At 41.9% G+C, this 144,179-nt stretch overlaps 2 protein-coding genes across 7 annotated transcripts in view; one reads left to right on the top strand and one right to left on the bottom strand.

Annotated features, from left to right (window-relative positions):
- COL4A4 (collagen type IV alpha 4 chain) overlaps positions 1-12,807 on the top strand; it is a 78,902-nt gene extending 66,095 nt beyond the window's left edge. For both annotated transcript variants that reach the window (XM_034780570.1, XM_034780569.1), the window contains 6 exons: positions 387-395; positions 2,129-2,263; positions 5,617-5,733; positions 8,107-8,295; positions 10,220-10,506; positions 11,834-12,807. In XM_034780570.1, the coding sequence (XP_034636461.1) occupies positions 387-395; positions 2,129-2,263; positions 5,617-5,733; positions 8,107-8,295; positions 10,220-10,506; positions 11,834-12,097 (1,001 nt within the window). In that variant the 3' untranslated portion in view covers positions 12,098-12,807. The remainder of the gene's footprint in view (positions 1-386; positions 396-2,128; positions 2,264-5,616; positions 5,734-8,106; positions 8,296-10,219; positions 10,507-11,833) is intronic.
- An 18,408-nt stretch (positions 12,808-31,215) lies between these two features.
- On the bottom strand, positions 31,216-126,947 carry RHBDD1 (rhomboid domain containing 1). 5 transcript variants are annotated; one of them, XM_034781932.1, is made up of 8 exons: positions 126,795-126,947; positions 111,043-111,561; positions 109,974-110,106; positions 94,757-94,845; positions 93,011-93,061; positions 80,779-80,898; positions 77,143-77,272; positions 33,872-33,960 (listed from the first exon to the last, which is right to left on the bottom strand). In XM_034781932.1, the coding sequence occupies exons 2-7, from the start codon at positions 111,473-111,475 to the stop codon at positions 77,190-77,192; spliced, it is 909 nt and encodes a 302-aa protein (XP_034637823.1). In that variant the 5' UTR covers positions 111,476-111,561; positions 126,795-126,947; the 3' UTR covers positions 33,872-33,960; positions 77,143-77,189. The 5 variants fall into 5 exon arrangements, with proteins under 5 accessions (XP_034637821.1, XP_034637822.1, XP_034637825.1 ...); XM_034781930.1 differs by lacking the exon at positions 77,143-77,272 and having other exon boundaries at positions 31,216-33,960; positions 126,795-126,939; XM_034781931.1 differs by lacking the exons at positions 77,143-77,272; positions 126,795-126,947 and adding an exon at positions 126,411-126,568 and having other exon boundaries at positions 31,216-33,960.
- Between the last annotated feature and the right edge of the window lie 17,232 nt (positions 126,948-144,179).

Genomic DNA, 144,179 nt, shown 5'->3' with positions numbered 1-144,179 from the left:
TAGAAAGGCCTCTCCACATGTGGTTCCCAGTGAAAGGACTTAGCCCTGAGCAAGGACCTTGGGATTTGGCACTGTGTGAACTGGTCATCTAGAAGAGTTTGCACATCACACAAAGCACCTCACCATTCAGCAATACCATGTATTACAAAATCACATTGATTTTGGATTCCTTTTTGTTCTTGTGAAAACTGTTTGCAGGCAGTATTCTAAGACATGTATTTTATATTTTGCCATTATTATTTATATCAGCATGAATAATGTCAGGTTCATACAAACTATTTCAGTTCTCGTTCCATTCCTTCTTCTAATTTACATGCCTGAAACTTGTTTCCATTTTTCTTGGCAATGGCTGGCATGGTCTGCTTTCCATTTGATGAATCCTTCAGGTTGCAGAGGTAAGCTGGAAAATGCCTTATTAACCAAATATTTGTTCTGCATGTCTGGGTTTCTTTCTGGACATTCTACGCTCCCTGGATAGTAGAGCCATAGCTGGAAGCGAAGAATGACAGATATCGTTATAACAGGGTGATTATAATCGATTTTAACATAGCTGGGTTGTATTTACAGGCAGAGTAATCTTGTACTATGCCGAGGAGCCCCACAATAAAGTGTCAAATATGTGTACATAGAATTCTGTATGCAAGTATGTAAAATACAAGTGTTTTCTCTTAAGTGATCTGTCACATCTATTGTATTTCATTTTATCTGCTGTCACAGCAGGCTTTTTCTAAATGAAGCCAACTAGCCAAGGCCCCAATCCTGCTATCAGATCAGTGGAAGCAGACATTGAGCCTCACTGACTTTGAACTAATCCAATAAGTCTTCTAGCGCAGTGTTTCCCAAACTTGGGACGCTGCTTGTGTAGGGAAAGCCCCTGGCGGGCCGGGCCAGTTTGTTTACCTGCCCTGTCCGCAGATCCGGCTGATCGCGGCTCCCACCGGCCACGGTTCACTGCTCCAGGCAGACCTGCGGACAGGGCAGGTAAACAAACTGGCCCGGCCCGCCAGGGGCTTTCCCTACACAAGCAGCGTCCCAAGTTCGGGAAACACTGTTCTAGACAAATGTACTTATTACAGAATGCAAATGGTGAACAACATTAAACAACAAACAATACATAAATTGTAGCCATTCTCTCATGGCTTTCATTTAAAGTGAGTGAGTAATGTGGGATGGAACCCCTACTCCCTTATGCCCAGGCTGTATGTGGAGACATTCTCAGCTGCCTTCGGTGCGTAGACAAGGCAGTATATACTTTAGCATGTGCTCAATTGAGTTAAAGCCTATGTTCCACCCAGGCTTCAACTCAGCCGGTTTAGCACACATTAAGGGTGGTGGTCCCTTGTCTACACTAGATTTTTAAAATGTATTAGCTAGCACATGCTAACAATACACCTTTANGCTGCTTGTGTAGGGAAAGCCCCTGGCGGGCCGGGCCAGTTTGTTTACCTGCCCTGTCCGCAGATCCGGCTGATCGCGGCTCCCACCGGCCACGGTTCACTGCTCCAGGCAGACCTGCGGACAGGGCAGGTAAACAAACTGGCCCGGCCCGCCAGGGGCTTTCCCTACACAAGCAGCATCCCAAGTTCGGGAAACACTGTTCTAGACAAATGTACTTATTACAGAATGCAAATGGTGAACAACATTAAACAACAAACAATACATAAATTGTAGCCATTCTCTCATGGCTTTCATTTAAAGTGAGTGAGTAATGTGGGATGGAACCCCTACTCCCTTATGCCCAGGCTGTATGTGGAGACATTCTCAGCTGCCTTCGGTGCGTAGACAAGGCAGTATATACTTTAGCATGTGCTCAATTGAGTTAAAGCCTATGTTCCACCCAGGCTTCAACTCAGCCGGTTTAGCACACATTAAGGGTGGTGGTCCCTTGTCTACACTAGATTTTTAAAATGTATTAGCTAGCACATGCTAACAATACACCTTTAAATCCTAGGCTAGACACAGTCTGAAAGTAAAGTAAAGTTAAATCTATGTATCTCATGGATTAAAGTTTTGGGAACTCAGCCCCAGAAATGCACTATAATATCAAAAGCAATTAAAAGGGGAATGTTGATTTCCCACAGATTTTTTTTCCAATTTGTGTTGTTTTAATTTTATTGCATAATTCCAGGTGACCCTGGTGAACCAGGAAAAACAGAACACTCCCCATGTCCCAAGACACCGGGTCCTCGTGGAGTAATAGGACAAAGAGGAGCTGAAGGGCCTATAGGATTTCCAGGGCCAATAGGTTACCCTGGACCCCCAGGTAAGGCCTGTGATTTAAATACTTGGTAATTTAAGACAAACAGAACATTTAAAGCCTTGAGAAGTGTATTCTCTGCACCCTTCATGCAAAGCTGTGTGGAGTGTACAGGGGTAGGAAGAGGAGGGAGGGGTGTTTAATATTTTGCCCAAAATGTTTTAGGCATTTTTCTCCTCTTATTTCTTGTATATGGCACAATGGCTAGGCTCATCGATAAGACCGTGAGAGATTTATTTGGAAATTTAACAAATAAATGTCATTCTTGGTCAGTAAAATGAAAGCAAAAAAAAAAAATCCCTACAGTGTTAGGTTTTATGACTTATTGAAATTCAGAATTACTATAAAATCTCATTTCACAAGATACCCCCGGTCATGCTGAAGAGTGCCTTCTTATGCTGCAAGTAGATTCACTGAAAGCAATCTGTGAAAGGGTGGCAGAATGAGTCCATAACAAATAAACATCTGTGTGATAAGCTTTTTGTGGTTTTGGAGGTTTGGAAACAAGACTGGGAGAGAGAAAATTGAGTAAGAAACATGAAAGCTTCGCTGATCTTAGAACATCCTACATTGGGGCACTATGCGATACTGTGTATACCCCTGAAACTGCTTCCCATTTGGTGCCAGCAATGATTGGGGTCTAAACTGAAAATAATGCTGAAGTAACTCATAAGAGTATGCTTCTCAGAGTAGAGAATTTAGTTACTGGGCTCTATCTTGTGCATGCTCCCTCTCCATCTCTAAATTAAGGAATCAGACTTTACAACCTCTTTCTACTATTCAGATCTTGCGTTAAAAAAATAAAGCAGCACACCACACCAATGGCTTCCGGAAACATATTGTTTAATACTGAGATACTTCGTGCAGATAGACATGCAGAGTGACTGAGGGTACATCTACACTACAGCGGGGAGTCGATTTAAGATACGCAAATTCAGCTACGTGAATAGCGTAGCTGAATTCGACGTATTACAGCCGACTTACCCCGTTGTGAGGACGGCGGCAAAATCGACTTCTGCCGCTTTTTGTCGGCGGCGCTTACTACCACCTCCGCTGGTGGAGTTAGAGCGCCGATTCGGGGATCGATTGTCGCGTCCCGACGGGACGCGATAAATCGATCCCCGAGAGGTCGATTTCTACCCGCCGATTCAGGCGGGTAGTATAGACCAGGCCTGAGAGATTTGGCTGCCGAAGTGCATTGTACTGTTTGAATCCAGAACAAGGAGAACAGGGCATCATGCAATGGGGATGCCAACCTGATCAATAATGTTCCTCCTTTTTACAAACTAAAAACAAACCTAACACCCTCATGTAGCATTTATAAAAATGCTACCCAAGTTACTGGGCTAGGGAAAAAATTATTTGGAAAAATTAAATGTAACAATAATTATTAGCAGGCTAATGCTACTAAAAGGCCTGAAAGGACCCTAAAATGAGTTGGATGCATACTACAGTGTTTTGTGTCTCCTGGAATTTGGCAATGTAGTTACAATAGAAGAAAAATAGCCAGAGAGAGAATTTAAAGGGGAGCATGTAAGAGGCTGACATTCAGTGATTTTGTCTGGTAGATAAAAGATTATGCGGTAAAACAGCTAGTGATGATTCCAGTGCACAACTTGATAGAAATGTGGAGGCTGTGTCTTAATTAGCTCTAGATAATGGGATACATCCAACACTCTCAGGCAGTTATCACCTAGGGAATTCATGTTTTTCATGGTGGTATTACTGGATATCTTCATATCTTCAGAGGAAGATACTCAGGTTGATCTTTGATCTAATGTAATTGAGTAAAAGACTTTTTACTGCACTGCTTAGTTTACTACACTGAATTAATTCATTAATCAACTAAGAGGCATTTTTGGGATCAGGGCATAGTGTTTTCATTATATAAATCTTTAAACAGTTTCTATACAACCAGGTGTTACAGTGATACATACTCACGTTGGTGTGTTAGGAGAAAATTTAATGATGCTTTTGCTTTTACTGACACAACAGGGACCAATCTTATCCCTGCTGGGAAAGTTATGCAACAGAAAAGAAAACTAGAAATTTTACTGAGGGATAATATTTATTACAAAAACTTTCCAGTACATGAACTTTGGCAAACAATTACGCAACAGATATTGAAAAGCTGTTAAATTATGTTGTGACTGTTTTAGATTCTCTCAAACATAATAAAAAAGTAAAAAGTTGGGAACTTTTAAAGTTTGTCTCACAGTATTAAAAATCATTTTCCGAAGGGTAAACACCTAATGCAAGCGTGCAAAGAATTAAGCATACAAATCTCACCAATGAGAATTGACCCTAAGGAAACATGTTCATCTTGAAATTCTCATTCTCTCTCTCTGAAAGGGGTTGCCAAATACCACAATATCTGACAGGTGGAACTGTATCAAACTCAAAAAATTATCTGCTTAAAAATATCCAGTAAACATATCCAACACTGTCGGCTGCCTTTGCAATCAAATATCAAGCACTCATTGGCACCATCTACTAATCAACAGTGCATTCACATTAATATGGCATTTGTTGCACATCTGAGAAAAAGAGGTGATGCATTCTTTGAGGGATATTACAGGCTTATGGTGCCTTCTTCCTTCTCCACTGAACAAACAAGTAAGCCCAATTCAGCAAAGCCTATCCCTATTTAGCAAAGCATTCAAGCACATGTTTACCTTCAGCTTGACCTAAAGAGACTCCAGTACATGTTTAAATGCTGTGCTGAATGGGGGCCTGAAAGACCAATACTTGTTGTGAAACTAGTGATGTAAGAACTAAAGATACTTTTGATAAAAGTGGTACCACCTACCTGATTGTACCTAGCACAATCTGCCACCCAGTTATGGAGAAGGGTGCGGAATCTAATAGCAGCTTCAGGTCAGGAAAGCAGTGAGCTTGTTCTGAGGGCCTGTTCAAACAATGAATCAAGTGGAAATAGACATCTTGGTACAGGCTTCCCCTGGTTTCAGTTTTTATTACAGAATTTTTTTATAGAGCTCTGCAGGATTGTAAACTTTGAAATCCAGAGGCAGGGACATTCTGGAATAGGGATATGAAGTCCAATTGGTGATAGCAATATTATCACACCACTGTATCTAACCTTACAGTCACAGGGAAAGAGCACAACTCTTAGACTCCCCCCGGAACTCCCAGTACCAAGTACTGTAATACTTATGTACTCTGTAGGTGTCATTTTTGAGTATTTTAAGAATATCTGGGGCAGGACTAGATACAGCATTGTAAAGCAGGCCCCTGTGCACAGTACTATTAAATGGTTCCTTGTATACTACGTCTTTGGACTGTATTTACCTTTATATGCAGCCATATGAAGATAAAATGCATCCTTCATTTTTGTCTAGGAAGTAAAGGTGAAGAAGGGTTGTTTGGCTTGCCAGGTCAAGATGGTTTACCTGGTCCACCAGGACCCTCAGGTGACCAAGGTGTCATAGGAGAACGAGGATACACTGGTCCAGAAGGTAAGAACGATCACTTTCTGCTGCAAACATTTGTCAGGTTGACACAGATTATAGACAGACGAATACAAAATATAGCTTCAATTCAGGAAAACCTCTAAGCATGGGTCAATTAGGGCTGTCAAGCGATTAAAAAAATTAATTGTGATTAATCACACTGTTAAACAATAATAGAATACCATTTATTTAAATAGTTTTGGATGTTTTCTATATTTTCAAGCATATTGATTTCAATTACAACACAGAATACAAAGTGGCCAGTGCTTACTTTATATTTATTTTTGATTACAAGTATTTGCACTGTAAAAAAACAAAAGAAAGAGTATTTTTCAATTCACCTAATACAAGTACTCTTGTGCAATCTCTTTATCATGAAAGTTGAACTTACCAATGTAGAATTAGGTACAAAAAAACCTGCATTCAAAAATAAAACAATGTAAAATTTTGGAGCCTGCAAGTTCACTCAGTCCTACTTCTTGCTCAGCCAATCGCTCAGACAAACAAGTTTCTTTACATTTGCAGGAGATAATGATGCCCACTTCTTGTTTACAATGTCACCTGAATGTGAGAACAGGCGTTTTCATGGCACTGCTGTAGCTGGCATCGCAAGATATTTATGTGCCAGATGCGCTAAAGGTTCATATATCCCTTCATGCTTCAACCACCATTCCAAGGGACATGTGTCCATGCTGATGACGGGTTCTGCTCAATAACAATCCAAAGCAGTGCAGACCCACGCATGTTCATTTTCATTATCTGAGTCAGATGCCACCAGCAGAAGGTTGATTTTCTTTTTTAGTGGTTTGGGTTCTGTAGTTTCTGCATCGGATTGTTGCTCTTTTAAAATTTCTGAAAGCATGCTCCACACCTCATCCCTCTCAGATTTTGGAAAGCACTTCAGATTCTTAAACCTGGGGTTGAATTCTGTAGCTATCTTTAGAAATCTCACATTGGTATCTTCTTTACGTTTTGTGAAATCTGCAGTAAAAGCGTTCTTAAAATGAACAACGTGTGCTGGGTCATCATCAGAGACTGCTATAACATGAAATATATGGCAAAATGTGAGTAAAACAGAGCAGGGGACATACAATTCTTCTGCAAGGAGTTCAATCACAAATTTAATTAACACTTTTTTTTTTTACGAGCGTCATCAGCATGGAAGCATGTCCTCTGGAATGGTGGCCGAAGCATGAAGGGACATACAAATGTTTAGCATATCTGGCATGTAAATATCTTGCAATGCCAGGTAAAAAAAAGTGTCATGCAAATGCCTGTTCTCACTTTCTGGTGACACTATAAATAAGAAGATGGCAGCATTATCTCCTGTAAATGTAAACAAACTTCTTTGTCTTAGAGATTGGCTGAACAAGAAGTAGGACTGAGTAGACTTGTAGGCTCTAAAGTTTTACATTGTTTTGTTTTTGAGTGCAGTTATGTAACAGAAAAAAAATCTACATTTGAAAGTTGCACTTTCAAGACAAAGATTTCACTACTTGTATGAGGTGAATTGAAAAATACTATTTCTTTTGTTTATCATTTTTACGTGCAAATATTTGTAATATAAAATATACAGGTTGATTTCAATTACAACACAGAATAAAATATATATATATGAGAATGTAGAAAAACAGCCAAAATATTTAATACATTTCAATTGCTATGCTATTGTTTAAGAGCATGATTAAAACTGTGATTAATCGCCATTAATTTTTTTGAGTTAATCACATGAGCTAACTGCAATTAATGACAGCCCTAAGTTAAATCCATTACAGTAAACCTGTGTTAATGTCCCATTGACTTTAAAGATAAGCATGTGCTTAAGCACCATACCTGACTAGGGGTGCTTTCCTGAGTTGGGACCTAAATGATAATTTTTTGCAGATAATTAAAACTACAACTCAGATATGACTTCTGTTAACAAACTGGTCTTACTGATACCTGTTGTTGGTCACAGACATTGTGCCTTTTCACACTTGTTCAAATCCAGGCCAAGCCGGAAAGTCCTCCTAGTGATCAGCAGCTATGTGAAATTACTAGCTGGCCTCAGTCCATTTCTTAGTGGACCTGTATCCATGCTGAAAAAATCAGAGGCACAATTGGCACTGCTGATAGTCTCAGCTCAAAGGATTCAGTGGGCACGTGAGGGAACTACGCTCCAAATCAGGGTTGAGATGCAATATCAGGATAGCATGAACCACCTTGTGCTTGTACTGCCCTTGACAATCCCTGGATAAGAACAGTACTTCAGTGTGAATTGCAATCAATCTGGAACCTTTGAGCATTAAAATTCATTCTGAAAAACTAAAGCGACACCTGTCTTGGCTGAAATATTTAAATGTTCAAGCAATCATCTTTGTTTTACCTCTTCTCCCTAAGGTCCACCTGGCCAAGCTGGGATCCCAGGACCACCAGCGCCTGAAACTAGAGCTGCAAGTGGATTCCTGCTCATTCTTCACAGTCAGTCAGATAAAGAACCGTTTTGTCCTGAGGGAATGCCAAGATTGTGGACAGGATATAGTCTGCTGTATCTGGAAGGACAGGAGAAAGCTCATAATCAAGATCTTGGTAAGTACTGCAGTAAGTGATGGACATTCTTTATTCATTATATCTCATCCAAAATGTTCTTGCCAGATATGTACTGCTCATATACAACAAATGATGAGTGTATTGCAGCATATTATATTAAGCTTTATTATGCAATAGTTGACTCAGTTTATATAGGAAGTGAGTGTATGATACTCAAAATACTGATCCTAACGTCTGCATGTTTCTAATACTATTGGACTGTTTCTTAAACCACTATAGAAAATGTTGCTATAATAGCATCCTGTTACTTGATAAATTACATGTTATAATATAGATTTAAATGACTTTTTCAAAACATCCCAGCATCATAAATCCCATGTATGTCAGAGTGTCTAATCTTCTGAGCACCTGATGGAGCCAAAATTCTCCTGAATCCTAATGCTAGCTCCAAAAAGGCTCTTTTATGTGCCTTGGGTCACTTACACTGACATTTCAAACAGAGTTGACTAAAGATAGGCACCAAATAACTGCCTATATATTTAGAAGTTCTGAGCATCATCTTATGTATTATGTAAAAGGCAGAGGAGTCGTCTTTTTTCTTTTATGGAGAAAAGGCTAGAGGTTTAATAAACTTTGCATGCAAAGGGGTTTTTAAGCAATGACTTTTGTTTAACAGCCAAGATTGGCCTCTTCTTGTATTACATTTTTTTTGTGTTTAAATAGTTTCATTTCTACACGAGGTAACAGAAAGATCTACAAAACACTCATAAAAATCTTTAAAAGTCAACTAATATAAAATCTCAGTATCTTTTATTCAGAACCCCCACTCCCTACCTCTGACCTGTCCTCTTTTCAGGTCTTTTCTTTATTTATGCCCCCATACTGCAATAGGATCTGTTAGCCCAGACCTTTATACCACCCACATTAGCAGATGCTATTGCAGGATCAGGGAATAAAGAGTGCTGTTTGAGGCAGTGATCATGCCTTTTGTTTGTCCATGAAGCACATAGCACACTTTGGGGTGTTATAAAATAATAATCAGCTTATTGTGTACAGGATTCACCTTTAGGATATGTACCTGTTGTCATTTTTACAATTCTTCTTTATATAATAGACCATTATCGGTACAACACTTTTGGGATCTAGTCTTGGCAGGAGAACCCATGCCGAGTGCTGAGTACTTTTTAATTCCCACTGAAGTCTGCTTGATGGTAATGGTCAGAATGTTGCAGGACTGGGCCATTTCAGATGGTCTGATCCCTCTACTGTAATTATAAATCCTTGTGAAATCTTTGCTGGGAGGCAGTAAACTTGTTATTGAGGTTTAATCTTATTGAGTCAGTAGCAATGGCCTATCAGACTTTACAAAATTAACTGATCACAAGTTGTCATTTACGTTTCCATTGCTGATAATGAGTTGTTATGAATAGCCAGTCTCCCTCCTAACCCTCCTCCCTTTGCCTAATATTTTTTAGGATGTCACAGTCCAAAGTATTTGTTTTCACAGTTGCTTCCCATGATGCCAAATCGTGTCATGTTTAATTGACTCTCCACTAAATGTATTGGTAGGAGCAAACTGATTTGCAAGAAGAAACTTATTTGCATAACCACTCTGCTGAACACCAGTTTAGGAGACTAGTTTTCTGACATTTTAAAGTTGGCCAGGCTTGCAATAAAGTAAGCTAGAATATTATTTTAAAACTGTCTAGAAACAAACTTTATATTATGACAATGACTTTAGCACAGAGGTCGGTCATGAGGGAGGAATTTACAGTGCTATTCATTGAAAAACAATAGGAAAAATTTGCAAAGCATTGCAGGATTCATTGCCTGTGGGAGACTTGTAGGGTCCAACAGCCTTGTACTAACTTTTCCTGATGTTTCCACTGCTTTGAAATGGATGGCCTGTTTGTTGGGTGACTATGTACAGGTGCTGGATTTTCAGGATATGTAATTGTTTTAGGTCTGGCTGGATCCTGTCTTCCTGTATTCAACACCATGCCATTTGTCTACTGCAACATCAACCAAGTTTGTTACTATGCCAGTCGAAATGATAAGTCCTACTGGCTGTCAACTGCTGCTCCTTTACCAATGATGCCGCTCTCTGAAGATGAAATACAACCCTACATTAGCAGATGTGCTGTATGTGAGGCCTCTGCCCAAGCTGTAGCAGTTCATAGCCAAGATCAGTCCATTCCCCCCTGCCCATTGAACTGGAGAAGTCTTTGGATAGGCTATTCTTTTTTAATGGTAAGACTGAAACTACTTGGTTATATTCAAGTTTCTATTATAAAACTTTACTGTGCTTTTCCTTAGCGATCATCAAGATTGGGAATGATAGCCTCTTGGATTACGTAGCTTATATTATATACACATACAAAGTTGATAATGGAGCTGGCCGAAAAATAGTCATAAAAATCTTAATCATGATTTCAGTATTTTCCTGTGAGAAATGGAAAGCTTCACCTGTTTGCACTTAACTTTCATTTTTCACTTGGGACCCTCATTGTTTGGAAGGAAAGGCAGTGGGAACAGTTGAAAAAAAAATCTGTAAAAGTTACAGATTTGTAATATTTGTATTATAGTTGTAATCATTGTGGTTCTAGAAACAGTAGATTTTTGCTGACTTGGTTATTTATGCAAAATCATAAATGGGCATAGCACTTTACAGACAATTGAGACACAATGGACCTGCTGCTTCTTTCAGTTACAGGAATATAAAAGCTGGATAATATCACTTACTTCAATGGAATTACTCTATTTTACACTGGAGCGTAACAGAGCATTATATGTCCCAGGCCCAGAGTGTAAATCATCATTAGGGCGATTTCCCCCCCTTCTCGTTATAGCCTTTGGACACTTCATAGAATCATAGAACTGGAAGGGACCTCGAGAGGTCATCTAGACCAGTCCCCTGCACTCATGGCAGGACTCAGTATTATCTAGACCATTCCTGACAGGTGTTTGTCTAACCTAGTCAATCTCCCTAGTCAATTTATTCCAGTGCTTAACCACCCTGGCAGTTAGGCTCCCCAGGTTTTTCACACCTTAGGAACTGAGCAGTTTTGAACCATGAGGGCAAGGAGGCAGGGTTTGGACCAGTGGAATCTTTTCTACAGTGTAGCTTCCACCTGTGCTATAGTTAGGAGAAACACTCATAATGAATTACTGTTCCAAGAAAACCTGGGGTAGACAAGACTCGGGCTTTTAAATCATGTCATTTAACTCTGCTTTGAGCAAGTTTAGATAACACTATTGTTAAAAAATCCCAGGCCCATCTAAACTACAGCTTCCCCCCTGTATGACATGTACCTGGTGCTGACCTGCAAGGGTGGTCTGGACTTTTGAGATAAGCCAGTCCCAGAATGACTAGATCTGATTCTTCCTGCCATGAAAGGAAGTTTATTGTAACTTGAGTTCTCCAAGTATTATGCCTTTGCAGATTTACACATCTGGGAGCATTTGCCTTGGTGCAAAAAGTCCCAGAACCAAATAAAAGCAATAGCCAAGACTGTTTGCACATCTCTTTCCTGTTTTTCACATGCAATTATTTAATTCTTTCATTATTTTTTTCCAGCACACTGGGTCTGGAGATCAGGGAGGTGGACAGTCCCTTATGTCACCTGGAAGTTGCCTTGAAGACTTTAGATCAGCACCATTCATCGAATGCCAGGGTCAGCGGGGAACATGCCATTTTTTTGCTAATGAATATAGCTTCTGGTTAACAATCGTCAGGCCAGAATTGCAGTTTGTGTCTGCTCCTCTGTCAGAAACCCTTAAAGAAGGGCAGGAACAGCGCAAAAAAATCAGCAGATGTCAGGTCTGCATGAAGCATGGCTAAAAGAGAAAACAAACTGAGGAGTTACACTGAGGGACTTGCCGGGGGAAGAAGCAAATTGTGCTAAAGATTTAAATGGTGCTTACTGTCCAATTTAAATTGAAGTGTGCACAGCTCTATTCCATCTGTTTAAAAGTTTGCTGCCTGTATAGTACTGAAAGATAAAAATGGTGTATTTTATTTATATATATATATACACACACGCACACAAGCATATGAATAGTGAAACCTAGTGTAAGTGACCAGCCAAAGGACCAGCAAAATTAAGTTCTGTTACATTGTGTTCACCAGCCTAGTGTACAGGCGACAAGTACAGTTTGGTCTTACACTGAAGGTATAATCAAGTTGATCTGGAATCCTTAGGAAACTTTAAAATGAGTGCTCACAATAGCAGATTTCCTGTTGATTCTATGTGTATCCCTCTATGAGATGTATAAACGTAGTTCTGTCCACACAATTTCTTACATATTTGGTTGAATTTACACTCATACATTTTTAAATTGTGGGAGGAGAATGTGATTTTGTTGCAAACTTCTGCTAGCACATAGTAAAAACAAACATGAGATCAATGACCATTTTACTAGTTACAGAACTAACCCAGATTGCAAAATTAATTTGCTAATGAAATTTCATAAGCAATGAAAAGCAAAATCTTGTCAAAATATGCTAATGGTTGATTGTTATGCAAGAAAATAAACAAACCAGATAATGAAGGAGTAAAATGCTGTTTATATTTTCTTTGCAATTAATTTCTCAGCATATTTAAATGAAAATGTAAAGCCGTAATCCATATAGCTGAAGACAACAAACAGTTGTCAATTCTAATTAAAAAGAAAAGTGACACCTCTACCACAGGGGCCTGTAGTAACAGAGCTCTAAAGATGACTTTATATTATTGAAAATGATTTAAAAGATGGCAAGCTAAAACACTAGCCACATTTTTAACAAGTTGAAAACCCACAATTCTTTACCTAGCTGTAAAAGAATGGAAATGTCCATTGTAGTAAATGCCTGTTTGAATAGCACTAAAACTACTGAAAAGCTTGTTCACAATAGAGGGGAAATTCATTCTGGCGCAAAGAGCCCACAAAGGTTCTATACTAGAGCTGGTTTTGTCAGAATTTGCCAAAATGGAAACATTTCTTGGAGACTATTTGAGATCAACAGTGTTCCAACAGAACCCTGCCTGCCAAAGAAGCCTGCCTAGTTTCCTGCCAACTTGTCCATCTGGCTCTTTGACAACTCGTGCTACCAGGGTTTGTGGCTCCAGGGTAAAATGTCAAGAGACTTGCACTGGAGCCAGGGCTCCATTTCCTTTCATGGAGAACTTTGAAATGTTGGGTGATCCTTCCTAACTGGAATGAAACCAAATTTCAAAATATCAAATCCTCTGTGAAACAGAACTACCTTTCTCTGCCCAGTTCTACTCTATACACCACTTAAATGAGGTAAGAATCCACTTCTGTGGTAAAGTTCAGAGCACTGAGAAACAGACTTTGATTCAGAGGGTTTTCAAACAGACTAATTACAGAGACATATCCCTTTAAAGCCAATAGCGGTGTAACCAACCACCCTGGGAGTTGAGCTCATGGCCTATAAATTAGGTCCCAAAAGGAAGGGCTCAATCTCAGTCAAAGGACAATAAAACAGTCAAGAGCAGTTCCTTTTGGACCCAGAAAACAATTGCAGGGCAACTTCTGTCTGCCTCATCTAACTGCATATCCCTTCAGCCAAACTGAAACCTGTACTGCGTTTGATTACCATGTCTGGGTGTCATTTTATCCCTCCTCTTTTCCAGACAGGATCTGCTTCTCTTCTCACCCCCCCACTTCTGGGAGCATTTGCTCCCTTTTTATGACTTTCTCTGCTTAGCAGGCACAGCTATCAATTCCACCTCCCAATGGTTGAACAATCCACAGCTGACCACTCTTTTTTTCCAAATCCGGCATCTCAGGCCATTCTTGAGAGATAGTTTCCACCATTTTGTCCAGTGAAGGACTTTAACCCCATTCTACCTTACACAGACACAGGTCACAAGTGCCCAGTCCCAGGGAGTTTGAGTAAATAACAGCTGAGAGCTTGACGCTGCAAGGTGCTGAGCATGTCAGGGTCCTCAGGATTTGGACCATGATGAAGACACACAGAGGGGGAAAACACACCATTAACACATATTGCTTAAACAGGGCAAAGCACATCCTAGATGTGAAAAAAAGATCATGGGTGTGATTTTCAAAAGCAATTTAAGAAGTTAGTTGTCAACTTCCACTCATCTTCCATGGGAATTGCTCACCTAATTCCCTTAGGTATTTTGGAAAATCCCACCCCATGTTCTTGCAAATAATGACACTTTCCCTTATGTACATAACACCTCCACTGTCGTGCACTGGTTGTCCGGTCGTATGTTTAGATTGTAAACTCTTAGCCAAAAGTACATACACTGTGTCAATGTGTATGTCCATTGTGCCTAGAACAATGACACTGAGGCCTCTAGGTGCTAACCACAATAAAAACACATACGTAAATAATGAAATGAGCCAAATTATTAGATGATTTTTACAGTTCCATTAACCTTGGTGAGATGGATGAATTAGAGAGAGGATTAGGAGGATTAGCTTTAGGATTTTTCTGTGCATTAGTTAAAATTAAGTAAATATTTTTGCTATGAAAGTCAACAAAAACAAAAAAAAAACCCAAAGACTTTCTGAAAATCTCAAAGCTGATCGGCCTTGATACTGAAAATGCCTAGAACTCACTCTGTCCTTGAAAGATGGGATTTTGTTTCTTTGTGTGTATCTGAGTTGACGAATTTTAGATCTAGATGTAATGATTATTTGGATACAATGATCAAAACAGGAGTTGCCCAGTTCTGCCTTATAACTGGATACCACTGCTGTGTCTACAATTTCAAAAACTAGTCAAAAAAAGCATCAGTGGAGTACACTCTTTCACACCACCTGGGAATCTTGCCAACTAACTACACTAACCAGAGAAAACTCCACTTCTACAATTCAAATAGTTGTTCTAGCACTTTCTTACTCAGATCTCAAATTGATAGTCTTTATAAGCCTTCCACTTTTCTAGCAACTTTGTATGGAGCCTCAAAAGCTAATTAGAGGTCTAGGTTGCAATACGTTGTTGTATGAAGCAGAAGAAAAACAATAAAACAAAATATGAGCTCATTTATCACTTTGGTTTGAGTATCCTAAATAAATAGGATTGTGCGGGTATAGCTAAGAACAGAAAGTAGCCCAATAACTCTAAAAATACTGTGATGGAAACTGCACATTCTTAGCCACAACATAATGCTTTATATTCCCCAAAGGAAAAAGTTCTGCACTTCAACAAAGTGTTAACATAAATCTCCCTTCATGTTTCTTCACGTAGACACCCTGAACATTCATTTCATTCCAGCAACAGTAAAATGGGAACTCAAACTCTAGGACCTGAGAGTTAGGATTTTCTAAGTATCAGGGGGTAGCCGTGTTAGTCTGTATCCACAACAACAACAACGAGTCCGGTGGCACCTTAAAGACTAACAGATTTATTTGGGCATAAGCTTTTGTGGGTAAAAAAAAAAAAAACCCACTTCTCCATGCATCTGAAGAAGTGGGGGTTTTTTACCCACGAAAGCTTATGCCCAAATAAATCTGTTAATCTTTAAGGTGCCACCGGACTCCTTGTTGTTTTTGAGGATTTTCTAACTAATTGCTAATGAAAGAAAACTATTAAAATCTTGACTTTCCAGTTTAAGACAGCAGACCAAGGAACAACTGTTCTGTATGCTTATCAGCGATTTCAACAGTCTTTAGAATATTTTTCCATATGTAGTGTATACCAGAAGCCCACATCCTGTGGGTCAGAAATAGAACAGATGGAAACCTCCTAGTACCCCAACAAAAAGATTGGGATAGCTTCTACTGATATGGCTCTCAGAGCAGTGCTTTTGGATTTTGGATAAATTATTTACTAAATTTGCATAGTTTCTGGGGATTATTAAAACAAAGTTGCACTACTATGCAATGGATCCTGTGTGGGATTTTGTCTTTTATATGTTGCTTACTAAAATCATTCATATATTACACAGCTAACTTTACAACCTTCTGCAGTTTTGCATTGTGGAAGGCAGATTTGTTTTCATTTAGAATAGTGGAGATGGTTAAAATTCCCCATGGGGAGAGAGTAATAAAATTCTGCATGGAAATGAGGAAATCTACATCACAACGTTTACTTTGAGACAGTCACTACTGTAATATGTCAGGACTCCTGCACATGGAATTTATTGAGCTAAATCCCAAAGTGGCTTTGATGGAATTTCTTCCATTTATATAAGTGTTGGTTCACTGTTTACATCGGCACTGAATTTGGCTCATTAAGAGCAGCATGATCCATGTGTTAGCTAGAACAGAAAAAAATACATGGGCATCTTTAGGCAGACATTGAACAGAGAACTCTTTGCTTAAATGTTGTTTGACACATTTGAGCTCATTCAGAAATTAGCAAAAAATCTGAGACACTCAAATTCCATCCTCAGAAACATTATGTAAATTTGAGATCTTTGTCTTGTCCATAGAGAAATGTATGGTGTACACTCAACCAGATATAACTTAGAGAATTTTTTCACTTCAGGGTCCCAGAAACAAAGGCAAGGTTTTCCTCTCGAGGCCAAAAGACCAAAAACATCAAGACACTTGATCACGGCCTTGGATAGACCAAGAGACTACCTACACTTGACCAGAGCTCGGAGAGCCCTTATGTGTGGCCAGATTTTCCAAAGTGTTTAGCACGCTGTAATCCAGGAACTGTTGAGTACTGTGTACTTGTGAAATCAGCACCTGTAGTGCTTTCACTTGTGCAGATACACTATGGACATTAACTTTCACTTTATAAGCAATCCAAGTTAGTATATTGTACAGCTGAAATATTTTATTTAACAGACACTGAGTAATATTAAGGCCACAAAGTGAAATGGACAACTCTATTTTCTTTGTCAATGGTGAGGCAAGTCAAAATGTAAACAGGATAAAGAAAAAGAAATGAGTTTCAAAATCCCTTCAGATTTAATTCTCTTTAATATTACTGACAGAACTAAGGAAATGTGGTTACTAAAAACGTGAATTTTAACTTGATCCCTTTCATTGGTTCCAAACATAATGTATAACAGAATATAGCTGAAAGGAACTTGCTGAACTAAAATGAGACATTAATGCAACTTTTTGTGACGTGACAAGACTCGCATACAAATGAAAGGCAGGTCAAAGTCTAGTTTTTCAACTAAGGTAGTGCATAGCCTTGATGTTGCATGGCATACATGTCACAAAATGTTGCAAAGACAGAGCTCTGTTACACTGAAAAGCACACAGCGCTTGTCTGTATAGGTGGCGTTATGGACTTCAATGACTACTGACTGTTACTGGTCAGCAAATCTGCTCTGTGTACAAGTTAAAACAAGTTTTCTGACCACCAAAACTGCACACTCAACCTCAGACCTGAAAATCAATGTTTCATTACTGTCTCTTGAATAACCAGTAATAAAGATCCTGTCAATTAAATGTAGTTACCATTTATGTTGATGATGCAGAAGCCAAAATAGAATCCATCTCATTAAACAGACCAAGGTACTCCACTTATGAAAGAATAATTAGTTGCACGCAGACAAATTGGGAAATGACTGCCTAGGAAGAAGCACTGCAGAAAGGGATCTGGGAGTCATAGTGGATCATAAGCTAAATGAGTCAACAGGGTAACACTATTGCAAAAAAAGCAAACATGATTCTGGGATGTATTAGCCGGAGTGTTGTAAGCAAGACACAAGAAGGAATTCTGCTCTACTCCCATAATAATTAGGCCTCAACTGGAGTATTGTGTCCAGTTCTGGGCACCACATTTCAGGAAAGATGTAGATAAATTGGAGAAAATCCAGAGAAGAGCAACAAAAATGATAAAAAGGGTCTAGAAAACATGACCGATGAGGGAATACTGAAAAAATTGGGTTTGTTTAGTCTGGAGAAGAGAAGACTGAGGGGGACAAGATAACAATTTTCAAGTACATAAAAGGTAGTTACAAAGAGGAGGGAGAAAAATTGTTCTTTTTAACGTCTGAGGATAAGACAAAAAGCAATGGGCTTAAATAGCAGCAAGGGCAATTTAGGTTAGACATTAGGAAAAACTTCTGAACTGTCAGGGTGGTTAAGCACAGGAATAAATTGTCTAGGGAGGTTGTAGAATCTCTGTCATTGGAGATGTTTAAGAGTAGGTTAGACAAACACCTGTCAGAGATGGTTTAGATCAGTAATTCTCAAACTGGGGGTCAGGACCCGAAAGTGGGTCCATGACCCTGTTTTAATGGGGTCTCCAGGGCTGGGGTTTAGACTTTCTGGGGACCGGGCTCGAAGTCTGAGCCCCACTGTCTGAGGCCAAAGCTGAAGCCCAAGCTCTACCACCTGGGGCCGAAGCCTGAGTGCTTCAGCGCTGGGTGGCAGGGCTCAGATTACAGGCCCCCTACAAAGGGCTGAAGCTCTTGTGCTTCAACTTTGGCCCCCCACCCAGGGTGGTGGGGCTCAGGCTTTGACACCCATTCCCCCCCATTTCCCCGGGTCACGTAGTAATTTTCGTTGTCAGAAGGGGGTCGCGGTGCAATGAAATTTGAGAACCGCTGGCTTAGATAATACTTAGTCCTGCCTTGAGTGCAGGAAACTGTCTTAGAAGACTTCGAGGTCCCTTCCAGTCCTACAATTCCTACAATGAAAAGGTGGGGGGAAAAATTTTTAAAGAAAAATGGAAGCTCTAGAAAATTCTACAAAAGGAAACAGAAACTTCATAAGAACCTATAAACGAAACACTATCCACTAGAAAGAAGTAAGTAATCCAGAGTGCTACCCACTCCATCTCAGGCCAAGGGCAGTTGAGAAGGAACTGAGTATGCTTCGCCCATGCAATGCTAGATAGCCTCGAGGCACAGCAAGAGGGAGGGAGAGCACATGTGCCAACAGAATGGACACAGTTACCTAAAATCTCCAATTAGAGGCGCAGGGGTGCAGACACCCTGAGATAAATGAAGGGGTGGGGGGATAGCTTCCTTTTATGGACACCCAGACAGCCAGCTAGCTATAAAATCCCTCTTGGTTGTTCTCTACTTGCTTTACCTTGTGGAAGTGGAGAAAGGGAGAAAGGGAATTTGAACATAGAGATCTTAGTCTCTAGGAATGGAGCAAGAGTCAGGCTAACAAAGGCCTTGGCTACACTTGCAGCTGTACAGTGCTGTGAGGTAAACCTGTCTTCGTACAGCTGAGTAGGGTAAAGCACTGCAGTCTGTCCATACTGACAGCTGCCAGCGCAGTGCCGGGCCACACTAGCAACATTTGCAGCCGTGTTGGGAGCAGTGCATTATAGGCAGCTATCCCAGCATTCACGTGGCTGCAATGTGCTTTTCAAAACGGGGGTGGGGGGGTGGATTGTGACAGAGAGTGTGGGGGAAGAGAGAGTGCTTTTTGGAGCATGTCAGCACTCTATTTTGCAAGTTCCGAACTCCCGGCCCCCTGCTCATTCATTTACTCACTCAAAGCAAGCTGCAAACTGTTTGCTTTTCTCTGTGGTACGAGCTTTGAAACCGGCACTTCTGCATTCCTGCAACTGGTCACAACAATGGAGAGGATTGGCCACTTGACAAGGTGATTAGTACAGCGCTGCAAGTGTTTACACTCACACTCGTGAGTCGTAGCCACTCCGCTGCAGCTGTTATTCCTCTCGGGGAGGTGGAGTACCTGCAGTGGTGTACCCAGGGAGATACAGCGCTGTAAGTGCCCTGCCAGTGTGGATGGGGAGTGAGTTACAGCACTGGGGGAGGCTTTGCAGCACTGTAACTCGCAAGTGTAGCCAAGGCCAAAGTCAGGCTGACACTGACTCTAATAATGCGAGACTTGAAGGCCTAGGCAAGTAGAAAGTGAATGGGAACAGACTGTAAGAGATATTGTTTTGACCTTGTGTTAGATAAGAATGGAATGTAGACTGTGGCAGAAATTAATGAGAAAAGTGAGATATCAGGAAGAAAAATGTATAACAAAATGTAGCTGTTGCTCATTATTGTATGTAATGAAAGGTATAAAAGCTTGCCTAATTGTTTATCTACCGGAGAGCAGCCTGTGTGCACTCTTCTGTGCATATTGCAATTGCTCGAAAATAAAGCTGCCTCTGGCTCGTTGCTCCAAACTCAGAGTGAGGACTCGTTTTTCTCCCACAACCTGTAAAGGGTTAAAAAAGCGCATAGGTAAAAAGAAGGGAGTGGGCACCTGACCAAAAGAGCCAATGGGAGGGCTAGAACTTTTTAAAATTGAGAAAAAAAAAACTTTCTCTTTGTCTGATTGTTATTGTTCTCTGGAGAGAGGAGATGCAGTGCAGTAACCAGGCTGAACTCTGATGTAGGAAGCTTTAAACCAGGTATGAAAAACCATCAGATTATACCTAGAGATTGCTTATCTGAAACCCCAGATATGTAAGTAAGTCAGGGAAGGTCCAGGAAGACACGATTACAGTTATTTCTTATTGGCATGTGGACTCTTCTGTGCTAACCCCAGGTGCCTTTGTTTTCCTTGTAATTTTTAAGCTGAACTTCAAGAGAGCTGTCTTGATGCTTAATTTTTGTAATTTTTTTTTAATCTAGCAAAAAGCCTAAATTCCAGAGGTATTTTCTTTCTTTTTGTTTTTAATAAAATTTACCTTTTTTAAGAACCGGATTGGATTTTTGTGTCCCTACAAGGTTTGTGCATATATTGTTTAATTAGCTGGTGGCAACAGCTGATTTCCTGTTTTTCTTTCTCAGATATTCCCCGGAGGGGTGTGTGTGAAAGGACAGTTACCTGTTCCGTAACTGGCGTTCTTCAAGATGTGTTGCTCCTGTTTATTCCACAATAGGTGTGCGTGCTCACCACGTGCACCAGTGCCAGAAGTTTTTCCCTTAGCAGTATCCATAGGATGGGAGCACCAATGCAACCCGTGGAGTGGCGCCTCTATATCGCACTATAAGGGGAGCTGCGCACTCACCCCCAGGAGCGCTGCCAGCTTTTCTGCTGCCCTAGGCAGCAGAAGGTCCCGCCTCCCACAGAGGTGGCGGAAGGTCCCGCCGCGATCACTGCCTCCAAATTGTAGTGCCCTAGGCAACCGCCTAGGTCGCTGAATGGGTTGCGCTGGCCCTGCTCCCTCCACCCTCAGTTCCTTCTTGCTAGACAACTCTGACAGAGGGAAAGGAGGGCAGGATGTGGAATAGACAGGAGCAACACATCTCGAAGAATGCCAGTTACAGAACAGCTAACTGTCCTTTCTTCTTCAAGTAATTGCTCCTGTGTATTCCACATAGGGTGACCAGACAGCAAGTGTGAATATCGGGACGGGGGTGGGGGGTGGGGTAATAGAAGCCAATATAAGAAAAAGACCCAAAAATCAGGACTGTCCCTATAAAATTGGGACATCTGGTCACCCTAATTCCACAGAAGGTGACTCCAAGCTATATCTGATGGAGGTGGGTAGGAATTTAAAGGTTAGCGGGATGGAGTACCGCCCTACCAAACCCATGCTTGGGAGACGATCACATAGTGCGAGGAAAAGGTATGGACAGAGGACCACGTGAAAGCCCTACATATGTCCTGAATAGGGACGTGGGCTACATAGGTGGCCAACGAGGCTTGCGCTCTCATAGAATGCGCCTTCACGTTAGGCGGTGGGGGAACCCCTGCCAAGTTGTAACACGTGCATATGCATGAGGTGATCCAGCGGGAAAGGCGCTGGGTGCCCCTTCAGATGCTCAGCCGACCAACAAACAGTTGCGAGGATTTCCTGAACGGCCTGGTTCGGTCCAGGCAGAAGGCCAGCGCTCTACATATGTCTAGTGTGTGTAGGCGGCATTCCTCGTTGGAGGAATGGGGCTTGGGACAGAGTACTGGTAGGAAAATGTCCTGATCCATATGGAAGGTGGAGACCACCTTCGGGAGAAAAGCGGGGCGGGGCGAAGCTGGACCTTATCCTTGTGGAAAACCGTATACGGGGGTTCCGAGGTCAAGGCCCTAAGCTCCGAGACCTGACGGGCTGAGGTGATAGCCACCAAAAATGCCACTTTCCATGATAGGTGGAACGAGGAACACGTGGCCAAGAGTTCAAAGGGAGGACCTGTGAGGCAGGATAGCACTAGGTCAGATCCCATTGCAGGACTGGGACCCTGGCATATGGGAATGCGCAATCTAGGCCCTTTAAAAAGCGGGAGGTCATTTGATGGGAAAACACCAAGTGACCTTGCACCGGAGGGTGGAAGGCAGAAATGGCTGCTAAATGTACCCTAATGGAGGTAGGAGCTAGTCTTTGGGTCCTAAGGGCCAGGAGGTAACCGAGAATGAGCTGGAGGGATGCGGATGACGGGAAGGCACCCCGCTCCCCCGCCCACCTGGAGAGCCTAGACCATTTGGCAAGGTACGTCCGCCGTGTGGACAGCTTTCTGCTCTTCAGCAGAATTCATCTTACATCCTCCGAACACCTTCCCTCCTCCTCGTTTAACCATGGAGCAACTACACTGTCAGGTGGAGCGCGGCCAGGTTGGGGTGGAGAAGGCATCACCTCTCGTGGGAGAGGAGGTCCGGGCGAAGCCGCAGCCTCCGCGGGGGTGGGGGGAGGAAGCTAAAAGTTGCAGAAGGGTCCCGTACCAATGTTGACGGGGCCAACCCGGGGCTATTAGGATAACCCTCGACCTGTCTGCCTTTACCTTCTGCAGAACCTTGCCTATCAGTGGGAAGGTTGGAAAAGCATAGAACAGTTGGCCTGACCCCCAGAGGAGGAATGCATCCAAGATCACCCCCCTTTCTACCCCTGCCCTGGAGCAGAACTGAGGGCAGCGTCTGTTCAGGGTGGTAGAGAAGAGGTCGACCCGGGGAGCTCCCCACTCTCAGAAGAGCTGTTGGGCGACTTCCCAGGGGCGTGACCACTCGTATTGGTGTGAGAACACCCTACTGAGGTGATCGGCTCGCACATTGTGCGCTTGGTAGGTGGAAGGCCCATAGGGAGATATTGTGGGCTATACAAAACTCCCATAGGTCCAAGGCTTCCCGGCAGAGGGCCAAGGAGCGCGTGCCTCCCTGCCTGTTGACGTAATACATCATGACCGTGTTGTCCGTGAGGACTCTGACCGCCTTCCCGTGAAGGTGCAAACTGAACGCTATGCACGCTATGCCCTAAGCTCCCTGACGTTTATGTGCAGACACAATTCCAAGGTCGACCATCTGCCTTGGGTTTGAATGTCCCCTATATGGGCTCCCCAGCCGAGGTCCGAGGCATCCGACACCAGGTCTAGTGAGGGAGGGGTTTCCCGGAAGGGGATCCCGTTTAGCATATTGCTCGGGAGGGACCACCATTGCAGCATGGCCACCATGTTGGGTGGCATCATGACTACCTTGTCCAGGCTGTCCCTGGACTGGGAATACTGGGAGGCCAACCAGAGCTGGAGAGGTCTCATTCTGAGTTTGGCATGTCGCACCACAGACGTGCGTGCTGCTATGTGACCCAGGATTTGAAGGCACACCCTTGCCGTCGTCACGGGGAAGGTTGTGACCGAGGCTACAAGACTTTTGAGTGTCTTGAATCTGTCCCAGGAAGAGAGGCTGTGTCTAGCAAAGCCCCTATAAAGTGTATGCGCTGGACCAGTACCAACGTGGACTTGGCCTCGTTCACCACTAGGCCCAGACGTGCACATGTGGACAGTAGGAATTGCATCTGGGCCTGCACCTGGGAACGAGAGCTGCCCTTGAGGAACCAATCATCTAGGTAAGGAAAAATTTGCAGCCCGTTCCTCTGGAGGTGGGCTGCCACTACAGTCATACATTTGGTAAAAACCTTGGGGGCCGTGGAAAGGCCAAAAGGGAGGACCGCAAACTGGTAATGGTCCTGCTCTTCCAGGAAGCGCCTGTGACCCTCGAAAATGTGGATGTGGAAATATGCATCCTGGAGGTCCAGGGACGCGAACCAATCCCCCGGGTCTAGAGAGGGGATGATGGAGGTCAGGGATACCATGTGCAACTTGTAGTGGACCATAAAGCTGTTGAGACTCTGCAGGTCTAGGATGGGCCAGAGCCCGCCTTTCGCCTTTGGGATCAAGAAATACCTGGGAGTAAAACCCCTTGCCCTGGAATTCTACTGGTACTCTTTCCACCGTGCCCAGGTCGAGGAGGCGTGCCACCTCTTGGCTTAAAAGGAGAGCTTGTTCTGCGTCCCTGAGGTCCTCCCGGGGTGGGTGGTGGTGGAGGAGGCGTGAGGCGAACTGCAACATGTAGTCCCTGGAAATCGTGCTGAGGACCCACTGGTCTGACGTTACATGGGGCCACTCCACTAGGAACGTAGATAAACTGTTGCAGAACACAAACTTTATTAACTGGGGGGCAACAGGCCCGGTGACTCCCCGCGAAGAGTCAAAACCACCTCTTCCCCTGCCTCTTGCCCTTCAAGGGGCCTGGTTGCGGGGCCGAGCGGGATTGATGCTAGGACCTGCATCTCTGCTCCCTTGGTCTCTTAGGCAGGGGTTCATATCTGCCCCTAGCGGGAGGAGCAGAGGTCTGTGGCCTAGGTTTGTCCTTTGCTGGCGGGACATACAGACCCAGAGTTTGCAGGCTGGTACGGGAGTCTTTCATCCCATGCAGGCGGACATTGGTTTGGTCCGCAAACAACGCTTTTCCGTCGAAGGGAAGGTCCTGCATCAGAGACTGGGACTCTGCAGACAGACCGGACAAGAGAAGCCACGATGCCCTGCGCATGGATATGGCCGAGGCCATCGAACGGGCTGCTGTGTCGGCCGCATCCGAGGTGGCCTGGAGGGCTGCCTTCGCCGCTTCTGCTCCTTCCTCAACCAGAGCCTTGAACTCCTTCTTGTCCCGCTCTGGGAGAAGAGGCTCGAACTTTGGCAGAGACCCCCACAAGTAAAAGTCATAGCGGCTCAACAGGGCTTGGTGGTTGGCCACCCTGAGTTGAAAGCTCGCGGAAGAATAAACCTTCCTGCAAAAAGAGTCCAGTCTCCTGGCGCCTTTTTCCTTGGGGGTGGGTGCGGGCTGACCACAGTGCTCCCGGAGGTTCACTGACTCCACCACCAAGGTGGGTGCCGGGTGGGAGTACAGGTACTCGTGTCCCTTGGCTCGCACAAAGTACTTTCTTTCCGCTTTCTTGGAGATAGGCACCAAGGAAGCTGGGTTTTGCCATAGGGCGGTCAATATTTTGGCCACCCCTTGGTGAAGAGGTAGGGCCACAGGGCCCGGTGCCGAGGAAGACAGCACATTGAAAAGGGTGTCCGACGGCTCCTCCATCTCCTCAGCCTGGAGCTGGAGATTTGAGGCCACCCGCTTCAGGAGCTCTTGATGAGCTTTAAAGTCCTCCTGTAGGATGGACGGAAGGGCCGCTACAGTCTCCTCCAGTGCTGGTGAGGGGGCCAGTCAGGCTCCCAGGGCATCGGGAGGTGCTGGAGGTTCGACTCCCAAGACCGAATCCGGGCCCGGTGCCGCCGGTTCGGTGCCCGTCGACTTCTGACTCTGTCAAGGGGGGACACCGAATGAGCCTGGGATGCTCCGGCTACCAAACGGGGTCTAGCCTGTGTGGGCAATTGCAGCCATGGTGCCCATTGACACCATTGCCCCCCTGCCATGGTGCCCCTTGCCACTGATCGGCTTGGGTGCTGAGCGGTGAAGACTGCTCTTGAGGAGTGGTGCGGCTCAGGGAAGGGCGGCTGGGTGCTGAGGCCGAGGTCGCCGTTGACTGCACGGTGCTGTAAGAGCGGCGGGAGTGTCTACGGTCGTGCTGGTGCCAGCCTCGAGATCTGGACCTCGATGATGACGAGGAGCGGTACTCGACCGAGGTGTTGCTCTCGTAGTCATCCCGGCAGTCGTAGCTATGACGCGTCAGTGCCGGTAACACTCATGGGGAGCTCCGAGGATGGTGTCTGGCGGAGCGGACACTCGAACCTGAATGTCTGTGCCGGTGGTGTCGGGATCGGCTCCTGTAACTCTGAGTCGAGGAGGAGCATCGACACTGCTTGTCTCGGTGCCTGTGCCCCTGGTGGGGAGTGGAGGACCTTTGAGACTCCCACGCGGGCGAGTCAGCCAGTTTGACTGGAGTGGAGGGCTGATGCGAGCTATGTGAGGACCTCGTCGAACAGGGCACACGGTCCTCGGAGCACGGACTGTGTCTTGACGGAGAGGGCGGGTGTGGTCCCAACGGTGGCTTCCCTTGGGACCGGGGGCCCATCTCAGGCGGCGCACCCGGCACTGGGAGGGAGAGGATGTCATGCGCAGCCTGTGCAGTCTCCAGCGTCGATGGCATTCTCACCGCGGGACAGGCATGCGCAAACGGGACCAGGCTACTCCACTCAGCGCGAGTTGGAGGTCTGGGTCCCGGGGGGATCGTGGGCTGCCCAACTCGGGTCCGGCCTCACCCTGGTCCTTTTGTCGGCACCTCTGAGTCTTTCCTTGCTTTTTAGCGGGTGACCGGTGCCGGCTGGTGGAGGGAGTCTCGCTCTGCACCGAGGACGTGGTGCCCGGTGCCGGGTCCGGTCGGCGCGCCGGTGCCAACGGAGATTCCATTAGCAGGGCCCGGAGCTGGATCTCTCTCTCATGTTTAGTTCGAGGTTTGAACGATCTACAGATTTTACAGCGATCCGTTATGTGGGTCTCACCCAAGCAGTGAAGACACTGAGTGTGCGGGTCGCTTTTTGGCATAGATCGGCGACAGGAGTTGCACGACTTGAAGCCTGGGGTAAGGGGCATGCCCCGCACCAGGCAACTAACTAAAGAAGTTATCCAACTATGGAGAAGATGAGTACTACTAAGGCTACTAGAAGAGCTACAGCAAGGCTGGAGCACAAAGTTCCGATTACCTTCACTGGTGGCAAGAAGGAACTGAGGGTGGGGGGAGTGCGCAGCTCCCCTTATAGCGCAATATAGAGGTGCCACTCCAGGGGTCGTAGCGGTGCTCCTCTCCTACAGGTACTGCTAAGGGAAAAACTTCCAGTACCGGTGCACTTGGTGAGCATGCACACCTACTGTGGACTTGGCTACACTCGCGCTTCACAGCGCTGCTGCAGCAGTGCTGAGAAGTCCTGAGTGTAGCCAAGGCCTCAGGAATACACAGGAGCAATCACTCGAAGAAGAAAGGTCTTGGGAATTCCTTCCTGTGCAGTTCCCTCAAGTGCGCCTTTCTGGGTTCTCAAAAGGGTATTTTTTGCATATGGGTGATGGCAGCATCTACCCATCCAAGGTCAGAGAGAAGCTGTAACCTTGGGAGTTTAATACGAGCCTGGAGTGGCCAGTATTATTTTTTAGAATCCTTGTGGGCCCCCACCTTCTGCACTCGAAGTGCCAAAGTGGGGAATCAGCCTTGACACACCCCTAGAGTGGAACACCCATAGGGACACTATTCAAAGAAGAACTCTCACATCTGTACTATTCTATCAAAATATTGTAGCTATGTTGGTCCCAGGATATTACAGAGACAAGGTGTGTGAGGTAACATCTTTTATTGGACCAAATTAAGAGTTAGGAGACCTGGTTTTTACTTCCAGATGTTCCATTAAAACTTATTTGTACTCTTAGGCACCTTATTGAGGTGGTCTGATCAAAAGCCCATTGAAATAAATTGAAAGACTCCCACGGACCTCAATGGGCTTTGGATCAAGCTCTTATATGATGGCAGCATGATGAATCAACAAGAATATGCTGACTTTTAAGATATTAAATTTGTTTTCTATAGATTCCAAGCTGTACACGTGAGCCTGACATACTTAAAATGAGTGAACTTGTGTGGCAAGTGGGCTTTCTCCAATTTACCTAGCTCCCGACAAAATATAACTCAATGATAGTAATTATTACAAGATTTACTGACAAAAAAGTTTCTATAAAGACATTCTTATAATTGTTGCATGTTATTGTCAAGCTAAAATAGTCACCGTACATTTAAACACTCTAGAAGAGCATGACCAGCAGTCAGATGAAAAACTACAAATTAAATATTTGTTTTTATACAAAACAAAAAGGAGAATGTTTAAATCAATAAGGGTGAATATGTCAGTGCAGCCGTAGGGCAACAGTTACTCATGCACTGACAATTTATTCTGGTTTTATAAGCCAATTTACTCCACTGTCATGATAAATGAATTGTTACCATAGCAACTTCCATAGTAGATACTTAGATTGTCACTGAAATACTATCCACCTTCTTAAATGCACATTATTTCATGGCACTCTGAAAATGGTGTTTTAAAAAGAATTTTTATGAACCTGTTTTTTTTTTTTTTTTAATAAAAACAAGTGTTTTTTGTCCATGTTTTTCGTCTGACAGTACATACACAGAAGAGGCATCATTTGGAACTGTGCATGTCAAATCATGATGATTTCCCACCATTTTAGATTAAACTGAATTTTGTTTTTACTGCAGGTGTCTGCGTAACCCACACACATAACAACTGGAATGATATGGAAAGAGAAGGCATCAGCATCGTGAGAGTTGTGAGCAGCAGAAGCACAGCAAAGTCCGTCATTTCACCTGTTGAAAACTCAACCGGCTGTATTTAAGACCTCGTCCAAAGCCCATTGACTTCAGTTTGCTTTGACAATTACTGCAAGGGTTCTGGACACTACTAGTCTATTATGCCACCCTATGTGTGCATGGCAAGTCGCTGAACGCAATTAGCAGCATGTAACACCACCACAAAAACATTCTTTCCATCAGCTCTGGATTTCCATCGGAACATGCAGAGCTCCAGAATTAGTATGTGTTAACCAGCTGCCTATTCAGGGCAGTTCAGACACAACTTTTTCATGTGCCAGTCACCAGTATTTATCAATCCTGGAGTAAGACGTGCTTAAATAAAGATCAGCCTCCATGAGGAGGGCCCTCAAATGGATGTCTTGCTTTTTCTGAGTACTGGGACAAAAGTTCTTACAGATGCGACACTTCTTCACCTGTGCTTCCCCCGTGCTTCCCCCAAGCATTTGAGGCAGCTGCTATGGGGGTCATTAACAGGCATAGACCTGTTACAGTCAGAGCAGGGCTTAAAACCCAGAGACTCGGGCAAAGTCCCCACTGGGACTCTAACTACACTACTCTACTTACTAACTACTGTAAAACTATTTACCAGGCCTTAAGGCTCAAAGACTGAAGTAGAAGAACCACTAGCCCTTGCGAGAGAAGGGAAAGGCGCTCCGACTAACCACCATGGGTGGTAAGAAGGAACTGAGTGTACGGCTGATGGCACTAATATACCGATGCATGGGCGCGGCACTCAGGAGGGCACTACAGTCGACCCTACAGATACCGCTAAGGCAAAAATCTCCGACAGCCACACACATGGGCACACGCACACCTAGAATGGAATCGACATGAGTAAGCACTTGAAGAAATCACAGCTCCCGATAAAAATGAATTCATCTTCAGATTCAAAGTTTTATACAGCGACATATCTTGTTTTTAAAAAATTCTCAGTTTACATACAATTGCTCAGTCACAGAATGATTTCAAAGGATTTTTCAGTGTGATGGGCATGTGGCATTTATTTAAGGCTGATTCCCCATTCTGGCACTTTGAGTGCAGAAGGTGGGGGCCCGCAAGGATTCTAAAAATTAATTCTGGCCACTCCCGGCTGGTATTAAATCCCAAGGTCACAGCTTCTCTCTGACCTTGGATGGGTAGATGCTGCCACCGCCCAAATACAAAACCACTTGAAACCCAGGAAGGTGCACTTGGGAATTCCTTTCTGTGGGGTACCCTCAAGCCCTTTCACCGTCCCCCTCCAGGGAAGAGATGAGAAAGGAAAACAAAGAAATCAGCTGTTGCCACCATCTAACTAAAAAACATGTGCACAAACCTTTTAAGACACAAAAGTCCAAATCCTGTTCTTAAAAAAGGTAAATTTTATTAAAAACAAAAAGAAAGAAAATACATTTGAAAACTCAGGCTATTGCTACATTTTTAAAAGAGCAATTCCAAAAATTAAGCACCCAAAATAGTTTTCTGGGGGTTCAGCTTAAAGGTTACAAGCAACAAAAGCATCTGGGGTTAGCACAGAGGAATCCAAAAGCCATATGAAATAAACAAAATAAACCTAATCGCATCTTCCTACACATTTTCTGATCTACCTACATATCTGGGTTCCAAATCTAGGTACAATTCTGATGATTTTTATACCTGGCCTTCAGCTTCTCACAGCATAACTGCTGCCATGTTCCCCTCTTCCCCGGAGAACCACAATACACAGACAAAGGGAAGTTTTCCCCCCAAGTTCTAGCTTTCCCATTGGCTCTTTTGGTCAGGTGCCCACTCACTTCCCTTTACCTATGCATGCAGCAGACTTTTTAACCCTTTACAGGTAAAAGCAAGTAGAGAACAGCTATCAAGAGGGATTCTATAGCTAACTGGCGGTCTGGGTGTCCACAAAAGGGAGCTAACCACCCCTCCCCCCTCATTTATCACAGCATGTTTATGCAGGAAGTGCTGAATTTCAAATTCTCACTACCGTGCCTAGGTATTGAGGAACCAAGGTAGCCTTAGATATTCAATCCATGACATCACATCTGCAATCAGGGCTCTCCAAGCTAAATGGATTTATTTTTAAAAGAAGAGTTTACGTTCCATTTTGGGAAAGTACAGGGTAAAACCATATGACAGAAACAGCATTTTTTTACATATTTAATCAGTGAACTGTATCAGAGATTACTATTCATGACAGCGTAAGGACCTGATCCAGCTCCCATTGCAATCAGCAGCAAACTTCCATTGATTTCAATGGGAGCAGATACAGGCCATAATGCAGGCAATTTGTTTCATCTACATTACCTTATAATGAGCTTTGACTGAATGTACAAATATGGTATCTTCTGTGCTGATCTTTTATTAGATATTACGATTAAAATGGAGAAGAAATTGACAGGCTGAAACGTAAAAACAGGTATTTATTTCAATTTCGCAGTAAGAAAACGTGAAGAAGCTGTATATTTAACAATCCGTAGTTATTGCTGACAATGTCATTATCCAGGCATATTTCATGACAGTGGTGCTTACTAAGGCAGTAAAAAGGAAGACAATAAAAGGACCCAGCTCATGAGATTTCTGTGATCACGTGTTTTAAGGGAGCACAGGACACCTCTAGCACTAAGTTGCCTTGTGCTGAGATTTCTAAACCAACATTACGAGAGTAAATAAATGCCATAAAATGTGATTTTTTTTGGCTTTGTTTAAATAATTTTCATTGTACTAAAAATGCCACAAGACTGTCATTCTTTTACCATATATTTTCTGGCTATATCGGTCTGACTGCTTTAAATAACTGAAATTATGGAGCTTCATGAACATGACCAACTACACTGGAAACCAAACACCACAGCAATGAGATCAGTTTTCAAGGGGACAATGCTATGGTGAAGGATAAAAAATATGCACAATCACAAATATTCAAATGTGTAAGTTTGCTTGCTTTGTTATATTATTTACTCAGTGAAGAAGGCCGGAAATTATTAGAAAAATCAACCTATTTAAATATACATGAATATTGGACATTCTAGTTTGTGGCTAGTATATATAATATATACAAAGCACAGATAGCTAACTAGAAAAAGTCCTTATACCAACTATACAATCCTGATGGTGATCAAGAAAATGGGCATTTACAATACAATTTTTCCTGTATTGAGGGTCCTCCAGAAAGCATTGTGAATAATGGGTATGAACAGTATCTGCAAGTAAGATTTCTAGCTCTGCACTTGAAAAGCCAAATGTTTGGCATGCCCATTTCATGCTTCTCCATTGCATGAAATGGACAAGAAGGGAAAGAGACAAGCAGATGATAGGAAGCAGCCTGTGCAAATAAAAGACTTTGTCCATTGATGAAAACATATGTATTTACTGTGCATCCAGTAATTTAACTTTCAGCTATTTTATTATTAAAATACATACAGGTCAAAACTCCATGGAGAGGTAGAGGTTTCAAGATTTCATAAAGCGCAGATCTGAAAATAATCTATACAAGGACTTTTCAATCCAACACTAACCCAAATTAATGCTCAAGAGATGCTACTAGTTACACACCATAGGATGGCAATGAATTGTGTTTCATATGGCGACACCTGTTGAAGACTGAAAAGAACAAAACAGAAGAGGTTTGCCTGTTCGGGCATTTCATTGCTCAAACTTTTTGTTTTTAAAATACAGTTTTTCTCAACGTTAACAGACAAAAAATGAACACAGCTGTTTTTATTAATATTAGCATATCAGCTATTGTGTGTGAACAATGACATATTTCTTTGTTTTTCTACTTGCAAACTTAACTTAAAGACAGCTCTCTACAGTACATAGCAAAGATCAAGTTATGAATGACCTGGCACAGGTGTGCTAGTGTAGGAACAGAGCACGCTGAAACTTTTGTCCGAAGTAGGCCCCAGGTAGGACAGCCATTACATGATTAGCTGTGCTGAGGAGCAGGAAGGGCAGCTAACATTGCCAGCAGGCTCCAATAGTCCCCTAGGCTGCAGGTCTCAGCGGGTAATGGTGCTCTCGTGACCCACTGCTCTAGAACAATTTTAGCTACATCTTTTCCAAGATGCATCACGTCCTGCTGCCTAGTGTGCTTTCCACAATTCCAAGGAGGCAGAATGCCTGCAGCCACCAATATTTAGGCAGCATACGTCTTCCTTCTCCCTAACACAGCTCACTTTACTATGAGCTATAGCCAAGCTCCAAATGAGCCAGCATAGTCCATCGAGAGAAACGGTCTGATTTTTTAAAGTTGTATAAAAAAAGATTTGCATGATGGAGTTCCTGTAGTCTACTGAATACAAAGTATTCTTTTAAAGGGAAATAGGTAACTCAACAACACACAGTAACTTCTTGGATTCCAACTTTCATCTCTTGCCTTGAAAATGTTTCAGTTTTGTTTGTTTAAACCATTTCCCTCCTCCCCCAGAAACAATATATATATGAAAGTACAATAACCCCACAACAGGAAGATCTTTCCGAGTTAAGGCTGCAACATTAGGATGACCATATTGGTCATAGGCCAGGAGTCTCAAGATAGTGTGAAATGTTACAAATTAGTTTTACTGTATACACATCCTAGGCAGAATGGGATGATTTGAGACAGGAGTGACCAAATTCTGCAACGTTAAAGGCTGGGCTGACAATATGTGTACCTAATTTACATATATGCTCAGTCACTGTGATGTTTTAAAATTACCATTTTACTCACCAGTCCAAAAAGATTACTTGTCACAGGCAAAGAGAAGAATTTTGCAAGGATGATTTATATAGTTTTAAAATCAAGGACACTCGCTAACATAGTATCTGTATTTTCCCTTTTCCCCCTTGATAGGTGAAGAGAAATTGTTGATTGAGCTCATCAACAAACAAAAAGCCAAGGCATTCACAAAGCCTTTGTAGAGAAATGTCAGAAGTGAGTTGCGGCCTGTTACAATCATTAGTCCACCAGTTTTCTTTCATATTTTAAATACAGCGAAATGGAGGGCAGCCATAGACCACATTCTGACTCTTGGACCACACCCTTGGGCACTTATTTTAAGCCTAGATTTTCAGCCATATCTTGCAAAATCCTTGGCATGTTTTGCTGCTGTTAAATTATGTAGCCAGTAGTAAATAGTTCTGAACCAAAGTAGAAACTGTATAAATCAACAGATCTGCAAACATTTTGGCAACTTTGAAGAGCACTTTACATTTTTCATTAGACCCTTGGCAATTTCACCATCTCTCAAATCTATTAAGTCTTTGTCTTCTCACTTCCTCTTCTGATAGCTGTTCAGATGGAAACCAAAACCCATAAGGTCGCCTCTCATTGCTATGACTTCCTGCACTAAAACCTGTAAGACAAAATGAAAAGCAAATGTAAACCACTTTTATCCTCTGCTGAGTGCAGAATCATACATATCCTACGATTTAAACAGTGAAAAAACTGTGTAGTGTAGTAAGGTTGTGAGCATTGTATACTTTTTCTGTTTACTATTATTACAAAACCATATTAAAATAATGTTATTGGTTTTGATATATAACAAGGAAGTTTTAATACAGGCAAATAACTTACAACTTGTGGCTGAAATAATTTTACGTAACTCATCTTTTGATTAACACCTTGACCAGTAAAGGAAAGAATCTGAATCATAAATCGCAGCAGAAAAAATAACAGTCATAGAAAAAAAGAAAATATGTAGAACCGAAATAACTAAACAAGAGCAGCAGTTGTCATAACTGAGACCACCCTGTAATGAACTAACTACTGAGTGTGCAGTACTGCCCTCTACTGGACTGAACCAGTTTTGCTCAATTGAATTACATGGGACCCTATCCGTGCTAACACTAACCATTATGATTATACTCAGATTACCATCGTAACAGAAGATCTTTAATCTTCCTGGAATAGTTTGAGGGATTTCTGTACAGTTTTTGTTCAATTGCTGTATATGAGAAATTTTTGGTTCAACAGTAAGGAATCTCTTAAATCAGTGCTTAGTTAGCAGATTAATTGGTCCCCTTGGTCTTGGCATTTCTGTATTACTTGATTTCTTAATCGTCTGTACAAATACATTTTAACAAACATGAAATAATTATTGGTCCTTTATATAACTAGGTAAACTTCCAAAATTTACACTGACAAAGCAGATGAAAAAAAATTTCTGCTAGTTTTGGAGCAGTCCCACTACATTAATGTTCATTAAAAATGTATACTTTGAATACAGCAATTACTCTTTAAAAAGCCCAGGACTTCACATTTTTCAGCATCCTTGTTTTATACAGAAACATCTAGACTTTTAAACGATTTACAAGTCCTCAACAGTTACTTTTGGCAAAGCAAGCTTTTTAAGCTTTCAGCTAGTACTACTGTCCAAGATGTGGTGACCCATACCAGATGCACATGTAACTCCATCTTTAGTTGGCAGCAAGCAGATTCAGAAATAAACTACACGTGGCAGTTCAGCTATAGAGAAGCACAGTGAGTAAATTAATCTGAGCAGAAATAGTACACACAAAGACAGAACAGGCTATAGGTGGTTCTCTCTCCTGGCACTGTTAGAAAGAAAGAACCTCCCCCCTCACCACCAACTAAAGAATTCACAGAATTCACATTCCAAGTCACATAATAAGGAAAGCAAGAAAAGATATAAAGGCTGTGCTTAAGTATGACATCAACTGCCTATATTCTAAGAGTCCTTGGGGAAAAAAAGGAGAGATTGGCTTTGAATCTAGCTACATACATTATTAAGGATAAAAAAAGTTAGTTCTAAAGATTAAGGAATAGTTGAGTCAGACTGCATATATATTTATAATGTTAGTATTTATTAACTTTTCATCTCAGGATCATGTTTTAATAGCAATAGTGAATATGAAAAACCAAAACCAAGTAGTGTACTATACATATAGTGGAGTTCATTTTCAGATGTGGGGGTGCTTAGCAACCTTATATACCAGGGGCCAGTTTGTATAGTACACTGATGGCCTATTTACACTGCAGTGAGTAAGGGAGACTTAGTTATTGACCTCTGACTCAGTTATGTTCTAATTTATAGTATAGACAGGACCTTAATAATGGACAAGTTTACAATTCTATGCAAAGACTGGAAGATGCAGAAGGATTTTTTTTTGTCCTTGCAAATAGCTCAAACTCTTAGGAAATGCTGCCAAGCCTAACTAGCTGCTCAGGCACCAGTGGTTAGCTATAATAACATGGGATATTCACAAAAAAACAGAAACGGTTGAAGAATGTTTTAATTCACATTAACATGCAGCAAATCAATATAACACTTTAACCTCAACATGCCCTTGCACCACATTACTTCTTCAGATTCAGAAACACAATCCGTATTTTCAGATAGAAGCAAAATTAAGTCATATTTAAGAAACATTAAACACAAACACTGCAACTTGTCAATTACTCTTCACCTCACCCGTAAGCACACCCACCATTTTAGAACATGCCACTCTAATTAAGAGCTCCTGTATGTGATGAAATATTGCCATCTCCTTTTAAAATACATTCCTTTAGAAACAAAGCATCCTTCCTGCTAATGTGAAAAAGCCACCTTCACTCCCCAAAGGCCACGGAATACCTCACAACTTGTACCTCCCCACATCCTTCTGTCAAAATGAGAGTGATTGAGAGAAGTTAAGACTGATGACAACATAGCAGTTGTGATGTTATGACCTAAACCGTTTCCATTCTGGATCTGGCCTAATCCCTTCTACCACGTGACCCAAAAGAGAAGGTCCACCTTAATTAGGTGACCAATAGGTGTCGTGCATGGCCAGGAACCCTAAACCATAGATGCAGTAATGTTGCAGCCATCCTGTAAACACACACAAGTAGAAACAGCCATGTGCAGATGTTAGAGAAAAATAATTATTCACTTCAGGAGGCTGAACATTTTGTGAGCATGAACCTTTGATTTCAGGCAGCTAAAAAGCATTACAGATCATTGAATTGAAAGCAGACCACTGACTAGCATACTAAGGGGATGTTTATGCATTACACAAACTGGCTACGGTTCATTTGAAAAGAAAGAAAACAATTGTCCCAGATGTGGATGCACAATGGCAGTCAGGTTTCTTATACATATACTGAGCAAGGAAGCTCAATGATGGTTGTAAATACATCTTAAAGGCTTAAATATGCCCGTGCAAAGGGGATGAAAGAAAAGACCAAGGGTGTGATCTCTAAAGCTTTTAAATCAATATTCCTTAATGAGAGTGTGTCTCAAAAGCTGGACAGACCGGGGTAAAGAATTCTTTAAAAAAAAAAAAAAAACTTGTAAAAAATTGTTAAAATAGCATCAAGTTCATTACTTTGTCACTAATTATGATGTCAAGACCACCATGATGGAAAAGTTTATCAGATTTTGAAACTGAAGCTGTGAGCACCTTAGATTTTTCTCAGCTGAATGGATGGGAAGGTATAGGGAAAGAGTGAGCAGTGGGGGCTTTTCAGAGAATTGTTTGGTTTTACATACTGGTACAATTTGTATGGATTTTTAATTAATATTTTGTTCAGACATCCAGAGTTTGGATGGGCATAAATACATTTAATATATCAAAAATAGTCAAAGCATGAATAAAATATTAAAACCACTGCATGTAGAGTCAATGTAAAAAAGGCCCTGATTGCAAATGACTCTTCATGGGCACACCACAAAGCCACACAGAGACCTACTGAAGTCACTAGAGCTTTGCATGTGAGCAGGGATCCAGCCACACAGTCAACTGCACAACTGGGACTTAAATCGTATTGCAGCTTTAACTAACATTATGACATACTTTTCTAGATTATTGCTACTTTCTGGAAAAAAAAGTTTTTCATTTTCCTTCTTATGTATTACAATTAAACGTTTAACTAAAAATTGGGGTCTTCCAGGATCCTGTTATAGAGTGCCCATGTCCAGTTTCAGTAGCTGGAAGATAAGAGAACTACATCAGAGTTAAACAAAAACTGGGCACAGTCCTCACAACCCCTTAAAGTCCAGCCCCTATACCATCACCAAAACAAAAAAGAGCTGGTGAAAAAAGTAGGTACATTTGCTCAATTATATAGTGACCCAAAATGAAAGGCCTTGAGCCTTGAAGACAGCTTCAGAGACATCCTCCAGGAAAATGTCCTCACTGAGAGAATTCCATAGATGAATTCCCAGAAACATGAATGCCCTACTCCTGGTCTTATTCAGATAAGCGATAGAGAACTGAAATGTCCTTGTACACACTGGGGGAGAGGTGGTTGCTCAAGCCCCTTGTATTAAGGGTTTTATACGTTATTAGAATACGGCTGGATACTGATTGCCCAAAGCCACATTTTGACTAGCTAGTTGGGCCTTTTTGATGAGATCATAGTCATGCAACAACTTCTCTGCCCTGGTCTACCCTACAAATGAATGTCGATATAAGTATGTAACTCTGGAGTGTGGAAAATCGATACACCTGAGTGACATAGTTATACCGACCTAAGCCCCAGTGAAGACAGCGCTATGTCAGTAGCAGGGCGTCTCCTGTCAACATAGCTCCCATCTCTCTGAGAGGTGGAGTACCTGCGCCGATAGGAGAAGGTAGCGTCTTCACTAAATGCTACAGCAGATCAGCTACACCAATTAAGATGTTATCATTTAAGCACACCAATAATTCCTTATATACAGAGGAAATGTTAAGGCAGGGAAGGGACAAGATAAGAAAACTTAGGAGAGAGCAGTAAAAAGAGGCAATTGAGTGGGGGATGTTTCCACTTGAGGCTAAAGGAAAAAAGTGACAGTTTAAACTGCCTTCTTTGCCAAAATAACAAGTTACCCCTTTGGTCGCTTTTAATCCACTGTGTACTATAAAAGATGAACTAAAATATTTTCAGTAGTGCAAAAGATTATTTGCAAACCACAGTATGCTGAAAGTGGTGGTTAATTCAGAAACTGCTGCCAAAAAGGGCACCTGGATTTCTGAGTAAAAAATCAGGTTGCAAACATCCAAATAATCCACAAAAATGTAAAAATAATTGAAGGGATAAATTCTTAGGACCAGATTTCTGAAAGCATTTGGGCATTACTGGGCTCAATGTTGCAATACCCAACATTGATTTAGGAGTCTAAATTTCATTTTCAAAAGTGATTTGGGCACTTAGATTGTCAATGGAATTTGGACTCAAGTGTCTAAATCCCTTCTGAAAAATGATATTTAGACTCCTAAATCAGTTAGGTGTTGCAAGACTGAGCACAGCAATGCCTAAATACCTTTAGAAATGCCTTAGCCACTTAATCCTTGCCTACAACTAGAGAATTTTACAAGAAAAAAATTCCACCAGAGCTACCAGTGTTTCAACCGAACCTGTACAAATAAGAGCCCAATGTATAGATAAAGCTGTGGCAGCTTTTGGCATTTTATCACCATGTTAAGTAAACCTGCTTTTGAGCCATTAGCTACCTCTCCTGCAGTCCAGCTACTGTAATGAAGCACACAATTCTGAATCTACTATTTTTTCACAGAAATGACCATGTAACATATGTGTTGAGGATACTGCAGGTACACTCCAGGCAATGACCACCTGGCATGTCAGACATCAAAAAGTAGTTAATTAACATATATGAAGACAAACTTCAGATATTGTATGTTACAAAATCATTTTTTAAATAAAAAATAATTACTATAATCCAGGGTAATATTTAGAGAAGAAATCATTTGCATGGCAGCATAAAAGGAGCTTTGAAGGAGGCATGCTAAAAAACCTTGATGGCTGAACTTGGATGACATTTTTATTAGTAACAAAAAATAATGCTGTTATTCAAAGTTACTTAAATCAGAGAATAAGATATAATGCAGAAAACTAAAATTTTATGCAGAAATATAATTTGTTGGTATTAACGGAAGTTGTTAAAACAAAAAAAAAATAGAAACACAAAGACTCAGGAAGTTACAGAGGTTATCAGCTTATTTCATTTTAACAATAATAAATTCAATTTGACCTAAACAGATTTTTCCACTCAAGTGCTGAGTTTGGAAGCAAGCTACAGGCATTTTAAACACAGTCATTATATGATGTGATCACTTAAACTCAATGAAACAGACAAAAATACATAGCCTGGATGCAAGAGAAATTAAGTATTCAACCACCAGTGATGGTTAACTCCCTGTGCTGAAAATGTGAAGCCCAATATTGATTTCTATAATGCCTAAGAAGGTAAAAGCTGTTATTTTATATTCAACTCCAATTACCTCAGTTATTCTTGATAACTAAAAAAACAACTGAAAATGTATTAAAAAGACTTGTACTCAATCCACTACGTCCAAGGCCTTAGAGCCAGATCCTCAGAGGCACTCAGCTTCCACAATTCCAAATGTGTGATTGCCCATGCTTATCACCTCTATAGATTAGGCTCTTAAACTGACATTCTTAAGCACTATATAATATCGTATTTTATCTTAACAATCATGGCACAAGACACACTAACATTCTAAGCACCTGTTTCTTCCAAAAAAGGAATAAGCTTCCTGCTGTATTCTTACACTAGAGGCATAAAAAAAACAGATCATTTGGGATATTCCATTACAGTAATAAATGCAAAGAATTAACGATTGTTACCTTCTTCCCCACCCACAAAAATAATTTTGCTTTCTAGTTACAGGGTTTTCTTCTTTGTAATTCATGTAGAAAGGTTTTTTTGCTTTTCTATCTATCACTGTTAACTGTTCTCATTTACATTTTGGGCACTTTCTAAAACTGTTCATCTGTAGGACTTGATATTGCCCCAAACTGCCTCAGAGCAGTCTATGATACCAGAATGAACACTCATACATATTTGACAGATTATATATGAATGAAATGTATCTTAAATATTAATGCAAAAGGCACAATTGAACACTTATGAAGCACTCGGGGTTCAGTAATGGAAAGCCCTTCAACCAAACTGAACTGTTTGAAACAGATCATTTAAAGTTAAGGGAAGATTTCATAGTTCGGCATTATCATTTTCCTACGCAGACCAGTTACTATCAATTAAAGAATAGATATCTCTTCATTGTTTACTTTCTATCTGCCATCAACTCACTATTACCTTGTCAACAAGGATGAGTAAATGAGAAACCTGGAATAAGAGATATGACAACAGAAGCCCTATGCATTTTATATATTAAATATACTTTAATTATTCTATTATTATATACAGCTTTCCAGTTTGTTAAAAAATATATGCACCTATGTCACCACGGCAACATAAAGTTTGAAGGTATTAAAAATTCTGCTGTCTTCATCTGATACTGAGTATAAACACTAAGAACTAAAGGCAGCCCTTACCACAGGAACTAACTGTAGACACCTAAAACAACTAGCAGGAGCTTCTACTGTAGGCTTCTAAAATCAGAAATCTGGCTCACAATACTTACACTGATCCAACCACAATGTCTAGCTCCAGAAATGCCTTGTTCATTAACATCAAATTCTAGTCACAGTGATAACTACAAAAGAACTGAGAGTCCTGTGGCCCCTTTAAGACTAACAGATGTATTGGAGCATAAGCTTTCGTGGGTGAATGCCCACTTCGTTGGATGCATGTAATGGAAATTTCCAGGGGCAGGTATAAATATGCTGGCAAGAATCAGTCTGGAGATAACGAGGTTAGTTCAATCAGGGAGGGTGAGGTCCTCTGCTAGCAGTTGAAGTGTGAACACCAAGGGAGGAGAAACTGCTTCTGTAGTTGGCTAGCCATTCATAGTCTTTGATTAATCCTGATCTGATTGTGCCACCCTATACCGAAAACCCACCGACCACTATGCCTTCCTTCATGCCTCCAGCTTCCACCCCGGACACACCACACGATCCATCGTCTACAGCCAAGCACTGAGGTACAACCGCATCTGCTCCAACCCCTCAGACAGAGACCAACACCTACAAGATCTTCACCAAGCATTCTCAAAACTACGATACCCGCACGAGGAAATAGAGAAACAAATCAGTAGAGCCAGACGTGTACCCAGAAGCCTCCTGCTACAAGACCAGCCCAAGAAAGAAACCAACAGAACTCCACTGGCCGTCACCTACAGTCCTCAGCTTAAACCTCTCCAACGCATCATCAGTGATCTACAACCCATCCTGGACAATGATCCCTCTCTTTCACAGACCTTGGGAGGCAGGCCAGTCCTCTCCCACAGACAGCCTGCCAACCTTAAGCATATTCTCACCAGCAACCACACACCGCACCATAACAACTCTAACTCAGGAACCAATCCATGCAACAAACCTCGATGCCAACTCTGCCCACATATCTACACCAACACCACCATCACAAGACCTAGCCAAATAGGATGATCAGAGGAATGGAAAACCTGTGGTATGAAAAGAGACTGGAGGAGCTTGGGTTGTTTAGTCTGACAAAGCGAAGGCTGAGGGGGGATATGATTGCTATCTTTAAATATATTAGAGGGATTAATACGAGGGAGGGAGAAGAATTATTCCAGCTCAGTACTAATGTGGATACGAGAACGAATGGATATAAACTGGCCGTGGGGAAGTTCAGGCTTGAAATTAGACGAAGGTTTCTGACCGTCAGAGGGGTGAAATATTGGAACGGCCTTCCGAGGGAAACGGTGGGGGCGACGGACCTGTCTGGTTTTAAGATTAAGTTAGATAAATTTATGGAGGGAATGGTTTAATGGTAAAACATAGTAGTCAAGGAAAACTAAGCAATGGTAGACAAATTGTATAATGGCTGACAGGGGTCAGGCTGGAGACTCTTGCCTATATGCTCGGGGTCTTACTGATCGCCATATTTGGGGTCGGGAAGGAATTTTCCTCCAGGGCAGATTGGCTGAGCCTCTGGAGGTTTTTCGCCTTCCTCCGCAGCATGGGGCAGGGATCTCTAGCAGGAGGGTTTCTGCCAATTGAAGTCACCTAAAACAGGATTGGGGACTTCAACAGCAGAGTCCAGGGAAGGGGTAGGGACGGTTTTATGGCCTGCAGCATGCAGGGGGTCAGACCAGATGATCATAATGGTCCCTTCTGACCTTAAAGTCTATGAGTCTATGAGTCTATGCTGTAATGCAAAACCTAGAAGCTAATGAAAACTATACAGCGTCTTTCAACCACACTGAATTTCCCTTGACAATGCTGATTACCTTTACTGTAAAGTTGGCTTCCTGGAGAACTATGAAGCTCCCTTCTGGACTTTGTAGTAGATAATATCATTGCGACCCCATGCAATCCCATTGATCTCAGTAGGATTGCATGGGATATATATAAGGTAGCAGTCGGCCCACTGTCTCCAAACTAGTACACCAGTCTACATCTGGACTATTATAATTTTGGGAAGAACACTTTTCATTGTATGTGCGATGTTCCATAAGCAAATAAGTGGGGTGTCTAGAAAACAATAAGTTTTGGGATCTTTCCATCACCACTAAAAGTTGAATGGATGACTGCTGAAGTAAACAAAGTGCTGATGCTGTTAGATTTGAAATATTTACCCGATGGCATACTTCATATTTATCCAGGAGATGGCACCAGAGTCACATAGTCAAAACATTCAAGGAAACTAGGACAAACCCTAGACAACAAAGCATTCCGCATAGTAAGCAGAATTAGGGTTATTTTGAAACAGATGGGCTCTACAGAAGCTGCTGCACTGAATATTATAGAGTTGTTTATTGTCTGGCTGGTTTGAAACCCAGGGATTATTCACAAGCATCTAGCAGTTTCTGTGTCACATCAGGTTTCATGTGAAGCAGTGTAAAGTTAAAGTCCATTGGAATACATTACACACACACACACACACACGTACTAATCCAGTCCTGCATTCAATTGTGCCCTGTACTTTGTAACCCAATGTTTGTTCTGGAAAGATCAGCATCATAACCAATATTCTAACTCTAATGCAGAGCAGTGAGCTAACAGACCCAATCCGCTGGACTACATTTAGGAGGCCTGTTTTGTTTTGTATTTTTAAATCCCTGTATTCAATGAAAAATGTATATACATCCAACATCTTTTCCAGTTTAACAAAATATATCATAGATTCTAGGACTGGAAGGGACCTCGAGAGGTCATCGAGTCCAGTCCCCTGCCCTCATGGCAGGACCAAATACTATCTAGACCATCCCTGATAGACATTTATCTAACCTACTCTTAAATATCTCCAGAGATGGAGATTCCACAACCTCCCTAGTCAATTTATTCCATGTTTAACCACCCTGACAGTTAGGGTTTTTTTCCTAATGTCCAACCTAAACCTCCCTTGCTGCAGTTTAAGCCCATTGCTTCTTGTTCTATCCTTAGAGGCTAAGGTGAACAAGTTTTCTCCCTTCTCCTTATGACACCCTTTTAGATACCTGAAAACTGCTATCATGTCCCCTCTCAGTCTTCTCTTTTCCAAACTAAACAAACCCAATTATTTCAGCCTTCCTTCATAGGTCACGTTCTCTAGACCTTTAATCATTCTTGTTGCTCTTCTCTGGACCCTCTCCAATTTCTCCACATCTTTCTTGAAATGCGGTGCTCAGAACTGGACACAATATTCCAGTTGAGGCCTAACCAGCGCAGAGTAGAGCGAAAGAATGACTTCTCGTGTCTTGCTCACAACACACCTGTTAATGCATCCCAGAATCACGTTTGCTTTTTTTGCAACAGCATCACACTGTTGACTCATATTTAGCTTGTGGTCCACTATAACCCCTAGATCCCTTTCTGCCGTACTCCTTCCTAGACAGTCTCTTACCATTCTGTATGTGTGAAACTGATTGTTCCTTCCTAAGTGGAGCACTTTGCATTTGTCTTTATTAAACTTCATCCTGTTTACCTCAGACCATTTCTCCAATTTATCCAGATCATTTTGAATTATGATCCGATCCTCCAAAGCAGTTGTGCATAAAAAGCTGTCCGTTGAACTCTTGTGCAAGATTTTATAAGAACATCATGTTTCAAAGGACTTATTAAAGCCGGAAGCCACTTAACATCCATCTACTGCAGGTGGGTGTAGGCAATGAGGAGTCATTCTTCTAAAAATCTTAAACCTGTTCGTCACTGCTGTATATTACAAGCATGAACACAGTAACAAGGCTCAAAGTAACAGAGTATCATCTGCAAATAATATATTTGAAAAAATCTAAAGAAAAACAGACTTAATAAACTATATCCAGAGTACTTGGTAAAATGCTTTCATAGGGTTCTAGTAGTGACATCTATAAGTCGCCAGACGGGGATCTGAGTCACCAAAGTTAATGTATTTTTGTGGGAAAGTAGATTGCATGTGGGGGAGGTGGATTCATTATTTAACGCAATGGATGATTCTAAATAACTAAGTGCCTCACTGTCTGTTTCCTAGTCTATCTTCTTCTTGTGTTCACTTCATAACTTTTCACCAGTGTCTTTTTTCACCCACTTGTATTTTACATTGCTGTCCCTCAAATGGCACAACTAAATAGTTTTAAAAATACAGCTCATAGTAGGGAAAGGAGAACCTGAGGCAGGAAGCAACTTCAAAAATTAACTGCGCCAACAACAGCAATTTTATAGCTCAATAAGGTATTTTGGTGGGAAAAGGAAAACATCCAAACAGGGAGACAGACGAGCTGATTCTAGGAAGAATTCTGAGAAGAATATTTCCTGTTGAGAAGCCTGGGTAAAATCCCAACCCTACTGAAGTCAATAAGGATTTCACTCTGTGTCTTAGCTGAAGAACTTTTGCCCTGAATTCTGGAGAGTAAGGGCGGCCTACAGAAAGTCCTAGCTGAGGATGTGGAGTGACAAAGACAACAGCATGGTCCAAGAAAGCCCTGGCATGTTGCTGAAAAAGGCATTTGGGTTCCGCTTTAAGAGATATGAGTTTTAAGAGTTCCTCTTTTCCTGCTGTTTAATTCCTTGCCTGAAGTCCTAATTCAACATTTGTGGCATAACAACTATTTCCAGCTACCATTTGTGGCGTCTCAACCAGGATTATGACGTCTCAGTTCATTGCTGTGGAATGTGCATAGGGTGACCAAATCACAACACTAAAATATCGGGACACATTCGGATGCCATCAGCCCCGCCCACAGTCCACCCCCGCTCCTTCCAGGCTCCGCCCCAGGTCTTGCCCACTCCCCGCGCCCTTCCTCATCTCCCATCCCCCTGCTAGCTTGCTGCGTCCATCCTCAGTCCCCCACCCACCGCTCGCCTCCTCACCCCGCCCGCCTGCCGCTTGCTCACCTCTTCACCTTCCCCACCTGCCACTCACCCCTACGGTGCCAACTTCCCCTCTATCGGGTGGGTGCTCGCCCACACCCCACCTCTTCCCACCCAAGTATCTGCCCTCGCTCTGCCCCCATTCAACCTCCCTCCCCCAAGTCCTCACCTCTGCCCTGCCCCTTCTCCACCTCCTCCCCTGAGCATGCCGCATCCCCGCTCCTCCCTCCTGGAAAGCGCTAAGCGCCATCGAACAGTTAGGCGGGAGGAAGCGCTGGGAGGTGGGGAGAAGCAGGGACGAAGCGTGGTGGGGGGGAGAAGGAGGTGAGGAGGGGGGAGCTTGGCTGCAGTTTTTCCCCATGGGTGTTCCAACCCTCGAGTACCCACAGAGACGGCGCTTCCCTCCCACTCGCCTCCTTAGCTGAATATTGGGACAAATGGCATCCCAATCATACATTGATCTGGACAAATGGCATCCCGATCGTACATTGATTGGGACGCGGGACAAATATCGGGACATCTGGTCACCCTAAATGTGCATGACATAAGGAACATAGGGTTATGATATGACTTTAAGCAAGGAATAAGCAGCAGGAGCAGGCAAACCCGTAAGAGACAAATATCCTGTTTTCATACAAATATCCTTAACAAGACAAGAAACCCGAAGAAAATGACCTACAAGCAGAATGCTTTCTTAAAGAGAATGTTTTCCCACTAGTGCCAAACAGATTTTAATGCTGTATAAAATATCTTTTTTAAAAAATTGTATTTGTTATGGAAACAGCAAAGCATATTTTACAATCCAAACAAATTTAACATCGAATCGTCATAAAGGGAAGATTTGTAAAACTGTAGGAATGAAACACAATAACTGTACACAAATCTAATTAAGAGATTTGCTTAAAAGTGCTTAGTGTTAGCCTATCTTTGCTCCCATTCAAGTAAACAGAAGTTTTAATGCATTTGGAAATACCTCCCTAGGTTTCCAGTGTGAAACTTCATCTCTTAAGCAGCTCAAGGTTCCTTATGATGGTTTTATAAAAGTTCAAGGAGTTTGTAAAAATTCTTGAAATAGATGTTCCAGTTTATTTACCAGTTTGACTAAACAACAACAATTTGAGAAATATTTGATGTACTATCATTAAAACTTTAAATTCATGCTTGGCTTTCATTTACCTCAGATGACATTTCTTCCATAGCAACATACAGTAGTTTGATCTGCTAATTATGCTGTAATGTCAGGGCATTATTTCGTGTGTTTCAAAGTTCACAAATCACTCCTGGGCATGGTACAGATTATACAAAATGCATTACACAGCAGTCTCTGTAGCATATACTTGGTTTGGCTTGCTTTTCCAACATAAAATGCCAATATTCAAGTAGTTTTATTATAACCACCATAAAGGAATCTCTCAGATTATAAACATAACTTTTTCATGAAAATCTGTCCATTTCTAGCACACAAAGTATGAAGAGGAAAATTGAAAACAAAGCATACAAAATAAGGGCCAGATTTCCAGCCCTTCCTGCCATTCAGGCAGTGCAGAGAAGTCATGAGGCCACCTTAACTGGCTACCTGAGGATTCCTCCAGTGTGGGGAGAATGCTCAGGGGGACGTAGAATGCCCAGGCTGCTCTAATTGCACTGGGAGCCAAATGGCCAAAGAATTGGAAAGTCACAAAGAGAGCATAAAACTATCTTTTTTTCTTCCCACCTACACCCCTGTGTTGTGTACAGCTGAGTCACACCAAATGATCTGGCCATTATCATTTAAAATCATATTGCCTTGCCTAGATGATGTTGCTTCTACCTAGCTCGCAGAGTATCACTTCCAGCAATCTATGCTGTCATTTCCAACATTCTACATGAAACTTGTGCAATTCCAAAGTGTGAAAGAGCTTTGTCATGCTGCGGCACATTTGCATACATTCAAACGCTCACAAATTCTTTTTCCTGACAACAATGTCTATAGACATACTCTAAAGATTGGAAGATGATAGAGGCTGATGCAAAGTAGAAAAGAAAGTCCAACTAGATAGTGGACCATACTTTGGAATGGCTGACAGTTGACAACCGACGTTGGCAGGAAATTAATCATAGCCTAAGGAAGTCGGCTGAAAAAGCAACCTGTAATGAGTTCAGATACAGCTAGATTCTTATAAGGAGAGCAAGTGAGAAATACTCAACAAAGAACACATTTAAAAAGAAGATGATTGAGAGATTAAAATCAGGAACATGGAAAACATTTCCCCTGAAAATAGAAAGCAAGTATCTTAATAATTATTAGTTAGTGGAAGGGGTGAATGGGGATGAATATTTCCCCCCTGCAATCCCTCACAAATTAGGATTTTGCCAGCAGCTAGGCTTCTGGAGTTTTACTTAAATAAAAATAAAGAAGACAGCTCATCCATAATGTTATTTGAGAATTCTGGTTGCGCAGATCTCTGTTCTTGCAATGTTTGTGCCCTTAAAGATGCTAGGTCAAAACCCAGGAGAAACCACATCCCTGTAATATCTCAATCTAAATTGGTACCAATTGGTATTGTCTCTTTTGGAAAAAGATCTATGCAGGGTTTTTACCACATCTGGAAAATTGTGTTAACTAGGTATGTCAATTAATTGCAGTTAACTCACACGATTAACTCAAAAAAATTTACGGTGATTAAAAAATTTAATCACGATTAATCACATTGTTAAACAATAGAATACCAATTGAAATTTATTAAATATTTTGGATGTTTTTCTACATTTTCAAATATACTGATTTTTATTACAAAGCAGAATACAAAGTATACAATGCTCACTTTATATTATTTTTATTACAAATATTTGCACTGTAAAAATGATTAAAAGAAATAGTTTTTTTCAGTTCACTTCCTACAAGTACTGTAGTGCAATTTCTTTATCGTAAAAATGCAACTTACAAATGTTGATTTTTGTTTGTTACATAACTGTACTCAAAAACAAAACAATGTAAAACTTTAGAGCCTGCAAAAGTCCACTCAGTCCTACTTCTTGTTCAGCCAATCTCTAAGACAAACAGGTTTGTTTAAATTTACGGGAAATACTGTTGCCTGCTTCTTATTTACGTCACCTGAAAGTGAGAACAGGCGTTTGCATGAGACTTTTGTAGCTGGTGTTGCAAGGTATTTACGTGCCAGATATGTTAAACATTGTATGCCCCTTCATGCTTCGGCCACCATTCCAGAGGACATGCTTCGATGCTGATGATGCTCGTTAAAAAATAATGCATTAATTAAATTTGTGACTGAACACCTTGGGGAAGAATTGTGTCTCCTGTTCTGTTTTACCCGCATTCTGCTATATATTTCATGTTATAGCTGTCTCGGACGATGACCCAAGCACATGTTCGTTTTAAGAACACTTTCACTGCAGATTTGATGCAAAGAAGGTACCAATGTGAGATTTCTAAAAATAGCTACAGCACTCGACCCAAGGTTTAAGACTCTGAAGTGCCGTCCAAAATCTGAAAGGGACGAGGTGTGGAGAATGCTTTCAGAAATCTTAAAAGACCAACACTCCGATGAAGAAACTACAGAACCTGAACCACCAAAAAAGAAAATCAACCTTCTTCTGGTGGCATCTGACTCAGATGATGAAAATGAACATGCATCAGTCCACTTTGCTTTGGATCGTTATCAAGCAGAACCCATCATCAGCATGGACGCATGTCCTCTGGAATGGTGATTGAAGCATGAAGGGGCATACAATGTTTAGCATATCTGGCATGTAAATACTTTGCAACGCCAGCTACAACAGTGCCATGTGATGCCTGTTCTCACTTTCAGGTGACGTTGTAAATAAGAAGCAGGCAGCAGTATCTCCCATAAATGTTAGCAAACTTGTTTCTCTTAAGGATTGGCTGAACAAGAAGTAGGACTGAGAGGACTTGTAGGCTCTAAAGTTTTACAGTGTTTTATTTTGGAGTGCAGTTATTTTTTTGTACATAATTCTACATTTGTAAGTTCAATTTTCATGATAAAGAGATTGCACTACAGTACTTGTATTCAGTGAAGTGAAAAATACTATTTCTTTTGTTTTTTATAGTGCAAATATTTGTAATAAAAATAAATATAAAGTGAGCACTGTGTTGAAATTGTGTCAAGTATCAGGGGGTAGCCGTGTTAGTCTGTATCTACAAAAACAACAAGGAGTCTGGTGGCACCTTAAAGACTAACAGATTTATTTGGGCATAAGCTTTCGTGAGTAAAAACCTCACTTCTTCGGATGCATAGAAGAAGTGAGGTTTTTACTCACGAAAGCTTATGCCCAAATAAATCTGTTAGTCTTTAAGGTGCCACCAGACTCCTTGTTGTGTTTGTGTTGAAATTGAAATCGATATATTTGAAAATGTAGAAAACACCCAAAAATATTTAAATAAATGGTATTCTATTATCACGCAATTAATCACGATTAATTTTTTTAATTGCTTGACAGCCCTACTAGAGAGTAATTTAGAGACCATTTGTGCTAGTCACCGCCTGTAGCTCAAGCCAGCCACCAGACCATTGTCTTTCCCCAACACATGTAGAGCTGTGAGTGTAAGCTGTGCAGCCACCAGCTGAACACATCATTGCACAGAAAAATGGTCCAAGCATCTCCCTCAGAGCTGACATAATACCTTGCAGCAATATGGTCAAGATCTATAATGACCTGCTATTTATCCAGTCAGTAAGCTTTGAGTGAAGCTTCATCACTGTTAGTAACAGTACATTATGTGAAGTTGGTGTCTTCAGACTTCCATAGACCCTACACTGTAACTCATTTTAATAAGCCCTCCATCTAAGGCAAAATGCATCCACAATAATTACAGATGCAGGAAGAGGTGGTGGTGTCTCCACGAAGACTTGGGGAATTAACCACCATAACTTGGAATTCAAGAAACACTCAAGGTACGGACAGCAGGGACTGAATATTGTTCTGTTAAGTTGAGCTCTGGAGACAAGGAATCTAGAACACCCTTAGGAATGTAAATAACTGAGTTAATGTGAAAGTAGACATTTCTGGAAGAGAGAACAGTTTCTGGAGGAGGACTGAATTCCTTGAGGGGAAAGAGTCCTAGCTATATCTATGTAAAATCCTAGTGGAGACAAGGCACGGTAGGTTTGTATGTCAATGTAGCTAGTCAAGGTAAACCCCAGGTTGGAGTTATAAGGTTCACCTTGTCTAGTTACATTGGGATGCAGTGTCATGAATGTCTTGTCTCCATTAGGGTTTTACATAGAAATAGCTATCTCAATGTAAAAATCACTCCTCTCCCCCTACCCAGTGAAGACACAGTCTAGATGAAAGACAGGATGTGACGGGCAGAAAACACACCCAAATGGGGTGGGGAAGAGTTGAAGGTTGAGGTAACAAAATGTACAGAATTTAACAGAGAAACAGAACAGAAACCATTCTCTCAATACAACTGAAGGCTTCTATTACTTCCAGTTTGATAGAGGGGGCCAGTTTTTTATGTATGTTCCCCTGAGAGAATTCCCTGAGAAGGGATATTGAAGGGTTTTGGGAGGCACTATAGGAATGGAATTAAACAGAATAGGCTCTCGCCATCATGCTGCCTTGCAGTGGATGTTGTAATTGGGCCAGCAGGTGCAGAAGAGGCTGCCTAATATAGCTGTCTTCCCTTGCATCTGCCAAAATATACAGAACTAGCAGCAGAACTCTGGTATGAAATCCAAACCAGAGCAGTCAGCTTCCAATACCAAAAAAGCATAACACACTCTTTAGAAGAGGCTAGGGTTATAGACAACATTTTTTTCTGCATTCTCTCAACAAGATTTAGGAATTCCATATAACATTTAGAGAAAAGAATAATTTAAAGAAATATCTGATTTAAACTAGTTCATAGATCATGTAAGCAGACAAAATGCAACATATCTTTGGAAACTGATATTTTACTAAGGAGTTATGCAGCAGAAATTATGCAGAACATAATTATAATGAAAAATTTCCTATAAATAGTAGATTAGATTCAAAGCTCCTTCCATCACAATCAACAGATATCCTCATGATTGCTACAAATCTGGAAAGTATGTATTTTTATGGCCTATCAGTACATAGAATATCAGGGTTGGAAGGGACCTCAGGAGGTCATCTAGTCCAACCCCCTGCTCAAAGCAGGACCAATCCCCAGACAGATTTTTGCCCCAGATCCCTAAATGGCCCCCTCAAGGACTGAACTCACAACCCTGGGTTTAGCAGGCCAATGCCCAAACCACTGAGCTATCCCTCCCCCCATATCATTGCCAAGACAACTGATTCTGTATCTTCCAATCTTCCAATTGAACAATTTGTTCAATCACTCGTGTGCTTTTTATTTAGTTATGGGGAACTTCCATTTAATGAGCACAAAACAAATCCATTTTTCTTAGAAAAATTCTGAATTGTCATTGTCATAGAATTACTGTTTTCCAAGATTAAAATATATTTTGTTTTATGATAAATACTGATAAAGAAGGCTTTGACTTGTTTTGCAGAATAAACAGTTTTAGAATGCTGTTTATGTGTTTGTAATTGAATTCTAGTTTTCATTCAAACACAGCTTGACACCTACCACAGTTACAAAATCAATCATCTAGTAAATAAGAAATGCACCATTTTAACATTAAAAACCTGTAAACATTAAAAATCTGAATAAATTTATGTTAAGCTAGATAGTTGCTTAAATAAATGTGTATAGATATAAACATTCCTTATCAAAAGGTACCAAATTCTACCAACCCATTAGAATTAACCTGTCTTAAGAACAATAACTAAAAAGGACAAAGGTAAAATAAGATTAAAATCAGATCACGTTACTGTCTTGGCCAAGTCAAGAAACTGAGGTTACTCACCTTATAGTAACTGGAGTTCTTTGAGCTGTGTAGTCCCTATGGGTATTCACTGTGGGTGCATACACGTTCCATGCACCTGAGATGGAAAGGTTTTTCAGTAGCAATGTCTGTTGTCCACACCCATGCCCTACACCTCCTCATGTTCTGAACCGAGAGCACAAGGGGCATTGCAAGCCGATCACCTCTCCAGTTTCTCCTCTTCTGTGAATCAAGTGAGGATATGAGCAGAGGGAAAGGAGGAATACCCATAGAGACCACGCATCTTGAAGAACTCCAGCTACTATAAAGTTAGTAACTCCATTTCTTCTTAGGGTATGTCTACACTGCAACGTAAGCCCTTGCTTGAACCTGGGCTCAAGGCTAACCCCGCTTGCAACTACACTGCAATTGTGTTAATCCAGGGCTTGGACTCAGGTCCCAGGACCCTGCAGGACTGGAGGGTCCGAGCTCAAGTCAAGCCGGGACCCAGGGTTCGAGTCCTATTGCTTTGCAGTGTAGATGCAACCCTACTTGACTCAGGTCCCAGGAATCATCTGGAAGTATCCAGAATTCCATGGAACAACTTCCTTAGTTCTCTCTATCCCGAACAGTCAGTAATCCACTCTATTGAAAATGGAAGCCACACCCCTTTTGCAAACAGCAGCAGCTCAGGTTAGCATTAACCCATTCTGTTCAAATCACCCATCTGCAAGCACACTATCAGTTAGCCTCCTGGGTTTGCAATGGATGCTTGAGAAGGTTGACGTATAGCTTGGATCCCTTCAGAGTCCAGGAGCCCTGCGCTATCTGGTCAGCCAAGTGAGTTCTCAAGCTCAACAGGGAAGCATTCATAATGCGAGTCTTTACGTGGTGGGTTTATGATGGTGTGGGAATGAAGGGAACCCCTACTTAGACAGTCTCTTTGATTTGCCACCAGGTGAGGGACATGAAGATGTGCAGAGGAAGCAACACTCATTTGTCCAGGATGTCTGCTTGCAGGGTAGACCCTCTGCAACTGTGCCTGCAGGTATGGGTGATGGAGCTTCACGAAAGGTGTCACATAGGGGTAGGTGGCCATATGGCCTAAAGGAACCAGACCAGACTGCATTGTTCTCTGGGATGCAATTGAGCAATGAGGTGTCTCTGTGTGAGGAAGCTGTCTAGCAGTAAGCATGATTTGGGCAAAACTGAGTTTAGGTTCACTTTGCTAAATTTTATAATTGGGGGTGGGGGAGGGTTAAAGCAGACTTTTCTAGATTTGTCTGAATTCCAAAAGAATGAAAAAGGTCACGTATGGAGAGGACCACCGTTTGAACCTTCTGATATGATCATCCCCTAAGCAGTCACCGAGCTAAGGAAATACCAGGTTGCCTCGGTGACGCAGATAAGTCACTACCACAGAAAGCATTTTTGAGAAAATTCAGTGCCATCAAGAGGCCAAAGGTGAGAATTCTGTATTGAAAATGCTCTTGGGCCACCTTAAAGAGCAGAAATCTCCTGCATGCTGGATGAAGGTCTATGAAAGTAGGCATCCCTCAAAGTGAAGGCCACAAGCCTGTCACCTTTGTTTAGGGAGGGGATCATTGAGGCCAAGGTGATCATCCTGAATCTTGAATGATGTATGAAGATGTTCAGCTACGTGAGGTCCAGGTTGGGTCTCCAAACTCCCCTCCCGCCCCCACTGCCCTTCTTTTTGGAAACAAGGAAATATCGTGACTAAAAACCCCTGTCCGTGTTAAGGAGGCACCAGGTCTATTAGCCCTAGCTCATTTAGGGATTCTCTAGCTGATCTCTACCTCCTGTATTAGAGGGGTTCCTGAAGAGGGATGAGGAGAGGTATTTTGGAGAAGGAGTAGAAAAGGAATTCTATTGTATAACCAGTCAAGATGATGCCTAGGACTCATTTGTCCACTGTGATAAGCCACCACAATGGGAGGAAAGAGGCCAGGCACCACCAAAGAGGGTGGGGGGTAACTGGTGGTGCAGAGACTGGTTGATGGCTCTTGAGTGTTCCATCAGAAGGCCCTGGCAGGAGGCTCAGACTGAAGAAGGGATGATGGCAATACATTGTGCTTGCTGTATTGTACCCTCTGGTTCTTCATAGGGGGTTCACAGGCTCTTTGATGATAGATGGGCTGAGGTAGCTAGGAGGAGGCGGTTTTCAATATTTCCTCCAGCGTGTCAGAGTATATGCCCCAAGGAGCAGAGAGCTATGCAAGAATCCTTAAGAGAGTAGAGTGACTCATCTGTTTCCTTACCTAACACGTTGTTACCCTCAAAGGGAAGATTTTCTACTGTTGTTTGGACCTCCTTGGCAAACAGAGGCAGCTAATGAGAATTTCAGGAATAGCTGCAAACTCTGTGCTTGCAGGTCGCAGGACGTGGTGAGTAGTGCATTTGGTCCATTTGTGGGTTGACTGACTGTTTATTCTCTATGTATGTGCTGCACAGCTGGGTTGTGGGCCCCCTGAGTAAGCAGGGTGCCTTTGTAATGCTGCAAGACTCTAGCTCTTGGCACTTTGATCAACTACCTGTTTGAAGTCTCTGAGGAGTTAATCACTCTCTAGTGGTGAGCAGGGCCGGCTCCAGGCACCAGCAAACCAAGCATGTGCTTGGGGCAGCACATTTTCAGGGGTGGCATTCCAGCCATCCTTAAAAGCCTAGAGCCGGCCCTGGCAGCAGCAGCACGTCCTGCATGGGGGGGCGCCCTGGGGCCGCTGCGATTCGCATTGGGGAGCAGCGCCTGCACCTTATGGCCGGGTGGGCTCCAAGCGCGGGACACTTGGGCTGGGGGCCACCTCGCGGGGCACACGGAGCCACCTGCAGGTACCACAGGGGGCTGCCCCCAGCGCCGCAGCCAGGACTGGGTGAAGTGGCCTGAGCCACCCAGGGACTGTGGCAGGGTGGCCAGGAGCAGCAGCAGCAGCGGGGCCATAGAGGGGACCGGTGCCCGGAGTGCTGCCGTGTGGGGCCCGCGTCCCACTCTCTGGGGCTCTGCTCCCTCTGGGGCTGCCCTGACCCGGCTCCTCAGCCCTCTGCCGGGCGGTCCCCCGGCTCTGCCCTCCTGGGTCCCAGCTGGTCCTGGAGGCGGGAGCCCCGGCTGGAGGGAACCTGGGCTGAAGCGCGGCCCGGGAGCGCCGCTGTTTACCCCGACCCTGCCAGCACTGGACCAGCTGGAGGCAAGGGGGGAGCGGGCGGAGTCAGCACTGGTGGGGAGCCCAGGGCTGGGGCGGCAGTGGGTGCGGGTGGGGTGGGGAAAGCCCAGCACTGGGGTGGCAAGGGGTGCGGGTGGGGTGGGGGGGAGAGCCCAGGGTTTGGGTGGCAGGAGGTGGGGGAGAGCCCAGTGCTGGGGCGGCAGGGGGAGCAGGTGGGGTAGAGGGGGGACCCCAGGGCTGAGGTGGGGGGGGCAGCCAAAATTTTTTTTGCTTGGGGTGGCAAAAAGCCTAGAGCTGGCCCTGGTGGTGAGGGACTAAGCAGGGAAGACTTGGTACAAAAAGTCACTTGCTCAGAGAACTCAAGAGCTGCAGAGGCAGCTAACCGGGGAGTTTTGGAAGGAGTGTGAGAGGCTCTCTTTCCAGGCCCAGCACTACCTATGATATCAAGATGGCCAGCGATGAAACAGTGGTGGTGACGTACAACAAATGTGCCATGTTCTCTTTCCTGCTTGAAGACAGACAGGATTTCATGAACATGTAGTGCAAGTTCATGGTTGTACTGCAGTAAGACATTCTTGGATTGAAGGGCTAATAGAGATGCTATTGAGAAGCTGAGGAGTACATAGACAGCCATGTTTGGGAAACACCAGTACCTCAGGTTCAAGGAAGAATGGAGTTGGACACCAAGCCATAGAAGAAAGAGGAAGCAAGAGAGGAGTCCTGGCAGTTCATAACAATGAGAGACAGGAGATCATGGCAGCATTCTATGTGGTTGGAGACAGATAAGAATGAGCAGGCTGTGGCCACCAGAGAGAAGAGGACCAGGAGGCATTCCACACTGCTACTAGATACCAGGTTGTAAATGTGGAAACTTTGGAAAATACCACAAGATCCAGCAGATCCAAGGGAACTGAGAGATGTATAGGGCATCTATATGGATCACAGCTCAACCCAACCTGTAAGAAAGTTAACCAAGCTTGCCCACAAAGAATTCTCTAACCATCCAAGAAGACAGATGATACTTGCTGGAGATTCAGTACTCAGGAGAATTGAAAGAACATTCAGCAAGGGACAAAGGGCAAAGATACTAGATGTCACTTGGGCATGGAGTCTTACTTGACACTGGGTGTAGGGAAGAAGCAGTCCCCATTTTAGAGGATTTATGAGGCAATTTATCTTTAAGGAGATGTGTACCCTCCACATGCCTCTGTTTAAATAAGTCTAGTTTGAGGGCTAGCTTGAGGAACCAGAGCATCGATGCTGGAGGGGCACTACCTAGAGGCTCTGGTCACTGTAACAGGGAGCAGAAAGGCCCAGGATCAGATCAGGGCCTCATGGAAAACTCTGTTAAGTGCCTGTGGAGCTGGAACTCCCAAGATGGTCTAGTCCACACTCGTTTCCCCCAAAAGATGAGATAGTAAGGGTCAGGGGAAACCCTTAAGCCCCAAAACTATCTAACAATGATCTAAAAAACTATTTAAAGAAAAAAAAAAAAAAAAAGGTTCAAGCGCAAAGACTAGCAGAAACTGCAGTTAAGAACGTAAGAACAGCCATACTGGGTCAGACCAAAAGTCCATCTAGCCCAGTATCCTATCTTCGGACAGTGGCCAACGGCAGGTGCCCCAGAGGAAATGAACAGAATAGGTAACCATCAAGTGATCCATCCCCTGTTGCTCATTCCCAGCTTCAGTCAAACAGAGGCTAGGGACACCATCCCCCAGTTACTGAACAGTTCCGTCTCAGACTGCAATTGGTAGAAAGAAACTGGAAAGATGGTTGGTCCGTGACACCCATTATGCCCTCAGTTCAGAACACAAGCAGGCACAGGTTGCAGGTGCAGTTCAACAGACACTGCTATTGAAAAATCTTCTGGCCTCAGGTGCATGGAGTGCATGCACTCCCACAGAGAATACCCATAGGGACCAGCTCTCAAAGAACACCAAGTTTTTATTTTCTAGTTGATGCAATTTACATTCCTAAGAAATATGAACATTTATTTAACAACCTTTCCAATAAAGAAACTTCGAACAAAATCCTCTCCCCAGTGCCAAGACTGAGAAACTCAGCTGGGTGCTGTCGAACTCCAGAGTGGAGTCATTCCACAACTATAATTGTTCATGCTTTGTCCATAGTACAAGAGGGAGTACCCTTATGCAGCTTCCACAGAGCATCTCCTAATTAGGCCCAGACTCATTCAGCAGAATTGCATGTTTGACAGGAAGGTGGTCCTGTCCAGGCCATGGTGGAAGGGGCAGGATTTGTTCCTCAGAAATCATGAAAGCTATTACTGAGATAAAATCTGTCTTACAAATTAGGGGCCTGATTAAACAAACAAACACTGAAGTGAACAAAAATTCTAAATTTACATCAGCAGGCACTGGATCAGACTCTAGGACCCAGACTTTACCTTCAGCTCCAAACCATGCATCAGTAAAAATTATTCTTTGGAGGGACTAATTGTGATTGCCATGCATGAAACATGAACCTACTGTTATTAAAGATCTTTTTTAAAACCAAAAAAAGAATATCTACGGACAGGTATCCTTGCAGTTGTATAAGCCTGCTTGACAATGAATACATCTTTTTTTTCTTTGTAAAGAAGACAATAGAGGCATTTGGGAGGGTTAAAATGCCACGCTGGAAATGCCTACCCCCGAGGCGGGGGGGAGGGAGAGGAGAGAGGAGAGAAGAAAGGCCTCCTTAATCAAACCTTTTTAAACCACAAAAAAAAAAATGGATTACATTTGATTCTAGGTGTGGTCTGAAGGTTCAGAGATCCTTATTTTGACCTTAGATTGCTTGTACCTGAGGAATAAAGAAGCAATTATGTAGAAATGTATATCTTTGTAGCACTTCACAAACATGCAGCAATAATCAAGCATGCAATTTTGATGTTGCTGTTTTAAAAGAGAGTTTCTTGCTGTATTCACAACCCATTTTAAAAAAAAATTACAACAGATTTATCAGTCCCATTTTCTTTGGGAATATAGACTCCTCACAAGAAGGGAAGCATCCAAAAGGAAGTTGAACTGGCAAGTCACTTTATAAAGATGTGCTCTCATTTTAAAATTACAGTAAGAAAAAGTAGTAACTTATGCACATTTTAATATACAGCCTGCAAATTCAAATAAACACCTACTGTGTCAGTACTATATTTACACTTTTTCAATCAGCAAATGCATACCACATTGTATGATAACATCTATTGCAGTGAAAGGATACTTCTTTTACTCAGGTTTACGATCTGGAATTCAGAAACAATCAGAATGCAGAGATATATATGCCATAGCCAATAGCTTGTCTTTTGAAGATTCCATTAAACAAACATGAAGATTACCCATTAGGGTATCAATCTGAGAACATTAAATTATATTCTAAACAATGTTTCAATGTCAAAAATGTTTTAATGTTTTACTCTTTCGTAATGTCTTAATGCTAAGTACAATCACATTATTGCTTCTCCACTGAGCGAAATGAGCCTCCACATTCAACTTGATGACATTACTGTGTGTCCCCATATGTAACATAACTTTGGAACCATCCAACCAATTTCAAAATTTTGGGGAACGTTCTAGAAATCAATGGGCAGGACCCTATTTATTTTGAGGAAAATCAGAAAACCAGAGTGTGAAAATGGGGGACATACAGAGTCCCTGTATCTGCTTAGAACACCCATCATCTGGAACCAGCTCTGTAATTACTATAGAACAGAGAACCAGCTGATAGCAGCCATTAATGCCTTTCAGCGTAATACACAACCCCCATCTCAGCTCTGCCCCCTGGAGTTTAAAATGCTGACACCAAGAATGAATTATCTCCAAAGACAGAAAGAGAAAAAAATAATAGCAGTGATTGCCAGAAAGAGGAGAAAACAAAGGAGGCTTCCATTTCTTCCTCATAGCGTGTTGCCTCCCCCAAACCTGATCTATGGGGTGTGTAAGAGAGCCAGTGAACACCAGCCATCTGTCCATCACTTCCAATCTGGGACAATTATAAGGCACTTTAGGATGGTGAAAAAAAGTAGAGCCCTGGCATAGGGGAGGAGTATGGGGGACCATGATATGGGTAAGACATAGTGTATAAGCTGAGGTGCAAGTCACCGGAAAACATGCCCACAGTACTTTGTGTAGCATTTGATAAATACACAGAATGAAGTACCCACACCACAATTACCTAGTGCTGGAAAACCAGAAATGTAGCTTGCTCTCAAAGCCAGGTTCCTCTTCTTTGGGCCTGTGCTGTGACTATTCATAAGTCGCGGGGGAAGGGTTCTCACATTATCAAAAAGTAGTTGTTGATGTCAGACAACATGAATTCACAGCTGGTTACATATATGTAGCCCTTTCAAGGGTCCAAACATTTGAGAGGTATTATGTTGGACCCTAGGTTCAATTACCAACAGATACAAAATATAAAAAAATATGAAACGGATAAACAATGAAGAGGATCTGAGTGGTTTAGACAATTTAATCAAAATTAGATTTAGAAGCAGTACCCTGTGAAATTGCCAGATGTTACAGTCTATCCATAGATTCTCACTGTTTATGTTATTTTCAAAAAACCTGAAAAGATATTTGTACTTAAAAATTTGAACAACACACAGACTTCAGTCTAAATAAGCAATGAAGTGAGGATGGAGGCATGCAAGGACCACTTGTTACATGCAAAGAGCTTGGCCTAAAGAAGCAAAGCATGCAACCCTCTAGTGATTAAATACCCATCTGCAGCTAACAAATTGCTTTGACCATGTAAATAAAATCTTTGTAAACAAGATAGATTTAATTGCAAAAGTACAACTTGAAAGTCCTGACTGCTGTTAGCCACATTTTGGAGAAGTCTTAAAAATCATTATAATTTCATCTCTAATGCCAACATCTCCATAGTGATTTAATCACTATGAATGATTAATACTATCATAGATACCCTATATCTGTATTAGATAACATATGTTATCTTTAAAAGGTACTTCTTGGCACAAATTTATCTTAAATATTTGTTGTACAAATTACTGAACCTGCAAATATTAAAAGCTGGAATTATTATTTGTATTTTGGCAGCTCCCAGAGATCCCACTGTGCGAGGCACTGTCAACATGAACAAAATTTGATTTTAAAAAACCCCTTAAAATGGATTTTTAATTGGATTTTTTATTTATATTAAATACAGGTTTATTTTTTAAAAATAACCCTATTTAAATTTAACATTATGACAATGAATGTAAAGACCTAAACTATAATCTATTAGATTCATTTAAATTAAGTTTAAAAAGAATATTCAAGCAGTATATGTTTACTGAAGTTTTAAAGAAAGTTATACCACTGAAATGGTAGAAGTCACTGGGTAAGCACCTGAAAACACATTTTGTTGAAGAATAGTGCTAAACCAAAAGCAAATACTGTATTGCCTTGGAGCTAAAGCTTCAGTCGGGAGGCGGGGGCTACAGCCATAGGGTGGGGACGTCAGGGGTCTAGGTTAGGGTGACCAGATGTCCCGATTTTATAGGGACAGTCCCAATATTTGGGGCTTTGTGTTATATAGACGCCTATTACCACCCACCTGATCCCGATTTTTCATACTTGCTGTCTGGTCACCCTAGCCTAGGTGGGACTTGAGGCTTCTAACCCTTGGGAACACCAAGGTTCAGGGCTTTAGACTGGCGGGGGGGGGGGGGGGAAGGGAGGAAGAGTGCTGGGACTTGGGGCTTTAGCTCTGCGGCTCCACTCCCACTTTCAGCCCCACGAGGGGGGCACTGGGGTATGGGGCTTTAGCTACAAGGGGAGCGCTGGTTTCAGCCCCAGTGCTCCCACCGTAGCTAAAGCCCCAAGCCCTGGCATGCACTCACCCTGCTGAAGCCAGGAACAGAGCTGTGGGGCTGAAGCCCTGAGTCCCGGCACCCCCTGTGAGACTGAAACCAGGAGTGGGGCCAAAGGGCTGAAGCCCTGAGCCCCAGCACTCCCCTCAGGTCTAAAGCACTGAGCCCCAGTGCTCCTGCAGGGCAGAAGCCCTAACTCTCCCTCCCGGAGACCTGACTCCTTTCCACCCCCGCTTCATGCGGCTGCAACCCCAACCCCCCATGTGGCTGAAGTCCGTAACCTCTTCTTCAGAGTTATAGACAACCTCCATTCCCAAAGTGTCCATAACTCTAAGGTTGTACTGTACTAGATAGTTGGCTAACAAATATCAATACACTTCTTGCCCTGCACATAAAAATACAGAAATAATAATTTCTACTGTAGATCTAAATTCTCCTAACTCAGTCCATCTTGACAGAAAAGCTGAACTCTCAGTTATTATATTGCCCTTCTGGAATACCAAAAAGGAACTAAAAGAAAGTCAGTTCTGCCACCTTTGTAGCAAAAACTGTTACAATGCTAACTTGCAAAGAGAAAACATCTAACGCTCTAAAGAAGAGACACACAAGTGTTGAGGAGCCAAATTAAAGCTTCAAAAAATTTTTGAAGTCACTATATATAAATATTGGTTGCTGTTCTGAGAAACCCATTCTCCCGTAGAGAAAACTTACGGAAAGAAAAAAGTTTAGTCCTCTTGTAAGGATTCCAAACCACAGACAGATAAAATTTGGTAGTTTTCCAGCAATTCTTTTAGTAACCTACAGTCCTGAAAAGATCAAACAGGACATAACTCCTTTGATACAGACTGTCTCATAATAGCATAGGAGGGTTTTTGTTCTCTGAGCTCATCTACCTGCCCTGTAAAGTCAATAAGACTCTCAGTAACTACAACAGAAATTAATTGCTGATATAGATTTTAAGCCCCTGGCAGAGTCTGGAAGCTTCTCCTTTGAGCTACTATTTTACTTTAATCCAGCCTAGATTATTAGAATCAAGGAATTTGGAATACTTCTCAATGTACAATGGAAGCGTCCGGTTAAAGGAACGATCTGAAGAAGTAAGTTTTTTTTACCCACGAATGCTTATGCCCAAATAAATCTGTTAGTCTTTAAGTGCCACCAGACTACTTGTTGTTTTTGTGGATACAGACTAACACAGCTACCCCCTGATAATAAAGAGTAGAATGCCACTTTTGGTTTTACTGAGTTGCAAATTGTCTCAAGTAGGCACATGCCAAACCACCCTACCATGCACATGCACCTTCCTGAAAACTAACCAACACAGTTTTATTTCTCCAAGGAAAAACAATCTACCCTTTTGTTTAGTTATTCTGTTTTCAGTTTTTAATTCTCAGGCAGTTGAAAAACAGGAAGAACTATCTGACTTTGTCTTACTCCAATATTAAATAAGGTTTTTGGTAGACAAACATCTCAAAGATTGTCCCTATCTCTGGTGAGATATATAACTATTTTATATTTTAATTTATTAGGCTCCTTAGGTTTGCACTGAATGTAAGTCATTAAGAAACCAGCTCATTATCGGCTCTCAGTAAAACACATTATCTGTCCTTCACTCTAGATTTGTCTGCAGTTTTCAGTCCCACCATGCCTGCTTGCTCAGATTGTTATTCAGGAACTACGACTATTCTTGTTCCAAAAAGGATTATATCTTAACTAACTATTTCTTGGTCTCAAATCGAGTTAAGAAGGTGTTGACTGAGTCCTAGGTTGTTTGTCTCCGCATGAGCTTAAGATTGACCATACAGAACATGTGCACCATCAAGACTAGCTCCAACAGAGATTATCCTCGAATAACTTTTTTATGGTCAGAACAAATTTCCTCTGCACAGTATACAAAGTTGTTTGACCTTTGTTTTAGAATATGTATTTTACTGAACATTAGGAAAAAAAAGTTTTCCAAACTTTTTCAATTTAGTTCACTTAGTAAAAAGCATTTTTTTTTTTACTTAAAGCTTGGATTGACCTTTTACCAGCCAGTTGTCCAAGTAAGAAAATATGTGCACTCATATCTTTTTTAGGAATGCAGTGAGGACTTGTAGAGTCTCTCCTTTGATCTGAAGGGCCAGAAGAATAGCCTTCAATTCCCCGCATGTCTACGTGGAGATCCAAATCCTATTGAGACAACTGACCTTGAGTTCATAGGTTTCCTAGGTCAGATCCCCAACTTAGAGAGGAAGTACCCATAACTAGAGTCAATGTGGGTAAGGGAGGGGTGAAGGGAACTCCCATACATACATTGGCTGGATCCAGTGAAGCTACTATTCTTGCAGGAACTCAAATCAGCATGTCCAGTGGATGACAAGCCAGAGTACGCTGACTTTAACCATCTCTGCAATTTTCTGAGATGAAGTCTGACATGCCAAACCATATACATGCAGGAGCCCAAGTTGACCCAATAATCTTAGGCAGTTTCTTATTGTTGTGAGCAGATGGGTTTTGAGATCTATATAAGTTTTAATGTCTGGAATCCGGCTTGCGTCACCCTGGCTAGGATTGCCCCTATAAATTCTATTCTCTGAACTGGAGAGAAGACTGACTTTTCCTCATTGATCAAAAGACCCAGAATACTGAAAAGGGATCAGATCCTGCATAGACTGAGTTCTACTTAAAGCTTGGATTGACCTTTTACCAGCCAGTTGTCCAAGTAAGAAAATACGTGCACTCATATCTTCTTTAGGAATGCAGCCACTACAACAATACATTTTGTGAATACTCAAGGGGAAGCAGAGAGATCGAAGGGCAAGAACAGAAACCGATAATGGATGTTGTTGACCAGAAATTTTAGGAATCTCTTGTGGTTTTGACAGATTGCCACATGAAAATATGCATCTGTCAAGTTGAAGACAGCATATCAGTCCCCTGGATCCTGGACGCTAGAGTGACCATGTGAAACCTTATTTTCTTTATATATTTGTTCAAATTTCACAAGCCCAGGATGGATCTGATACTTTCTTTTGCCTTTGTCTTCTCTAGCAGAGCCACGTCTCAGCTCTTTCAATGAAAGGTCCTATCTTTTGTGCTTCTTTCTCAGCACCAGAGAAGAGAATTGGTACCAATGTTCAGAAGCAATATCCAAAGGGCAAGCCTCACTGATGCCAAAGTACTGGTGCCCAACCCAAGCAGGAAGGTTCAGAAGGCAGATGCAGGACAGCCTTTATAGGAATGTGGTGCAGTCTCACGTCCTTGCCCTTCTTTGTCCAGTGTATGAAGTCTCTGCAAATCTGACAGTGGTCTCGCACGTGATCCTCAGTGAGGCACTTCAGGCAGGGTCATGCTCCAGCACAGATTTCTTGCAGCCAGCACACAGCTTAAAACTTAGAGACCAATGCACACCCTGGTACCAGATGTTGATACCCCATAAATAAGAGGGACCCCACACGCCAAGAAAAACAACAAAAAGATCCTATACTAATCTAACAGTAACAAATACTAATTAACTATTTACAGAAACAGAAGATAATTGATGTGCTCTGACTACTGATCACAGGCTATCAGAGCAAATGAAGGGAGATCTGGGGCAGCTGCACCTGTCATACCATCACGCAGCAACACGAGGCAGTGGAGAATGTATAAATTGCCCCAACAGGTACTGCATTAAGGGGAAAATCTCCAACTCTGGGCATACACACATCTCAAGTGGAATGGACATGTGCAAATCACCTGAACTAGAAACTGAATGCCTGTACACAAATTAAAACAGGTTGATATTTATTCATCAAACTAGAAGACCAAGGTATTAAAAAGCTTAGCTACTGTTAGTCAGAAAAACAGCAAGATCACTGTAAGACAGTGGTTTTCATACTTTTTTCATTTTTGAACCCCTGCGAAATTTTGAATGAAGGTGCGGACCCTTTGGAAATCTTAGGCATACAGTAGGACCTCACAGTTACGAACACCAGAGTTATGAACTGACCAGTCCGGTACACACCTCATTTGGAACCAGAAGTACACAATCAGGCAGCAGTTGAGGCAAAAAAAAAAAAAAAAAAAAAAAAATGCAAATACAGTACAGTACTGTATTAAACGTAAATGACTAAAAAAGTAAAGGGAAAGCAGCATTTTTCTTCTGCATATTAAAGTTTCAAAGCTGTATTAAGTCAATGTTCAGTTGTAAACTTTTGAAAGAACCACCATAACGTTTTGTTCAGAGATACAAACATTTCAGAGTTGCAACCAACATCCATTCCCGAGGTGTTCATAACTCAGATTCTACTGTAGTCTGCAGACCACCAGGGTCTGCAGACCACAGGTTGAAAACCACTGGAATAAGAGTCATTTGTGCTGTATAAAGTAGTTTGAACATCTGAAAATGCAAGGAATTTTTCTTTTTAGTGAAACGTGAAAATTAAAAAAGGAGATGTTAGGTCAAACGCACTATCAGGATTCCCTCCCCACTCTGAACTCTAGGGTACAGATGTGGGCACCCGCATGAAAGACCCCCTAAGCTTATTTCTACCAGCTTAGGTTAAAAACTCCCCAAGGCACAAATTCTCCCTTGTACTAGGAAACGCTGCCAGCACCATGTGATTAGACAAAACTCAGGGAAAGGACCACTTGGAGTTCCTACTCCTGCCTAATATACCCCCAAGCCCTACATCCCCTTTCCTGGAGAGGCTTGAGAATAAACAAGATGAGCACAGACCAACCTTGGGTTTTTTTAGGACACTAAAAAGCCAATCAGCTTCTTAAAAAAAACAGAACTTTATTAGAAAGAAAAAAGGTAAAAGAAGCACCTCCGTAAAATTAGAATGGAAGATAATCTCACAGGGCAATCAGATTCAAAACACAGAGGAGTTCCCTCTGGGCAAAACTTTAAAGTTACAGAAAGAAAACCAGGAACACAGCTCCCTCTCAGCACAGAGAAAATCACAAGCCAAAATAAAAGTAAGCTAACACATTCCCTTGCTAGTACTTACTAATTCTAATGGAATTGGACTGCTTGCTTTCTTGATCTGTCTCCAGCAAGCACCCAGAACAGACAAAGAACAGACAAAACAAAGCTTGCCTCCCTCCCTCTCCTCACCCAGATTTGAAAGTATCTTGTCCCCTTATTGGTCCTTTTGGTCAGGTGCCAGCTAGGTTACCTGAGCTTCTTAACCCTTTACAGGTAAAAGGATTTTGTGCCTCTGGCCAGGAGGGATTTTATAGTATTGTATACAGGAAGGTTGTTACCCTTCCCTTTATATTTATGACACACATGCTCTACGGAGATGTGGCTGCAGAAAAATCATACAGTGACGTGGCCACAAAATCAGCAAAAAACAGAAATGAACAGCTAGAATGTTTTATTTTCACAATATAAAACTTAAAGATGGAGGATGTTACTATCATTACAAATTGTTATATTAAAATGTCACAGAAGATTCAGATTTCTATTTATGAGGGCTTATTACATACCAATCCTTTTCTATGTTGTATTTGAAGAACTCTATGATTTAGGTTTATGGCCAATATAAAGTTACAATAATGATAATATAAATGGAAATAAAATGTAAGAATAAATCACCTAAAAACACAACATATAAAAGTAATCTCTGATAATCTTTAGTATAATATACAACTATCATTTTAATTTATTGAGCTATAGCCATTTTAAAATTAGTAATATGAACAATCTACACAATAGCTTCTATTATGGAATATGCCTAAGCATTGCATGTCAGTTTGATAATGCAGACTAAAACAGATATATACAAAAATAGAATACACTTTTAAAATCTCAGATAAATAAACCTAGCATTCATTTTGTAGCAATAAACAACCCTTATTTTTGCTCTAGAAATTTCTAATACTTTTAGAAAATACTATATAACTGAACTCTTTGTATAGGTTGGTGGGATACAAAATTCTATATCTTTACTCAATATTCCAGGACCTAAAATCCGGATAGACTTATTTCTCCAACTAATAGGACATTAACTGCAACGCCACCTTTCAACCAAACTGCAGAGCAATTATAACAGTAGCAGAAGCTGAGGTGTCACAATTGCAGCAGAAGAAAGAGAAATAAAGACATAGAAATTAAGGTAGCTTTAAATTTAGATTAAGTGATACCTGTCTTTACATCTATCTATCCATCTGTTTCCAATTATATGATTTAAGTTTTACTCATGTAAATGGCTGTTTCACCAGCCATGTAATTGTAAACAGCAGAGAATTACATGCTTTTAGGAAACACACATCCTTTGAAAGGGCAGTGCTTATTCAGGCTCATTATTCTTCAAGTTAATTGACAGGGAAGAACATCTTAATTGCTCATTATCACTTTAAATGTACTCAGTGTCCTGTGGCAGGGTCTAAGGAGACATACAGAGCATGCAGCTGCATATTACTGATTTTTGGAACGGAAATCACTGTGCTTACATAGGCAGGTAACTGAAATGTTTACATTTTAAGAAAAAAATCTTTTTTAAATACTGTAAGTTTTGAGCTTTAAACATCTTTAGTTCTTCAAATTTAAGGGTAGATTAAATAATAAAAATGAAGAAAATCTTACTGCCAATGTATCCAGTGGGTGCTTGTCCAGGTGGCCGGAAGAAAAGGGATGGTTGCCTCGTTATAGGCTCCCTCTGCAACTGGTAGCAGAGGGAGAGGAAAGAGGAAGTTTATCTGGTTAGAGCAGCAAGTGGCTTAATCTGGGGGAGGGGAGCATTAACCTTCCAACAGACTGGAAAGGGGGAGTATATTCAAATCCCGTGCAGTGCCAGAGAAGCCTGCTTTCACCTGGATAGGGAGGGGGAGACAGCCATATTAAATTGCTGGCACCCCCATAAGGCAGATGTTCAGCACAGGTAATGGCTATAAAAGGGAAATGGTTATCTGATCAAATGGACTGGAAAAAGACTTAAAGGAAAGCATCCCTTACAGTAGCTAGTGAAGGGGGGTTCAGCAGGGAGCCAACCTCCTTAACATTCATATGAGGCGAGAGCGACAGGGTCCCAGCAACCGGGTAGATGGGACAAGGTCGGAAAGGGGGAAGGCTGATGGCAGCCCCTCCAAATAGGTGGAAATGATCATGACGGCCTACACTGTGTAATTTATTGCTGGGTATTCCCAGGTATTTGAAGTTAATATTTTAAGACATAAAATTGTGGCCTAATGAAACCACATCCATTGCCGCCTGTCTTTTTTCCAGCATGGCTGGACAATTAAAATAATGTTGTAAAAACAATACAAAGACAAAACAATACTAAAATAAGTTCTACAGGACAGAAGTTGTATTGGACGCAATACATAAGATTTCCCGTGTTTTACACATCTATGATTATTCACAATTAAAATTAGCATTAAAACACTAAGAAAGGGACACTGCCATAGTCTGATAAATGTTGCTGTCTAAAGCTAAAGTTTAAAAATGTGCCTTGCCATGCCAAAGCTATCTACCAGTCAGACACCCTCATGCCTCAGATACTATCTGAAATCTTTCTCTCCCATGTCTCACCAAAGGGCATTCTCCAAATAAGAATAAATTACCTCTTAGAGTTGAAAATTTATCTTTGTCAAAACCCGACATAATATAACAAAATGGTGGTGGTGGCGGAGAAGGATATAGGCTGTTAACCTGCAGTGATGCAGGTTATTTAAAGCTTGTTGAAGGTGTTTCAAGCTGATTTATTAACTTCTTTCTGAAGTACGTATTAAATTATTATTTATTTCTATTACCATCGTTTTGTCTTGGTTATTATAGATTGAACTCACTTTGTGATAGTGCAGATACAAACAAATGTTTTAATGAAATGACATCCCACATCATACATCTCTTCTGCAGCAAGATTAAAATTAATGTATGTCCAAATCTTTTTATAATAATATGTAAGGATCTCATAGTATTTGCCATGGCTTCATTTTTACAGCATGACTTATAATCCACTCCAGTATGAGAAAATACAGATTTAAGTCCACACCTCCTAAAACACCATTTATTTGTTAGCTATCTTTAGCCTTCTATTTATAATAATGGTCCAATAGCAACAGAATTATTTATAATTCTGAATCCTTAGAGATATCATGTGAAGAAACAAGACTATTTTAAGAACTGTAATTTTCATTTATAATAGAAACAGCAGTTTTCAGTTTCCTCTCACTAGCAACACAACAAAATAAAACTGATGTGAGAGCATATGTCATTATTAGTTACGCAGCTTATTTCAAAAGATTTAAAACTAAAATAATCAAAGTGAATTTTACTTTAGACATGTCTTTACAATGAAACACAGAATACCCATCACTAAAGCTTTTGTCAACCCCCCAAAAAGTCCATATAATGTTTAATGCTACAATATAGTGCTGTGTATTGCTTTCTCTAGTTTGTTTTTAACTCCAGAAAGAAGCATGTGCAGTAGCTGATTTTGTGATTTTCTGGTAATTAGAATATTATATTGATTAGCTCAATATTAGTGCTGTAATAAAATATCAGAGCAAAACCAAACTACAACAATATATAAAGGCTTATGAGGTAATATCTTGTATTGGACCAACTTCTGTGGATGAGACACAAGCTTTCAAGCTTACATAGAGTTCTTCCTTAGGTCCTGACCAGGCCAATAAAAGATATTACTTCATCCAGCTCGTCTCTCTAATATTCTGGGACCAACATGACTACAACAAGAACGTATATATACACACTTGGCAGGATTCCATTTAATCTTATAGATATTGGTAAACATGGATTTCAACTGACTCACTAAAATTGATTAAAAAAAAAATATATTGGTATCAGTCAGCATGTGTAGCCTCCACACCTTGCACCTAGACAGATCGGGTGTCCCTCAGGGAGCCCTCCGTCGCCCTGCTGCCATGGGAGTGAGGGAAGCAGGGCTGTCCAAGCAGGGTTGCAGAGGGCTCCCTGCACTGCTGCACAGCTGAGACAATCGATCCCTGCAGGCACAAGATGTGGAGAAGACAGTGGTCCTAGTGGGCAGAGGAGAGACCCCTGGCCAGGACTGCAAGGAGGAGGACGATGAGCCCCTGGAAGCGGGAAGAGGTCACCCCACTGCTGAACAGCTCCATCCCTGGGCAGGAGCCATTCAGCAGTGGGGTGGCCTCCTCTGCTTTGCCCTGCCAGGACCGCAGCCTTCCTCACACCTTGCGCCTGCATTGATCCAATGTCACCAGAGTCCCGCACACTTGCAGGGAGCCCTCTGTCACAGCCCTGCTCCCTCTCTCACCAGCCAGGAGTGCAGAGGTCATCCTCAGGCAGAGGAGTGGCCTCCCCTGCAGCCAGGGGCTCATCCTCCACAGAATCCTAGCCAGGGTTTCTATGGTGCATGGCCAAGACCATAGCTTTCCCTACGCTTTACGCATGCGTGTCTTGGGCCCCTTGGCCGCACACGAAGCTCCCTGCATCCCCAGTATCAGCCATGCCCTAATCCTAACGTTTACCCTATCCCCCCCTTAATTTCCCATGCTGTAACAATAGTTACAATCATTTGTTTTAAAAAAATCAATGTTGAAATTGCAATATATATATATATCAAATTCTACCAAACCTACATATAGAGCCCTCTTTTTTAAATTAAAGATTTATGATCAGATACTGCCACGTTTATTCACATTAAATAATACCTTACTTTGAGAATCGCCTCTGATTTTAATAGAACTACTTGCAGAGTAAGATGTTACTCAATATACGGATATCAGACTCTGGTCCTTTATGTACAACACTGCTCTACAGCCAAAATGTTTCTGAAATAAATGTAGTCAAACTTTACTAATTCTGGGTCACTGAGAACGAAAATGATGGTTAAAATTGTTGACTGGCTCTAGTTTTCAAGATATGCTATTGGGTCAGTATATACGACCCTTGACTTGGGAATGGCGGAAGATAAGTGAGTTATAAAGGGAAGGGATCTCAATTTAAACCAGAAATGACTAAAATACATCTTTGACTGGATCTATGAATAAATCTATGACTAGGTTTGGACAGTATTTACTTTTTAGGCAAAACAATGAATGATGCAATCTGAAGCTGGTATTGAGTCATACATGATATGAATTGCATCATGTTATTCCTAGAAGCCATGGATGATGCAATCATAACAAAGCTTACATCACTCTGCTGAACAAATTGCCCTATATCAGCTCTAGAAATCATAGTGTCGTGCTCTCTTATTTGTCAGTGTTTGATTTTGCAAAAGGACACATTTCTGTTTAGCCAAAATCAGCAGAGATGCCTCGTACTTGTGTGAAAAGTGCAGATAACTTCTGCTATGTTTGTGGTGAAGTGACTTTTGCATCACAAAAGCGCAGTATAACCACTATGGTTAAAAAAGCCTATCACCTTTATTTTGGCTGCAAAATTGGAGATCAGGACAAGAGGTGGGCCCCACACATATGCTGCAACACTTGTGCAACAAATCTTCGCCAGTGGTTGAACAGGAAAAGGAAATCTATGCCTTTTGCAGTGCCAATTATTTGGAGAGAGCCAACAGATCATACCAGCAATTGTTACTTCTGCATGGTGCCTCCAGTTGGGAAAGGTGTGTCAAAGAAGAAAAAGTGGACTGTGCATTATCCAAACATTCCATCAGCTATACGCCCAGTACCCCACGGAGAAGGACTGCCGGTTCCTGATGCACCAGAATCATTCTCACTTGAGTCAGATGAGGAAGAGAAAGAGGATGAAACTTCTGGTCCTGAACCATCAATGTCACAGGACCCACATTTTCTCCCATCCTCCTCCTCTGAACCACACCTCATAACACAAGGTGAACTGAATGACCTTGTCAGGGATTTGGAACTACCCAAGAGTAAGGCAGAGCTGTTGGGCTCCAGACTACAGCAGTGGAATCTCCTGGCAGGTGATGTTAGGGTTTCCATGTTCCGTGACCGTCAAAAGGATCTTGTCCCATTCTTCTTCATGGAAGGTGATCTTGTAGCCTGCAACAACATCGATGGTGTGATGGCAGCCCTTAACATCGTTCACGATCCAGATGAGTGGAGACTGTTCATTGATTCATCGAAGACGAGTCTTAAAGCTGTTTTACTGCATAATGGCAATGTTTTGCCATCAATTCCAGTTAGTCATGCAGTCCATATGAAGGAAACCTATGACAACATGAAACAACTTTTGAGGTACATAAACTACGACCAACATCAGTGGCAGCTTTGTGGCGATTTGAAGGTTGTTGCTCTCTTGCTTGGTCTGCAGACTGGATACACAAAGTACTGCTGTTTTCTCTGCGAATGGGATAGTCGTGCAAGAGATTCCCACTACATCAAGAAAGATTGGCCACTCCGACAGTCATTGGAGCCTGGGAGGGAAAGTGTTCAGCATCCACCACCTGTTGAATCAAGGAAGATTTTGTTACCACCCTTACACATCAAGCTGGGTCTGATGAAGAACTTTGTCCAGACCATTGATAAAACACAAGCAGCTTTCAAGTACCTCCGTGGAAAATTTCCAAGGTTAAGTGAAGCTAAGATATAGGAAGGTGTCTTTGTTGGTCCTCAGATTCGTGAACTTCTTCGAGATGATGCATTTGACCATGCACTGCGTGGCAAGGCAAAGACGGCATGGAAAGCCTTCCAGTTAGTGGCAATAAATTTTCTCAGAAACAACAAGGCAGACAACTACAGTTTGTTAGTGGAAAACCTCCTCAAGGCATACAAAAGCCTTGGTTGCAACATGTCACTAAAGATACATTTTTTGCACTCTCATCTAGATTTTTTTCCACCGAACTGCGGAGCAGTGAGCGATGAGCATGGTGAGCAATTTCATCAGGACATTGCAACAATGGAGAAATGCTATCAGGGCAAATGGAGCCCATCAATGCTTGCAGACTATTGCTGGACAGTGACAAGAGATGCTCTATTTAAGGAATACAAGAGACAAGTCAAGAAGCGCCGAGCAGCCACTGAATAGGACTAAACTATGTACATAATAGTTTTTTGCCTTTTGTTTCATAATAAATTTTATTTATATAACCCTTTTGCTGATTTTTAAAGTGTTACATAAACAGGACAGGTGAAATATTATCATGTAAAGCAACCATAAACGCATGAAAAGACCTAGGTTTACAATTTATGATTAAAACTCTACTATCTACACAATATACATAGACATAAAATGTAAAAACTTAAATATCTTAGAAACAGTAGCCAATCAGTTGTTTTAATTGTCATATTTGAATTCAGCACATCAAAGTACATAATAAATAGCACATTTTATCTCTGAAGCAGACGACTTCTCAAAAATTGTAGACCAGTGTAATTTATAATATAGCACATGGGCATTTGTGTAGTTTAATCAACTTTGCCTTCTTGGGAATATGCATTATGATTTTATCTTCAGGAATAAGACAGAATTGTTTTAATAAATTTGGAATACTTTGGAGAATGTTGGAAAAAACCTCAAGAGTTGGATGACATCAAATGGAGCCTGAATTAAGTTTATTACCTATACAGAGAAGACAGAGTATTATTATTTCCATTTTGCATATGGGCAATTAAGGTGTAGAGAGCTCAAATGACTTGCCTACGGTAACACAGGAAGTATGTAAAAGAGCTTGGAATTGAAACTAGATTTCCTGAGTACCAGTGCACAGTCTCAACCACAAGACCATCCCTATTCTTTTTTCCCGAGAGAGAATAGAAGATTTGAAGAGCCCAAAGACTTAGCAAGATTCAAAAAAGAACTGGACAATTTAAATGGATAAAAATATAATCAGAGTTTTAATAGTTTAATGCCAATAAATCTTATGCTAAGGATTTAAAACAATGTAACTATTAGGGATTAGGATTAAACCTAATATGGGGGAGGGGAGAGATTAACATAGGATATCCGTCTAGTGAGAGGTTTCTTCCACCCTCCTTTGAAGAATCTTGGCATTAGCGACTGTCAGACAGGAAATTGGTTCTAGAGGGACCTGAGGTATGATCCAGTATGTCAAAAATGCCCATATTCCTAAAATTGAGCCTTCACACTTCAGGGGTAAAATCCTGGCCTCAGTGAAGACAACTGCAAAACTCCGATTGACTTCAATGGGGCCAGGTTTTCACCATACGTGTTTTCATTCAGAGTCCACAATCTTCTCCATGGGTTCAGAGTTGATATTTTCTTTTTATATTTCATTTTGAGACGTTATTATTTTGACTAGAAGGAAACTCTGATCTTGTGAATGCTTCTCTTGAAATCAATCTGGTCACTAATGTTCTCAGGCATAAGAAACAGTCATTGTCTTCAGATTCAGAGACTTTTGAAGTACAAGCAGAGAGAGGAGGAGATTTCATTGTCCTTAGGAAAGTAGATCCCCCGGTTGAAGCAGGAATTAGACAGAAGACAAGACTTCAAACCTGACATCAAGGAGGATTCAGGGGAGAGAGAGAGATGGGTGTTGTGTTTCTTTGATTTTTGAGAGAATTTTCTTGGGGTAAGGAAGCCTGCCAATAAGGAGGAAACACTGGTCTTGTGCATGTTTGCAGAGATATAGGTGTGACCTAAGAGGCATCCAAGGAAGATTCCTGAAAGACACTGCCTCTTCCATGAGCAGATATCCACCTAGTTGAGAACATAGGGGAGGAGAAGGATCTGCTTTGGAGGAAGATATACTTTGGAGAATGAGCTCAAGAAGGGGTTAAAATGTATGTCAACTCAAAAATGCTATTTGAAATGAAAAATTTACCTCATGTTTTAGCTGAATTTAAAGCGGAAGGTAACAGCCAATGAAACTGGTTGGAGCAGGGAGGGAAGGGGAATGGGAGCCTGTTTTGTACCACAGAGCTGCTTCTGTAAGTTGGTGAGCTGAATGGGAGGTAGAGGAGCTTCCTGCAATCTAACCTTGGGATGTAGGTGGTCACTGGAGGGTTAAAGGAAGCCAACAACTGACAGAGATTGTGTAAAAATGACAGACTGTACATTTCATACCCCTTGCGCCAACATTATCTAATGTAGTTTTCTTAACCATCATGGGAAGGCACAGAAAACTATCTGGGTGCTTCTTACTATACTTCTGGTGGGTAGGAAACAGCTGCAATTGCTCTCCAAGAAAAGTTGTTCAAGACACTGGTGTAGCAAAGAACAATTACTTTCCTCTGCAGCAGGAAAATAGCAGGGTGACAAGTCATGCCTACTTACCTACTGGAAAGGCAGCCTTGGGGGAATTCTGTCCCACTGAACATGCGCAGAATTCATATGACCTGCAGATTTTTTATCTCCTCAGAAAATATATTCTGCCAAAGAGGCACTGCAGTTATGCCTTTCGCCCACCAGGGGCTGCTGTGGTGCCAGAATAAAGGCAGCTAGCTCACCACTCATCAGCCATAGCAGTCAGCAGCCAATAGGGAGAGAGCGCAGCGCCCTGCCTGCAGGGTTAGGACGGTGGGGAGGCACAGGAAATGGGGAGAGGGACAGACTGGAGTGGGAGCTGAATGGGAGTGGGGATGCAGGGACCATGGGGATGGGGGACGGAGTTCAGGACCACATGGGGAAGAAAGACGAGGGGTGGCTGTGTGGGGGTGCAGGGATACATGGGATCGGGGGAGAAGGAGTGTAGGGACATATGGGGATGGGGTAGATGTGCCTGACTGATAGGGAGAGGCTAGGGGTCAGCCAGGGTCTGCACGGGGGAGGTTCCTTCCCCTCAACCCAAAGCACACCTGTTCCATATTTTTCCCACCCACACCCAACAACCCTCCAGGTTCACTCCCAGGTGCCTTCCCAGCAATTACTTCCTTCTCCCTCAGCTCCTCCGTTACCCCTGATTCTCCCAAGCCTTTGCATTGCTTCTGAGGGGTCCAGGAAATATGTTTCCACATTGTAGTTTAAATGAATTATTACTCAAAGTTCTGTATTAATATGCCTAGTAAGGAATCTATCTGTCAAAAAACATTTTCTGGATCTTTTTTGATATCTGTATTATTACAGACATATTTGTTGATAGGTATTTGAGAGAAATTACCAAAATAATTGAAACTGGTGTGATTAAATTGTGTTATTTTGACAAATGAATTTTGCAGAATTTTTAATTTTTTGGCTCAGAATCGCCCCAGGAATATTGCTTACGAGAAAAGTAGTATTTGTCCTCTAACACACATTAAGTAACTACTTTTATCTGTAGCTAATCAAGAATACCAAAATTAGATATTAGATTACAATGGTCCTCTAATTCTGTTTCTGGAAGATGAACTATTCATGTATTCACACTTCATGGCACGGAATGAAAACAGTTACCAACTGATGTGGTTGCTTTTTCAGACAAATCGATCTGTCTGATAATTTCCATCAAGATCATTAAAAAAATTAAGCAGTTGCGTAAGTAAGTGTCTGTAAAAAGACCAAGTTCACTGAAGAGCCTCATAAAATCTGAATGTGTGACTATTCAGCAATCATACTAGGTAAAGCAAAGCACAATCACAAGTTGCTACACGTCAAATGTTTCTGGCATGAGTAAAAATATAAACTAGTCTTGCAGGCATAAAGATAAGAAGGGCAAAATTTTATGAATACTCCAGCTGGAGATTGTCCCAGAGCACAAAAAGGTTAATTATTCATTAGGAGGCAGAAGGAAGGCGCTGACCTATCATCAAGTGGCATCCTCCTTTTGTTCAAAGATCGATATGACATTTATCCAATCCTTTTCTTCTCGAGTCTTTTACTTGGGTTCAGTACCCCCACGGCCAGTGTAGCATATGCATACAAACTCAAAGCTGCTGACAAGAGAGGATAAATTCACAGAAGTGCATTCAGACTACCTGCAACCTGAGGCCCTCAATATCTTCTGCAAATAAAAACTGCTTGGACTAGAACTGTTCTGATTATAAACATTTTTCCCAGACTGCCTCAAATATAGTACTTAAAACAATAGTCTGGCTCTGGAAAGTATACTTGGTATTCTAAAAGAGCCAATTTCATAAAACTGAAAACAATTATTGGGAGAAAGAATTTAAACAGAAAAAAGTGAATGGTAACAGGACACCATTTTAAAATATTTTACTAGATGCCCAGAATGCCATAATTCCACAAATGAGAAAAAAAGGTCACACTGGGGAACTTTTCAATAAGTGTTGGAACACTGGGAAAGTTCCAGAGCCTGGAAGAAAGCTAGTGCTTTGCCTATATTTACAGGGGTAAAAAGGACAACAGAGCTAATTACACTGCTCTACAGCCAAAATGCTTCTGAAATAAATGTAGTCAAACTTTACTAATTCTGGGTCACTGAGAACGAAAATGATGCTTAAAATTGTTTGATTGGCTCTAGTTTTCAAGATATGCTATTGGGTTAGTATATACGACCCTTGACATGGGAATGGCGGACGATAAGTGAGTTATAAAGGGAAGGGATTCATTTTTTGCACTCATATCTAGATTTTTTTCCACCGAACTGCGGAGCAGTGAGCGACGAGCACGGCGAGCAGTTTCACCAGGACATTGCAACAATGGAGAAACGCTATCAGGGCAAATGGAGCCCATCAATGCTTGCAGACTATTGCTGGACAGTGACAAGAGATGCTCTATTTAATGAATACAAGAGACAAGCCAAGAAGCGCCGAGTAGACACTGAATAGGGCTAAACTATGTACATAATAGTTTTTTGCCTTTTGTTTCATAATAAATTTTATTTATATAACCCTTTTGCTGATTTTTAAAGTTTTACATAAACAGGACAGGTGAAATATTATCATGTAAAGCAACCATAAACGCATGAAAAGACCTAGGTTTACAATTTATGATTAAAACTCTACTATCTACACAATATACATAGACATAAAATGTAAAAACTTAAATATCTTAGAAACAGTAGCCAATCAGTTGTTTTAATTGTCATATTTGAATTCAGCACATCAAAGTACATAATAAATAGCACATTTTATCTCTGAAGCAGACGACTTCCCAAAAATTGTAGACCAGTGTTATAGGCCCTGTCAGCCTGACATGAACTCTGAGGAAAACAATGGAATGGCTGATATGAGACTCGATTAATAAAGAACTAAAGGAGGATAATAATATTAATGCCAGTCAGTATGGGTTTATGGAAAACATATCTTGTCAAACTGATCTTATATCTTTTTGGGGTGAGATTACAAATTGGGTTGATAAAGATAATAGTATTGATATTTAGACTTCTGTAAGGCATTAAAGTTGGTGTTGCATGACATTTTGATTAAGATACCAGAACAATACAAAATCAGCATGGCACATGCTAAAATAGATTAAAGGTTGGCTAATTGATAGGTCTCAAAATGTAATTTTAATGGGGAATCATTGAGTGGCTGTGTTTCTTGTGCGGTCCTGCAAGGATCAGATCTCAGCCCTATGGTTTCTAACATTTGTATCCATGACCCGGGACAAAACAAAATCATCACTGACAAAAGTTTGTAGATGACACAAAAATTGGGGGAGTAGTAAACAAAAGAGGACAGGTCACTGATACAGAGTGATCTGAATCGCGTGGTAAACTGAGCATGCGCCAATCATATTTTTTAATAGGCCAAGTATAAGGTCATACGTCTATGAACAATGAATAAGGCTGCGATTTAATCATGGGTATTTTTAGTAAAAGTCATGGGTAGGTCATGGGCAAGAAACAAAAAACCACGGCCCAAGACCTGTCCATGACTTATACCATATATACCCCGCTTAACTCTTGGGGCATGGGAGGGGTGTTGCCGGGGGGGAGAGAGCTGAGCCCGTGGCACCAGCTGCTGGAGGGGGTGGGAAGCTGCTGGGGAGGGGGAGCTCCAGGGGGCCAGCTGCTGCTCTGGCCACCCTGGGACCACTGCCAGGAGCCACTGAACTGCGGTGGCTCCAGCTACCCCCTGGACCGCTGCTCAGGCAGTCCCCAGGGCCAGCTGCATCGGCTGCTTGGGCGGTCCCTGGGACCAGCTGCCTGGGGCCGCTAGAGCAGCGGCCGGTGCGGCTGGCCACTCCAGCAGCAGTTGGTGTGGTTGGCTGCGGGGCCACCCGAGCGGCTGGCTGCAGAGCCGCTCCAGCAGCAGCCAGAGTGGCTGTCCCCAGGGCCAGCTGCTTGGGCGCCCCTTGGGTCAGCCACACTGGCCGCTGCAGAAGTCACGGAGGTCGCAGAAAGTCACAGAATCCATGATTTCTGCAATCTCTGTGAAAAACACAGAGCCCTAACAATTAATGACAGGTTTCAGAGGGGTAGCCATTTTAGCCCATATCAGTAAAAATAACGAGGAGTCCTTGTGGCACCTTAGAGACTAACAAATTTATTTGGGCATAAACTTTCATGGGCTATAACCCACTTCATCAGATGCATGGAGTGGAAAATACAATAAGCATGTCTATTCAAGGGACACCATCATAGGACCTAACAACATCAGCCACACCATTAGGGGCTAGTTCACCTGCACATCTAGCAATATGATAGATGCCATCATGTGCCTGTATAAATATACAGCACATGAAAAGATGGGAGTTGTCATACCAAGGGGGGGGGGTCAGTGCTAACGAGGCCAATTCAATTAGGGTAGATGTGGCCCATTCCCAACAGCTGACAAGAAGGGGTGAGTATCAATAGAGGGAAAATTATTTTTTGTAGTGACCCAGACACTCCCAGTCTTTATTCAAGCCTAAGTTGATGGTGTCAAGTTTGCAAATTAATTCCAGTTCTGCAGTTACTCGTTGAAGTGTGTTTTTGAAGTTTTTTTGTTAAAGAATGGCCACTTTTTAAAGTCTGTTATTGAGTGTCCAGGGAGATTGAAGTGGTCTCCTATTGGTTTTTGAATGTTACAATTCTTGATGTCTGATTTGTGTCCATTTATTCTTTTGCGTAGAGACTGTCCAGTTTGGCCAATGTACATGGCAGAGGGGCATTGCTGGCACATGATGGCATCTATCATATTGCTAGATGTGCAGGTGAACGAGCCCCTAATGGTGTGGCTGATGTGGTTAGGTCCTATGATGGTGTCCCTTGAATAGATATGCGGAGAGAGTTGGCAGCGGGGTTTGTTGCAGCAAGGACTCCTTGTTGTTTTTACTAACAATTAATATAAGCCATATTTACAGAATGGGGAACTTTATCCAGTATAGCATCACACTCCATACTGTGAAAATTCATTCAAGCAACTTTTCTTGATTTTGCTTGTAAAAGGGCTGTTTACTTCCTATATTTTGAAAATTATGAACTCTGAATGATTCACTTTCTGTCAAGATAAACAATAGCTTAGGATATCCAATGCTATAAAATTCCTACCTCTGTCGTGAAGACTGTTTCTCAATGCCCTTTCAAACTGTTCTTCTTCAGTAAGCCCACCAGTGTACGTGTCATAATCCCCTGGTGTGTTGTATGGGTAACTTGGGTGTCTAGAATACCCTATAGAATGAGAACAAAAAAGCTAAAATAAATAAATAAATAAAATGCTGGCATTGAATAAAATATTTGATTTTATTGTCTATCATCGCCTCAAGCAGGTTTTCCTTTTGAATTAGAAAACAAGTTTTAGATGGGAAAAAAATGTGATTAATAAAGAATCTGCTACAAGCATATATGCAGTAAAACAAAGTATTTGCCAGTTTTGTATCTTATAAATGATAGACTATCGTGGCAGGCAAGGCCTCCGGTAATTAATATTTTAAAGAAAAATGTATTCAATTTTTTTTAAATTACTTCATGGTTTATAAAAGTGTAATAAAATGCTCCATTTCAATAAAAGACTTTTACTCTAAAATTAAAAGGCTGAGTTTTAATGAGCCTTTTAAAATTTAAATGCCAAAAACTGGAGACCATATTAATGTGACAGAGTTAAAAAACAGAACTAAACTGAATTTTCAGTTACCTTTCATGCATCTTTTGACCTGTACTTCATTTCACTTCTCTCCACAGTCCCCAGCCCTCATTGTCTGCAACCATCAGCACTTTTCAGAATTGTCTTTGAGACCTAAAAAATCCCTGGCTCAAGGTATTCCTGCCAGAAAACCCTGCAATTTGCACGACAATCCAGAATTTAATATCTAACTGCTGCTGTACAAGCCTACTGATAGCACTGTGCTACTTGTACAGAGTATGAGTGAAAATTAGCATGATACTCACTGCCAGATCCAGGAACCCCCCCACTGTTAGATCTTCTTTAACATCCCAGCCACCACTTGTGGTCTGTTATTACCATCAACAACCAATCTTCACTTGAGTACTCAGAGCCTAATTCAGGGGTCAGCAACCTATAGCATGTGTGCCAAAAGCAGCACGCGAGCTGATTTTCCGTGGCACTGCTGCCAGCTTGGGGTTCTGTCCACCAGCCCCCTGCCAGCTGGGGTTCCGTCCACCGGCCCCTCTTAGCCCACTGCTGGCCTAGGGTACAGGCTGCCGGCCCAGGGCTCTACTTCTGGCCTCAGCCTGGCACTCTGCAGCCACCCCCAGCTATGGCCCACTAGCCCCAGCCTGGGGCAGTGAGGGGTTCAGACAGGGGCAAGAGAGGGCGCAGCTCAGCACCCCCACCTTAAAAATTGTTCCAGCACCACTGGGATATTTTTAAGGCCTGATTTGCTGCTTATACCATGCCATGTGGAACAGCACACTGCGTTTGACGTTGTGCGTGCCGTCTGTCGCGATTCCCCCACCCCTTTCCCGCTGTGAGTTGAGGGGTACATTTGACAAAATGTCAGTTCCTAAGAAAGCAAAGTTAGATGTCCGTTCATTTCAGCTTTCTTGGACAGGCACATTTGGATTTATTCAAAAGAAGGACCGTGCTGTTTGTGCTTTCTGTTGTGGAAGTGTTGTTTGTCGCACATCAAGTGTTCAACAACATTTTGAAACGAAGCACGAGAAAACCTTTCTTGATGAAGCAGACAAGCCTGAATCGATCAAAAAGGCAGTAGCAGGATATGAGAAGCAAAGCAGTGTTTTAAATGCTTAAGTGTAAGTAAAAATCAAACTACAGAAGGAAGTTACAAGATTGCACAGTGCACTGCAAAAAACGGAAAGCCGTTTACAGATGGGGAATACAAAAAAGAAGTTTTTCTCAGCAGTTCAGAGGTTTTGCCAAATAAAGAAAGGATCGTATCTAGAATAAAAGAACTGCCTGTCTCTGCCAGAACAGTTGAGACACGCATAAGCGAAATGGCAGAAAACATTAACGAAAAGCAGACGACTGCATTAAAAGACTAAGCAGTGTTCAGTGTTGCAGTTGATGGGAGTGTGGATATAAACAACGTTCCACATTTGGCAGTTGTTGCAAGATATTGTGCTTCCGATGAAATCCAAGAGGAACTTTGTTGCCTAAAACCCCTGCATGGCACAACAAAGGGGGAAGATATAGTGGAAAGTTTTGTAAACCATTTTGAAGAACAAGGAGTTGAAATCAGAAAAATATTTTGTGCGACAACAGATGGTGCTCCTGCCATGGTTGGAAAACAGAAAGGATTTGTAAAGTTACTTGAAGTCAAATTGGCCGCCCAACAGCCAAATTTCACTGCATCATCCATCAAGAAAACCTGTGTGCTAAAATTTCTAATTCAGAGCTTAATAATGTGATGAATACAGTGGTGCGAATTGTGAATTTCCTTGTTGCTTGATCTGCTTTGACTCAGAGACAGTTTCAAGCACTGCTAGAAGAGATGGACAGTGCTTATAACGAAATTCCACTTCACAGGTGGCCTTTTTGTTGGAAAAAGCACAAAACTACCCTGAACTGGATAATGACAAATGGTTGTGTAAGCTCATGTTTCTAACTGACATCACCATTCACCTAAACGAACTCAACCTCTGTCTCCAACATGCAGGGAAAACGGTTCTGGATCTTTATGAAGCCTGGAAGGCATTTGTTGTAAAACTAGCAATTTTTTCTCGGAATATTCGAACTTCGACTTTCCGCTACTTCCAACACATAAAAGAGCTATTGACACGTTGCATTGTCAGTGTTGATGAGATTGGAATGTACATGAAAGAACTGGAATCAGAATTTTCTGACAGATTTCAAGATTTCCAGCGATTTGGCTTAATGCTTTCTTTTCTAATTAAACCTGAAAAGTTCAACGAAAGCGACTTGGATTTGTCTGCATCTCAGTGGATGGGTGTTGAAGATTTCAAAATGCAGCTCATTCAGTTAAAAAGCTCAGAATTGTGGGTATCAAAGTTTGAAGTTCTGCAGAGTGCACTTGAAGTTACCGAGAGAGATCATGGGGCCTCTATTCTGACCTGCTGGATATCCCTGCAAGTGAAATTTTACTGTTTGAAGAAAATTGTGTTTGCAATGCTTTTAGCATTTGAAGCCACATACCTGTGTGAGCAGGTATTTTCACACATGAAATCTGTCGTCTGTCCCTCTCGGAGCCAGTTAACAACTGATCACTCAGAAGCCTGTGTGCAGCTTAAAGTATCTAAATATGTGCCAGACATTGGAAATCTCAGCAAGGAAAAGCAAGGATCACACTAAACTGATATGATCTGCATTTTAATTTAATTTTAAATGAATTAATATAGACTTATAGAGAGAGACCTAAAAACGTTAAAATGTATTACTGGCACGCGAAACCTTAAATTACAGTGAATAAATGAAGACTTGGCACATCACTTCTGAAAGGTAGCTGACCCTTGGCCTAGTTCAAGACATAAAGATCCACAGTTCATTGCCCAACTGACCATATGGAAGCAGAAAAAGAGGAAAGGAATTTAGAGGGCGAGGGGACAAGCAAGAGAGTAATTCTCCCTTCCAAAACAGATTTATAATTTTGGTGGACACCAGAAATCCTCAAGCTTGCCATTCACCTTGATGCTCCCCAATATGAAAAATGTTTGAGTTACAGTAAGTGAAATGTATGAAGATGCAAAACAAAAACTGTTACTAACCTTTCGTAACTGTTCTTCTTCAAGATGTATTGCTCATGTCCATTCCAGGCTAGATGTGTTCGCACCGCGTGCACGGTTTTCCCTCAGTGGTATCCATTGAGACAGCTCTTCTGCCCTCTGGAATGGCACAGATATGTACCTGTCTAAAGGGTGCATTATAAATGCCCTGCAACCTCTCAGTTACTTCTTGCCAGTAACTCTGACAGAGGGGTAAGGAGGGTGGTCATGGAATGGACTAAGCAACACGTCTCAAAGAACAACAGGTGGAGTAGATGGTGCCATCACTGGCTCAGGGGAGGAAGAGTGGCCCGGCACGGGTCTCACTGTATTAATCCCTCCCCGCTTGTCTCTGTTCTGCACCAGAGAGCATCCTCTCCGGGTGCGCTGTTTATGTTTCTTCCACCACACCAGAAATGGTAAACGGTACGAGAGGGGTGCTCCACACAGATGTTGAAGTGCTTGGCACCGATTCAGAGGGGCTCGGCTCCAAGACTGGTCAGCCAAAGGTCCCTGTCCTTTTTAGTGTGAAGTCTGAAGTCCCTGCCGATCTGGCCCTTATATTGTACGTGAGTTTCCCCCAGATACTTTAAACAGCTAGAGTGCAGGTCACTCATTGGCATAGGCTTGCCGCAAGAGGCACATGGCTTGAAGCCCCGGGGACCAGGGGCATGCCCAGTCCCTGGGGCAAAGAGTCCCTTGATGACACGGACCAACTATTCCCATTACTATATACATTAACACTAACTAACAAGTATAAACACTAACTACAATAACTACACAAACCATGCACAAATTGTCCAAACCACTAGGAAAGAAGCCTTGCTGCAAAAAGGATTGTCCAGCAACCATCATGAGTGGTAAAAAGGAACTGAGAGGGTGCAAGGCCAGTGGTGCCCCTTATACTGGCGCATATGTGCGCAACTCGAGAGGGCACTAGAACCGGCCCATTGGATACCACTGAGGGAAAAATCTCTGACTACGTTGCACGCACACATCTAGCATGCAATGGACATGTGCAAGCACTCGAAGTAGTAGTGAACTATCAGGAAAAAAATAATCTTAAAATCTTCCCCATCTTGCCTCTCAAAACCACCAAATATTGGTTGACATTCTCTCGACTATTCTAACCTACCATATATACAATTTCAAAGACTACAAGTTAGCTCAGAAGCATTCAAACCCAGTGTGACACTACGCTCCCATATTCTTCATAGAGATATTGTTATGATATGATTGTGGCATAACTAGGATGTATTTTACACATGATAGCTCACGTGACATATCATTGAAAAGACTATGATTTACTGAATATGATTATCCTATTTGTATGCCTGTATCATTTTTGTATCTGAAGTTAGGAATATCATCTATGCTTTTATTACAAATGTGTGTACACCTGGGGAACACCCACTAGACAGAATGGAATCAGTTTATATGGCTGGCTGGGAAGGGCCATTAGGGAAAACAATAGGACTTTGAAGATGCTAATCTCCCACTGGGGAGCCTTTCTGGGAAGCTTTCCTGAGGACCTTACAAACAGCCTCTGTCTCATGGCTGCTATGGCCCTACAGAGGCATGTGACCAAGTCATCTGGTACTGGACTCCATCATAACACTAGTGTTTTTCCACTAACCGGGCATGGGAATCAAACTGGGAGACAAAGGTTCCTGCCATATGCTAAAGCTATTTAAAGCAGGGGAGTGACATCATCCCTGCCCAAGATGACTGCAGTAAACATCTAAGAAACAAAGATCGAAATGGGGGAGAAAGGCTGTACCCAAGCTAGAGCGCTTTTTAGCTTGTGAAAGGAATACCTAGAGTTTTAAGCTGCAAGCAAGTGCAGCTTGCCCTCAAGAATATCTGCAAACTACTTAAAAACAACCGTTAGGGTGAGAATTTGCTACTTATGTCCAATTTCTTTAGTATATTAAGCTTAGATTGTGTTTTGTTTTATTTGCTAGGTAATCTACTTTGATCTCTTTGCTATCCCTTATAATCACTTAAAATCTATCTTTTGTAGTTAAACTTGTTTTGCTTTGTCCAAAACCAGTGTGTGGAAATCATAACCTGGAGCAGAAAGCTGTGTATATTCCTCTCTACATTGAGGGAGGGGGAAATTTCATGAGCTTGCGCTTTACAGTTCTCTGTGCAGCACAAGATGGTATAATTTTGGGTTTGCCCTCTAGAGGGGGGTATGCACTTGAGTAACTGGGAAGTTGCTTAGCTTAGCCTTCCTATGCAAAGCTGATCTCAGCATCACTGTGAGTAGCTGCAGTTGGGTGTGTCACACCAGTATGTGTGCTGGTGAAGTGCAGTCTGAAGCCTGAGAAAGCATTTGGCAGGCTTGCCTCAGCAGCACTGTGTAAAAGGAGCTCAGGTTGGTGAGCAGGCGGGCTCAGTGGTACCCCAGTTCTAGGCGGAACCCCGAGGGGCGGGGGGGAACGCATCACATCCAGTTCCTCCCATCCAATCAAAAATACATTCTATTACTTTTCAATTTGAAAAATTAGAATATTTATGCATGAATCAAGCTGAGCATACCATTTCTCTTTATCTTCAGACTTAATACAACTAACAGTCATATTAATTAACTTAAAACATCAGCACAAAGTTAGCCCTCATATTGGGGTCCATGTGGATTTATTGACATATGTTAGGTAAATGAGTACAGACTGCAAGATGAAAATGTGAGAGACAAGGTGGGTAAGGTAACAGCTTTCACTGGACCAACTCCTGTTGGTGAAAGACAAGCTTTTGAGCTACACAGATCTCAAGAAGAGCTTTGTAACACAAAAGCTTGTCTCTTTCACCAACAGAAGTTTGTGCGGTGACAGATATTACCTCACCTACCCTGTCTTTCTAATATCTTGGGACCAGTACGGCTATGAGACCACTGCAAACAAAAGATGAAAACATGACAGTTGATTATTATTTGTATTACAGAGTTTTGGTGCCGTAAACAAAGAAAAAGACAGATCTCGATATTACAGTCAAATAAGCTGCAAGATACAGACACAACCTGAATGTATATGTCTGCTACATCTATGGGCCTGAATAATGTCCTAAAAAATACTACCACTTGAAACAACAAATCAAACCTTTCAAAGAAATAGCTCATCTTAATGTATCAAATTACACAGTAGAATACAGTGATTTGAAAATCTCAAGAAAATGGGTATCTTTGCCCTTCTGCATATTTTTGAGAACAGAAACGAACAAATGAAACCAATTAAGAAATGTTAAAAAGTTTCGTGCTATTAATGCAATGAACATGGCAGAATTTCAAGGCATCACGGATGATGATTGCCCTAAATGGTCTAATTTATAAAAGAAAATATTTCTTTGTTATCATACTTTAACAAGCTGTAAAAGACCTTCAGTCATGCTGGTTCTATTTAAAACCATATTTTTACATACGAATTAAGCCGACTGCATGACCCTATTGATTTGTACATACTTTTGATGCAATCCTTACATATTTTTCCCCATCCACATTATGTTCATTGAATGAACATTTTCCCTCTTGTAAATGTGAGTTTATCTTCTGGATATAATTTTATGTTGAACTTAGCTCAATAACTGCTTACTGATTTGTAGAATTCAACACTGCACATTTGACCATTATAAAAATAATTCTGGCACTAAAAATGTAAATATATTCCTTGCCATACAAAAAAAAATAACGTACGTCATGTTTTACGTTTGTTCCATAGCCAGAGACTTATATGCTCAAGGTACTACATTTGATTCATTACCTTTACAAAGCCTTCAAATTGTAGTTCATAATGAGAAAGTGCCCCAAAACAACATCCCAAGTTATGTGGGGTTCCTACTGTTCTCATTCTACTGTTCATATTTTCATAAGCTACATTTCTAAAAAACCCTAACATTTAAGCACTTATCCTAAACAAATTAAATAATGTTTACAACTACAAGTAGCTTGGCAGACACACAGGAAAATACAGCTAACGCACACCCCTTTAGCCGGCTACCATCCATACAGACTCATGGGCAGCAATAGCCTGAGCTGATGGTTTCCCGAGATGGTGCCATAGGCTCCTTGCTTCTCCCAATCAGCCACAGCCCTGCTTGATGTAGGGCTGCACCAAAGATTGCACCTTTGGTGATAAGGAGCCCCTCTTATTGGCCAGCTCAGCCGAATACACGGAAATGCAAAAGTGTAATATTCTGCACCGTCCTCCTTAGTTGTGAGCTGGGGGAGGAATCGAAGGATCATTCAGGAGCTCCTTCTCCTACAGCAAGGTCTGCCCTCCAACCGATATGCTGGGGCAGGGGGGAAAGACAGCTTAAGAAAAGCAGTTGGTCGCTATCCTTGGGAGACTGTATTGGTACATAATTGCCAAATGTAAGTTATTATATTGATTGATACAGAATTGAGTTGAAGTTTCCATGTGTTCTACTACTTTGTGTTGCAATTTTGGTGGTGGATGTATTCTTTGTAGGGAGTACATTTGTTCTGCTCTTTGAGCCAGGATGGCAAGAAAGGGAAGATGTATAAACCTCCCAGAATTGTGGTTCTTATGTAGCTGGGACTGATACTCGTAAGCAAAAGCTGCATGGAGTCTGTCCTGTGTTGGCTCTAATGCTCTTTATAGGGGTAGTGCATGGCCTGGTACAAGCTAAATGTCCTGGCTCGGGTGGGACAGAGTATCTCTGCCTGGTTAGCCATTTTTACTTTGGGGTCTGTCAATCATGAAAAGGGGTGGCTCATGCTGACTGGCTACAGCTACCCTTTGTGGCATATCCCTCCATTTTTAAAAATATTCTTCTTATTTAATATACGTGCAGCCTTTGTGCCATAAACTATTCTTAACTTGTAAAGTGTCACTGTGGGGATCATTTGAGCAAATCTTAGTTGTTACTTCTAAACAGCCATAGGTAAAAAGATTTCATATGCAAGAGTTTTTAAATTCATGGTGTTCTTTTAACTGAAAGCACAGAGAAAAAATGTCTTTACATGGCTCCCATCACCATTCAACAGGAAAAATTTGGTCAGAAAACTAGACCCACTCTTGCAAAAAAATACTATGGGATCTTTAATTGCCACAAGTGCCAGGGATTATCAAACAAACAGATATTCTGATATGGAAAATACCCAGTCAGAGCTCTTATTAGGTGGGAAATACTCAGAAAAAATATTAATGGAATCCAGGACAAAATAAAAATCATGATGGACAAAAGGGTATAGAAAGTATCAGCACTGGAAATGCAGGCAGAGAGGCAAAGAAATTTGAGACAGACTTTTACTTGTGGTGAGTGAAAGCTCCTTCAAGAGAAGTCACCAGGGGAGCGGGGTGGGGAGAAGAGGAAAACATGATACATAGATAGCCTCAAGTAGGCCATAACTGGGCTCACTGTGGGAATGATAATGAGATGTGTCCTGGATCCTCTTTTGTCTGCTACTCCAAAACAGGCTGTGGAGACCTACAAGTATATGCACTACAACAGGGGTTCTCAAACTAGGAGTCGGGACCCCTCAGGGGGTTGTGAGGTTATTATGGGGGGGATTGCGAGCTGTCAGCCTCCACCCCAAACCCCGCTTTGCCTCCAGCATTTATAATGGTGTTAAATATATTAAAAAGTGTTTTTAATTTATAAGGATGGGTCGCACTCAGAGGCTTGCTGTGTGAAAGGGGTCACCAGAACAAAAGTTTGAGAACTACTGCACTACAAGGAGGACATGGATCAATGTACTGCACTATAAATGAAGTCATATGTGGCATGTTAAAGAAGTCTGGGCTGGATGAATGAACTATAAGGTGAATAGAAAGCTGGCTAGATCGTCGGGCTCAATGGGTAGTGATCAACGGCTCCATGTCTAGTTGACAGCCGGTTTCAAGCGGTCGGTCCTAGGGCCAGTTTTGTTCAATATCTTCATTAATGATCTGGAGGATGGCATGGACTGCACTCTCAGCAAGTTTGCGGATGACACTAAACTGGGAGGAGTGGTAGATACGCTGGAGGGTAGGGATTGGATACAGAGGGACCCAGACAAATTAGAGGATTGGGCCAAAAGAAACCTGATGTGGTTCAACAAGGATAAGTGCAGAGTCCTGCACTTAGGACGGAAGAATCCCATTCACTGTTACAGACTAGGGACCAAATGGCTAGGAAGCAGTTCTGCAGAAAAGGACCTAGGGGTTACAGTGGACGAGAAGCTGGATATGAGTCAAGAGTGTGCCCCTTTTGCCAAGAAGGTTAACGGCATTTTGGGCTGTATAAGTAGGGGCATTGCCAGAAGATCGAGGGACGTGATCATTCTCCTCTATTCGACATTGGTGAGGCCTCAACTGGAGTACTGTGTCCAGTTTTGGGCCCCAGTACAAGAAGGATGTGGAAAAATTGGAAAGAGTCCAGCGGAAGGCAGCAAAAATGATTAGGGGGCTGGAGCACATGACTTATGAGGAGAGGCTGAGGGAACTGGGATTGTTTAGTCTGCAGAAGAGAAGAATGAGGGGGGATTTGATAGCTGCTTTCAACTACCTGAAAGGGGGTTCCAAAGAGGATGGATCTAGACTGTTCTCAGTGATACCTGATGACAGAACAAGGAGTAATGGTCTCAAGTTGCAGTGGGGGAGGTTTAGGTTGGATATTAGGAAAAACTTTTTCACTAGGAGGGTGGTGAAGCACTGGAATGCGTTACCTAGGGAGGTGGTGGAATCTCCTTCCTTAGAGGTTTTTAAGGTCAGACTTGACAAAGCCCTGACTGGGATGATTTAGTTAGGGTTGGTCCTGCTTTGAGCAGGGGGTTGGACTACATGACCTCCTGAGGTCCCTTCCAACCCTGATATTTCTATGATTCTATGTTCAAAGAGTTCTAATTCTCCAACTAGTGCCTCCGTCCATACACACTGGTATTGGCCTACAGTTCCTCTATGTCCTAACTTCACAATCCTCTGACAAAATTTAATTTTTCTAATCAAGTAACGCAACATGCAACTCGGGGTTCCAATAGATGCTCTTGTCCTGTAAAATTATACTGGCCATAAGGCTATTCTGCAGAATGTCTTCATTTTCCTCAATTACCAGTAGCTTACTACCACCACTAAGTGACAGAAGTTGTGTGCTGCAGCAACAGTGCCTCATAGGGATTGAGGATTTGAACAAAGCAATGGATAGTGCACTAGTGTCCAACATTAATTGCTTTTACCTTATCGGTCCCATTGTCAGTGATAAAGCAGCTAACTTTAGACTTTCCATCTAGACACATATCCAGGTTTCCCTGTAGTTTGTCCATTCTGTTTAGGAAAACATCTTTGTTGAGGAGGGTCATGTGAAGCAGAGATAATGTGTAGGGGTACTGGGTCACGCATTGGCTGGAGAATTAAAAGAGCCTTAGGAGGAAGGAAGAAGGTAGTAATTAAGCTGTTAAGTGTCCAAAGACAGGAAAGGCTTTAATTAAAAATTTCATGATGATCCAAATATTAGTAGTGTAGTAAATGACATCCCCAGCGGTTCCCTTGAGAAACTTTCTTTGGGCCCTTCGATAAATACATAGAAAAAAAGCATCTCAAAACTATCTCAGCTACTAAAAAAACTGTTTCCCTAGTTAGCTGCCTGATCCGCTGTACAGTACCATTAAAACAAGGCTCCTTGTCCATTGGCATCACAAAATGACTGCATGCCGAGACCAGCAGTAAGTGTTAATGCTGCTGGTGCTATTGCTGAACTGACTTTGCTTTTGCTTTCTCCAATAGGGGCCCATCCCAGAGAGGAGAACAGAGAATTTAAGGGCTGTGCTGTTATTGCAGCTGCTATTACTACATAAGAGGAGAGAAAGAGGAGAAACACACCTAGTAGCAGTGGAGAAAATAGCATGACAGGAAGGAATAGAGGTAGTGTCAAGTGTCATTCCACAACCACTACTGTTTTTAATAAAAAATGGCGATTTGAAATTCATACTCAATCTGAATGTAGGAGGTGGAGTATAATAACTAGGCTCAGGTTGCACAGACCATTTCTTTTGCTACACTGGTGCATGCTCATCACGCAGGAAATGGGAGAGTTACAGAGATAATTCCACTAAGGGTTGTCATCCTTTGTAGGTTTTCAACATGACTAATATTACGCATATATACAGTATGCATACCTTGTGAGGTATTGGCTATGTGAAGCAGAAATCAACACCTATAGCACTTGTCTCAGCACATTTACCAATGTCTACATACTCCTCACACTTCCAGTATTTACATAATGTGACATGGAACAAGACTGCACTCTAACCAATTTCCTCTACTGAGGTTTTCAGCCTCTTCGTAGAGAAACTACTTTTGAACTACCTATACATTCACCTAAAGAGGAAGGAAAAATATGGCACAGTATCACCAACATATAGTCTTCCATCCTGAATGCTTGGAATTTCATATAATTTAATAAGAACAATGTTCAAAGTTGCTATTTAAAAAAACCTGGTTATTTTATTTGTATATTTTGAGGCCAAGATACTTTCTTATGTACATTCATCATTTTCCACCACTTAACCAAATTTCATTTTCCAAATAACCAAATATTCTACAGTTCATAAAATGGTATCTTTATTTTTATTATTTTAAAGAAAAAAAATACAAAGTTGAAAGGAAAAGTGAACAAAATTTTTAGACAATAGAGTGAAAGTGCTCACCTGAGTAGTAGTCTCTCTGTCTTGCAGAGTCATTAAAGTAGGGAAAGTCACCTACCAGGAAGAAATGTAACACACTTAATATTCATAAATAATTTTATAACCCTTCTACAAAAATTAAAAATTGAGTTTGCAATCTTGGTCTTGTGTGATGAGGCTGTAGAACAGCGCTTTTTCTATAAAATTTTGCCCAGTAATAGTCAAAGTATTTAATGTTTATAATCTTAATATTTTTCTCTAAGTCTCAAAGTGATGTCTGATATAATAAAAAGGGAAGAACCATGCAGAAGAGAAGATACCCAGTAAACATTCTGCAGGGTAGGGAAATTTTTGCAGGTAAATTGTGCACTGGGAAGTTCCTCTGGAGCGGAGAAAGGAGCTAGCTGTTCAGTTTCAGGCCACGCCACAGAAAACTTACGGCTAGAGTAGCCCATGTTCTGTCTGTGCCCTGCTACATAAGAGGAGGAAGAGAAGACTTGTGGATCCAGGAAACAATCAGTTGGCCCTGCCCCCAAATCCTGGCTGTACAGCAGTGTCCAGGTGATATCCTTCCCGCAGCAAAGAGCTCTCTCCAGATCCTGCCTCACCCATTGTACTACACTGTTTCTACCACCAGACAGCACTGCTACAGATGGGTGAAAGATTCACCCTTAAAAAAGATGCGAACTGTCTCATATCTACTAAGCGGGTTGTGAAATCTCTCTCTCTTAGTTTTGCCACTTAAAAGTGCTATATATCTGGAACTTACGGAGGCTTCATCACCAAACCCTGCATGCACTTCAAGCATTGACAGCAAGTAGGATAAATCTTTAGGCTAGTGACCTACTGGATTATTTGTTAAGGATTTATTTTGCTATTTAAAAATAGAGCTAAAACAAATCATTTAATATAACAGCTTCAGTGAAAAGTAGAAAGAGAACAGATTTCTGAACTGATAAGGTAGTCTCATTATACATTAGCTATATTCACATTTAACAAGGTCTCATGAATAAATATATTACATTGGTCAACCTTATTGTAAATAAGCTACATATCCATATTTATTATTATTTTTAGTTTATACAAATATTTATTGTGAAAAGCTTTTGTTATGCTGAGAACATCAGCTACTATAGAAAATTCAAAGCACTACTTTTGACTATTTACATTTTTGAATGAACATATAAAACACACTATGTCATCGGGCCCAGCCCTGCAAACTTTCAGTAATGTCACCCTTGTATTTTTACCTGATTCAAACAGTGAAGTCAGTGGGACTACTCACATAAGGAGTTGCAGGACTGGGCCCATGGTTTGTATTTCTAAATACACAGATGTGCAGTATTTGCATTTTCCCCCCATTTAACTAGCACCATGTGTAAACCTGTAGTAATACAATACCAAAATCAACAATATTGGAAATTCTTTAGACAACTGTCTAAACGCCAAAAGCTCACTTTCAAAATGTGGGTACTTCCAATATAATTTATACAGGTAATAAAAAGATAGAAATGTACCATACTCAGCATAATATAACAACATGATATTTCTCTGGGTTTACTAAACTTCATTTAAAATGAAGGTTTTTAAATGGCATTTTAATTTTAGCCCTGATTTTTTTTAAATAATTTATTGTCTTAGGAAGTACAAACATTTGAAAAATATTTGATCCTGTTCTTGGCTCTATTTATTTCTAATAACCCAAATCTTAAATTTAATATTGAGCTAGAATGTTAACTTCTTGTCATGCCAAGAGTGTTCACTATGTACCTGCAATTGCTTTCATGAGCATCTTCAGAGGCCCCAGCGTGTACATCAATCCAACAAGAATACCTGCCAGATGCCCAGCAAAAGAAGTCCTAGGAGGAACAGAATCACTTGTGAGAGTTTGTATGCCTGATTAGATATATCCTATATTCCCATTATTCCAATGTATGTCAATTGGTCACAGTTTGCAGTCTTTGTTCCATATGTCTTTTATTCTGTGCAGTTTAATACATCTCAAAGAACAACATTTTCCATCTTTTTTGATCACTGAAATGAGTAACAACCACAATATGTTTTAAAGGAACACCACTGACCAAATGAGGAGCTAAAAGTGGCTGATATATTACAAGAATCAATATGCCTCAAACAAAATAAGAAGAGTTGGACAAATGGTATAAATTTCATTCAGCTTTAGTTTGTTTCTGTTGTACAAAAAGCATCATCTAAAATTAGTTCTCTTTTTAGCTCTTGAAATTCCTGATTCAGCATTACACTGCTCCTGTTTTACATCAATGGAACTCTACTGAAATCAGCGACGCTACAAAGGCATAAAACTGGAGTAAAGCCATGGTAAATCAGGTCATTGTAAAAGGTAAATTACCACACTGTGTTTATAAAATAATTCAGAACTACTGCACATTTTAAAATATTAAATATATATGTAATGAGTAGCACTACAATAGCTTTTGTAAGTAAACAGATCTGGCTTTGTTTCTAAACAAGAGCTTTATATAACTAATATTTTTAATTTTGGTGATGGTTTGGATAATGAGGTTCTCTTTCCCATGAACTCACTATAAACTCTGGCTAGCAGTGCAAGGCTTCTTTAAAACTGTATGTCGAAAAAATTTGGTCCTACTCTTTAGTTTTCTAAGACCCTCCAGTCTGACCCCCGCCCAAAATCTTATTATGTAGTAGTACTAAGTAATAAGTAGTACTGCAGAAAAAGATCTAGGGCAGTGGTCCCCAAATATTCTTGTGTCACGCCCCACCTTATCCGTAATGGAGTCCGTGCCCCTCACTCCCAGGAGCTGCAATCGGGAGATGGGGCCATGGACAAGAGTAGAGCCGGGCCCAGGAGCAGAGCCACAATTGGGGCCCAGGAGTAGAGGCACGATCGGGGCCAGGAGCCGAAGCTGCGACTGGGAGCGAGGCTGTGGCTGGAGCCCAAGGCCGGGAGCCAAGCTGGGCCTGGGGGTGGGGCCAGAGCAGAGCTGGGGGCAGAGCAGGGCTGTGTGGTGCTTCCTCCCTGCCCCCTACTGGGGTTGGCTCAGGCCCCACTGCACCCCCTCTGAACATTCCTCCGCACCCCACCAGGGGGGTGCATCCCACAGTTTGAAGATTATTAGGGGTTATTAAAGTGGATCAGAAGTTGCATATAAGCCAATGATGTGATGCAGTTGTGAAAAAGGCTATTATTCTGGGTGTTGCACCGTACTGAGCACTGGGGAGGCTTCAGCTGGAGTACTGTGTCCAGTTTTCGACAACATACTTTAAGAAAGCTGTGGACAAACAGAAAAGAGTCCAGAGGAACAACTAAAATGATAAATGGTTTAGAAAACCTGAACTATGAGGAAAGGTTAAAAGAACTAGGCAAGTTTAGCCTTGAGAAAAGAAGACTAGGGGAAAAAGAGTAAGGAACTTGAGAACAGTCTTCAATTTTCAGCTTTCAGAGCTATTGTTCTGAAGAGTTCTTCCTGAAGCGAAGGTACGAAGCCCTGATTCAGTGCTGGTCTACTTCCAGTTAATATATGAAGGAGAATGCGCCACTGTAAAGACTGCGAACAAAGAGGGCACACAATGCCAAAATGTTCATTCTACAATTTATTCACCTAGATCTCTGTCAAAGAATTTTTCCAAATGCTATAAAAATCTGAGGTGACCAACTCTGCCACTAACAAGATCTAGTTTTGGCTATTACACCCACATGGAGGCATATTTAGGTTACAGCATTAAGATTTAAAAAAAAGTCAAAGTGTGAAAAAGAAAAACTTGTTTTCGCTTGTTAGAACTTACAGCTGGTATCCAACGTATTGAAGGATAAGACAGACCAGTTCCCAAAGATAAATGAAACCCTGGATTTTGCTAGTGGTCCTTCTGCTTATGTGAAAACAGGAGACCTGAAGTCTTTGTAGACTGAGCTCCTCCCTTGGGAATCTCTAGCCCGCAACCCTTTTGTAGGGGAGGTAGGAAGGATTCAGAAGCAAGCTGAGTCATAGGGGTGAGCCAAAGCGGGATGACTCCATGTTACTGGTTCTGTGTTGGGAGTCCTGAACACGATTCTGGACCCAGTTAAATGCCTGGTATGAGAGAGCAGGAAGTGGGGTGCCATGCACCCCTCCCAGTGTTAAATAAAGTTGCGACCAGCTGCTTAAATTCATTCTATGTATCTGCTATTCATTCACTTGCATGTATTGATCAACTACATTGGCATTTACAGCAATTGGGTCAGGACTTCCAGTGTAAGTTGGTTTCAGAGTAGCAGCTGTGTTAGTCTGTATCCGCAAAAAGAACAGGAGTACTTGTGGCACCTTAGAGACTAACAAATTTATTAGAGCATAAGCTTTCGTGGACTACAGCCCACTTCTTCGGATGCATATATATATGTGCAAGTTGCTTTTCTATAAGTTTAAAGCTCTATAAGTACTCCCTCCAGGCTGGAATTTGACTTAAAATTTTTTGGCATCCAAGTAATTTTAACACACGTCCTAAAGACATAATGTAATACCTGCACATGAAAAACCTTTCATAACTTATAGTAAGATCATCCTGTCTGAAGATTTTTAATTACAAGGAATCACTTAACAGTGAGAGTATGAAATCTCTACTTCTTTATTGTTTTGCTTTTATGGTCCCTACTTCTCTCTTATTTAACTGTATAGTTTCTGTCTGTTACATAACTAATTTTGCAAGATGTAAGTCACCTAAGGTGGTGGCAGGGCTTTGGAGCTGTGCTCTGGCTCCACTCCAGCTCCAGGCAAAAACCTGCAGCTCCACTGCTCCGGAGCTGCTCCACACTCCAGCTCCGGGCTCCGTTCCAAAGCCCTGGGTGGGATAGAATTGGGTAAGGATTATTTTGAAATATATTAGGATATAATCAAAGAATTATTTTGTAATACTTTAGTAAAATGATTGGTTAAGGTATAGCTAAGCAGGACTCAAGTTTCACTATATCAACCGAGGTCCAAAAGGAAGTTCTTTGGAATCAACTCCAGGACACAGCCCCAAGATCAGAACTGCCAGATCTCAACATCCTGTCAACTATATCGTACAGAAACTGGAGTCCCCGGATGACCTGATTCTGACTGTCCAGCAGGAAAAGTTAGTCTGCCTTATTGGGAGTGGTGAGCATTGTATGCTTAGTGTGTGCATTCTGTTTTGATGATTGTTAATAAACATAGGTTAGGGATTTCACTGTGTAAGGATCTTTCACTGGTGAAAGACCCTGCAAACCTGCAGAGCGTAAGGGTTACGCCTTGAGCCTTAGGGTATGTCTACACTTGCAGAGTTTTTGCACTGCAAGTTTCACTGGTGATAGGGAACCGGTGAAAGAAAAGCGCTGGTTTGTGTACTCACTTAATTTCTCAGGCGTCAGAGAGTGTTTACACTAGCAGCACTTCCATCGCCGATGAGAGCAGCGCTGTAGGGCAGCTATCCCACAGTGCAGCTCTCTCGATAGGTCTTGTGGGAAGGGGAAGGTGAGCGGAAGGCATTCTGGGTCGCTGCTCAGTGCCCCGTGCTGCACTGCTTCATGTCCCAGCAGCCACATTACTTCCTTGTTTCTTTCATGGCATTTTTTTTAAAAACCCCTGCTGTCTGGCTGCTTTCCCTGCCATATCTACGAGCAATGGGAAAGGGAGTTTCAAACTTCCCAGGGCTTACAGGGGGAGGGGCGGACGTCCGTTTACCTAGCATCAGAAATGCTGGCCAGAGTGACACTTTTGGAACTGTGGAATACCCTTCAGTGGCCAAAAAGTGTTTACACTGGTAGAATGTGTCTTCACTTTCACAACAGCGCAAAAAGAACAGCGGTAAGAGCTGTATGCCTCTTGTGAAGGTAGTTTTCTTTTTGCGGTGAAACTTCTGAGTTTCACTGCAAAAAGTCATTAACAAGTGTAGACGCTCCTATGATTTTAAAGGGACATATTGCGCTTTAAATGACAAGTGTAGACATAGCCTTAGGAACAGGGTAAAGGTGGTTGCTCTAGAGTGTGAGGTTATGCACTGAGCCCTAGGAACTGGGTAAAGGTGGATGCCCCTAGAGTGTGCAGGTAACAAAAACGATCAAGAACATTACAGGAAAGCAAATGAAATCCAAATGATTTGTTTGCATATGAAAAACTTTTAATTTTTCCCACAATTTTATTCTAATGGTATACTAATATAGTACTGGGATCTTCATTTTTTAATTAGAAATAACTTCTGTGACAGACCCAGACCAGTGGGATATAGGAGTCTGGTAGAGGGCAAATATACTGGTCACTGGATGAGTAGTTTTCTGTTCCCTGAGTGACCAGAGCAGGGGTTGCACTAGAGTAATCAGGAACCTGCTAGAACCAGTTAAGGCAGGCAGACTAATTAAGTCACCTGGAGCCAATTAAGAAGCTGCTAGAATCAATTAAGGCAGGCTAATCAGGGCACCTGGGTTTTAAAAGGAGCTCACTTCAGTTTGTGGTGCGAGTGTGAGGAGCTGGGAGCAAGAGGCGCAAGGAGCTGAGAGTCAGAGGGTGTGCTGCTGAAGGAGTGAGGAGCACAAGCGTTATCAGACACCAGGAGGAAGGTCCTGTGGCGAGAATAAGGAAGGTGTTTGGAGGAGGCCATGGGGAAGTAGCCCAGGGAGTTGTAGCTGTCATGCAGCTGTTACAGGAGGGTAGGGTTACCATACGTCCGTTTTTTCCCGGACATGTCCGGCTTTTTGATAATCAAACCCCCGTCTGGAGGGAATTGCCAAAAAGCCAAACATGTCCGGGAAAATACCAGCCGGGCACTTCCCCTCCCGCGGCTGCTCTGCTCCTCCCCGACTCTTCGGCTCTGTTTAAGAGCCGAGCTGCCCAAGCGCTACCGGCTTCGGGCAGCCTCCATGCCTCCGGACCCTGCGCCGCCGGAGCAGAGCAGCTGGAGCCCGGGAGGGGAACTGCCCGGCCGGCAGCTGGGGTCCGGAGGCATGGGGGCTGCCCGAAACCCGAGCGCTACCAGCTTCACGGTTTGCTGGGCAGCCTCCAGACCCTGTGCCCCCAGCTGGGCGCTTCCCCTCCCAGGCTCCAGCTGCGCTAGGGAAGCGCCGGCCGGGGGCGCAGGGTCTGGAGGCTGCCCGGCAAACAGTGAAGCCGGTAGCGCTTGGGCAGCCGTTTTCGTGTGGCTGGGAGGAAGGAGGGGAAGTTAGGACGGGGACTTTGGGGATGGGGCGGGGAATGGGCGGGGATGGGGCGGGGAATGGGCGGAGTTGGGGCGGGGCCAAGGCCCAGTGGAGTGTCCTCTTTTTTTTATTTTTTAAATATGGTAACCCTACAGGAGGGACTATATTCAGCTGCAGTCCACAGGGCCCTGGGCTGGAACCCAGGGTAGAGGGCAGGCCCGGGTTCCCCCCCAAACCTCCCAATTGACCTGGACTGTGGGTTCTTCCAGAGGGGAAGGTCTCTGGGCTGTTCCCCAACCCACATGGTGAATCTCCGAGGCAAGAAAATCCGCCAATAAGCGCAGGCCCCACCAAGATAGAGGAGGAACTTTGTCACACTTATCACCAACATTGCATGATTTATCTTACATTGTTTCAATCTTTCTAACATTTGTAGCTTTAATCATCTGAAATATCGAATGTTAACAGAACAAAAATATCTATGTCACTGGGTTGCCACCATCTCTTTTTAACAGTGTTCTGTAGTTAAAAGTGATTGGCGTTATACAGATATAAATTATAGGACAGCACATCAGCCAACCATTTAGTCCAGAACTTTTAGCTCAAACCACCATTATTACAGTCTTTTGGAGAAACAGCTTCTTATTTGTTTTCATGTATTTCTTACCATTTGTCTACTGAGAGGCCACATTAGATTAAAGTGTGTTCTTAAAAAAAAAAAAAAAAAAACAACAGCTTTAGGAAACTGACATACTGTAAGCTACCACTTTCTTTAGATAAAGTGATGAATTTCTCAAAACAATAAGTGCTAGTTCAACTAAATCAATGGCAAGTACAGCCAAATACACAAGCCGATTTATGTTCTTCATTGCTAAATTAAAACATGCTTAGCAAGTAGGCCCTATAGCTAATTTAAGAATTCAAACTATTTGAATGCAAATCAGACCACATTAAATCATCACACAAGGAGGAATTAACTACTGATTTAGAGCAGCACTGCACAGAAAAACACTATTGAGTTTTATTATTATTAATTATTATTATTAACAAGCTTTCCTCTTTCAGGTTATTTTGTAATAAATCTGGAATTTTGAATTACCTGGTAAATCTTTACCAGCCAAGTCTGGCAAAGAACAGAAGCCAGAAAACTGGTTCTCACTGGTTATCACTTCTCCAGACTCTTATGAAATTAATTTCCTTGTGTAACTGAATGTTAGCAGGTCGGAAGGCACCAAAGAAACTAGACATTCCATGTAGCGTACTGTATCTCTCTAAAACAGAGTTTTTCAAACTGTGGGGTGTGCCCCCCCCTTCAAAGGGGGGCGTGGAGCAACATTTGGGGGCCCGAGCAGCAGCGGCAGGCGGCTCGGGCCAGCCCCACATGATGATGCAGGGAGAGGGTGGTGCAGGGAGAGTGTGCCACCTTCATCCCTTGACTCGCCTCAGCATGCCACCTAGCCTGTGGGTCAGTGTCAATATCTGCCGTGGGTGTGCTGATTTCTACTTCCAGCAGCCTCCGTGCCCAGCGCTGCCTCCCCCTACAGAGTCCATCGCATGTGCCTTCCCCCAACCTGAAAACCCAAGGCGGGAGGGGCAGAGGGGTAGGTATTGGCCCCGCCCTAGTGGTGCAATCTGGCTGCAAGGTAGAAGCAGCCTGCTGCTGAGGAAGCCTTGGCTGTGCCATTGGTAAGTATCTGTGGATTTGACACTTACAAGTGTGGGCAATTTAAAGTTGTTACGGTCTCTGTTAGATTTATGAGTAGGCTATCAAGCATACTTTTGCATGTCTCTATTTTTTTCTGGGTTGTGGGGGCGCTACCAAAAATCGTAACTCAAAGAGGGGGGAGAAGGAGGGTCAGCTCAAAAAGTTTGCAAACTGCTGCTCTAAAGAGTAATTTTTTTAATTTAAAAACAATCCAATGATTCCCTGTTCCCTCATTTCAGTCAGAAAATTTCAGCAGTGATTACACCAACCTTTTTAAGAAACATTGATATATTTCAGGCAAGTACCAGAAGCCTCAAACCTGAAAGCTCAAATCTGAGTGAGGACCCATATAATAAGTCAGTGCACAACCCCACCAAAGTCAAGAGGACAAGGCACAGAAGTGGGCAAAGGAGTTCACCCAGGAACAGCTTGTAGGATCAGGTCTGAATTAGTCCTGCAGATTTTCATGACAACCAATTTGCACAAAACTATTTGAAATTCACTCATGACAACCAATATAACACATAGAGCCCACATGAGACCAGAGGCACTTCTGGCTTTACATACCTGAAGGCCGCCCCATGTGACACCAGGCTGGAAGTTGCCATCCCCATGGATGTTGGGTGGGGTTTTATTTAAGAGTTTTGGCACAGAAAGATAATTTTTATGATTTTCAAACTTGACCAAAGATTCCAGGTGCCTTAGTTTTCTAGAAAGGGATGAATATGCCTCCTGAAACACCCTTTTAGGTGCCAAGTTGAACACCCAAATATTCAGGTACAAAATTGTTAGTTCTGAAAATCTTGACCTGTGTAATTTTATCAATAGGCATATGTACAATAGTTGAGGAAGGCAACAGTTTGTTTAAAAAATGCTGTTAGGCTAGGTATAACACTGAAAATAAAGCACACAACTTGGTAGTAGTAGTAGTTGTGGGGAGACGTATCGACATAAAATGCATATAGACAAAGACGTGATATGTGTTTTATCCCTTCCCCCACCCCCACGGACAAGGTTTGTTTTACTAGATTATAAGTAATTCAGGGCACAAAGTGTATCATATATATGTATATAGCACCTTGCACAACTACTTATTTGTTTTGTGATGGCACACAGAGGCTTCAGGAATGACTGGGGGTCCCCAGTAAGAGCTGATGCATTACCAATAAATTATTAATAATAAATAAATAAATAAATAAATATGAAGCAGTGTAAAAGGGTAAACAACTAAATACTTCAGCAGAATGTTAGAAAGCTCCAACTATCATAAACTGTCACATTTAGATTGTTAAAATGAACAAGTAGGAAGAAAATATTTATATTATAAATGTTTAATCCATTAGTACCAAGCAACATGATGATAATATTATCTCAGTACATTTCTAGATTTAGAAAACTACATGGCCCTAATGATTTACTATATGCAGGAACAGTGACACTAATGTCACTGAAATAAAAAGGGGCGTGCTACTTTTTAGAATAATTTTTAGATAAGGTGCTGGGGTGAATAGCAGCACAGACAACTATTTCCCCTCTAATGAGAAGTCAGACAAAAGATTAGCTTCTCACCAATAAACTGTGTTGCTTGAACTGCGCCACAGTTAACCTGCATATCTCAATCGCACTCCTGAAATTCCCAGTTGCAGGACCAATTACAATAGGTTACTTTTTTAAATGTGCCCACAACCAATTCAAGAAAAGAAAAGGAGATACTCTATCACTGTATCTCCTGAGTCAATTTATATTGCTGTTACAGCTTTCATTGGCATGACATTACTGTGAAGACACATATTAATAGTACTGCAGGCAAGAGAAAGGTGGGGAAAATGTACTGAAAGTAACAGAAATGTTTGCCATGCAAGAATAAGTTGGCTCATTGATTTAGCAGCTCTCAAAGATGAAGCTATAAACTAAAACGTGAAGGAGACTGAAAGTTTCTTAGCATCAGCAACTCAAGTCATAAGTCAATAACCATAACCACTATTAACATGGCAAAGTTGTAAGACAGCTCTCATCAATAAAGCAGTATTTAAATACAAGTGATATTAACAATGTGGCTCCCAAAACTCAACTAGTGAGCAAAAATACAAAGCTTTTAATCAGACTACACAGTAATATAGCAAAATACCAAAATCTCATGACATAAATCTTTTAATTTACAGCTGTACAAAATGCTGACAATGATACCTGAAACTACACAAAACTCTCCTGGTTTCATGAAAAACTCAAAATTCAAATCAGGTTTGACAAATTCTTCTTCGATATTTGCAAAATTAAGTCCAGTTTTGAGCAAACCTGGAATGGTTTATGGCTTTACATGAAAAACTGGAATTCTCAGTTGTGTGTGTTGCCAAACTAAAAAAGTAATACTGCATTGGCAGTTCTGACTGGGTTTTGTTTTCAGATTTTAGTTGTCTTTGAAACCACATAGAATGAAACCAAAGAAAATGTTCATATGGTTCTCTAAGAAGTGAAACCACCAAGGTTTTTTTGTTTGTGTGTCTTTTGTTTTTTTGCAATTCCATTAAGTCTTACCACACTACAGGATTGACCCATCATAAAGTACCCTTATTTTTCAACAAATAACACACTGAAGACTTCACTATAAATCTCTGACATTTGGTTGTGTGTTTAAGAAGCTGACTGAAGTCTCTGTACCTAAATAATAATCTGCTAGCATGCACCTGCTCCTCAAAACTGGAATAGTTCTCATGTCTTTCCCTTTGTGCACGTTAGAGGTGCCCAGTGAGAGTATGGTATTACTGAGAGTGGGCAGAACTGTCTTAAATCCATTTTTAATTCAACTGTGTTGATTAATAACAGGCAGATATGAATGGAAAACTTTGAACATACGTTAATGGTGACCTGAGCTAGAAAAATCTTCCTTTTCAGCATCAGCCATGCACCACATTAAATATGAGAAATGTACTACATTTGTGGTATATGCCATCTTACAAATCTGGAAAAATTTACCAGACACCTTGTGATGCTGTATGATTGAAATTTGACCATTTATATCATTGATATTCCCACTGTTCTACAATTGCAACAACTCTTGTACAAAAGCTATCATGTAAGGTGTCCATGGAAAAGTTATGACTTGCTAAATACGATTATCCTGTTTAAATCCATGTATCATCACTGTATCTGAAGTTATAAATATTGGCTATGTCTCTGTATCTCAAATGTGTTTGTTCCTGGGGTAACACCCACAAGGTAGTTAACATCCAGTCAAGCCAGCCCATTATGAATGAACTATTCAAGCTTGATGGCTATTAAGGACACTCCACTCTAACAATGGGCCATAGAAGAAACATCCCTCCCAGTAAGCCTTCCTCCTATGGATGCCTCAACCAGAATATGGGTAATGACTACCTCTGGGAGTCATCAAAGCACGTAAGGACATGTGATATGCCCATGTGATCCCAGATTCCATCCTCAAAACGATGCAGAGTTCCACTTTCTTTGTCTCTCTCCCCCAAGTAGCTAGTGAAAGGGGGAGCATTTCTCCAGCTACACCATCGAAAGGGGCAGAGGTTGGAAAGAGTCCAAATGTGCTATGATGGGGTGTCCAGTATGGGATTTGTACAACAAGAGAGTTAAGGATCTGCTCTGGGCTCAGGCAGCTCCACCCTGCCACTCCTGCATGCACAGGCTGGAGGAGGAACTTAAAAGGGGAGCAGAGGAGCGCTCTTGTTGGCAGACCAGGGACGAGAACAGATCTTCAGCCCTGAGCTCCTGAGGAAAGGGCTGACTAAAGGCAAGAGCTTCCTAGACAACCATTGCCTGAAGGCCCCTCCCTGAACGAAGGAAGGACCAGATTCTGATGCATCCTGAGAGGGAATTATTCTCCTCTGTTTCTTATTACCTCAGTTTATTTGCATTAATTCCCCTTGCTTTTTGTTCATGGGCTGCCCCAGAAGGGGAGAGACTTGAAAGTGACCTGGCCAAAGGGCCCAGTAACAGGAAAAGGCAGGACGCTGCAGAGGCAGAACAGCCATCGGCAGGAGACACCCAACAGGGAGGGAGCAGTCACTCCTGGCCACAAGGAGTCAGTGGTGAATCCCATCACACTGCCCTCAAAAACTTCCTGGCTGCTGAAAACCGAGGTTCCCACTCTCTTCCTCATTCCTCCTCTCTCACCCTCCAAGTATTTTTGGGGTCATCCATCTTCCTTCCTTCATCTTTCTCAGACTCTGTTACTTAATTGCGAAGCAGGGTGAAACTGAGTAGAGCACCCAGCCCCGAACCCGTACATTTTTCCTCTACCAGTCTGGCAAAAGTTGGGGTTTATTTCAGAGGGAGTAACATTATCTCTTATTATCTTCTCCTGGTAATAAGCTCAGGTTAAGGGCTCATGTGGCTTTGTAGATAAATAATCTTGGCTATCATTGACCATAACTGTTTTTGAAGAGGATAGGATAATTCTTCTGTAAGTGTGCTCATTGCTCTCTGCAAATTTCAAAAAGGCAAATCTTTCAAGGATCCTTCCACTCCAAGGATCCTTATGTAAGGCCTTCATCTCCTTTTTTTTTTTAAATCAAACCCAGTGTCTGCAGTTTTCTAGTAACAGAATGAAATGGAAGAGTGGAGGTGAGCAAGCAGGATAGGTGTCAATTTGAATAAGACAAAAAAGTAATACTGATAAAAACTGCACTCCCCTTCTGCCTCTCAAAGTGTGTTGTTCATCCTTCCCAATAGTCTGCAATCTGAGTGTTATTTCTGGATCCATCACTCCTCGATTCTCAGGTGATGCTGTGGCATACGGTCCCTTTTTCATCTATATCAGACCTAATTTGAGTCCATGTTATCATATACAGCTGACAGATCCACAAGAATAGCATCAACTTTCTTGCCCTTCTTGAAGCCATCTTCAATGTCTTGTGTTAGGCGAATAATTTGAACTCAGGTTGTCTGAACACAGCCTGAAAAAGGGCACTCGTGGTTCAATAACCTCGCTGATGTGCATCAGAATCAGGCTCTCCATAAGCTTATATGTGACACAAATAAGAGTTATGTTGCTGATTATTCCCTCTTAGCCTTGGTCTGGTTTATCGTGGAAATAATGAACTGCAGTTTCATCTCGCAAGCTGGAGACAAAATCAGCCAGCTTAGGCATCTCCATAGCAGACTCCCAGAAGTATCTGTTCTGGCTCCTCTCCTTTTCAACATATATACTTACAACCTACCAACAACTAAAGCCAATAAGTACATGTACACAGATGATATCTGTCTTGCGGATGTTGGTAATTATCTACAGCATATAGATGGGTGACATTAATTCTCTGGCTGTTTACCTTTGTCAGTGGAGTCTTAGATTAAGTGAGTCTAAGATGATAGCCACAACCTTCCATCTGAACATTCACCTGGCCAATCAACTCCTTACCGCCTATGTTGAGGATAGTCCACCCTATTTCCAGCCAGTTGCCACTTATTTAGGAGTCAATCTGGACCACAGTCTAACACACCAATCTCATCTGGGACACAAAGAAAATGATCACCTCCCATACTGCCTAAACCCAGGAACCTCCTGGGATGTAGAGGCAAACATTCTACAAAGCTCAGTCCTGGTGCTGATACTCACTCCAGCAAAATATTTTGCAGCAGTTTGGGGCAGAAGTAGAGTCAAAACGAGTCTTGTTTATTCAGAGCAGAACAAACCACCCATATCATTAGTGGTTGCCTTAGCCACACATTAACATTAACTTCATGTGTGTTGGCTCATATAGCTCCCTAAAAGTTAAGACAAGATAACATCACCCTAAAACAGTATGGAGGGCTATGACAGATGAAAGCAATGTGCTGCACACAAGGCTGAAAATAATTCCAATATGTGCAAATAAGCAATGTATACTGCCACAAGATCTGCCTGCCTCTAGGAGAAAACACCTACACCTGCAGTGACTACAACTGATTTCACGACATCCTTTTGCAATAGCCGTTCATCACTCATGTCTAACGCTGCCAAAGCTCAGCTGAACAATGGTTTATCAGAGCCGACAGCTGTGAGACAGGCATGCTGACTAATTTCAGAAGGCCTTATATATAGAGCCAACGGTTTGCGATCTGGGATGCAGATCCTAGACTAGGCTTAACAATCTGTGGCCTGGAACAGCCAGAATGGCTGCCACAACACAGAAATTTGGTGGCCTAGTCTAGTCTCCACAATGTGACTACCAAGCAGCAATACAGATGGTCAAAAATGTGGTGGAGGAGCACACCATTAGAAGACAGAAGGGTGAACCACAATACATTGCTACCCTCAATGATGCAACAGTTAGATGGCCGAACAATTTAGACATTGACTTGCGATGCATACGAAAGAAGTAGGAAAGTTTTTGCAATAATGTCAAAGAAGTGGTATAGTAGTTTTACAATTTAATTAGCACACAATAACTACATTCACTGACAGTAAAATTGTGCTAGGAGACATCCCATCCATCCACCACCTTAAAAGCATGGAAGAAAGAACTTAAGGGGGGAAATCTGTGCATTCTTTTCCATCTTCATATTGCATATCCAACAGATAACCTTTTAGTGCCCCATAAGACTTTCAATTCCATCTCCACTATACCCAAAAACAATCCGTATCCCAATTTCAAATGTGCACTTTAAAGCAAAACCTTAACAGTGATCTCATATGTTTTTATATCAATTATATCAATAGATTAGCACATATGATTTTCACACATATCATGGATTCAGGAAGTTATTCTGCCTTAACACTTCTGGAGTCACTGCTAAGATTTTGCATTAGAATACAAGTTTGATGAAGTTGGTGATTGTGATGATTCACACTATGATTTACATATTATATTTTTAAAGTTGTCTTTTCATGGTGTGAACCACATGCAACCATACCATTCCCCCACACAGATCAGCAGCAAGGTTTGAAACCCCTGACCTTCAAGAGTGCTAAATTAGACCCTTACTATTTGAGCTACAGGAGTAATTGCTAGTCCCTTTCCAGATCAGCCACTGGAGAAGGACTTGACACACATTCAGAGTGGATAACACAATTATTTTTATTATTCAGCAGTAGAATATTGGTAATCAGGAAACTAGATTCTATCCTATACTCAGGAAGAGGAGTGGGAGTAATATAGTGATTAGAAATAATACAGTAGTTTAGACACAATGAAATGCAGTATAGTGGAATTATAAAAGATTTGGGTTGCTCATGTTAGAAAGCTTGACTCTATGCCTGCAATGACTTTGCAAGAGCTCTCTGCCAATTTAGTTAAAAATTGTAGGTGGGTGGGAGACTGTTCAGTAGCTCTTCCCTGTCTCCTAGACTGGGTTCATGGCAGCCGTCAATAGTAAGGGTTGTAAATTGCACAGGAATTTAAACATCACTAAGAGTGGAGATTTAAATTCTCCGTCTCCTCCTTTCCAGCTCAGGGAACTTTTCCTAAACTATAGTACCATTGGATTAGGGAGCATTTTGTTGCGTCTCTCATGTTTTTAACCACCCCCTGAAACAGGTGATAATGCTCACAGACTGGTAATAAAATTAAAATTTGGTGGGTTTATCATTTTCCATTATGGTTAAGAAGTTATGAAATACTCTGTTACCTAACACTGTTGACATATAACCGATTTTCAGGAAATCTGTACAAAAAGAAGAGGAGGAAGATTCTAAACCAAGAGAGGAATGGGATGGGTTGGGAGGATTGAGCACAAGGTAGAATGGAGTCATGTGGCCAGTGAGGTTGTGGTTTAATTGGTGTAGGGCTTAGGAGAAAATCGGATAAGAGATAGATTGGGGAGAAGAGGGGACTGGCATTAGGAGTGAACTGTTAAAAAGTGACAGACGGATAAATATTTGTTTTTACCTGCCAGGCCCTTTCATGCAATATATCCCAGTTTTTCAAGTGAGTGGGAAAATAAAGAGTGTGTTCCTTCTGTTTCCCAACCAATCTTTGTTCTTTTCAACCAAAACACTTCTCATGACCCCCCCTGAGCAAGTTGTCCCATTTTTTTTCCTTTGACAAGCATGATCAACCTACAAGGTGTGGAGGAGAGAAATGCAGATCGCTACCTGCAACTCCACTATTTATTTTGGGTACCAGATATCATTGCTCACGTGTCACAATGTATATATACCTAAATGGATCCAAAAATGTGTATGTGACCTGAGAACGATTTAATGAACTTACCCTGGGGAACATAAATGAATGGCCACAAGCTCCAGCCAACAAGCATATCTGCTGGATACACGAATTCCCATGATGTTGCTGGTCCCTCCTGGATGATAATGATTGTTAAGGACTTTCAAAGCAAATAATACTCCTAAAAACAAAACAAAAAACACACCAAAAAAGAAATAGTTGAGTTCAGATTATGTGAAAAACTCCACTGCAAAACGAACAAAAACGGCTGAAAACATCTGGGGTGTTTTGAGGAATCCCTGAAGTTAGGGACAAGTATACTCAGTGAATTGAGAAATGAAACTGGTCAAAAGCCAAAATAAATGATTGGGTCAAAAGCCAAAATAAATAAAGATATTACAGAATGTTAAGTAGCCTGAGCTGGTAGAAAAATCTGAGCAGCATCAAAGGATAGAAAGTGAACCTTTGGTCAGAAAATAAGTAGGAAGGGTTCTAGAAAGAACTGAGACACTGGCTTTTTGAATAAAGAGAGTGGAGTTTTTCCTCCACAGCCAGTATCTTTGAGGACTAATAATCTAAAAGCTAGTGGAGTCTCGATCTGCCCTGTGCTGAAAGCACAAGACCCCAAGAGAGGCAATCTTAAGATTACAAGTATTCTTAATAAAAACATTTCTACAGTATTTGCTGCTGACTTTGATTTGCACAAACTGTAAACTTAAATATATAATAGAAAACTAAAATTACTCACACTACAATAACTGTAATTCGACAAAACATGTTGCCCATATACATCCCACTCTTGGTGTGCACGCACTACATGCATTCAAGTTTAGATCCTTTTGGCCAGCAGTGTACGTTGTGGCTGTACCTCTGTCCTGCGAGTCCTCATGCCTCCACCCAGAAAATCTAAATTCAAGTGCATGCGCACACATGCACCAAGAGTGGAATATATACATATATATGAACAAGCACTCAAAGAAGTAGTGATGCATATTACCTGTTCTAATCCATGTTCATTAGAGAAAATATTTCCATTTTCTATATTATAAAATATTACTATACAGAATCTATAAATGTGCACTTCAATAAATTAGCCTGTACCTCCTGCATGCCTTACCTGAAAAGCCTACAGCACAATTCATTTTGTATGAAGGGTCATTCAGAAGTCCTGCAAGTGCAAATTCCAACACCATGTACACAATGCCAATCAGCACTGAAAATACTGCAATTATGTACCCAAACAATACGCTTCCAAGCTTACGTTCCAACTTTATCCCCTTCCAAAGCAAGGAGACCATGTTAAAATATAAATGCCAATCATCTGCATGGTGAACTGGCGCAAGCAGCAAACGTTGCCAGTCTTTCTGGTAATAACCTTGGTCTACACTGATACACACTTTCAGCAGTGGTTTCAGAGGTTTCAAAAAAAGAAAAACGTTCAGTGCTAGGGTCCCAAGTGTTACAGGTGGAATGTTTTCAAGCCCAACTTGAAATACTTGAGAAAGTAGCAAGATTAGTCCAACATCCACTCCCCTCCGTCTTCGCTGCATAATCACTTCTTATTCTGAGAAATTATAGGATTGTTCCAATTTTCAGTCTATTGTTGGAATCCAGAAATACACAAGTTTAAGAAATTCTGAAAGAAAAATAAATCTCTATTAATTGACAAACAATTATTTTATCAATAACTAATCAAACACACAAGGGGCATTTTCAAGCTCACTGGATGTTTTCTAAAAATACATGGACTATTCACAAATTCGGCAGAATTTTCTCAACTGTAACAAATGCAGACAGCACAGTTAAAGACAAAAATACAATTTACATTAACAAAGTTCAAGCACACAAGTTTACCATAAATACAGGATTATGTTCTGCATCCCTTTGTAAGGTCTGAGTTAAAGGACTTCGCACAGTAGATTCATAAAGGCATGAAAGAGAGAAAGGAACCTGCGAGAACAGCGGCAATTTGCATCTCACAGCCCTATGTAGGGTTGTAGTTGATCTATGCTGTTCATGAATGTGCTAGCCATGTTTCCTCGTCCACTCTGATCTACTCACAACTAACTTGTGACCCCAAACTGTCATGAAGGAGTTGGAAAGTTCCTCTCTATGGTCTCAGCATTCTGGCATTCCATTTTTAGTTTTCCATGGCCCTAGAGCAGGGGTTCTCAAACTGGGAGTCGGGACCCCTCAGGGGGTCATGCGGTTATTACATGGTGGGTTGTGAGCTCTCAACCTCCACCACAAACCCCATTTGCCTCCAGCATTTATAATGGTGTTTAATATATTAAAAAGTGTGTTTAATTTATTAGGGGGGTTGCACTCAGAGGCTTGCCGTGTGAAAGGGGTCACCAGTAAACAAGTTTGAGACCCACTGTCCTAGAATGATTCTCATTCTATCTGAAATCCTCCCACTATCTTTTCTTCTAAAATTTTACAGATATTCAAGAGTCACCAAGAATGGTAATCTAAATAACTATGTCAGGTTGCAATATAAAAAAAATTCTGCTCATATAGTTAAGTGGTTCCACATAGGAACTTACTTTAAAAACTGAGACTATTAATGTAGTTCTTGGAAAAACTTTGTAGAGTGGTTAAAATACATACTTCATATTTTCCTCAATACCATACTTCTTTAAGATATAGTAGAGCCAGGATGAAAGTAACATTCAACACTTCCTGGTATGGGGGCTGGCTTTTCATCCTTTTCCCCCCACCTCCTGGCGTGTGTGTTCTGTCCAGCACCTCTAAGAGATGCAGCACAGAATTTCACCCAATATATGTATTAATCATACAGAACCAGGAACAAAGATCAAGTTCATCACAGTCAACCTTATCTTTCAAAATTACACCATGAAATCATTTCCATGCTTCCCAAAGTTCTTATCTTAACGTAACAATACTCAAGACATTTTCCAGATAAAATCCATTATTTTAGAAAAATGAATATTTATATACAATATAAAAGTAGAGTGGCTTATTTTGGTTTTGCATAAGTCTGTATTTCACAGTTCTGCATTATTAGAACTGGGAGCCTTAAAAACCATTGCGATTGGGAGGAATTCCAGCTTCCTAATGGGACCCGGCACTCGCTAATACTCTTGGAATTGCCAGAGATAAGCCCTGTTTTAAATGTAATATTTTTATTTTCAAAGAAGTTATCTGAGATCATTTGAGAGTTTATGGCTCCCTCTGCTCCCTATATATTTGGATTCATGGTGTAGTGACCTCATGCAATAACCACAGTATTATCATTAAACCATTTTAGTGTTTGTGGTTCTAGATTAGATATTTTACAAGACATATTAAACATTTTTCCCCTCATGGAATCACTAAATGGAAGAGTTAAAGCTGTTTCAGTTTTTTAACAATCCATTTCTTACCTTAATATGTTTGGATTTCTCTTAAATGCAATCTCAACTTTGAATTTCCTGGGTATATAACACTTGGGCCTAGAGATAAGTACAACCTTACTTTTTTTTAAAACTCACAAGTTACTAATACATACTCTCACCTTTGCATAGATTTTTGCCTGGGATTTACTGAATAGTTTTAAATTATTAAAATATCATACATGAACACAATACAAGAAACCCAAGGAGAAAGAAACCACGTACTAATTTCTAACAATCTGAAAATATGTACTATGAACTTTAATTTTTTTTTTTTTTAAGTTTAACTTTTACCGGCAGATTCACTGGTACACTAGAGCATCCAGATTCTACCAGACAGTTAAACTGGGTTTACATCACAAAAGGAGCTTAAAGCAACCAAAGTGTACTGGGTGAACCAGGCTCTTATTTTGCAATTGACTTATTGGTTTACATTAGATGGCTGTGTTAGTGTCACTACATGAAAGAGACACAGGGAGAACCCAGTCCCTGAGTCCCAATGTCCATGTGCTTTAAGGGCTCCCCCTGAATTTCTGCTTAAGTTCCACTGGCAGTGCTGCTTAAGTGTGCAGTGGGACTGAGGGAGTAGCACTATGGAGAGTCTGTCAAGCACTGATGCTCTAGCTAGCATGCAACGAAAAAAATAAAATAAAAAAATCTTTAAACAGTGGTAGCTGAGCCAAGTAATCTAACCAATGAGAACTTTTGACACAGACCCAATCTCCCTCTGCCACTGAGTCATCACAACCAATAGAATCATTGCATGCAAAATAGCTACAGAAAAGTTATAGGGATTAGTTACTTGAGGCATCACAATGGCTCATTTAATAGTTATCTGAGATGTGACCTGAGCCTGCCTGTAGCCTGTAATAGATGCAATCATCAATAATTTGACTTAATTGCAATCTAATTTCTTCAAATATAGTCTATGAACAAGATTTCAATTAACTACATGACAAATTTGAAGTGTCTGCATTATTCCCTTGATAACGTCATTGAGGACAGTGAAGTACCCTTACCTATGCTAGCAAAAAGTCCACAAAGACCCAGATCAATAATGTCACAGTAACACATGCACCTGCTCCTCTGTCCCCTTTCTGGTGTCTCTGAGTGCACTTCCCTCAGGTGTTATGCCTTGTACCTTTACCTCTCTGGAGTTGGAATGCTACTTTTAGACCAGGCCATGGGCTGCAGTACCCTACGTATCAACCGTGCTTATCCAAGAGGTCTGACTGGTTTCAGCACCTGCAATTCTTCTCTTTGGGAATCTGTAACTAGTGGTGAATATAGTGACCAAACAGTCTTTTTAAACCCAAATATTGTTTACTTTAACAGTAGGCAAAAAGAAGAAGACATAAAAGGCTTTCAAAACAACAACAAAATTTATAAAACTCTTACCATCCTAAATGGTAACCCACGCAACCCTGACTTCTTCAGACATCCCCAAGGGGTGCCTGTGTGTCAGTCTAGTTCCTGTTGAACAACTCCCTGAACAGTCAACCCCTTTTGAGACAGAGTACCTTTTAAAAACTACCATAGTTCTTTTGATCTTCAGGTTCCCAGACTGTGGCCCAGGTCATCAAAACCAGTTTTGTAAATTGGCTGGAGTAAGGAGTTAGAATCTTAAAAGTTAATAGTTTGGGCAAAGTGTCTTACATGTTATTAAGTGTTAGCTGAGAAGTGGCTTATCTTGAGCCATTCTTCTTCCCTTCCTACTCGTTCTCCTTACAGTTCCCCATTAAACTAAACCAATATATTCATACAGTTAACACGCTCAATTACCAGGTCAATACATACTACTCATAATTTATTGCAGAGCATGTCCCTCACAGATGTTTACAGTAATTTCTCCAAGAACATAATATAAGAACGGCCATGCTGGGGAAGACCAAAGGTCCCTCTAGCCCAGTATCCTGTCTTCTGACAGTGGCCAATGCCAGGTGCCCCAGAGGGAATGAACAGAACAGGTAATCATCAAGTGATCCATCCTTGGCACCCATTCCCCGCTTCTGGCAAACAGAGGTTAGGGACACTATTGATGGACCTATCCTCCATGAATTTATCTAATTCTTTTTTGAATCCTGTTATAGTCTTGGCCTTCACATCCTTTGGCAAGGAGTTCCACAAGTTGACTGTGTGTTGTGTGAAGAAATACTTCCTTTTGTTTGTTTTAAACCTGCTGCCTATTAATTTCATTTGGTGACCCCAAGTTCTTGCGTTATGACAAGGAGCAAATAACAGTAAAAATACTCCAGTTAATGTACAGTGCAAAAGTTGTTTCTTCTTCTTAGCTAAAGATCCTAAAACTAGAAAGAAAATTGTCTTTTATCATTACAATATCTTTCTCATACAGTATAGTTACATTTCATTAAAATGTATGTAGCGTATAGTATCAAAACAATATATTTCACTGCTTATATTTAAAAAACAAATTTAAAATAATGTAATGGTATGAAAGTGTCCTGTACATTATTATACCTCTTATCAAATTTACAGAAAAAAATAGACTAACAGACTGATAGTTTTATAAGTACTATTCTATTTTCCCCATCAATTTAAAGGAAATTCATTGTTTATTTTTTAACAAGTTTGGTCTCCCAAAAATTAAAATAAGAATTCTTATAAAAACAGAAGAAATCCCTGGGTCAAAAATAAAAAGCATACCATAGAATTCTAAGAAATTCCTTATAGAACTCTAAGAGAGTAACCCAAAATATGATAACAAGAAACAGCATTACTTTAAGGTTCAAAATTCACTCATGAGCGTCACATTTAAATTATGAAAAAAAAAGAGTATAAAAAGTAAGTAACAAAAAATATTTGGCATTGGTTTGTATATGACAACGTAAAACACCTTTGTAGTGCGTGTGAAATGGTGGTTACCACTCAAGTGCCCCCTCATGGCCAAAGTTCACGCTGCAGTACCCTGCCTCTGTTTTTCTGCCTCCTCCACTGGACACCAAAGAGCCATCTCACTCTCCCCTTATACCGGGGCGGATCGAAGTGCACACATTCTCCACCATACAGGGGCGGCTCCAGGCACCAGAGCAACAAGCGTATGCCGGGGGCGGCGTGTCGGTCGCTGTGATGGCGGCAGTCAGGCACCCTTGGCGGCATGCCTGCAGGAGGTCCACCGGTCCCGCGGCTTCAGCGGCAATTCAGCAGCAGGTACGCTGAAGGCGCGGGACCGGCAGATCACCCGCAGAAACACCGCCAAATCTCCGTGACCAGCCGAAAGCCGCCTGACTGCCATGCTTGGGACGGTAAAAAACATAGAGCCACCCCTGCCACCATATATTGGCTTGTCAGAATTCTATTTGAATCTATAACTGTCAGTAAATGTACATTTCAGCTGACATACAAATCACAAAAAACCCACCACCAACCACGCACTACAATTGGTAACAGTTAGCTCACCTGCAGTGATAGTCTGCCTCCTTGCACTCACGGGCAGGGGTCTCAGCTCCATTGAGCTGGGCAACTGCAGCCTCCCCTATTATATCTTGTGCCCCATATCTTGAGCTCCTCTGCCATGCAGGGAGCCCCCTACAGCCCCGCTCATAGTACTGCCCTAACCATAACCCCAACCATACATCCCCCTTAACTTCCTACAACTATAAAAATAATCAAAATTAGAAAAAAATAAAAATCAAGTTCTTCCATTCCTAATCATATGTAGCACAGCAGGACTTCTCCGCAGATTAATAAGCACATATTGTCATGCCCAGTCTCCTTTAAGTAGGTTTATTTGTCCAAACATAAGCACATAACAGACAAAAACAGTTCCTCAACGGATCTTTTGTCCTAGGGTTTCACGGCCTGCCCTCCCAGGGGTCTCCGGTAATCCTGCTTCTTGCGGCTTCCCAGTCACAGCCAGCTCTCATTCCCCTTCTGGAACACCGGCTCCAGGGTTTACCCACTCAGCACCTGGCCCTTTGTTCCAGGGACTCGCTCCTAGAGTTAGCTCCACCCCTCTGTAGTTCCTCTCCCCAGGCATAGCCTGCCCCAATCACTCTTTTTCTCTTCTTGCCCTCCAACAGGCCTTTATAGTCACAGGGGTGGCCCTGCCCCCTTAATTGGCTGAACTGGGCTCACTTGCTCTGACACAGGGGAACTGGGCCTGGTCTACTCACAGGGACCAGCTACCTTGTGACAGTGCCTTAGTTTCCGAGGAATTTTTCTGTCCCCCTGAAAATACACAAGACACAGGAGCGCTCACTTTCACAGCAATATCTCTGGCTAAGAACAAAGATTTCTCTGCTATTGCCGAGAAAAGGAAGCAGAAAAATCATTCCCTTCATTTCAGCACCTACAAAACAGCAGCTCATTTAGGCCCCAATTCAGAAAAGCATCCCTATTCAGTACAGCACTTAAGCATGTGCCTACGGGGCTTTCATTAATTTGGGCAATACTTGGGAGCATTGTATTGCAATAAGATGGTTAATTCTCTTTCCGCCACATTTCTTACACTCTGTTTACTCTTTTCCATTCTCTTTGTATCTTCCTCTCATTTCTAATTTTATACCTTTTTACATCAGCTCATTATGTCTGGAATACGTGCCTTCCTTTTGTCAAAGACCCTTTCGCTCCTCCTTCAAAACAGACTTCTTTCATCAGATTTCACATCCCTAATTTCAATTTCATCATTCTTGCCCATTCATAACAGAACAAAAAAAGAAATACAGAACAGCAACTGATTAAATTACCTGAATTCCCAATACATTTTCCTCTTTACCACAGCATTCCATTTTGCCTACTTTATTCATCCTTGTTTCCTCTGGCTCTCATCACTTCTGATAATGATATTAATCTAAGATCCTTTACTATAATTATCACTGTAAGGTCCTTGAATCAGAAATTTTGCCTTTTTATCTTTTTAATTGTTTAACTGGTTCACTTTTTAAATGATATTTACATCCCTAACTACAACAGGGCCCCAATCTTACTGGGACCTCTGAACGCTAGCATAATGTGAATAAATAATAATAATGGTAATGTATCCTCAAAAATGTGTCATCCAAGAAGCTTTATATTTGGCCCCTCCCTATAAGCGAAACACACAAGAAAGATAGCAAACAGTTTCTAGAGAGGTTTCAGAGTAGCAGCCGTGTTAGTCTGTATCCGCAAAAAGAAGAACAGGAGTACTTGTGGCACCTTAGAGACTAACAAATTTATTAGAGCATAAGCTTTCGTGGACTACAGCCCACTTCTTCGGATGCATATAGAATGGAACATACATACCTACAAGATCTCTATCAAGCATTCTTAAAACTACAATACCCACCTGCTGAAGTGAAAAAACAGATTGACAGAGCCAGACGAGTACCCAGAAGTCACCTCCTACAAGACAGGCCCAACAAAGAAAATAACAGAACACCACTAGCTGTCACCTTCAGCCCCCAACTAAAACCTCTCCAGCGCATCATCAGAGATCTACAACCTATCCTGAAAGATGATCCTTTACTCTCACAGATCTTGGGAGACAGACCTGTCCTCGCTTACAGACAACCCCTCAACCTAAAGCAAATACTCACCAGCAACCACACATCACTGAACAAAACCACTAACCCAGGAACCTATCCTTGTAACAAACCCCGATGCCAACTCTGTCCACATATCTATGCAAGTGACATCATCATAGGACCTAATCACATCAGCCATACCATCAGGGGCTCGTTCACCTGCACATCTACCAATGTGATATATGCCATCATGTGCCAGCAATGCCCCTCTGCCATGTACATTGGCCAAACCGGACAGTCTCTACGCAAAAGAATTAATGGACACAAATCTAACATCAGGAATCAAAATACTCAAAAACCAGCAGGAGAACACTTTAACCTGTCTGGTCATTCAGTGACAGACCTGAGGGTGGCTATATTACAACAGAAAAACTTCAAAAACAGACTCCAACGAGAGACTGCTGAGCTAGAATTGATATGCAAACTAGACACAATCAACTCCGGTTTGAATAAGGACTGGGAATGGCTGAGCCATTACAAACATTGAATCTATCTCCCCTTGTAAGTATTCTCACACTTCTTATCAAACTGTCTGTACTGGGCTAGCTTGATTATCACTTCAAAAGTTTTTTTCTCTTAATTAATTGGCCTCTCAGAGTTGGTAAGACAACTCCCACCTGTTTATGCTCTCTGTATGTGTGTATATATACCTCCTCAATATATGTTCCATTCTATATGCATCCGAAGAAGTGGGCTGTAGTCCACGAAAGCTTATGCTCTAATAAATTTGTTAGTCTCTAAGGTGCCACAAGTACTCCTGTTCTTCTTTTTAGTTTCTAGAGAGCCTTTTGGAATGCAATTCATTTAAAACTTATAGTGCTTTCAACTGTTCGAAAAATTCTTCTTCCAGTCTCTACTGTGTTTATGAAAAGACTAATGAGACTTGAAACAATGAAGGACTTATTCTGTTCTTCTTCAACAATTTCCAAAACATGCCACCGCCTCCAAAATGTACAAATTTTCAGAACAGGCTTGAACTGGACGTTTGTCTTTAACCTACGTTGCCACGTGTTTGCATTTTTTTGTCATCTACTCAAGATAAATGTATGAACTAAACATTCTAGGAATTTGTTTTTGTTTGTTTGTTTTGCACTAATTCAGTGAAAAGCATTTAAGGATTTATTTTTAATTTGAATAGAACCCCTTCTGCTTCAGAAAAGTTGTTTGACAGCCATAGGATATTATACTGTGATTAACGGATTACCATTATTAAATTGCCTGTTAGTAACATTCCTTAAAATATTTTTATAGATGACAACTAAGAATTAATTCTGTTACTGCTATGTTATTGACTTTCCCTTAAGCACCAGAGTGGATGACACACCACATTAAAACCCCTGTTTCTTGAGAAAGGACTGAGTTACAAATGTCTAACAACATGGACTAGGGCTCTGCTTAAGTGAAATATATTTTTAAGGAGGCAAAAACTCAACTCTTGCATTGGGTCTACATTCTGCAAGTAAATAGAGAAATAAGACATTGGTAGAGCATCCTTTCCCCTTACCATTCCCCAAGTTAGGTGTTGTAGACAGGGTATGTCTCAGTGCAGCCATATTTGAGGCTTTGGAACTGCTTCAGTAATTATGGGGGTGGGAGAACTTGAACCTTGGAAGAGCTGTCATCAATCTTCTCTCAAAAAGCTAAGGGTACTGCAGTAAGAGCAGCCTAGAGCCAACAAAATTGATTTGTAATCAGAATTCCTAGTTAGAACATGTGCAGTAACCATTGTAATAAAATCAATGAACAAACACCCTTTGTAAAGTATTAGAGTTGTATCTACCTTAACACTGAAACAGAATAGAAGCAGAAATTCTATGAAAGAAAAGGCTGGTGGTCCAATGAGGCAAATACTACTCTGGATGGTTTATCCTGATTTATCAGGAAGATCTAATCATCTAGGGTGCTAAAACTGCAGTATAAAACCAAGCATGTGTTTCAAAGAGTATGTCTACTCTATAGGTACGATACAGGCATAGCTATGGTCGTATAACCTCATAACACAGATGCAGTCTACACAATGGAAGGGGTTTTTCCTGTCGCAGTAGGAACACCATCTTCCTGAATGACAGTAGCTAGGTGAACGGAAGTATTCTTCCATCGACCTAGCTGTGTCTACACTGGGGATTAGGTCAACATAGCTACACAGGTCAGGGATGTGGATTTTTCACACTTTGACCTAAATGTTAAGTGTAAAAAGGCCAAAGTAATAAGTTAGGCCACTTCCTTTAGCATTAGCTTCAATACCTGGAAAATCATCTACTAGTGAATTAGAAATGAGAATGCAAGTAGAAAAAACTGAACCAGCATGAGAAGCAGCTCAAAAATTTGAAATAGGGTGAACTTCCTTTATATATTCAATGCGTATGCTTAATTTGAATGTAAACAGAAGGCCAACCCCCTAGCTATAAATTTCACAGCTTTTTGTAACTTGCAGTCAATTTCGTGGTTAATAACAAAAGACAAGGTTGTGACATCATTATAGTTGTAATTAACTTACACAGAGTGACTTCTGGTTAATCAAATGGCTCTCTAAAGGATTTAATGATTTTTCATTTGTAAAGCAATACCCAGCTTTGTTAACTGAACAAAGTTTTTAATTTAATATGAAAAAGCTGTTTTGAAAACATACTTAAGGAATATGTTTCTAAAAAACACACTCTTATAATACAGCCACTGCTATCTTGTTCACAAGAAACAAGACAGGCAGGAATGCCAACACAAAGTTAATACAATACAGTACAAATAACAAAAATCACCCCTAACGAGCGGCGGTATCTATGTTGGCGGGAGAGAGTCTCCAATTTTAAAAACACCAATTTTTATCCCTTAACTTTTATTTCCTATACTTAAATTCACTGGCTCCATATATCTGACCAATGATTTAAAATCTATTTAGTGATTATGAAAGTTACCTGCCTTAGCAAGCGATATCTCATTAATCCAGAGTAAGTACACAACATACACACAGCCAACATAACATAAGCTTTCTCAAATGACTACGTCAACACGATTCAATCATAGGTGTGGTCTACACCAGTGCTTCTCAAAGTCAGGCCGCCGCTTGTTCAGGGAAAGCCCCTGGCGGTCCGGGCCGGTTTGTTTACCAGCCGAGTCCGCAGGTTTGGCCAATCGCGGCTCCCACAGGCCGTGGTTCGCCGCTCTAGGCCAATAGGGGCTGCAGGAAGGGCGGCCAGCACATCCCTCGACCCACGCCGCTTCCCACAGCCCCCATTGGCCTGGAGCGGCGAACCGCGGCCAGTGGGAGCCGCGATCAGCCAAACCTGCGGATGCAGCAGATAAACAAACCGGCCCGGACCACCAGGGGCTTTCCATGAACAAGTGGCGGCCCGACTTTGAGAAGCACTGGTCTACACTACAGAGTTATGTCGACGTAAGGCAGCTTAGCTCGACCTAACTCTGTAAACATCTACACTATAATGTAGCTCCTACCGATGTAAGTCACACACTACATCGACTCAATAACTCCACCTCCACAAGAGGCATAGCTCTTAGCTCAATGTACTTAGGGTGACACAGTATCAGCGTAGACATTGCATTATCTGCATCGCCTGGTGGCTGTCAGCTAGATCCCCCACCCATCTGCCCCACGCTGATAGCCTGCCCCAAGGCTCACAGCTGGAGCCCTGCCACCCCAGGGCTCAGAGCTGGAGGGCCCCCCCATCGCTGCCCCACGCTGACAGCCCCACATTGAACTCACAGCTGGAGACCCCCGCTGCCCTACCCTGACAGGCCGTGCTGTCAGCCCTGCACCGGGGCTTACACAGAAAAACAAGAAAAGTGAATAGCTTGCATCTCTTTACGGTAATATCTCCTCTCTGACCACTTTTTGGTCAGACTGCCAGAATCACTTGCTCTCTAGATACCCTTTCTTTGGCTCTCCATGGACACATATGGGAGTGGTCTATATTAGGAGAACCCAGTTACGTCCCTCAAGCGTGTGAAAAATTCACAGCTCTGAAAGACATAGTTAAGACGTAATCCTTCGGTCAACCTAGCTACTGTCCTTGGGGAGGTGGATTTACTACAATGACAGAACCCCTTCCATTGCTGTAGTGCAGGGGTGGGCAATCTTTTTGGCCCGAGGGCCACATTGGGGTTGCAAAACTGTATGGAGGACCAGGTAGGGAAGGCTGTGCCTCCCCAAACAGCCTGGCCCCCGCCCCCTCCCACTTCCCGCCCCCTGACTGCCCCCCTCAGAGCCCCCACCCATCCAACCCTCCCTGCTCCTTGTTCCCTAACCGCCCCCGGGACCCCACCCCCTATCCAACCCCCTACTCCCAGTTCCCTGACTGCTCTGACCCCTATCCACACCCCCACCCCCTCACAGGCCCCCTGGGACTCCCATGCTTATCCAACCCCCATCCCCCATCCCCTGACTGCCCTCCAAACCTCCACCCCATCCAACCGCCCTTGCTCCCTGTCCCCTGACTGCTCCCCAAGACCCCCGCCCCTTATCCAATCCCCTGGCCCCCGCCCCCTTACCATGCCACTCAGAGCAGCATGTCTGGCAGCCACGCCGCCCAGAGTCAGACACGCTGTCGCAGGTGTGCGCAACCCCACTGCCCAGAGTGCTGCCCGTGCAGCAGCGTGGCTGAGGGGAAGAGGGGACAGCGGGGGAGTGGCTGGGGGCTAGCCTCCCTGGCTGGGAGCTCAAGGTCCGGGCAGGACGGTCTCGCGGGCCAGATGTGGCCAGCGGGCCGTAGTTTGCTCACCTCTGCTGTAGTGTCTACACTACAGCTGTGCCAGTGTATAATTTCTACATTGTCTAGTGTAGACAAACCCTTAGACCAGTTCTACACTTAAAGTTTTACCTGCATAGCAATAACATAACATAACATGTTACACTCTATTGGAAGAATGAGTAGAGATAAGATGGGGTATTAAGCTAGAGGCATTAATCGGTTACATCGAACAGTTGTTTGATCTATAGACAATTGAAGACGTGCCTGAAATGGTGACTGAGCTAATCAGGAGCTCTATGTCTCCTTCATTTTTGGTTTTCTCCCTGCCCCCTCAAATCAGTTGGATTCTGGCCATTGATGCCCTGAACATTACCTGCCGTTTTAGAATCAGTTGGATGCCATGTCTACATACATGTAGAGAGACAGAAAACTTAATCCTGGGATGAGATTATTAATCCCCTGCCCAGTTTTCCCAAAGTTTTGTGAAGACAAAGCAGCCACAACAGAGTAGGATAAATAGTTTCAGCATCCACTTCCCAAGAGATGGTTCACTGAGAAAGAGAAAACCTGTAACAATGATTAATGGCCACTTTCCAAAGATTTAGACTGGAGCATATCTACAAATGTACTGGGTAGAGTTAGAGTGCTACCATCCCACTGGACATAGTTATATTAGTATAAATATGTTTTTACCAGTATATTTTATTTGCATATAAAAAACAGAATAAACTATACCTGTATAAATTCATTTATATCAGTATAACCACATCTACACTGGAGGACTATATAGTATCGCTTCTCGGCTCTATGAGCTAAGATGTGAAAAAATTATCTAAGTTATACCTTCTCTGTGTTGATAAACCCTCAGACACCACCTTTTAGGGCTGTATCTAGTTTTGGTCAGACCTCTTATGACTTGCCTTCACATAAAAATTGTACCACTTTTCAACTAATACCAAGACAGTTAAAGGAGTGTAACCCTAGTGTGTGTACAGTTGTTTCAGTATAAAAGTATCTCAGCACTTACCTACTGCTGGGGACGGTAAACGTGACTCACATATTGAAAACATTTTAAAAACAGCTGAACTACATTAATCAGCTATTTGCATGAAACAGAAGAAATAAGAAATGGTATACGGCATTTTATCTACTCCTTGTTTCTTTTATTTTTTTTCTTCAGTGCTATTTGACAGCCTGTTAAAAATATTCATTTCCTGTTAAGAATGAGACATCTGTCGTAACTTGTGGTGCAAAAATGTAGTACAAAAAAGTCTTCCAACTAAAATGTTTAAATAATTTGTAAGCATTCTTGTACTTCACTAAGGTAGAACCCACTGTGAACAGCAATTTAGTAGCCACACAAACTGATGAATCTCATCACACAACCACCACCTAAAACTCAAGGGCCAGTTTCTGTATCAAATTTTGGTAAAATATTTAGAATTTAAAGCCCACACATAAAAGTCTCCTGCTCTCGTTTCATATCCGCCACTGACTTGCTAAACGGTCTTGTACAAATTACAATCTCTCTTCCTCAGTTTCCCTATTAGTAAAATGGAGAAATAAAATAAAATAATAAGTAATTAAAAGGAATAAAATATAATCATGACTGGTGTGAAGAAAGTAAATAAGGAAGTGTTATTTACTCCTCATAACACAAGAACTAGGGGGTCACCAAATGAAATTAACAGGCAGATTTAAAATAAACAAAATAAAGTATTTTTCACACAACGCATGACCTGTGGAACTCCTTGCCAGATGATGATGTGAAGGCCAAGACTATAACAAGGTTCAAACAAGAACTAGATAAGTTCATGGGGCATAGATCTATCAATGGTTATTAGACAGGAATGGTGTCCCTCGCCTGTTTGCCAGAAGCTGGGAATGGGCAACAGGGGATGGATCACTTGATGATTAACTGGCTCTGTTCATTCCTTCTGGGGCACCTGGCATTGGTCACTGGCGGAAAACAGGATATTGGGTTAGATCAGGGGTCGCCAACCTTTCAGAAGTGGTGTGCCGAGTCTTCATTTATTCACTCTAATTTAAGGTTTCACGTGCCAGTAATAAATTTTAACTTTCTTAAGTCTCTTTCTATAAGTCTATAATATATAACTAAACTATTGTTGTATGTAAAGTAAATAAGGTTTGTAAAATGTTTAAGAAGCTTCTTTTAAAATTAAATTAAAATGCAGAGCCCCCCGGGCCAGTGGCCAGGACCCGGGCAGTGTGAGTGCCACTGAAAATCAGCTCATGTGCCACCTGTGGCACGCGTGCCATAGGTTGCCTACCCCTGGGTTGGATGGACCTGTGGTCTGACCCAGTATGGCCGTCCTTACACTTATCGCCAATGGGTTGGAAACAGTAAAGTGCTATATAAATGAAGAGTTTTATCTTTGCTATGCAAACTGGCTACACGTCCACATGTGACATCTGATTTTTTTGCATAATGCCAGGGCACTAGGCTACCCTGTAATTCCAGAACCATCAAGGTAGACTTATTAAACCATCAGTGCTACGCTGCCATAATTACGCTTGGAGCAGGATACTGATTTCAGAAGAGCTTTTATTAGAAGCCTATTTTCAAGTGCTTAGAACTGGAGGGGAAATATTCCCCTAGGTGGGGATTGCCCGTAGCCCTTCCCCCCACCCGCCCGAGGAGCTCATCTGAACTGTGGGGGAAAACAGCACGTTATCTCCGCCTGGGAGGAGGTGCATAGGCGTGTTGGCTTGGGAGGAGGTGCATAGCCGTGTAGCTATTGCCGGGCACTGTGGCAGCTCGCAGAATCGGGACGGAAAGCTTCAGGCGTGGCCCCCGAGTGCAGAGGGAGCAGGCGCGGCTGGCTGCAGGCAACCCCCGGTTACCTGGGGCACAGCAGTGCGGTGCTGGCGAACGTGCTCACCCCACAGCACCGAGCGCAGAGCCTGGTCTGGCCCGGCCCCTCTGTGCACAGGTTACGCCAGGAGAGCACGACAGGCGCCTGCCCTGCTGCCAGTACAGGCTAGCGGAGATGGGGGTATCCTGGGCCAAGAGATGGGCGGTCCGTGAGCGGCGGCCAGTTGCCCGGCAACGCCCCCGAGTTCCCGCGGGGGGGGGGGGTTGCCCCAGGCAGACTGGAAGCAGCAGGCCTCCCCTCAGGCTGCCAGGGGACGGGGGTGGGGGTCCGCGCGCGCCCAGAGGGAGTCGGGATGCCACAGGCGAAAGGTCACATCCGGGAACCGCCCCGAACCCCCTCTCCCCACACTCACGTTCTCCGCCGCGCGCAACGCAACAGCGGCCCCGGCCCAACAGACTCAGCACGTGACCCTGACGCAGCTCAACCACAGGCAGCGGGACTCACTCCGACTCTCCCAATCCCGAACGCGCATGCGGGCCCCTGCCTTCCTCCTGCCAGCTCTGGGTGGTGTATGAGCTCCCCCTCCCAGAGGGGAGTTCTGTCCGGCTGTTGGAGCGGAAGGGGGCGGGCGATCACTGCGAGGGCGGGAGGGGTTGCGGGAGGGGCAGCCCCGCCCTGAGGCGTTGGGAAGGGGCTGGCTGGGCCCCGGGGGGACTCCAGGGGCGCCGCTGAACGAGCTCCCAGCTTGGGAGGGGTGAAGGCGCCCCAGGCGAGAGGCGTGTGAAGCGGTGTGGTGTTGGGAGGTGAAAGCGGCATTCCCGCGCCGCTTCCCACCCCGTGTTTTAAAACTCACCCTTCTCAGGGCTGGCTTTACTAATCACCTGTCACGCACTAAACTCCAGCCCAAGCCACCTCCTCAGGCTTGTCTGTTGCTAGGGTTTCTCCCTTAGCGCCACTCACCCTCGGGCCCTAGATCCCTGTGAGCAGAGGGCTCCTTTCCACTCACTTACAGCCACCTGATGAGCTGCACCTGCCATCCCGAGTCACCAGGAGATATCTCCTTGCCGGTTTCCAGAACCTGCGAATAGGTTGGGTCAACAGAAAACCCCATCCAGCCTGTTACGCTGGCTAGCATGAATAGAAGTGAGCCACGTGTTAATTTAGGAAAAAATGTTGTCTTTAGGGTGAGTTCTGCATTGAAGACAAGTTCAGGTGATATACTTTTTAGCTCTAGTGTAGATGGGGGCCTGAAAACTACAAGACTCCACTGCCCGTCATTCATTTCTCCCTCATACCTTGTTTGTTTCAATCATACCTGCTCATCCACATCACAGATGTTTACCCCAAGCTCTTCCAGTGATTCTGTTCACAGTTGCAGTAACACAGCTCACCGTGTTAAGGCAAGTTTAGCCTCAGGATGTTGCTTTCCAGTAGCCAGTGTCAGCTCAGTTCCCCTTCAAGAGATTTTCAGGGCAGTCACTAGAACTATGTCTACAATTAAACTGAGGGAAGAAACTACTGAAGATGCCTAGTGCTAATGCTCCTAACAGGGGCTTCTGGATAATTGCAATATATGAGGCACTGTATTGCGAGACGAAGTTAAAACTGACTGAACTGGTGCTACTGCAATGCTTTTGGCTTCATGTATGTTCTGGGAAGAAATCAATATAGGTTGCACAAGCCCAGCCAGATGAGTTATAGACCCCATCCCAAAGTGCCTGGCAGAGTTGTTGGTATGGACACAAGAAGAACAGACATTGTAAGCTCCATGCGAAAGTTCTTGTTTTATAACTTCCATCTTCTTGTTTCACGAAACCTATTACCTCATACTGCATATCGTGGAGATTATTTTTTCTCTTCTGGGGGAGCCTAAAGCTAAGGTGTTACATATTCTGCAATTGAAGAATGTAGAATTTTTCTTTTATCAATACAATTTTGTTTCATATACTTTGTTATTAGAAAGGAGCTGTGGGGGCCACTAGGAAGTACCAGGTCTCTTGGCAGGGGTATACACAGTCCATTTTGCTATTGGCCAGAAGCTTAGCTATAGGATTCTTGCCAGTTATGCTTCCACAGATATGTTTCTGCTATGACTACACCTTCTTACAGAACAAGATTTATATGTCATTTTTTACTGATTTTTATATATATCCCATTAGTTTTCAGTACGATAGAGCTGAAATGCAAGTACAACGGAGAAAAGCTAAGTGAAACAATTGTAAATATAGTAATATTCATTTGCTCAAAGTTTCACTCATATGTAAAAGCTATTGGAATATTTTCTGGCAAATACAAAGTCATGATTGCTTTTAATTTGGTTGCTTCTAATTGACCACTGAAATATCCTACGAAAGCCCTTGTGGGGAGTACTCAAGAAAAATAAAATCCATAGGTAGAAGAAGGGCTGATGACCAGTTTCTTCACATCTAAAATTTTAGAATGACTGCACTAGCATCTCTTTCCTGTACATTTTTTGTAAAATGAGTGTGAAAATACTACCTTACAAAACAGTTAAATCTAATCTGGGGAAACAAGCATGGTCCGCAATAAAAAGAATTTCCTACACACACACACACACACACACACACACACACACACACACACACACACACACACACACACACACACACACACACACACACACACACACACACACACACACACACACACACACACACACACACACACAGCCTGTTCTCATGCACAATGCTTGCTTAAATATATTAATACTACTTGATTCACCCAAATGGATTTGTTGAGATGATAAACCAACTTTTGATGGTAGAAATCTCTATTTTTTTAAGATATTTTCTTTTTCTAGATTAGTTTATTCAAATTTGAGAGACTAAATGAGAGTAGAACAAGCAGAAAGCTCATCTTTCTGTTACAACCTCTACTTTGTTCTCGGGGGTTCAGGGGAACATTTGAGCCCTGTGAATTACAAATTTCTGTTCAGTTTTAGACCTGCTTTTCCATGATGATTCTTTCTTACTTCCTACAGTTTCTCTTGATTTCACAAAACCAACAAATTGTAACAGGACAGGAGGTACTCACCTTCCTGGTTGGAAGGCTCCTACATCATTTTTACCCCCAAAAGTGAGAGTTAAAATATCAGCCTTAATTGTACCTATTCATGTTAAAAGGGGTAATAAGGATCCTTATGAAAAAATTTAATGAACATGTGCAGAACTAATCAATTTTGTAAGTTTAATAATTCAGCTGTTTTAATTTTTTTCCAAACACTAAAAGCAACTAGACCAACACATTAGTTTCAATTGCATGTAGAATATCAATACCTGACCTTAAGGATGAACTGTTCTTTCAATGAAATCGATACAAATATCTGGACTGCAAGCTTAGTTGATGTTCAGCATAGAACAATTTTTTGAGAATTGACAAATGCCTAAAATAATAGTTTATCATAGAAATGTTGACATCCCCCTCAATCTGATGGTTCAAATATGTGACTATAAAACCAAGACAAAATTGCATGTAAACAACTCCATTTTTCCATAATTTATGTGGCACTTGCATTGGACTACCAAAGGAAATTTTGGCAAATTATAAAACTATGTCAAAGAAGTTATATGAAAATTGTATTCTGCCCTTCCAAAAAATATCCCATGGCTCAGAAGACTGGCAGGAACAAAAAGGGCTGAATTCCTAGAAATGGGGCAGAGATCAAGTAAAAGGAGTTGAACTTGCCAAAATAAGCAAATTTGGCATATTCTTCTCTTCCAAAAACAAAAAAATGTCAAAAGAGCAGGGCAACTTCAGCTTTGCCCTCACTTAAGCACATTATTTTAAACTCTTGAATTTTGCAAAAAGAACAGGAGTACTTGTGGCACCTTAGAGACTAACAAATTTATTTGAGCATAAGCTTTCGTGGGCTACAGCCCACTTCATCAGATGCATAGAATGGAACATATAGTAAGAAGATACACATACAGAGAACATGAAAAGGTGGAAGTTGACATACCAACTCTAAGAGGCTAATTAATTAAGGTGAGCTATTATCAGCAGGAGAAAAAAAAACTTTTGTAGTGATAATCAAGATGGCCCATTCCAGACAGTTGACAAGAAGGTGTTAGGATACTTTACATGGGGAAATAGATTCAATTTGTGTAATGACCCAGCCACTCCCAGTCTCTATTCAAGCCCAAGTTAATGGTATCTAGTTTGCAAATTAATTCTAGGTCAGAAGTTTCTCATTGGAGTCTGTTTTTGAAGCTTATCTGTTGCAAAATTGCCACCTTTAAGTCTGTTACTGAGTGACCAGAGCGGTTGAAGTGTTCTCCTATTTTTGAATGTTATGATTCCTGATGTCAGATTTGTGTCCATTTATTCTTTTGGGTAGAGACTGTCCAGTTTGGCCAGTGTACATGGCATTGGGGCATTGCTGGCACATATCACATTGGTAGATGTGCAGGTGAATGAGCCCTGATGGTATAGCTGATGTGATTAGGTCCTATGATGGTGTCACTTGAATAGATATGTGGATAGAATTGGCATCGGGCTTTGTTGCAAGGATAGGTTCCTGGGTTAGTGTTTTTGTTGTGTGGTTGCTGGTGAGTATTTGTTTCATGTTGTGGGGGCTGTCTGTAAGCGAGGACTGGTCTTTGTCCCAAGATCTGTGAGAGTGAGGGATCATCTTTCAGGATAGGTTGTAGATCTTTGATGATGCGCTGGAGAGGTTTTAGCTGGGGGCTGAAGGTGACGGCTAGTGGCGTTCTGTTATTTTCTTTGTTGGGCCTGCCCTATAGTAGATTATTTCTGGGTACTCTTCTGGCTCCGTCAGTCTGTTTTTTCACTACAGCAGGTGGGCATTGTAGTTTTAAGAATGCTTGTTAGAGATCTTGTAGGTGTTTGTCTCTGTCTGAGGGATTGGAGCAAATGCGGTTGTATCTTAGAGCTTGTCTGTAGACAATGGATCATGTGGTGTGTCCTGGATGGAAGCTGGAGGCATGTAGGTTTCCGGTATAGGGTGGTGTTTATGTGACCATTGCTTATTAGCACAGTAGTGTCCAGGAAATGGACCGCTTGTGTGGATTGGTCCAGGCTGAGGTTGATGGTGGGATGGAAATTGTTGAAATCATGGTGGAATTCCTCAAGGGCTTCTTTTCCATGGGTCCAGGTGATGATGATTTCATCAATGTAGTGCAAGTAGAGTAGGGGCATTAGGGGATGAGAGTTAAGGAAGCATTGTTCTAAGTCAGCCATAAAGATGTTGACATACTGTGGGCCCATGCGGGTAGCCATAGCAGTGCTGCTGAGTTGAAGGTATATATTGTCCCCAAATGTGAAATAGTTGTGGGTGAGGACAAAGTCACAATGTTCAGCAACCAGGACATTGCCGTGACATTATCGGGGATACTGTTCCTGATAGCTTGTAGTCCATCTTTTTGTAGAATGTTGGTGTAGAAGGCTTCTGTATCCATAGTGGCCAGGATGGTGTTTTCTGGAAGTTCACCGATGGACTGTAGTTTCCTCAGGAAGTCAGTGGTGTCTCAAAGATAGCTGGGAGTGCTGGTAGCGTAAGGCCTGAGGAGAGAGTCCACATAGTCAGACAATCCTGCTGTTAGGGTGCCAATGCCTGAGATGATGGGGCATCCAGGATTTCCAGGTTTATGGATCTTGGGTAGCAAATAGAATACCCCTGGTCGGGGTTCTAGGCATGTGTCTGTACAGATCTGTTCCTGTGCTTTTTCAGGGAGTTTCTTGAGCAGATGGTGTAGTTTCTTTTGGTAATCCTCAGTGGGATCAGAGGATAATGGCCTGTAGACTGTGGAGTTAGAGAGCTGCCTAGCAGCCTCTTGTTCATGATGACGCACATTTATATCTGTTACTTCAATTCATGCTAATCTTATCTATTCTCAGAAACTGCAGTGATGAGAGAGAGAAAATTTCTAACAAAATTTCTGATTTTTAATAATTGATACAGATTTCTATAATAGCATCATCTACTTTCTTGCCATCATACTTCAAATGCAAGTTTCATTTAAAAGGACCACAAATCACTCATTCCTAACAATATAATGCTTTGCTGCAGACTGAGGGTCCAATTCCAGATCCCATTACTGAATATTCAAGTTGTACTCAAGGTGGTTAAGGTTTTGGACTGGGACCCAGGAGATCTGGGTTCAGTTCCTACCTCTGCTACAGACTTCTTGTGTAATCTTGAGCAAGTCGCTTAATCTCTCTGTTCCTCAATTCCTTATCTGTAAAGTAGGAATATTAGTATTTTCCTACCTCACAGGGATGTTGGAAGGATAAATTAGTGATTATGAGGTGTTGAGGTAGTATGGTAATGGAGCGATATATTAGATACTGTAGATGGGTATTCCTGTGCCAAAGGGCCATGTCCAAATGCAAGATTAAGCTTCCTATTAAGGTGTGAAAATTGGGTTCTTCCTTGGCATGCAGAGAAGTTAATTTTAAAAAATATGCAGCAGTCAACATAGACTTCACCAATGTTATTTTATTCTATTTACATTCTCTTATCTTTTCAGATAAAACCTGCCTCTTCAAATCATGCTTGCTTTTGAGGGAGATGAATGGATTATTTTGTGCTCACATAGAGTGACCTAATCAGAAAATGGCAGCATAGTGTTTCTGTGGAAATGTTGATTTATCTTTGAAAAGCTAAAAAAAAAAAAAAAAAAAAAAATGCAGAAAACCAAAATTTTCAGTCAAAAACGGGGGAAAGTTTTGGCTAAAAATTGTTTTCACTTTCAGTTTATGAAAAGTAGTGTAGATGTAGCCTTAGTAGGGAAGGGGATCAGGGGGTTGAGGTACAGGGGATGGGTGTGAGGGCTCCAGCTGGGGGTGCAGGCTCTGAGGTGGGGCTGGGGATGAGGGGTTTGGGGTACAAGGGCTGGGATTGAGGGGTTCGGAGGGCAGGAGGGAGATCAGGGCTGTGCAGGGGATGGGGGGGTGGGGTGGGCTCAGGCTCTGGGCAGCACTTACCGCAAGCAGCTACTCTCCGGTTCCAAGGCGTGCGCGCTGCCCTGTCCACAGGTGCCACCCCCTGCAACTCTCAGATCCTTCTCAGCAGTGCTGCTGCCAGGCCAGTTATCCCCCATTCTTATTTGTGCATTTGTTATTTCTTTCCTTCGTATAGCACTTTACATTTGTCTTTGTAGAATTTAATTTTGTTGACTATAGCCCAGTTCTTTAATCTATCAAGATCCCTTTGAATTGTAGCTCTATCCTCCAAAATATTGGCCACACCCTGGCTTTGTGTAATCTGCAAATTTGATCAGTATACTCTCTATTCTTACATCCAGATCATTAATAAAAATGTCAAACAATCCTGGGCCCAGAACAGATTCCTGTGGAACCCCACTTGAGATCTCCCTCCAATCTGACATCATTCCATTAATAGTTATTTTGTTTGCAGTTATTTAGCCAATTATGTATCCATGTAACGGTAATTCCGCTGAGCCTGCATTTCTCCAGCTTATTTATCAGAATGTCTTGTGGGACTGCGTCAAAAGCCTTGCCAAAGTCCAGATGTATTATGTCCACCGCATTTCCCCTATCTACCAAACCAGTTACCCTGTCAAAGAAGGAAATCAAACTGGTATGGCATGATTTGTTCTTAGTAAATTCCTACTGGCTGCTAGTGATTACCCCTTCATCCTCCAAGTATTCACAAATAGAATGTTTTATAGATTGCTCTAGTAGCTTCCCAGGTATAGAAGTCAGGCTGACTGGTCTATACTTCAATCTGAAGGAATTCAAATCTGTAGGGCAGTCAGAAGGTCTCTGATATGTTCTTTACTTATCCCAATCTGCATCCCTTCCCCCTTATTGTCCATGGTAGCTTTGCTAGTCATCCAGTCACGTTATTTTTTCTGAGAAGACTGAAGCAAAGTAGGCATTGAGCAGTTCTGCCTTCCTATCATCTTCTGTTACCAGCTCACCTTCTCCATTGAGCAGCGGACCCACACCATCCCTGATCGCTCTGTTTTTCTGACATATTTGAAAAAACCCTTCTTGTTGTCATTAACATTTCTTGCCAGCTGTAACTCATTCTTTGCCTAAATTATGTCTACACCACGGTTAAACACCTGCAGCTGGCCTGTGTCAGCTGACTTGGGCTTACGGGGCTCAAGCTGCAAGGCTGTAAAATTGTCGAGTAGACATTTGGGCTCCAGACAAAGCCCAGACATCTACACAAAATTAAACAGCCCAAGCCCCATTAGCGCGAGTCAGCTGACACAAGCCAGCTGCTGGTGTTTAACTGCAGTATAGACATAGCCCAAGTTACTTTTGAAAATGAGACTTTGATGCTTTTGAAAATCCTACCCTTACTCTGATTGCTTAACATTGTTACAGAGTGAATAGGAGAGGCATGTTGTTTTATATATTATTCTAACGTCCAGGGTCCTAACCTTCAAATTTAATGATAAATTGTTTCCCCACATGTGCTTTGGGATATTAACAAAATAAAAACTTTCACAAAATATGAATATTGTTAGTTGATAATTAAAGAATTGAAATAGCCTTTTCCATTTAGCAGAAGTCTGAAAAGGCAAGATTTCAGCTGAGAAGACTAAAATTCTACAATTAGATGACAGAGATAAAAATAAGTCACAGATAAGAAATGCTTTGGTCCTTCAGAGCATGAAGAAGGGAGATGCAGAAAATTTATTTTTGCTGACGAGTTAGTAGAAATTTTTGGATTACAAAACTTTGCTGGGGGGGGTGGTGATCTTGACTCAGACGGGTGTCTACTTTTGAAGAGGCGGGCCAATTCTGCTTGAGGGTGTTTATCCTGGATAACATGCAGTTCCCTTGAAATGAGCAAGTTCTTACTAGAAGTGGGATAGTACTAAAACCCCAGATCTGAATGCTCTAGAAATTTGTTTTATAAATTGGTATGGTGAAGAAAGAAGTCAGTTCAAGAGGAATTTGAGTCTATCAGGGTTCTTGAATGACCACCATGATGTTAGTAGCTGAGTGCCTCCCAAATTAATAAAAAAGATAAACAAAAATAACTTTCCCTTCTTTCCCTGCAGGAATAGCTTGACAAAAAGGAGATGACTACCCCCTCCCCCTTCTTCCTCCCACTATGCCTGTGTGTGCATTGTCTGTGAAGAGTTATTGTGGGGAAAACTATGTTGAAGAAGTACTAAGATTAGGAGGCTATTCTAAGCATGGGTGGCTGGTGAACCGCAGGCTCGAGGAGCTAGCCCCCAGCCGAGCCTGCCTTTCCTGCCCAGGGCCCCTTCTGCCCCCGTGGCTCCTCCCTCTGACTCACTGGGGTGATGGAAGGAAAATTAGGGTTAAACTGGGACATTCTCAATAGCCTAATAAAAGTTGGAATCTTGAAACCTCTCCACCCTGAGACTGACAGAGAATAAAGGGGTGGGGACTGGAAATTCCTCAAAGGATCTATAGAGATACTAAGGATTAGATAAGGACTAGTGATAATTTTTGATAAATAAATTTAAGTATTTTTTCTTCGTATAAAAATATGTGTGTGTAGTATGTATATAGGCCAGGCCCTGTTTTGTGCAGCTTGTACACCTCATACTTAGTTTTAGATTTAAGGATAAACACGGTTTACCTTTTCCCCATTCAAATGCTTTTAGGTAAAGACCAATGATTTAAAGAAAGAGGCAAACAGTCCACTGTGACTGCTTTCTAGTCTAGACCAGTGGTTCTCTACTTTTCCAGATTACTTTCAGGAGTCTGATTTATCTTGTGTACCCCAACCACAGGCACTGACTCCCCCCACAATGCGTTTACCATCCCTGCTCTGCCTCGAAGCCCTGCCCTCACTCTGCCTTTTCCCTCTACCCCCGTCCGCAAGGCTCCTCCTATGTGCCCCCCGCTCACTCCTCTCCGCCTCCCCGAGTCTTTCCGGCAGCCGCTCGCTCCTCCACTGGCTGCCCCAGGGGCTCGCCAAACAGCTGATTAGCAGCCAGCCCTTGGGCTGGAACCACTGAGGCTGGTGGGTGCTTAGCACCCCCTATTTTTTTTCCTGCGGAGCACCCACAGAGTCAGCACCCATGACCCCAACTTTCACCTCACTTAAAAACTACTTGCTTACAAAATCAGACATAAAAAACACAAATGTCACAGCACATTATTACTGCAAAATTGCTTACTTTCTCATTTTGTCTGTATGAAATTTTAGTTAGTATTGACTTTGCTAATACTTTTATGTAGCCAGTTGTAAAACTAGGCAAATATCTAGATGAGTTGATGTACGTCCTGGAAGACCTCTGCACTAGACAAGTTGTTATAATAAAAGAGAACATAACCTTAGCCTAAAATTATGTAAACAAAACTGAAGTTATTTGAGGTAGTATAATGATTTTTTAATTGTCTCTCTAAAATTCAAAGAGAAAATGCCTTTGATAAAAGCAGCTTTTTGATCTGCAAGAGCCAGCCATGGCATGGTTACCAAATTATATTTTCCCCAAAAGAAGAAATATGCCATTCATATTTGCATTTGCCTAAAAGAATAAGTTAATTCCTGTACTGTCATTTTTTCCATGATAGGATTCTATACAATTGTTATGAAAAGTTCCCTGGAGATATTCCAGGTATGGAAGCAGGCTCTGAAGTGCTTTCCAATGAGACAGACCTTCTCTTTTCTCAAAAAAAATCAGGGAAGAGCTCCTCAAGAGATGCCCATAGAGAAGTCCTCCTCATTTACTACAGGAGATGGTGATGCAATCCATAATTCTCTTTCAGTCTGAAATATATATATGGACATATTTGTGGTTCTCAGATTCAGGTGTCAAACAGTATACAGTATCTTGCTACAACTTTCAGATTTATTTATTTTGGAATTTGTGTTCATTTTGATTTGTGTTCAGTGAGCTTTGGAAATGCATATGTATTATTTTTAATCAATCAATTACTTTCCTTGTTCCCATAACCACCTTTCCTTTTGTAAGATAATGATCTGTGGCAGTTTTTTGGCTTTTGGCATAACAAAGTGTCTAGATTGGTTACAACAAGGTGACTCAGGCTATGTCTACACTGCACTTTCGTTGGTAAAACTTTTGTCGGTGAGGGATGTGAAAAAAAAACACACCCCTGCCTGACAAAAGTTTTACTGACGAAAAGCACCGGTGTGGATAGCGCTTTGTCGGCCGAAGACACTCTCCCACTGACAAAGCTACCACCTTTCTGGGGATAATTTTATTTTGCTGGCAGGAGAGCTCTCTCCTGCCAGCAAAGAGTGGCTACACAGGAGACCTTTCAGTGATATAGCTATAGCGGCACAGTTGTGCCGCTGTAAGGTACACAGTGTAGACATAGCCTAAGTATTCTGTGCATCAACTTGTGACTTCAGCAAGGTCTTCCCTTGATTAATGAGCACTGGCCTATTCTTCAGATGAATTTACACTAGATGTTGCCCAATGGCTACAGCATGGGCATCCCAGGAAATTTATTGAAATAAATCTGTACTTGAAGCAACTTTTCTTGGAGATCTAATTACTCTAAAAACAGCTTGTTTGAAGATAATGCCAATGATAAGGGAAAGAGTCAGTCAAAAATATAAAAGGAAATTTGTTCATGGAAATTTTTCACAAATTGAAACCGATCATTTCTCAAGTTAGGGATTATGTGAGACACTCAACGCTGGGCCTACTCCTCTGATGTGAGTGGGAATTCCCATTACGTTCAAAGATCTGGCTAATGTCTGATACTAGCTTGCCCAGGTGTACAAGTGGGGGGACAGTTTACAAGGAGCATCTCCCCATTCTATGCTCTTCTGATTATTCCCTGTTACACCAGCCACCCCAAAAGAAGTTGGGAGGGGCAGTGCTCTGGACTGAACAACAACAAAAAATGCTGTACATTTCAAAAATGTGAAATATCCCCACTCACCCTGGTTACCAGGCAAGTACATCAATATAATATTTTTGTATGAAAACTGAAAGCAAGATTTGATGCCACACTGGATGGCTACAGAGAACTGAAATATCTAGCAAAATACTTGGCATGCAAATACAAATTCAACTACCTTCTCTATGTTGACAATTCACAGATATACCTCTACTCCAGACGTGTTGCCTTCTGTCCAAACTAAAAACTTTGGCCAGTCTCTTTGACATCTCCTTGTGAATATCTAGCCTTCAGCTCAAGCTAAACATGGCTAAAACAAAGGTCACCTCACTACCTCCTTTCTCAATCACTGTGGACAACACCACCATTTTGCCTGTTGCTCAGGCTGTAAGCTGGGCATCATCTTCGATTCAATCTCTCTCTAGGTCTTCACATCCATACTGTATCTAACCTTGCTGATTCTTTCTGCATAATATCTCTAAGATACAGCCTCTCTTATCCATCCACACAGCTATAACTCCTGTCCAAGCTCTCATCATCTTGTATCTTGATAACTGCAACATCCTTCTCTCTGGCCTTGACAAATGCAATCTTGCCCCACTTATATGCATTCAGAATGCTGCTGCAGAGATCATTTTCCTTGCTTGTTGCTTTGACCATGTCACCCCTCTTTTTGAGTCCCACCACTGACTCCCACCTTCTCTATTACATCAAACATAAGCTGCTCGTGTTCATTTTCAAGGACCTTCAAGGTCAATCCCCACCCTACCAATCACCTCTCATTCGCTGTTGAGTGGGTGATGCTCATCTCCAATCAGTCCATGATGCCAGATTTCATTGCCACTTGTTAAATTTTCAAACAAGCACCTTCATGCTTTCTCCCGTGATTCCCTGCATGCTTGGGAGGAGCTCTTCATAAACATCCACAAAGCTATCTCAATATGTACTTTCAAATCTCTCCTCAAAACTCTCCTCTTCTGTGATGCCTACAAAAAACTTGATAAAGGTTAGGCTGTGTGTGCTTAACATCCATCAGTAGTTCCAAGAGAGTGTGTATCAAGGGAAAATATCCCCCTAAGTGATTTTGCAATCTCCAGGCTCATTTTCAGGAGGAAAGGAGACTAAAACCAAAAGATCAGCATACCAAGTGAAAGAAAACAGCAAGAAATGAGAAGCACAACTCCATGTGTGTTTTAGAATGACAATAAATTTAAAATAATAAACAATAAATAAACATGGCTTATTTAATTTTTGAAAGGTAATCCCATTCACAACTGAATTAACAAAGACATATCCCTATGAAGATAACTTTCATTATGTAAATCAGTGCACTGATGTCTTTTTGAGTTTGCAGCCAAACAATAGCACCATCAAAGGTGTGAAGTTCCCTGATCATCTAAATAAATTGATAACTTCAAAGCCTAGTTGTGACAATCTAAATGTCATCACTATTAAACAAGTAGCCAAAATGCAAACAACCATCTTAAATCATTAAAATGTAATTATAAGAGACAGCTGGGTCCAATATTAATTTAGACTGTGGGGACTCATAATGGGGAAAAATATGAAACTTTCACATAACCAAAATTAAACTGCTGAATGTGCCAGCCAGAGCTGTACACCGAGAACATGTGAAACGTGTTTTGTGCGTATCCATTTGTAACAAATGCTTATCGAATGCTTGCACTATTATATGGATATTGAAAGCAACACAGTGATAGCAACAAATTCAAGCATCATCTTTACCCTCCCTCTATCTTATATGCAAAATACTTTTCATGTAAACAACTGAGGCTATGAGATAGCCACCTGTTGCTAAAAAGTGAGGTAGCTGAATTGGATAGGTAGTTGGAAAGTGGTAGTGTCACATAAGCTCCATCAGAAATAGCTATGAAATAGAGATTCAAATCACCCCTTTGCAGAATGCCAGCACAAGGTTTATGCACCACAAATCTAATTTAAGTGGTGCAAATACTTTAGGCCGGCTCTCTGCACAGGGGTGAATTTCATCCCAAAGCCCTAACCAAGCACACACATACGTAAATAATCCCAGTTGGTTTACTCATGGGCAGAAGGATATATACATAAACATTTGCAGGATTAGGCTGTAAATGTGTAATATGAGGGTTGTTTTTAGTTCTGGTTGTAAAATTATTACGCTACTTTGTATTTCTCCTGTATATTCTACTTGATTTTTATTGGTGGCATTTTGAGATGTGGACTGGTAGTTTGCAGGGCAGAGTATGTTACTGGCAGGAGTAGGCAGCTAGTAAGAAAAAAAAAGTGATTTGGGCACTCGTATAGGAGTTGGGAGATGCAAGTACAATTCCTTGCTCTGCCATAGACTTCCAGTTTCACAAATGTGGATAACAACAGACTTCACTATCTCACAATGGTGTTGTGAGGATAAATACGGTTAAGATTGTCGGATGCTTGGATACTACAGCACTGAAAAACATGCAGGTACCTCAGATGGATAGTAACTATAGGCTGGACCCGGAGAGCTAGATTATTTTTAAGAACATAAGAATGGCCATACTGGGTCAGACCAGTGGTCCATCTAGCCCAATATCCTTGTCTTCCAGCAGTGGCTGGTGCCAGATGCTTCAGTGGGAGCAAACAGAACAGGGCATTTCATGAAGTGATCCACCCGGACCTCAGGGGGCAAGGAGATAATGAGGAGTCACACAAAGCCCCTTGCATGGGTGGGAGAATGGATATCCTGGCCTGGGGGAAAAAATGGAGGCCTGACAATGGAGGTCACACCAAGCCCCTGACACAAGGGAGTGCACGGGGGGAAATCACTGAATAGAGTGGAGGGAATGGAGGAATGCAAAGAGCCCCTGGTGTGGGCAATGAGCTTGGCCTATATAAGCAACAAAGTGTGCAACCCTCTAGTTTATACGTAGAGGTTTACTACAAAACAGTATTACAATATGTATTTTGAAAAGCACTGAACCCCCCCCCGACTTTTATACTACTTCACTACACATGGGAATTAATTATAGATAGCCTAGCATCTAAAATAGGTTCCACAGTCTGTGTGTCCATTACTTGTGTGTGAATTATGGAGAAGCAACAGCAACCAGCTTCCACTAATGCACCCTGTTTTCCCCAGACTTTTGGAAGGTGATGGGATGAAGGTAGGAAGACTTTTGGTTTTATTATTATAATTATATTTGCTGATGGATATTTAGTTCCCAAAAATGGACTGAGTAGTCATTTTCTATTGTATTGCATATTTTCATGTATCTAATGGGTATCCCAAGCATAGGATGGTTGCTTATTGAGGCTTATATAAATTTAAATATTGATAAGCCTAAAATGCAAACTGCATACATAAATAACTTTACCAGTTGTCAATATTGGGCATTTCTTCTGTAAAACTATTTGTAATACATTATCCTCAAGAAACAACAATTGAGTTTTTTGACAAAAAAAATCCCAGTCATTTAGCTACCAAATAAACATATCTTAAAAAAAAAAAAAATCAATGAGCCAAGATTGCTTGTTGTGACTGTAGCAAAGTGAGATTCACCAGTGCAGCACCTCCTGCTGGTTATCCTGGGAATTAGCTCTTTTCCAGCTCCAGAGCGCTCTCTGCTGTCTCACCTGCCTCAAGCCCCGTGTCCCTCCTGGACCCAGTGCCCTTTGCCTGAGGGTTCTGCCCCAGCAGTACCCCACCATGCTCTGGGTCTCCCCTCCCAGGGGAACCCCCAGCCCTCTCACCTACCTTGCCTCAGTGGCTACTGCCAGTTGTCATCTAGCCCCCGCTCACCGGGGCAGACTGCAGTCCGTAAAGGCCACTCATCATTGGCAAGGGGGTTAGACCAGCTGCCTCTGCCTAAGCTCAAACTGCAGCCTCTGCAATCCCAGTACCTGTTGTGGCCTTTTAGCAAGGCCCACAGCCTGGGGATTTACCAGGCTGGAGCTCCCCCAGCTCTGCTTTGTCTCAAGTACCCTTCTTTCCCAGGCAGGCAGGTCCTGCTCTCTCAAGATCTACAGAGAGACTGGTTTAGCTGCTGGTTCACAGCCCTTTTATAGGGCCAGCTGACTCCTAATTGGGCGTGGCCCCAGCTGTGGCTGCCTTCCTAATCAGCCTTTTCTTATTGGCTGTCAGCCCCAGCCCTCTCCAAAGGCTGGCATTTAAGCCTCTCTGAGTTGGAGCAGGGTGACCACCCCGATACAGTGACATATAATACACATTTATTTAGTTGAGTTAAGAACAATGAATTTCACCTAGTGGCTAGAGCGCTGGACTGGGACTCAAGAGATATGGGTTCTAGTTCCAGCTCTACTTTGGGCCTGCTGGCAAGTAGCTTTATCTCTCTGGCCTTTATTTTCCCTTCCCCATCTATAAAATGGGATAATGATACTGACCTTCTTTGTAAAGCACTATGAGATCTACTGAATAAAAGCATTATATAAGAGGTAGATATTCTTTATTATGGTTTGATCTATTTCCTTCTTTCCTTTCAATTGCTTGTAAATGATATAAGTTGGTACATCGGTATAATTATCAAGCTAGACTGTTTTTTTTTTTAATTAAGCTTTTTGTTTTTAGCATATGCTGTTGTACAAAAAATCTGGTTTGTGTCTATATGACTTCAGTTGGTGTGAAGTTTAGACAACTACTTAAAATCAGTAACTGTTTCTAGTGAAGGGATGTGCTTTTTTCTGATGCAAATGGAAAGCCAGCTTGGCAGATTTTTTTCCCTTTTTCCCCCCACACAGAAGGATACAGCATCTCAGACTTTGTCCTCCTTTTTTTGGCACATTTGGACTGCCCTACTCAAGGGCATAAAGAAGCCTCTCAACATATCAACAATAAAAATAGGACAATGACCTGCCAAATGTAAGGAAATTAATAAACTGAGGGACAGTAAAAGTCACTGAAGTAGGAAACTTCAAGCAATGAGGAAATGATTTCCTATACAATATAAGCAAAATGTTCTGCTGCTTCAGTTTCACATTGCTACACTGAGGGCTAATACATTTTAGTAACCAATTCTGTTATGAAAACCAATTCCATAGGTAGATCAGGTTGGCTTATGGATTGGGCAGTTTGATTATTTTGAAAAGGAAAAAAACAACAGTTGTACTTTCCTCCTATTTGCATATATTCTTAACTGAATGAGACTAGACTCCTAATTCAGAATATTCAAATGAAATGTTAAGTCTCCAGGCACAGTTACAGGTCCTGAATTTGTGTTAGCAAAAGGTACAGCTACATTAAATTTGTCACCACATAGTAAGAGTCAGCAAGATGACATTGTACAACAGGGGCCGGCAACCTTTCAGAAGTGGTGTGCCAAGTCTTAATTTATTCACTCTAATTTAAGGTTTCGCCAGTAATACATTTTAACGTTTTTAGAAGGTCTCTTGCTATAAGTCTATAATATATAACTAAACTATTCTTGTATGTAAAGTAAATAAGGTTTGTAAAATGTTTAAGAAGCTTCATTTAAAATTAAATTAAAATGCAGAGCCCTCCGGACCGGTGGCCAGGACCCGGGCAGTGTGCATGCCACTGAAAATCAGTTTGCATGCCACCTTCGGCACATGTGCCATAGGTTGCCTACCACTGTTGTACAATATCCTTAGCACTACTCAGTTAGAAAGTCTGCGGGAGAAGGTCAAAGAAAGGTCAGCTGCTAAGATCAAATCAGGAGCCAGATGTGCTGACCCTTAATCGTAGGCTTTATAGACTGCAATTCAGCATAACATTATTGAATTCACCTTTAGATTAAGCTGGTCTGCTTTGACATATACAACCCCATAGGCAAGTTAATGGCTGTGTCATCTACTTAATTATGCAAGCTTTGATAACAGACCAGTGAAGCCACCTCTGCAACTGAGAGAAGTCTTTAAGATCTTAATTGTTTGCATTTTCAACAAAGTGACATTCCCAGTGTAGCTAATGTTTGGTAATTAGTTATACGTATATAAATTAAAACTTGAGAACAATCATAGTGAGAGAGAG

This window comes from Trachemys scripta, chromosome 9 (genome assembly GCF_013100865.1).
Source record: "Trachemys scripta elegans isolate TJP31775 chromosome 9, CAS_Tse_1.0, whole genome shotgun sequence".
NCBI lineage: Eukaryota > Metazoa > Chordata > Testudines > Emydidae > Trachemys > Trachemys scripta.
Note: the sequence above shows the minus strand (reverse complement) of the source record. Positions and strands in the feature narration are given on the sequence as shown.

Excerpts from the sequence above, each read along its gene's own strand:
- RHBDD1 (XM_034781930.1), bottom strand. The coding sequence starts at position 111,475 with ATGCAGCGAAGACGGAGGGGAGTGGATGTTGGACTAATCTTGCTACTT. Across the intron at positions 110,107-111,042 it reads TTGTGCTGTAGGCTTTTCAG|GAGTATTATTTGCTTTGAAA; the intron begins GTAAGGCATGCA and ends TTTTGTTTTTAG. Across the intron at positions 93,062-94,756 it reads GCTCATGAAAGCAATTGCAG|GTGACTTTCCCTACTTTAAT; the intron begins GTACATAGTGAA and ends TCTTCCTGGTAG.